We start from the raw sequence: 134,560 nt of genomic DNA on the forward strand, positions 1-134,560 counted from the left end.
AACCTGATACCTTGTGGAAAATTCAGACTAGGTAATAAAACCAGCCACAAGATTGCCGGGTAGTGAGCAGTATGCAGAAAATGCTTTGTAAAACAGAAAAAAATACATAAGTAATAACTCTTTGTTTATTTTATTTAACAAACACATATAGTGTATATAACTCTTACTATGTGTGAGGTACTGTTTTATGTGCTTTATAAACTCATTTAATCCTCATGAACAGTCCTGTGAAGTACTTACTATTATTACACTTATTCCCATTTTACTATTTTACTGATGAGGAAAACGAGGCACCTTGTCCAAAGTCATACAACTAGTAGAGGAACCCACATTTAAACCATGGCAGTGTGGCTCCAGAGTCCATTGTTTTTACTATGCCACACATCCTTTGTACGCATTGCAGTACTAAAGCATTTACTAAGGCCATAGTCTTATTTCTCAGAGGTAAATAATGAGGCTTAAATAGAAGGTTTGCTTCCTAAGAGTAAAAAGAAGATTATTTTTAAAAGGTAGGACTAAGCTATCTTACAAAAGTTTCAATAAAGGTGGACCCAAAATTATTTAAAGAGCTAGTATCAGATCCTCACAAGATAAAGAACCAGTGAGCATGGTTAGGATACCATTAGTGAACACCTAATTTCACACCTGATTTCACACTCTAAAAATCTTAAACTCAAAGAATACCTACATTCAATTTTTCTACCACAAACTGAGCAGAAAATGTCTGAAGTTTTGAATTCAATTTTGAGATCTCTTTTTATAGCTTGCTTTGAAAGAAGAATCTTAATTTTATCTTTGTCCATCTCTGTATCACCACCGTCTCTTCTTCCTCCCTGAAGCCAAATAGCAAGTCTTTGTGAAATGTGAAGGCTTTCATTTATCAAGTATTATTCCAAGGAGTCCAGAAGATCTTTGTTATATAGGATATTTTCTAACTGCAGGAACACTATATTTCTTTTACTTAAAAATTCTTAAAGAGGGCAGCTCCCTAGTACTTTTCTGATTAGAAAAGAATACTACCTCAATAATTACCAGGTGGATAACAACAAAAAAAGCCAAATAGCTAGTATCTGGTATGTTGATTTCAGGCAGGATTAAGAAAGAGCAGAAGAGACTACATAGAGAGTTCCTTGGGCTGTTGCTCTAGAGGTTATTTTTAGTAAGAGTTCTGTCTTTATTTCCCAGCTAATTTTTCATGTTTTCTTTTACAGATGGGCTTCCCAAGGACTTATTGATAATGCTACTTGATTGTAAACAGTCACCTGGAAATACTGATGATACAATATTACCTTATTCGAACAAGTTTTCCTTTGTTGAGTACCAAACCATGTAATGTAACTTGGACTTTAATAAAAGGGAAATGAGTTTGAACTGAAATTAGGTATTTCATGTGTTTGCATTGAAAGGCAAGGGGGGAAAACTACTATAGGGTCATTGGTTTCACTGTTTGGTTGCCACATTATGTGCTAAGAGAACTGCTTCAGTTCTCTGGAAACCATCCAGCATGAGTCAGCTACATTCACTTATTTGGGTGCACTTGCTGGTAAATTAGCTAAATTTTTTTTTTAAGTAATTTTATATAGAATTTTTTAAAAAATTATTTATTTGGGTGTTCAAGGCCTTCGTTGCTGTGTGCAGGGTTTCTCTAGTTGCAGCAAGCAGAGGCTTTTCTCTTGTGCAGCTCAGGCTTTAGGAGCTTCGGTGTTAGGTGTTCCAGCCTTGGGCGCTCAGGCCTTAGTAGTTGCAGCGTGCTGGCTCAGTGGTTGTGGTGCATGGGCTTAACTGCCCCGCACAAGTGGGGTCGTCCCAGACCAGGGGTCGAACCTGTGGCCCCTGCCCTGGCAGGTAGATTCTTAACCACTGAACCACCAGGGAAGTCCAGTGTAGAATTTTCTTGTTGACAGGGCGAGCAAGTACTCTGGGCTTAGAGGGTTGGTGGTCTGTGAGTACAGACCAAATTGTGTGCCTTCCCAAGAATGGGTGAAATAAAGTTTTTATTTTTTTTTTTAATTTTTTTTTTCAATTATTTTTATTAGTTGGAGGCTAATTACTTCACAACATTGCAGTGGGTTTTGTCATACATTGACATGAATCAGCCATGGAGTTACATGTATTCCCCATCCTGATCCCCCCTCCCACCTCCCCCTGAAATAAAGTTTTTAAAGTAGTCATTGAGAGAATCTTTAGGATGTGCTCTGTAGAAGCCAGCCCCTTAGTGCTTCTCGTCTTCCCTACCTGTTCTTCCCTAGCAGTACAGTATTAGCCTTGGACATTAAAGAATTTGCTGTGGTAGATTTGGAGGCTTTCTGCTTAAAGAACTGAGTAAATGGGTTTACTTATTGAGAATACAATGCACAAGCCTGTCTGTCTTTGTTGTTGTTGTTTAGTCACTGAGTCGTGTCTGACTCTGCGACACCATGGACTGTAGTTCACCAAGCTCCTCTGTCCATGGGATTTCCTAGGCCAGAATACTGGAGTGGGTTGCCATCGCCTTCTCCAGGGGATCTTCCTGACCCAGGGATCAAACCTGAGTGTCCTGCATTGGCAGGCAGATTCTTTATCACTGAACCACCAGGGAAGCTTTGTCTTACTTTAGATGCCCCATAATACTGGAAGCCAGCTGCTGGATAAAGAGGTTCTAGGTTTGAGCGACTTCTAGTACAGCCAGTTTGACTGCTCCATCAGGTGAACTGGATTAATATTAGGTTGAAATTTTGATGTCTTCTCTCCTAAAGCCATGTAAGGAAATGTTAGTAAAATCAGTTTGGGGGAACTTCCCTGGTGGTCCAGGGGGCACAGATTCAATCTCTGGTCTCCTCAGTCCAGGAACTAAGATCCTGCATGCTGTGCAGTGCAGCCAAAAAAAGGAAAAAAGTAAAATCAGTTTTGATAAGGTTTAATACAAGTGACCTTTTATGAAAGTCTGATTCCCTACAAGAAAGATCCTTCTTTCCCCCTTTTTTAAGAAGTAGAGATGTGAAGTAAACTAACAGTATTTATGGTCGTCTTCTTTAGACGGTGCTAGAATAGGAGAGGGAGAAGGCAATGGCACCCTACTCCAGTACTCTTGCCTGGAAAATCTCACAGGCGGAGGAGCCTGGTGGGCTGCAGCCCATGGGATCGCTAAGAGCCGGACACGACTGAGCGACTTCCCTTTCACTTTTCACTTTCATGCATTGAAGAAGGAAATGGCAACCCACTTCAGTGTTCTTGCCTGGAGAATCCCAGGGATGGGGAAGCCTGGTGGGCTGCCGTCTATGGGGTCACACAGAGTCGGACACAACTGAAGCAACTTAGCAGCAGCAGCAGAATAGGAGAGACACAACTTGATGATAGGTAGGGCTTCTATCCTAACAGAATGGGATCTCTAGCTTTATCTTTCCCTACTTTCTGTTTTGAAAATTTTCAAAGCAGTTAATGGTTTGCTACATTTGTTTTGTCCTAGTTTATGTACACTTTTCCCTCAGTCATTTGAAAGTGAGTTGCAGACATGACATTTTAACCCTGAATACTTAAGCAACATCTAAGAAAGAAAAATTTCTCCTCCTAAGTAACCACAGTACCATTAATATGCTTCAAGAACTTTGGCATAAAATACATACAATTCATTTTTCTGAAGAGTCCAGGCCAGTTGGGGTGGAATAGAATGTCCTGCATCTGCATCTTCCTGGTTGTTCATTAAAATCTAGTTAAACAGGACTTCCCTGGTGGTCCAGTGGTTAAGAATCCACCTTGTAATCAGTGCAAGGGACGTGGGTTCGATAACTGGTTGGGGAGTTAAGATCTAGCACGCCATGGAGCAACTAAACTAAGTTGAGCCCCATGGACTCATGGGCCACAGCAAAAGATCCCACGTGCTGCTACTAAGACCAGATGCAGCCAATTAAGTATTTTTCTTTTTTAAATCCAGTTAAACATTTTTGACAATACAGTAGTGTCCCCCACCCCACCCTGTATATGCAGTTTTGCTTTCTGCAGTTTGTTACTCATTGTCGACCACAGTCTGCAAATATTTAATGGAACATTTCAGAAATAACATAAGTTTTACATTGAACACTGCTCTGAGTAGTGTAATGAGATCTCTCACCTTCCCTCTCCATCCCATTAGTCACTTAGAAGCTGTCTTAGTTGTCAGATTGATGATCATGGTATCATGGTGCCTGTGTTCAAGAAATTTTACTAATATCCCCAAAGTGCAAGAGTAGTAATAATGCCAATTTGCATATGCCAAAGAGAACCTATGAAGTGCTTCCTTTTAAGGAAAGAAACATCCTGTGCTGAGGTAGCTAAGATCTAGAATAAGAACTCTTCAGTCCGTGATATTGTGAAGAAGGAAAAAAACTGTGCTAGTTTTGATGTTGAACCTCAGACTGCAAAAGTTTAAGCTACAGTGAGAGATTAGTGCTTAGTTAAGATGGAAAAGGCATTAAATTAATACGATAAGATACTTTAAGAGAGAGACCATGTTCACATAACTTATAGTATATTGTTACTGTGCCTAATTTATAAATTAAACTTTTATCATAGGTATGTATAGGAAAAAACATAGTTTTTACAGGGTTTGGTACTATCCACAGTTTTAGGCATCCATTAGGGGTCCTGGAATGAATTCCCCATGGATAAGGGAGTACTATATAGATGATGTGAAATTCCAATTGTATCCCCTGAAGAAGGGTATTAAGTTAGTATGTCCTAGCATTTTTTTTTTTTTATTACATTTACCCATCAGCTGATGGAAGGTAATGCAATGTAGCAATAGGGTGGGTTTGTATTCAGACTTATGTTCAAATCTGATTCTACTATATAGCAGTTATATGACTGTGGATAAGTTATGGATAAGCACCATGCTATGCTTCTGTTTTATGATCTGAAAATGGAAGCAACTTTGCAGGCTTATAAGGAGAGTTTAGTAAGATTAGGTCTTATTACATTCATTTTTATAATCATAGTACTTGGGAAAATGGTTTAAGCCTAGCCATTCTTTCCTATGTTTTGCTAGCTACCAGTGCAGTTTCTCCTGTTTGTTCAGATGCCAGGGCGCTTGTCCTTAGCAGCAAGTGGAGTCCATCTTTGTGTTTTGAAAAGGCAAGTTCATTTGGCCCAATTTCACATCATTTTCCTAAGCTTGGAAAGTTCATTCAAAACAAAAGTGATGACGATTCTGTGCCAGCCTTGGCTCTCCACAGTGGTGGTCATGCTTTTTATTCATGACTAGCTTTCTGCCCAGCATTTTAATTCTAAAAATATCATGTTAGTGGGACTTCCCTGGTGGTCCAGTGGCTAAGCTTCTGAGCTCCCAATTCAGGGGGTCCAGATTTGATCCCTGGTCAGGGAACTAGACCCCATATGCAACTAACAGTTTGCATGCCGCAACTAAAGATCCAGCATGCCACAACGAATATTAAAGATCCTGTGTGCTGCAAGTAAGAACCAGTGCAGCCAAATAAATCAATAAATGTTTTTAAGAAAACAAAGCAGTGTCCCTGGTGGTCCGCTAGTTTTAAGAATCTGCTTTGCAATGCAGGGGACACAAGTTCAATCTCTGGTCCAGAAGGACCCCACATGCTGTGGGGCAGCTGGGCCTGTGTGGCCCAGCTATTGAGCCTGTGCTCTGGAGCCCACAGGCTGCAGCTGCTGAAGACCACATGCCCTAGAGCTTGTGCTCTGCTAGAAGAGACGCCACCACAATAGGCCCATGCACCACAGCTAGAGAGTAGCCCCTGCTCTCTGCAAATAGAGAAAACAAGATTTTTAAAAAAGTGTAAGTATGTTAGAGCAAGTATAAAGCTTTGGAAGTAGATTGTGAAAATTTGGAGAATGTCATTTGTATCAGTGTGCTAGGGCTGCCAAATCATAATACCACAGGCTTAACAGAAGTTTGGGAGTTCGCTGGTGGTCTAGTGGTTGAGATTCAGCACTTTCACTGCTGTGACTCAGGTTTGGTCCCTGGTTGGGAAACAGATCCCATAAGCTGCGTGGCTGAAAAACAAAAACAAAATTTATTTTCTCACAGTTCTGGAGGCTGGAATTCCAAGATCAAGGTGCCAACAGTGTTGGTTTCTGATGAGTTCCATCTGCCTGGCTTGCAGATAGCTGCCTTCTCTCAGGGTCCTCAAAAGCCCTTTTTCTTTGTGTGTATGTATACATTGGTATCTCTTTTTTTAACCATGCTGTGCAGAATGCAAGATCTTAGTTCTCCGACTAGGGACTGAACCCGTACCCCCTTCAGTGGAAACACAGAGTCCTAACCACTAGACTGCCAGGGAATTCCTGGTGTCTCTTTTCTTATAATGACATCGGGATTACAGCTCAACCCATATGACCTCATTTAACCTTAATCACCCCCCTTTTAAGCTTTAGCTCCAAAATAAAGGCACCCTAGGGTTTAGGGCTTCAACATACAAATTTGGGTGGGTAGGGGCACAACTTGGTCCATAACATTAAAGACATACATCTGACCGATATAAAAAGAGGTCAGGCTTTTGAGGCAGCTAAGGATTCAATTCTTACCTATAAACTTTGCAGCCTGTTCAGCAAGGCAGGCAGTCCCTGCAGCTCTCACTTTCCTTATGTGAAGTAGGTATGGCAGTACCATGTGAGGATGCTGTGAGGATTGGCAAATATCTTCCCTAGAGGGAGATGACATGCATTAATGTGGGGATTAAGGTGAGGCTGGTGACCTGAAAACCTAGAAAGACCTGCAGATTCATAGGCTCCATCCTTCAGTTACCTGTGCCCTACCAATAGTAGAAAAGATCAAAGCCTAAAGTCCGAAACCTGCTGAGATAGGAAAAAACAGCCTCAGAAAGAGTAGCAGGATAAAAAAGTCATCCCTGATGAATACAGATGCAAAAAATCTTCAACAAAATAGTAGGAAACAATTCAACAATATATTGAAAAGATCATACAACATTATCAAGTGGGATTTATTTCAGGAATGCAAAGATGGTTCAGTATCCACAAATCAATCAACAGAATACAGAAAATTCCCTACATATGAACCTTGAAGTTGCACACTTTTAAAGATGCGAACATGCAGTCGCATGGCCAGTCAGTAAATTACTTCACATGTCTGGCATACTTTGCAAGGTACTGTATTGTAAGATTTAAAATGTTTGTGTGTGTGTGTTTATGTATTATTTGTGTGAAAAGTATTATAAACCTGTGTAGCACAACCTTTTTGGCACCAGGGACCAGTTTTACGGAAGACAATTTTTTCATGAACTGGGAGTGGAGTGGTGGTTTTGGAATGATTCAGGTGCATTACATTTACTGTGAACTTTATTTCTGTTATTACATCAGCTCCACCTCAGATCATCAGGCATTAGATCCTGGAGATTAGGGACCCCTGTATTACAGTACAGTATTATATAGCTAAGTGTGCTAGTTGGGGACCTAGGCTAACTTTGTTGGACTTATGAACAGATTGTGCTTACAAAACCATTCTCAGAACAGAATTCGTTCATATGTAGGGGACTTATTGTACATCACATTAACATAATAAAGGATGAAAACTGCATGATCATCTATAGATGCAGAAAAATCATAGGACAAAATTCAACATCCCCCCCGAAAATTTCAACATTCACTTATGATTAAAAAAAAATAAGTGGGTATAGAGGAAATGTACCTTAACATAATAAAGGCCATGTATGATAAGTTCATAGTTAATATCATACCCAATAATGAAAGCTAAAAGCTTTCTTCTAATATCAGGAACAAGACAAGGATGCCTACTCTCATCACTTTTATTCAACATAGTATTGGAAATCCTAGTCAGAGCAGTTAGGCAAGAAAAATAAAAGGCACCCAGAAGGAAGAAGTGAAACTGTCACTATTTGCAAATGATATATTATATAGAAAACCTGAAAGACTCCATCAAAGAAAGCATAGAACTAATGAACAAATTCTGTAAAGTAGTAGGATACAAAATCAATATAGAAAATTTTGTATCAGTTCAGTTCAGTTGCTCAGTCATGTCTGATTCTTTGTGACCCCATGGACAGCATGCTTCCCTGTCCTTCACTATCTCCCCGAGTTTGTTCAAACTCATGTCCATCAAGTCAGTGATGCCATCCAACCATCTTATCCTCTGTCGTCCCCTTCTCCTCCTGCCTTCAATCTTTCCCAGCATCAGGGTCTTTTCCAACGAGTAAGTTCTTCGCATTGGGTGGCCAAAATACTGGAGCTTCAGATCGCGAATCAGTCCCTCCAAAAGATATTCAGGATTGATTTCCTTTAGGATTGACTGGTTTGATCTCCTTGAAATCCAAGGGACTCTCAAGAGTCTCCTCCAACACCACAGTTCAAAAGCATCAGTTCTTCGGCATTCAGCCTTCTTTATAGTCCAACTCTCACAGCCATACATGACTACTGGAAAAAACATAGCTTTGACTAGACAGATCTTTGTCAGCAAAGTAATGTCTCTGCTTTTTAATGTGCTGTCTAGGTTGGTCAGAGCTTTTCTCCCAAAGAGCAAATATCTTTTAATTTCATGGCTGCAGTCACCATCTGCAGTGATTTTGGAGCCCAAGAAAATAAAGTCTGTCACTGTTTCCATTGTTTCCCCATCTATTTGCCATGTAGTGATGGAACTGGATGCCATGACCTTACAATGTTGAGTTTTAAGCCAGCTTTTTCACTCTCCTCTTTCACTTTCATCAAGAGGCTCTTTAGTTCCTCTTTGCTCTCTGCCATAAGGGTGATATCATCTGCACAAGAAAAAAACTTTTGTATACAAAAAAAAAAAAAAAAAAAAAAAACCAACTATCAGAGAAATTAAGAAAACAATCTCATTTACAACTGCTTCAAAGAGAATAAGATCCTAGAAATAAGTTCAACCAAGGAGGTAAAAAACCTGTACACTGAAAACAAAGATGTTGATGAAAGAATCTGAATAAGACAAAAATAAATGGAAAGATATTCCAAGTTCATGGATTGAAAGAATCAATATTGTAAAATGTTGTAATACCCAAAATAATCTACAGATTCAATTCTATCCCTATCAAAATTACAATGGCAATTTTCACAGAAATAGAATGAAGAGTCCTAAAATTTGTGTGGAACCACAAAAGATCCCAAACAGCTAAAGCAATCTTGAGAAAGAAGAACAAAGCTGGAGACATCATGTGCCTTAATTTCAACTATATTACAAGGCTATAATAATCAAAACAGAATGGTATTGGTAAACAAAACCAGACACAATCCCAGATCAATGGGACAGAAAACAGAGCCCAGGAACAAATCCACACATGTATGGTCCATTAATTTACAACAAAGAAGGCAAGAATATGCAATGGAGAAAGGAAAATCTCTTCAGTAAATGGTTTTGAGAAAACTGAACAACCACACCCAGAAAAATAAAACTTGACTATCTTCCATTATACACAAAAATTAACCAAAAATTGATCAAAGAGTTAAATGTAAGACCTGAAACCATAAAACTCCTAGGAGAAATCATAGGTGGTAAGCTCCTTGACATTCACCTTGGTGATGATTTTTTTATTTAATACCAAAAACAAAGGCAACAAAAACCAATATAAACAAGTGGGATTACATCAAACTAAAAGCTTCTGCGTAGCAACAGAAACCAACAAAATTAAAAGGTAACCTACTGAATGGGAGAAAATATTTGCAAATCATTTATCTGGTAAGGAGTTAATATCTAAAATAAATTCCAATTTAAACATGGGCAGAGGATCTCAATGGATATTTTTTCAAAGAAGGCATACTTACAAGATGACTGACAAGCTCAAGAAAAAATGATCAAAATCACTAATCATCAAGGCAATGCAAATTAAAACCACAATAAGATAATCAGCTTACCTGTCAGAATGGTTACTGTCCAAATGACCAGATAATATTGGCAAGGATGTAGAGACTAGGGAGCCCTAGTGCACTCCGTGGGACTATAAACTGGTACAGCTGCTATGGAAAATAGTATGGAGGTTCCTCAAAAAATTAAAAATAGAACTACCATATTATTCAATAGTTCCAGTTCTGGGAATTTAACTGAAGACAACAAAAACACTAATTTGAAAAGATAAACACACCCCAATGTTAGTAGCAGCACTGTTTACAAAAGCCAAGACATGGAAACCTCAGTGTCCACTGGTGGACAAATGGATAAAGAAAAGTGTGGTATATGCACACAATGGAATATTACTCAGTCACAAAAGTGGAAATCCTGCCATCTGCAACAACACGAACCTTAAGGGAATTATACCAAGTGAAATAAGAGACAGAAAAACCAACACTGTATCAGTGAGTGAGTGATAGTCACTCACTTGTGTCTTGACTCTGTGAACCCATGGACCGTACCTGCCAGGCTCCTCTGTCCATGGAATTCTCCAGACAAGTGGGTTGCCATTTCTTCTTTCATTTATATTTGGAATCTAAGAAACAAAAAATATCAAGCTCACAGGACAAAGAATAGATCAGTGGTTGCCAGGGTGGGTAGTTGAGGGGTGGGCAAAATGGGTGAAAGAGACCAAAGGGACAGAATTACAGTTACAAGATGTCATGATGAGGTAATGTACTGCATGGTGACTATAGTTAATACTGCATTGCATATTTGAAAGCTGCTAAGAGAAATAGATTTAAGGGACTAGATCTGATAGCCTGATTAACTATGGACGGAGGTTCGTGAAATTGTACAGGAGACAGGGATCAAGACCATCCCCATGGAAAAGAAATGCAAAAAGGCAAAATGGTTGTCTGAGAAGGCCTTACAAATAGTTGTGGAAAGAAGAGAAGCAAAAAGTAAAGGAGAAAAGGAACAATATTCCCATTTGAATGCAGAGTTTCGAAGACTAGCCAGGAGAGATAAGAAAGGCCTTCCTCAGTGATCAGTGCAAAGAAATAGAGGAAAACAACAGAATGGGAAAGACTAGAGATCTCTTCAAAAAAATCAGAGATACCAAGGGAACATTTCACGCAAAGATGGGTTCGATAAAGGACAGAAATGGTATGGACCTAACAGAAGCAGAAGATATTAAGAAGAGGTGGCAAGAATACACAGAAGAACTGTACAAAAAGATCTTCATGACCCAGATAATCACAATGGTGTGATCACTTACCTACAGCCAGACATCCTGGAATGTGAAGTCAGGTGGGCCTTAGAAAGCATCACTACAAACAAAGCTAGTGGAGGTGATGGAATTCCAGTTGAGCTATTTCAAATCCTGAATGATGATGCTGTGAAAGTGTTGCACTCAATATGCCAGCAAATTGGGAAAATTCAGCAGTGGCCACAGGACTGGAAAAGGTCAGTTTTCATTCCAATCCCTAAGAAAGGCAATCCCAAAGAATGCTCAAACTACCGCACAATTGCACTCATCTCACACGCTAGTAAAGTAATGCTCAAAATTCTCCAAGCCAGGCTTCAGCAATACATGAACCGTGAACTTCCAGATGTTCAAGCTAGTTTTCGAAAAGGCAGAGGAACCAGAGATCAAATTGCCAACATCCGCTGGATCATCGAAAAAGCAAGAGAGTTCCAGAAAAACATCTATTTCTCCTTTATTGACTATGCCAAAGTCTTTGACTGTGTGGATCACAATAAACTGTGGAAAATTCTGAAAGAGATGGGAATACCAGACCACCTGACCTGCCTCTTGAGAAACCTGTGGGCAGGTCAGGAAGCAACAGTTAGAACTGGACATGGAACAACAGACTGGTTCCAAATAGGAAAAAGAGAACGTCAAGGCTGTATATTGTCACCCTGCTTATTTAACTTATGCAGAGTACATCATGAGAAACGCTGGGCTGGAAGAAGCACAAGCTGGAATGAAGATTGCCAGGAGAAACATCAATAACCTCAGACATGCAGATGACACCACCCTTAAGGCAGAAAGTGAAGATGAACTAAAAAGCCTCTTGATGAAAGTGAAAGAGGAGAGTCAAAAAGTTGGTTTAAAGCTCAACATTCAGAAAACTAAGATCATGGCATCTGGTCCCATCACCTCATGGGGAAATAGATGGGGAGACAGTGGAAACAATGTCAGACTTTATTTTTTTGGGCTCCAAAATCACTGCAGATGGTGATTGCAACCATGAAATTAAAAGACACTCCTTGGAAGGAAAGTTATGACCAACCTAGATAGCATATTAAAAAGCAGAGACATTACTTTGCCAACAAAGGTCCGTCTGGTCAAGGCTATGGTTTTTCCAGTGGTCATGTATGGATGCTCTGAGAGTTGGACTGTGAGGAAAGCTGAGCGCCGAAAAATTGATGCTTTTGAACAGTGGTGTTGGAGAAGACTCTTGAGAGTCCCTTGGACTGCAAGGAGATCCAACCAGTCCATCCTAAAGGAAATTAGTCTTGGGTGTTCATTGGAAGCCCTGATGCTGAAGGTGAAACTCCAATACTTTGACCACCTCATGTGAAGAGTTGACTCATTGGAAAAGACCCTGATGCTGGGAGAGATTGGGGGCAGGAGGAGAAGGGGACGACAGAGGATGAGATGGCTGGATGGCATCACCGACTCGATGGGCATGAGTTTGAGTAAATTCGGGGAGTTGGTGATGGACAGGGAGGCCTGGCATGCTGCGATTCATGGGGTCGCAAAGAGTCGGACACGACTGAGCAACTGAACTGAACTGAACTGAAGATGCTAAAATAATAGAAGTCTTAAATCATAATAAAATAATTAGAAGTCTTAATCATAAGAAAAAAAGAGACAAAATATAGCTAGACTAATTGTGATTATCACCATGTATACAATGTATACACCTTGTATACATTCACAATGTATACAAATAACAAGTCATTATGTGTACACCTGAAATCCACATAATGTTAGAGGTCAATTATACCTCAATAAAAAATAAATTCACCACTGTCTCCCATTCTTTTCTATACCTAATCCCAGATACTTGTCTAGATAAGGAATTCAAATTTAATGGACAGCAGAACTAGAATTCTCAACTGATCATAAAGATTCATCTATCCCAGGACCAGAAAACTTAGGGAATGGGTAGGATTCCCATGATTTGGAGTCAGAAATAAAGAATGTGACTTGGGCTTAACTGGGTGGTACTGTTCATACTCCAGAGCCCCCCATGGACTCCAGCTAAGACTATCTCTTTGCTTTACAAATAAAATTTCTATGAATATTAAAAAAAAAAAAAAAAAAAAAAAACGTAAATGGGACTGCTCCATGGGGGCATGAGTGTCTGAAAGCCAGGGTAGGAGTCTTAACTCCTAATAGCCAAGAATCTCCCCCAGCCCACAACAAAGAAAAAAAAAAGAAGACTGAGAATCAGAGAGTAGGAGGTACCTTTTTTGTCCTGTTCATCATTAGATCTTTAGGGTTCAGCATAGCACCTGACATACAGATGAATAAAGCTTTGCTGATGGAAGAATTACAGATCTCCAGCCCAGGAGGCAAGCCAGCATAATAGACACTCTGGGTTAGAGTCTGAGCAGCTGGGGTGAGGAAGACAGGATTCATGCCCTGTGTGCTGCAGCAGTTCTCGCCCTGGAGACTCACCCCCTTACAACCTAGATTTTAATCTTTGCTATTCGCTTTGGGCAATGGGAAGTTATTCATTTTTCTTAGGTTCCTAGTGAATGCAGTATCTTAAGCGGAAAAAGTGAACTGCCACACCCAGATCAAGGCAGTTGGGTAATCACAATTTCTTCATAATAAAATGAATTTAGACTATAAAATCTCTAAGATTCCTGCCAGTCCCAAAGTTCTATAATTAAATTGACTAAAAGTTAAGAAGGGAAATAAGACATTCATTCAACAAATATGCACTACTATGTGCTGAAAACAGGGATAAAAATATCATTAAGGTGGTCTGTCCTGGAAGCCTGTAAAGCCAACTGAGAAAATAAACACTAAATCCTTAAAACACTGTGTAAGCTCCATAAGGTAACACTTCCTTCCTGAGCACTTACTATATGGCAGTACCGATCCGAGCCCTTTACAATTTAACCTCATAATTCTATTAGATAGGTACTATTATTATCCCCATTCCTCAGTTAAAGAAACTGAGACATAAAGAGTTAAATAACTTACCAGTAAATGGCAGAGCAAGTTATCTGTATTCAGGGTCCATATTCAACCATATGCCAATTAGCTGGATTGCCACCATATGAGACCCAGGAGTGTCATGGATGAGGGCACTCAGACCCTTTCCCTACAAGTTCCTAGAGATTTTGTGACACTAAGAGGGTTTTGATCACATTTTCTTTGGCCCTTGGTGAGGTCTCCATCAACTTAACAGACAACTATGAGAAAAACCATCTCTTCAGAGTTCACAGAGAGCTGGGCTCAAATTGTAGGTTTACCACTTTACTGGAGAACTTGACCAAATCTAATTCTCATGTGCTTAATGGGAGTAACAGTGCTTTACTGGGAGGTCAGGAGGATTAAATATTAAGTCAAGCCATATGAGATGGTTGTTTCTGGAGGTTAAAAATAGCGGTGGAATCTACCAAAATAGTTAGCTTTCCTTTGTGCTTCTCCTAGCCCTTCTAGGGCACTCTCCCGCTCCACTCTTTGGGTGGCCCTGGGGATTCGTTAAGTTGCAAACTGTTGACCTACCCTGTGAAAGCTAGTAAATTAGCCTTGGGACAGCCTCATGAGATTTGGCAGTTACTACAAGGATCTAGAGCTACTTTCCAGCCAGCCAAAAGCACATCCCTTGGGGACCAGAGAAGTCAAGAGTCATGACAGTCCTGTGCCCCGACACAAACTCAGCGCACTTTCGCTTTTCTTCCCAAGTCCTATTTTGTCCTTTTTTTTTTTTTATCGCTATAGGACAGGTACTGATGTTGGTTGCATTTTGAAACGTGGGGACTCAGGCTTAGAGACGGTCAGGCCTCATCCAAGGTCTCAGGCATTGCACAGCGCTGGCAATAACGAGGGTTTGGCGTTAGATCCATCAGCCAAAGAACTGCCTCTAGTTGTGTGACCTCCACGGTCCTTGAACCTTTCTCTCCGACCTGTTTCATCTTCTGGAGAAGGGCGCTATTACCTGCTTTTCTCCTACCGCTCGCTTTCCGATTCAATCCAGCCTTTGGGGTGCTCCGGCTGTGGCAAGAGGACCAGTGCAGAGACACTGCGGAGAGAGCGCAGGCATCAGGACTTTGAGTCTGCGGGCGCACATCCGCAGCTCCCTGGAAATACCGGTATTTACTTTCGCCCAGAGACAGAACTTGGCTTGACATCACCAGGTTCATGCCGACTGCGAGAGGCGAACTAGTGCCAGAAAAGGGGAACTGAAACAACCCAGCCCCCGGAAAGGCGGACAGTTGAGCCAATCCCACAGTAGGCGGGGCCAGAAAGCTCGGGCGGGTACGGCCCGCGCCTGCGCGCCGCCATCGTGCTCCAGGAGGGACCGCCTCCCGCCCGTCGGGCGGCCGGTTAGCCAGAAGGCGGGGCTTCGCGACTCGGCGGGGCGTGGCCGGGTGATGGCGACCGCGGATCCGGACGGGCATGCTGCGCGCTCTATCCCGGGACCCCGGCCCAGCGGGACGGGAGCTGCGGGGCTGCCCTCCGGGCGAAGCGGTATTGGAGCCCCCCAGTTGGGGGAGCGGATCCCGGCGGCCGTGGAGAAGCGGGGCCCGTACATGGTTGCGCGCGCGCCTTCCCTTCAGGACAAGCTGCGTGAGTGCGGCCCGATGAGGGGTCTCTGCTTGGGCGGGCTGCCGCGTTCCCGGGCTGGCTCCGGAGCGCCGCTGGGGCGACCCCGGAGGGGCAACTGCAGCCCGCTCCCGCACCCGAAAATCTGTTCGGAGAGCGGGCTCCTGGCGTTTGGGAGACACGGCGGAGTAGGGATGACCCCGCTGATCTGGGCCCTTTGACTTCCAGAGAAGCACCGGGACCTGGCCAAGGCGGTTCTGCGGAGAAAAGGCATGCTGGGGGCCGCGCCGAACCGCCCCGACTCTTCAGGGAAAAGGTCTCAGCAGGCGCCACCTCCTCTGTGCAAGCGTTTTCAGAGTAGGCCCTAGTACTCAGGCTGGGAAACCGAGTACCCACGTTTAAAGCCGAGCTAGTCGTTCCCCTGACGCCGGCCTGTCGGGTTCATTGTTTAAAAATGGAAAGAGGAACGACCTTTTCTTTCCTTTTCAGGATGTGATGGTGTCAAGGAAAGAGCTTTGCTATGAGTTTTGTCAGTTCGTAGGGTCAATCGCTGTCTAAATTAGGGAGGAGCATGGTGGCTGGGGTCCTCAGGAGTGAGGATGGAGAGCTGTGTGGGAACAGCTAGGACTGTGATTTTTCCTTAACAGAACGGTGAGCGCTGAGGTCTGGATCGGACCTTCACCAGGGCTTGAGCTAAAGCAGGTGAAGGAATTTGCCTAAGGACTTTGATTTTTCTGTTCTCAGGTTAAATAAGGTGGGGAGATGGGGCTTTTCCTGATTCTTAGAAGAAGAGGTGTGCTTATCCTCAGAAGCGGCAGGGGGAGCGGTGAGGGGAGGTACACATCTAAGGAGCTGTAGCCGGATACATGGCAGGCAGTGGTGGCTGTCCAGGTAGAAGATAAGTCAGGAGCAGTGCAGTCAGTTTTTTGTTTTGTTTTGTTTTCCACATAAGGGCAAGGACACTGTCTTTCCTTGTGAAATACTGGCGTTTCATCTATGCTTGGTCTCTCCCCTGTCTCCCCTCAGGTCAGTGAAGTTTAACAAGGGCTACACTGCTCTTAGTCAGAGTCCAGATGAAAACCTGGTGTCCCTTGACTCTGACAGGTAAGTGCTGTCCTTGGAAATACCCCTTGGGGAGTGCCTTGGATAAAATTGCAGACAACTTGCTTCGCTTTTTCCCTGTCTCTTCCAAGACCTTTTGTGCATGTTCCAGGGCTGCTGCTTCAGAGTACTGTCACTTCCGGGATGGCTTGCTTAGAGGAGTCATAGGTGACCTTGCTGCTCTTGGATGTGAAGTACCAACCTTGTCATCCTGCCCTATTATGTCTGCATTATTAGTGACAGTGACTCTGTCCCTGCTGGAGCCAAGAAGGAGCCATTGATACTCATGGCAGATTATGGGTTTGAGTTCTGTGGTGTGTGGTCTTTGCTTCACAAGTCCTCCAGACCCCCTTGCATGTTGTGCACCTTGCCACTTGTAGCTGTGCTCCGCAGGCATCTCCCTGAACTGACTGTCTTCCTCTTGTCCTAGTGATGGAGAGCTGGAATCCAGATACTCCTCCGGGTATTCCTCTGCAGAGGCAAGTCAAGAGCACCTTTCTGTGGTGGGGCCAGGCTGCAGGCAGTCATAGCCACTGCCAAACACTTGTCTGGTTCCTGCTTATATGCATGGCACTGTACCAGACTTCCCGTGTGTTCTCCAGTCTTCTACTCTACCCTATTGCCCTAGCAGAAGTTAAGGTGTCTGAAGAGGACTGTTGAAAGTCCAGGAGACTGTGTGCTGCATGCTAAGTCATTTCAATCATGTCTGCCTCTTTGCGACCCTATGGATTATAGCCCACTGGGCTCCTCTGCCCATGGGATTCTCCAGGCAAGAATACTGCAGTGGGTTGCCATGCCCTCCTCCAGGGGATCTTCCCGACCCAGGGATTGAACCAGAGTCTCTTATGTCTCCTACATTGGCAGGAGAGTTCTTTACCACTAGTGTCACCGAGAAGCCCCCAGGAGACACCAGACCTTTTTTTTTTTTTGGCATATAGGATTTTCATTCCCCAACCAGGGATCAAACTCACACACCCTGCATTAGAGTCTTAACCATTGGACTGACCACCAGGGAAATTCCCAGAGACTCTTAGGACTGGAAATGACCTCACAAGTCTTCTAATCCAGGCCACCATTTAGAAAAGGAATCCTCTCGATAAATCCCAGCTAAATGCTTATTTGAATGCTGCTTGTAATTGGGTACTCACTACCTCCAAGAAACCTTGCTGCCTGTCTTCCCCTGCAACACACACAATTCAGATAGTTCATAGCGAAGTCTTCCTTGTTAATTGGAAAAGTCTCCTGCAGCTTGGACTTAGTGGTCTTAGTCCTATCTCCAGTGACAGAGTAATTCTACTCTACCTTCTTTTGATCATCTTTTACCTGAGATCAGCATTCCTGTCCCTCCCCTTTCCATCCTCCAAGCTTGCTTACTTCCAGGCTGGACAAATTCTGTTCCTTCCTTTGTTCCATCTGTGGGAACTGTGACTGAGATAGGTACTCCTGGGCTGGCCTTTGGGACATGTTTCCAAAGTGACTGTCCGGACTAAAACAGGAACGGAAGGTTCTGGCATCTGTGACTTACTGCTTTTGACAGAGGTGAAGTGCTGGGGACCTGACTGTATACCACTGGTATTCTTCCTCACGCTCCTGGAAGCCCTTGGCCACCCCGAGTTTCTGCCAGAGAATACAGTTTGCAAATTGTATCTTCCTTGAATATCTAGGTGCCTAAGATTGTTAGAACAAAGAAAAGAAAAATAAGCCAAGGGCCAGGGAAGTCCTACACTCCCCAGTCTCATTTGCCTTCTGCTCAGTGGAACTGGTGAAGCCAGGCTGACAGGTTCTACTTTGCAAGGAATGAGCTCTGTTGGCATCAAAGAGTAACATTGGCAGTGCAGAAGCAGCTGTTCCCCACCCTAATCTACTCTAACCCATCTTCCTCCACCCTTCTACCCCATTGTGCTGGTACCATTGTTCCATACTCTTGAGCCTTCATAGGAACCAGTCTGGGTTCACAGTGGTAATGGTCAGGGCTTGACTTTCAGACATAATCCCGATCTCATAGTTGTCTCACCTGCCTTGGGATTCTTTGGTGAGGGCAGCTTCCCTGGGCGTACATGACAGCGCAGCCTGGACAGTCCTGGCTCAGGTCCCTGGATGTCCCCCACCCCCTGTTGGGTGAGGCACAGGTAGGAAAAGGTAGCACTTCTTCCTGTAGTCCAGGGATGTGCAGGCCTGGCCCGAGGGTGGAGCACGGACAGGAGGGAAATGTGGGTCTGCTTTCGGGGCAGCAGTTACTTCTGCCTTGTGGCCTGGCTTATAGTTCTCTCCTCTCCTGCTCTTAGCAGGTAAACCAGGATGTGAGCCGGCAGCTGCTCCAGGACGGGTATCACTTGGATGAGATTCCAGATGATGAGGACTTGGACCTAATTCCCCCCAAGCCCATGACCTCAACGTGCTCCTGCTGCTGGTGCTGTCTTGGGGCCTCTTCATCCTGTACCCTCCAGTAGACATAACCCTCTAGGACAGGTCCTGCTCACCATGCCTGCAGAGTCCTGTTGACCCTGCGTCGGTTACAGAGTGCGGTGGGAACCCACTGCTGTCAACCCCAGGATCACTGGAGACACTGACCCTCTGGGAAGGGCAATGACCGCAGTTACCCCAAACCTGGTGCTTCTCAGACCAGAGGCCCCCATCTGGGTCACAGGGTGACAGGTGGAGTTCTGCAGTTCTCCTCTGCTGCTGGAGTAGCGTTTGGAGAAACCGCTTTAATAAGGGCAGGAACATAGGAGTTCTGTTTCTTACGCTGAGTGACAAAATTGGCGAAGAGAGAAACTTACAGACGTCTTGGTTGGTATTTGTCATGATGCTCTGTGGAGGGAAAAGGGGAACTTTTGTGCCCAGGCTGTGCTGGCTGGTGTTGCATGGAGGCAGAAAATAGCACTTTATGGCTTGCAACTGGGAGTCTGTGAAAAAGAATTTAACTATTTGGGGCCAGTTCAGGAAATTCAATATTCTCTTCTCTTCCAAGCTCCAAGATGGGTTACATGTTTGCCGGTTGTTCCTATATGACTGTGGCAGAGAGTACAACAGGTTGCTTGATGGCACAGCCTGATCAAGTCTTCCAGAATCCTTGGAAGCTGAGCATTCCCAGCTGGTCCACATGTCTGCGTGAGCTTAGTAACTTGGTCAGTCCGCCCCTAGTTAAGAGAAAAACTGCTCTACCAGGTAGACAAAATTTCTTTCTTTGGTTGCCATTCTTCACCTTGGTCTTAGCTAGTATCTTTATCCAGTCTTTGATCTAAGGTTGAATGAAGGTTCTGGAGCTTGCCACAGAAGCCTGCAGTTTTTGGTTACCAGCAGAGGGGGCTACAGGAGCAGTTAGGTGCCTTCCCATTTGGATTTTTTTTTTTTTTTTTTGGTTTGTGAGATCTTAGTGCCCCAACCAGGGAGGGGTGGAACTCAGGCCCCTGAAGTGAAAGTTCAGAACCTAACCACTGGACTACCATGGAATTCCCTCATTTGTTTAACATTTTACACTTGAGGAGCAGCAATGGGTGAGATGTATACTGCACAGCCGTGTGAGCGCTGACTGGATGAGGAGGAGGGGCCTGTGAAAGCTCCCCAGCTATCCCCCCGCCCCACCCCAGCCTAAGGAGATAATCTTGCCATTGCAGAGGGCCTCTCTCCACCCTAGTGAGAGCCATTGTATTGCATCCAGATTCCTCTGACCACAGTGGATACTCAGGATTGGGCTTTACAGTCAGTCCCCAGTCTGAACATAGCAAGGACAGGCATAATCTCCCCTGTGGCCCCTACTAGATTGCATCTCTTGCTGTACCAGGCCTCTCTGTGGAATTTTTCAGTGGTTCTTTTTTTTTTTTTTTTGCCTTACCCAAAACCAGATGGAACTGAATGGGAGTGGACAGGGGTAGGGTAGTCAGGATTGAGGTTGGTCCCGACTTGGGGACTTGCCCAGCCTCTTGCTTCATTCCGTTGGGACAGAATGTTGACAGCTGCTGGGGGTGAGGATGGCAGTGGGCCCCCAATACCAAGGCCCTCCAGTGGCTGCTGTTATAAAGCCACACTGGTGTATTTGGCTCACCTCTCCCTGGAATGTTTCAGGGCTGGTTAACCATCTGTGGGAGGCATTACCTTTGTAGAGAAAGTTGCAGGAACGTCATATAGCAAGGCAGGGTACAAGTGGTCAATTGCTTGGGGCTAAGAAGCCATGGGCTAGAAAGTCACCAATAAAAGCATCAAGGTGTCTAGAACCAAACTGCCTTAATAATAAGAGTGCTGGGGTGTTGTGCAGGTGGCAGCACTCTGGGGAGATGGCTTACCTCACGGATGGGAGTGGTACTATGTGGCGTTTACAGAACTCTTGGCTTAGGCTTCTACAGCTTTGTGAGTTTGTAGAAATAAATACAGTCATGCTGTTGAACTGTCTCTGTGTTGCAACAGGATTTTTAAGAAAAGCCTAGACCCTGGTCATTGCCCCTTCTGAATTCTGAAATGAAGAAGTAGCCTAACAGCCCTAACTATGACCATTCTGCCAAGGGCCACCCCTCCTTTCTTCTGTTCCCAGTGGGTGCCATTTTCAGTCCTCATTGGAGACCATGGATGGAATCATTTAGTCACTAAGTCATGTCTGTTTTGTGACCCCATGGACTGTAGCCTGCCAGGCTGCTCTGTCCATGGAATTTCCCAGGCAAGAAGACTGGAGTGGTTTGCCATTTCCTTCTCCAGTGGATCTTCCCAACCCAGGGATTGAACCCATATCTCCTGCATTGGCAGGTGCATTCTTTATCACTGAGCCACTAGAAAAGCATGGACAGAACAGGCCTTTGCATATCACTTCTCTTTAGAATGAGTTCCCTTTGGCAGACCCTTCTCAGGTTTTTTTGTTTTTGGCTACCTGTCCCATAGATGCCTTTGCCTACCTCAGGGAGCTGTCTGAAACTGGAATAAAGCAAAAACTGGACAACATCCAGGGAGGGCTCCTTCAGCCCACTTCAGGGACTGGAATGGCAAAGGCTGAGTGCTCTTTAGCCCACAGACCTCAACGCAAGTGATCTTTAATTGCTTTAACAGAGCAGCATCAGGCCACAGGGCTATCCTTTTCCCTCTGCACTGCGGAACCCTATATTCTTACAGATTAATTACCTATTTTGCCGTGACTGCTGCTGAGCTAATCCTAGATCTCACCAGTCTGCCTAACGCCATAGGCTGGGACAGGGCTGCTGCTCTCCTTGAGCTCTAAAAGCCTGGCTCCAGTGTGGCGAGATCCAAGGGGGAATATCAGCTCTCAGTCCTCACATGGGCCCCTCCTACCAGGAAGAAGAAGACTGTTCAGCCTCTGCCTGCTTAGGAGTCACCACCTTCGAGCTCTTCTCCCTGAGTCTTTCAGGGTGTACCCGAAGAGCCCAAAACAGGGAAGGGATCTGGGCTGGGTCTGCGGAGCTGAGGCTGGCCAGGATGTAGGGTGATTGCCAGAGGAGAGCCAGGAAGGCTGTAGCCTCTACAGCAGGCAGCAGGCACGGAACATCAGCAGGTCCTTAGGCACAGTGAGCTTCAGTGAGACACTCTCGTTGGCCCCAATGAAGAGCACCCCGCCACGTTTCAGGGGGATTGTTGCCTGGGCTGTGGGGGTGCTGGCTGTCACTGTCCCCTGCACCACCAGGAGGATGCTGGCAGAGTCCAGGGCCAAGACCTTGTATTCAGTGACAGAGCCAGGTACCTGGGCAGGAAGAAACAACACGATGGAGCAGGGTCTGAGCTGCTGTTAGCTCACAGGGGTCCCCAGACCACCCCGAGGGCAGTAAGAGAGAGAGCTCTGCTTCGCCCTCTCCCTCTGCTCAGGCTTTCATCAGCACGGAGGCCCCTGTCTGGTCGCTGTAACAGAGACGCACAGGCAGGCCCTGTGGCAGCTGCCCCACCGCCTGAGCCTGGCAGAAAGGAAACCCAGCCCCAGGTATACCCCACACTGCGGCCTCGCCAGGGTTGTGCTACATGCCACACAAGAAATACCACAGCCCTCACTCACCTCCATCTTCATAACGGTGAAGTCTGGCACAGGGGGATCGTAGATAGAGAGGTAGGGGTCTTCCAGGCTCCGTGCTGGAGGGAAGAGCCTGTCCTGGCTGGGGCTGGGGGTGTAGCTGAGCATTTCACACAGAGTTGGCACATCGATGAACTTGGGTGTCAGGCCAGCACGCACTGTGTTGTCTGAACATGCCATGCACTCCACACAGTCTGGGGACAGACAGTTGGCATGTGCTAAGGGGGCCTTGGAGTTGGACTCTCCAGGGTTGGGCTTTCTAACCTGAGTGCCATGAGCTCCCAACAGCATTACATGAAACTGTGTGAACAGCATCTTCTGTGAGAATGGGCTAAGATGACAGATACCAAAAATGTGATGTCACCCACCACTCTCAAGGGGAGTCATGTTAACCCCTGGGGGAGCTCCAACCCTCTGGAGACACTGTATTCACCCCTTCTACTAAAGAATCCTGTCCAAAATTGGATAAACAGCCAACCATCAGTGTGATACCCTTCTGCGGCAATGTGTTTTTTAACATAAAATCTCTGTAGATGCGACAGACATGTGAAGGCACTGTGATGCAGGGGAGAGAACAATGGCCTTGATCCAATACAGGCTTGGATTCAAACTGTGGTTGGCACACATATTGACAAGGCTTAACGTGAGGGCATCCTGAGCTCACGGGTAGTGTCAGGATCCAACCAGTCCAGCACCAAGCTGGCATTCATCACCCGACTGGTCACTTCCCTGCTGATTCCAGGAGCCCTGGGAGCTCAGAGCTGGATGGAACTTTAAAGGCAATCTCCTCTACCACCACCTCCTGTTCTGTCCAGATGGAGAAACAAGGCCTGAGAGGGTGGGCCATGGGGCTCACTGCTGAAATGTGGCTCACCTCCTTTCAGGTAGGCATGGGGCACGTTGGCCTCCAGAAACATGGCCTCCCCTGGCTTCAGGGTAAGCAGGTTCAGGAAGTAGATGGCAAAGCATCCGATATCACCCGGGTACTGCTGGTGCAGCTGCAGCAGGAGCTCCCCACAGATGTCTTCCATGTTGTTTCCAGCAGCCACTGAGGGTCACAGAGCACCCCAAGGCTACTCAGTAACCCTTGAGGGTATTCACAACTCCCCACCCCACCCCCTGGCCAGAGAGAGTCCTAGAGAAGACCCTAGTCCAGGAATCCAGGAACGGGTGGGCATGTTCTCCTAGTCACATCCCCCACCCTGTGGGGGCCAGCCTTCCTTGCTATTCCAGCCTACACAGATGCCATTTTCCCCATTTTGACTATTGAAATGCCCACCCCTCTACCAGGCACTAAAAGGGCTAGAGTGTAGTCCTTTCAGACAGTGCTTCTCAGCCTCAGCATTACTGACATTCGAGGCCAGGTAACTCTGTTGTAGGGGCTGTCCTATGTACTATAGGATGTCTAGTAGCATCCCTGGCCTCCACCTACGAAACACCACTAGCACCCCAAACCTGGGTTTGACAACCAAAGATGCCTCCACACTGCCAGTGCCCCCTGGTTGAGACGACTGCTTTAGGAGATTTAAAATCTAGTTAGGAGAGGACCCAAGGGTTCCCTGTGGGGTGACCAACTGTCCCAGTTAGCCCAGGCCTTTCCCTTTAACACTGACAATCTCTCAGTCCCAGGCAAACAGTGGTGGTTGGTCACGCCAGAGAGCATGAGGCAGGATGCAACCAAGGGCCGAAATGTGTCCCAGGCTGACCAGGGGAGAATGAGCTCAGCCTGGGCTAGAGTGGGGAAGGAAGGCTTGGTGGGAATGGCGGGGAGGAGGGGAGGGTGGTGAGCTGGGTTTCTTTAACTGTGTGTGTGGTGGGGGTGTCTCTAAAAGCAGAGTGGAGAAGGAGCTGGACCTCATCATGTGTGCCATATAAGCTCCTAGCAGAGTCCATTCTGCCTTGTTCTTTACTGCTTGTATTAACTCTCAAACCCAAAGTTGACACAACCACACCCATCAAAGTCATTTCCTGAACTCTCATTAGCACAAGGTTGGGCCCAGAGCAGGTATTTAAGGAAAGATCTACAGATTGAGAGCTCAGGACCTCAGGTTTTTGGATCCTTTTACCTCTTTCCTGTTCTCCAGCCCCAAAGTATGAAACCCTTTGGACAGCAGCTCTAGGGCTGAGAAATCTCAGAATGCCCAAGTGACAGACATCCTAGTACTTTTCCAGGCCAGCCTGTCTCCACCCATCTAGAGATAACCAGTTAGGAAGCAGCAGGGCCCTATTCCATAGACTGGGAAAGAAATGCTACATTGCTGACAGGCCATCTAAGTCAGACCCATTTTGGTGTTCCACTTGAGCAAAGGGGTTGAGAATCAAATTCCTACAGCCTAGTGACTGTGCCAGGAGCCCAGGAAGGGGCACTGCATTCAGGCCTAAGACACCCACCTTGCTGCGAGATCCGCTTCACCAACAGGTTCAGCTGCTCCACCACCACCTTCTTCTCGCTCTTCATCAGGTGGGAGAAACAGCTCCGCAGAGCAGAGGTCACAGCCTCGGGGTCCTGGCTCAGGCTCTGCTTCAGTTGTGCTGCTGCATTGTCTCCAATCAGAAAGTGGAATTCCGGCACCTCTGCAGGAAGGTCAGGCCAGGAATGGTTAAGACGGAACCCGCAAACAGTGGAGAGCTGGAGGAGGCTTCCCCGTCTCACCCCTAACCAAGGAGCCAGGCAATGCTATGTAAGTTTTGCAGTGAAAATTTACTGCTCATGACCAGCCCTCAGCAACCACACCTGAGCCTGGTCTCACGAGCCTCCTCCAGGAACATCAAGAATTCATGAGGCCATGGGACCTCCTTGGTGGTTCAGTGGTTAAGAATCTGCCTTGCAATGCAGGGGATGCGGGTCTGATACCTGGTTGGGGAACCAAGATCCCATATACCGCAGAGCAATTAAGCCTGAGCACCCTGGAGCCTGTATGCCACAGACTAGAGTGTCCGTGCAACGTAATGAAAAATTCCGCTTGATGCAGTGACGATCCCGCCTGCCACAATAAAGACTTGATGTAGCCAAATACATATATAAATCATTTTTTAAAAATGCATGAGGCCAACCAGCCCTTCAGTTCCTGGGACACTCAGCCTCTGTCCTCAGCCTCCAGCTCTGCCCCGGGTTGCCCTTGCATCCTAGGTCTAGTATGCAGGCTCTTAGCATTTTGCCCAACCTTACTTGTTAGAAAGGTCACAATTTCCTCAACTGGCCGGAAGCCGCATAAGCCCTGGAAGGGGGTGAGAGCAATTGCCATCTCTGGCTTATGGTTGGCATCGGGGTAGTGCTGTGGAGCCTGGAGGTGCAGCTTCTCTGCCAGCTCCTGTGGGATGGGCAAGGGAGAGGAGGATGGTTAGGTGCAGCCATCACCCAGCAAGACACCAGTCCCCACCAGCCCTTGTTCTTGACCCTCCCCAGTCAGCTTCCTGCCTCTGGCACTGAGCCCAGTCAAGGCATTTTCAGAAACTCACGGTTCAGCCAACCCAAGGCAGGCACATGGATCATCTCTGGGGGAGGGCTGGGGCAGACTTCAACAGGACTACAAACCAGAAGACCCAAATACCAAGCCAAGCTCTGACACTAACAAGCTATGTAACTTTGGGTAGATCTCTCTTCTCTGGGTCTTCTTTGCTCATGAAGTTTGGACAGACAAATGCTTAAGCTACGACTCACACACAGGCTTGTGCAGAAAGACCACGGGGGTGGAATTAAGGCCATGACTAGGGTAACTGCTGTGCCTTGGAAGGTGAACTCTGAGAGTCAAGTGGATAAAGGGCAGATATGCATTGGCTGGGTTGGGGTTTGCTGAGGGGAGCCAGGCAGAAGCTTGGAGAAGCTGCCGTGGCACAGGCTGGTCAGCTGTCCACTTAGACTTAGTTGCCACATGTGTCACTGGCAATAGGCCTTGCAGAGCTAAACTGGGAGTTGTCAGGCTTGGATTTAATTCTGGGCTGGAGCCTGGCATGGGCAGGGTAAAAGCAGAAGTAAAAGTTGTCCAAGAGTCATGACCCTTAAGCTCTTCTCTAAGCTGACCTCCGTGCCCTACTCTGATGCTATACCTTGTTAGGGTGTGCCTGGATGGACAGGGCCGTTTCAACTGAAAGCACTTTGAAGAGGAAGGGCAGTTTGCCATTAAAGGTGTCCTTGACCTTCGAACCCAAGCTGTCCTGATTATCAGCAATCCACTGGCCTAGGGTCTTCTGCGAGATGCGGTTGTCAAGGATCTTGGCATCTCCCCGGGGGTGGGACCCCATCCACAGCTGTAAAAATAGAAAACTTGGGAGGGACAAAGGCAGAACCTGGCACCACCCATTGGCCCGTGCTCCGTTACCCTGTGCTCCCCATAGAGCAGCCAAGTCCTGAGACAGGCCTCTTAGGACTGGGTATAAATGTTCATACCATCACAGACATACTGGGGGCAGCAGACCACAGAATACCAGGAGTCAGGAGACCCAAGCTCTAGCTGAGGCTCTGCCTCCAACCAGCTGCGGAAGCTTGGGCTAGTTTTAATTTCTTGTCTCTGGGTCTCAGCTTTCTCATCTGTCCAATGAGGAGAATGAAACCTACACTGTCAAGGTCACTGAAAAGCTCTAACTCTCAAATGGCTCTGTGAGGTGTTAACATTCATTTATTCCAGTTTCAGAAGTAGAAGCTAATGCTTTCCTGTGTTTTGGCTTTTCCTTTATTAAATGGGCAGGATAACTATGTATTTTAAGTTATTAAAAAAGTCAGTCAGTCAAAGTAAAAATTATAATTGTCAAGGAGGGCTGAATTAAAATTCAGTAAGTGCTAAAAATAGAAAATAAAATAAGCAGCAGCAAGGTCATACAGTATAGCACGTGTGTGTGTGTGTGTGTGTGTGTGCGCGCACGCTAAATCGCTTCAGTCATGTCAGACTCTTTGTGACCCTATGGACTGTAGCCCACCAGGCTCCTCTGTCCATGTGATTCTTCAGGCAAGAACACTGGAATGGGTTGCCATGCCCTCCTCCAGGGGATCTTACCGACCCAGGGATTGAACCCACATCTCTTATGTCTCCTGCATTGGCAAGCAGGCTGTTTACCACTGGCACCATCTGGGAAGCCCCTCTGTATAGCACAGGAAACTATATTTAATATTCTGTGGCAAATCATAATGGAAAAGAATATGGGTCAGGAATATCCCCTAGAGAAGGAAATGGCAACCCACTCCAGTATTCTTGCCTGGAGAAACCCACAGACAGAGGAGCCTAGCAGGCTACAGTTCATAGGGTTGCAGAATCAGACACGTCTGAAGTGACTTAACACACACACACATATACACACATAACTGAGTCACTGTGCTGTACAGAAGAAATTAACACAACATTGTAAATCAACTATACTTCAATAAAATAAAATTCAGTGACAAAAACCTCACTTCTTTTTGTGCTGCCCTCTGGGTTCGTCAACCTGCACAAATCTGAAGCCCTAAGAAGGCCTCTTCTCCCTTTGCTGTCTCCCATCCCCTCAGATTCACATGACTTGCCTCAGCCCCTTTGATAGAGGAGTCCCTTCCTCCCACCTGCTGGTCAAGTAGGTTGAAATACAGCCGGGGTCTCACCTCTGCATATGGTTTGTCCTCTGAGATCTGGGCCAGTGGGTCACTGCTGGCCAGCAGCCGGGCCACTTCACTGTTGGAACCCATCTTTCCCCAGGCATATTGCTGCACCACACAGGAAAGTGGGAATACTGGGGGGTACAGACAGAGCGTTAGCTTCCACTCCACTCCTGAGGCCTGACCCTCCTGTCCCGGGGGAACCAGACCTGAGCTGAGGGTTTTTTCTGGGGGATAGAGTCAAATAAGGGGTTTGTAGGTTGTGAGTTGAGACCCTTCTCTTCCGCATGCCTCGATGTTCCCGTCTGTAAGACGGGTAGTAAGGATCTCCTGCTGACCTGAGGCAGATAACTGCGTTACGGTGACGCGAAGGGCGTGGGAGGAATCTATTCCACTGCACCCAGTCTAGAAGTAACCCAAGCGCAACCGTCTCCCCTCAAAACCCCATTTCGAGGGCTTCAATAAGGACTCAATTTCCATCGCAGGTGCCTCCTCCTCTGCCCGGCGCCCATTCATCTTTTCGCAGAGCCCTAAGGGGGTGGGGCGGAGTTCGACCTGCCGTATTAGGTCAGGAAGGGTCGTACGCAATCCATCCGCACTCTCACGGGCACCCCAGTCAACAGCCCACCTCGCTGAGCAGCCATCCTCAAGGCCTCGGACCGGTCTTCTCCCACGTATGTCTTTCCCGGCAGTACTCTCGGCCTCTCTGCGCCCAGAGCTTCATGGGAAATGTAGTTCTTCGCTCGTCTTCTCGGACGTCTGAGTACCAGGTGTGGCCACTGCTGGCAGGCCGAATCCCTCTCCCACACTCCCACTCGCAGAAGGAACCCCCACCAGTACAGAGCCTTCCAGTCGGCAATCTGTGGTCTCGGCATTATTTTTTTTTTTTTTTTTGCTCGTTCCTTCACCGGACACATATTTTTTGTTGTTCTTTTTCAGTCTCTTAAGTTCTATTAGACTCTTTGCGACCGCGTGAACCGCAGGACTCCAGGCCTCCTTATCCATCACCAACTCCTGGAACTTACTCAGACTCATGTCCATTGAGTCAGTGATGCCATCCAACCATCTCATCCTCTGTCGCCCTCTTCTGCCCTCAATCTTTCCCAGCATCAGGGTCTTTCAAGTGAACCAGCTCTTGGCATCAGGTGGCCAAAGTATTAGAATTTCACCTTCAGCATCAGTCCTTCCAATGAATATTCGGGGTTGATTTCCTTTAGGATTAACTGATTTGATCTTGCTGTCCCACGGACTCTCAAGAGTCTTCTCCAAAACCACAGTTCAAAAGCATCAATTCTTCGGTGTTCAGCCTTCTTTATGGTCCAACTCTCACATGCATACATGACTACTGGAAAAAGCATAGCTTTGACCATAGGGACCTTTGTTGGCAAAGTGATGCTCTGCTTTTTAAAATGCTATCTAGGTTTGTCATTGCTTTTCTTCCAAGGAGCAAGTGTCTTTTAACTTCATGGCTGCAGTCACCACCTGCAGTGATTTTGGAGCCCAAGAAAATAAAATCTGCCACTGTTTCCACTTTCCCTCCGTCTATTTGCCATGAAGTGATGGACACTTGGAGCGGCTTCACAGAAATCATGGTGGAGACAAAGGCAGGAACAAGGTAGTGACCAGTGCCCTAGGTTCCTAACCTGGGGGGCAGGAGGCTGCGAAGTACCGGGTGCCCCACTCGGGGCAGTTGGACTTGCCAGGCCTGGACAATAGCACATTTATTGAGAACCTGATAAATGCCACAGACTGTTCTGAGGGCTAGAGACACATGGAAGAGCAAGATAAGAACTATTTTGTCTTTGTAGAGCTTACATTCTGGTGAAGGGAAGACAGCAGACAAGTATGATAAAGAAGTAAATCACATAGCAAGTTGAAAAGTCAGTGCTACAAAAAGTAAGGGGTGTAGGTGGAAGCGGAAGACAGTCAGTAGAATTTAAAAGGTTGCCTAGGCAAGCCTCACTGAGTTGAGAATTGACTGTGGACTTGGAAGTGAGGAGGAGAGAATGCTCTGAGCAGAAGATACAGCTATAGCAAAGGCCCTAAGGTGGGAACGTGGAAATGTACCTGCCATTTTCGGAGTAAGTAGCAAAGAGGCCAGACTGTCTGGAGCAGAGTGAGCAGGAAAGGTGGAAGTGTGGTGGTGAGAGAGGAAAGGCAGTGGACAGTACTTTGTAGACTATTGTGAGGATGTCAGGTTTTCATTAGCAGATTTGAGCAAAGCAGGAACTCACTGATGCTTGGTGATGATGGTGAATGTCACATGCAAGGCCCTTAATCTGTCTGAGCTTCAGTTTCTTCATGTGTAAAATGCGAATAATAATGCTGGACTGAAAGCCTTGTTGGAGGGTTGGATAGGATGATGTGATTCCGGAAGGCAGTCAGTGCTGGTGGCTCTTCTGATTCTCTCCACCCTAAGTACTGCAGGACTTGAACCCTAGCTCCTCCTCCAGGCTGAGTTGCTCACAAGCCACATACAGAGAAGTCAAGGGAAGTCACCAGGAGCCCTACATGACAAAGGCTGGGCTGGACCTTGGCTGTGGAGTAATCTTGCTGTATCCTGTAGAGAAAGGCTGTGACATGCAGACCTCCTCAGTCAACAGCCCAGGAAGGGGGCATCCCAGGAATGAGCAGCTAAAGCACCAGGGGACATGGAGTGAGGGCCTGGAATCCCAACTCTGCATTCTCTTCCCCCTGCCACCCAATCCCACTGATTTCCATGGCCTCTACCATACATGTCCAGGGGAAAGAGAGGCCACTGTTTTCTCTGCATTGTTCTGCCTAGCCATTGATAACAATCTCCCTAAGAGTCCCCAGATAAATCTGCCTGCATTTCAAAGAAAGCTTCACCATACACTAAGGAATAATAAAACGAACTACACAAGCAGCACATCTCACCTGCCTCCTAACTTTGAATACCTCTCTTCCTCTCATTCCCACTCGCCCAGCCAAATGAGCCTTCTCGGGGAAGAATGAGGGATTAGTCTGGGCACAGGGGCTTCTTGGAGCACCTCCCACTACCACCATCACTGAAGTAAAGTTAGAGTTCCTTCCTCACAGTATTTTTCACAGGGAAGGGAGAACTTAGATTGTTGGGACAGGGCACCCACCTCACCCTACCCTCCCCACATCAGAAAAATATATCTAGAAGGGAAACTAGGGTGTCTGGAGAACCGTGAACATTTCACCCTTAACTCTTGCTTGCCTAGATCTAATAGAACTGATCACATTTTATTATCTAGTGATAATCTGCTTTCTTCTCTCTCCTTCTAGACTATATGTCTAATTCAGCTTCACATTTCTGCCAGTGCTCAGCTGACATTCAAGCAGTAATAGCAGATAACATTTGTTTGTTATGTACTAAATACAAAGGGCTTCCCAGGTGGTGCTAGTGGTAAAGAACCTGCCTGCCAATGCAGGAGACATAAGAGATGTGGGTTGAGAAGATCCCTGGATTAACATCCCGTGGAGGAGGGAATGACAACCCACTCCAGTATTCTTGCCTGGAAAATCCCATGGACAGAGGAGCCTGTCAGGTTACAGTCTGTAGGGTCACAAAGAATCAGACACAACTGAATCGACTTAGCACACATGCACAAATACTAAGGTAAACCTTTTCAAGAGTTCTCAAGATAGCCCTATGAGATAGTGAAAGTCGCTCAGTCGTGTCCGACTCTTTGCGACCCCATGGACTATACAGTCTATGGAATTCTCCAAGCCAGAATACTGAATTGGGTAGCCTTTCCCTTCTCCACAGGCTCTTCCCAACCCAGGGATCGAACACAGGTCTCCTGCATTGCAGGCAGATTCTTTACCAGCTGAGCCACAAGGGAAGCAACACTATGAGATAGGTACTGTCAATAGCCCCATTTTTTGAGATAAGAAGAATGGGTGTCCAAAAGGTAACAGGTTCAAGAGCATAGAGTTCCAATCTGCTATACCTCCTCCCTTATCGAATAAGTTAACAGGTGAATAAATGCTTGATGTCTCTTCCACAGGGAAGCATACAGAACCCAATGGTCTTCAGGGATAAATGGGTGGACAAGGTTCAAATTGGTGATACACTGAATAGAATTCCGTTTGTTCTTCAACAGTCCAGCAATGTCCTAGACTGGGCAGACAAGGTGGTGGCAGGACAGCCCCATGTTGTGTGGACTGCTCTCCTCTCAGGCTGCAGACGGCGAAGATCTCTTCGTGCTGCCTGTCATACTGTGATAGAATCATTGCCTCCTGGCCAGAGCTCCTAAAATCTTGTAATATCCTAAGTAGTGAGACTACTCGGAACATCTTTTGTTCTAATATTTGATCTTTCACCCTGGTTCCTGACACAGAACCCCTAAATCCCTTGGAATTTCCTGAGTGATGGGAGCATCTTTTGTCCTAATGAGGCAACTGTTGGGGGACTTCTGGATAGCACTGGGATGGGGGCTGGTCACCGGAAAGACGAAGCCACAATTAGAAGCTTTGAATCTTCAGCCACATCTCCTATCTTATGGTGAGAGGAGAGATTGAATTAAGTGTTGATCATGCCTGCATGATGACACCTCCCTGAACTGAACTTCCCTAGTGATCCAGGGTAAAGAATCTGCCTGCCAGTGTAGGGGATAAGGGTTCAATCCCTGATCCGGAAGGATTCCACATGCTGAGGCACAGCTAAGCCCATGTTCCGCAACAAGAGAAGCCAGAGAAGCCTGCGTGCCACAAAAAAGGGTAGCCCCCACTTGCCACAACTAAAGAAAGCCTGAGTGCAGCAACAAAGACTCAGTGCGGCCAGAATAAATAAATAAAAATTTTAAGTCATTTTTTTTTAATCCTGAACTGCTAGTTTAGAGAGCTTCAGTATTGGTGAATACATCACCTTATCAGAAGGGTGACAAACCCCAGCTTTACAAGAACAGAAGCTCCTGCACTCAGAGCCCAGACCTTGTTTTATGTATCTCTTCAACTAGGCATTCATCTGTATCCTTTATCACCTTCTTTACTATGTATTAGGCTGATGCAAATATAATTTCAGTTTCAGACTGTGAACTTTATTTTTTTTCTTTTTTTTTTCGGACTGCGAACTTTAAATCACATTGTTGTTCAGTCACTAAGTCATGTCTGACTCTTTGCGATCCCATGGACTGCAGCATGCTAGGCTTCCTTGTCCATCACCAACTCCCGGAGTTTGCTCAAACTCATGTCCATCAAATCGGTGATGCCATCCAACCATCTCATCCTCTGTCATCCCCTTCTCCTCCTGCCTTCAATCTTTCCCAGCATCAGGGTCTTTGCCAATGAGTCAGTTCTTCGCATCAGGTGGCCAAAGTATTAGAGTTTTAGCTTCAGCATCAGTCCTTCCAATGAATATTCAGGACTGATTTCCTTTAGGATAGACTGGTTGGATCTCCTTGTAGTCCAAGGGACTCTCAAGAGTCTTCTCCAAAGGCACAGTTCAAAAGCATCAGTTCTTTGGCACTCAGCTTTCTTTATAGTCCAACTCTCACATCCATACATGACTACTGGAAAAACCATAACTTTGACTAGACGGACCTTTGTTGGCAAACTAATCATAAAACCTCTGTTTTTTAATATGCTGTCTAGGTTGGCCATAGCTTTCTGCCAAGGAGCAACTGTCTTTTAATTTCATGGCTGCAGTCACCATCTGCAGTGATTTTGGAGCCCAAGAAAATAAAGTCTGTTACTGTTTTCATTGTTTCTCTGTCTAGTTGCCATGGGGTGATGGGACTGGATGCCATGATCTTCATTTTTTGAATGTTGAGTTTTAAGCCAGCCTTTTCACGCTCCTCTTTCACTTTCATCAAGAGGTTATTTAGTTCCTCTTCACTTTCTGCTATAAGGGTGGTGTCATATGTCTATTTGAGATTATTGACATTTCTCTCGGTAATCTTGATTCCAGCTTGTGCTTCATCCAGCCTGGCATCTTGCATGATGTACTCTGCATGTAAGTTACATAAACAGGGTGACAATATGCAGCCTTGATGTACTCCTTTTCCAATTTGGAACCAGTTTGTTTACTGCAGCATAAAAATCCATGCCTTGGGATTCGATGAACTCTTGGAAAGCATTTTCTGCCTCCTGCTGTTTGTGGAAGTATTTTCCCCTGCAAAAAGTTGTCGAGATGCTTGAAGTGGTAGTTGGTTGGCAAGAGGTCAGGTGAATATGCCAGATGAGGCAAAACTTTGTAGCCCAATTTGTTCAATTTTTGAAGCATTGGTTGTGGGACATGCAGTTGTGTGTTGTCCTGGGGAAGAATTGGCCCCTTTCTGTTGACCAATGCCAGCTGCAGGCATTGCACCCTTGGTGCATCTCATTGATTTGCTGAGCTTGCTTCTCAGATGTAATGTTTTTGCCAGGATTCAGAAAGTTGTAGCGGATCAGATTGGCAGCAGACCACTAATCAGTGACCATAACCTGTCTTTGGTGCAAATTTGGCTTTGGGAAATGCTTTGGAGCTTCTTCTCGGCCCAACCACTGAGTTGGTTGTTGCCAATTGTCCTATAAAATCCACTTTTCATCATGTCACTATACAGTCGAGAAATGGTTTGTTGTTGTTGCATAGAATAAGAGAAGACAACACTTCAAAATGATGATTTTTTTGATTTGTGGTCAGCTCATGAGGCACCCAGTTATTGAGCTTTTTCACCATTCCAATTTGCTACAAATGCCAAATGACTACAGAATGATCAACACTGAGTTCTTCAGCAACTTCTCATGTAGTTGGATGAGCTTTGATAATTGCTTTCAATTGGTTGTTGTCAACTTCCAATGGCCTCCCACTATTTTCCTCATCTTCAAGGCTCTTGTCTCCTAGGCAAAACTTCTTGAACCACCACTGCACTCTACATTCATTAGCAGTTTCTGGGCCAGATGCATTGTTGATGTTGCGAGTTTTAACTGCTGCTTTACAACCCATTTTGAACTCAAACCCATTTCTCAAACTCAGAAAATCACTTGAATATGCTTTTTGTCTAACATCATTTCCCTAGTCTAAAATAATAATACATAGCAAGTAATGTCATTAGCAAAAAAAAACCAAAAAACAAAAAACCAACACACACACACACAAACATTAAGCGAGAAAAGCATATTAAAATGATGTAACATAAGCACATTTATTTAAGAATGTATTTCAATATCAAACGACAAAGTTCAACAATGCAAAACGGCAATTACTTTTGCACCAACCTAATGATAAGCCAGTAAATGTGTTTCTCTGAATTCTAGAAGCCATTCTCAGTTCAGTTCAGTTCAGTTCAGTTGCTCAGTCGTGTCTGACTCTTTGAGACCCCATGAATGACATCATGCCAGACCTCCCTGTCCATCACTAACTCCCGGAGTTTACTCAAATTCATGTCCATTGAGTCAGTGATGCTATCCAGCCATCTCATCCTCTGTCGTCCCCTTCTCCTCCTGCCCCTAATCCCTCCCAGCATCAGGGTCTTTTTCAATGAGTCAACTCTTCACATGAGGTGGCCAAAGCATTGGAGTTTTAGCTTCAGCATCAGTCCTTCTAGCAAATTATTAAAAGTAAGGAGGGGGGTGATGGGGACCTTGATTCACAGAAGTACAAGTGATGATACCCTGGGATTTGAAATTGGTCTCTGAAGTGGGGGCAGTCTTGTGGGACTGAGTGCTTACTTAAGCTGTGGGATCTGATGCTAAATCCAGGTAGTGTCAGAACTGAATTGAATGACACCCAACTGGTGTCAGAAAATTGATTAGTGTGGGGAAAAAAAAACCCTGTATGTCTGATCACAGAAATGTTTTGTGTCACTAGTAAAGATGAAATACAAGTGTGCTTACACTGTGATTGGAGAGGTAGCCATGGGGGGTTAGGAGTAAGAAGTTTCTAAGGGCACACAAACATAAATCCCTCATGTTCTTCCACTTAAGGATGCTTCCTGAAGAAAAAAAAAAAAAGTTGAGCTGGACCATCAGAAAAGTGGATGAGGTAAATAGTAAATATTTAATAATTATATACCAAGCAGTATCTGCTTGGTACTATGTTAATGCCATAAATACAACAGTGAGCAAAACAGATGCTATTCCTGCCCTTGTGGAGATTACAGTCTAGTGGGAGAAACAGATACAAATGACCATCTTTACACGTATGTAATTATAATCTGCAATAGGTGTTATGAAGGAAAGGCACAGGGTTTGTGTTGTGTGGGAGGGGCTGATATAATCTATAATGATGAGTGGCTACTCCTGAGGAAGAGATCCATAAACCTGGATTTGAAGAATAAGTAGGAGTTAAATAGGGGATGATCAGGGCATGGGCTAAGAGCATACCAAGAAGAGGGAGAGTCCAGTGCAAAGGTCCTGAGGCAGGCTAAGGAACAAATAAGTTTGAGGACCTGAAAAGCAACTCGGAGGGTTGGGATGCTCAGGGGTGGAGTGTAATGGAGGGGAAGGCATAAGAAGGAATGGGAAGGATTGATAGGTGAAGGGCAGATATTACAAGTCTTAGAGGTCAAACTAAGAATATGGACCTTTATGGAAAATAACTGAAAGATTTTAAACAGAAAGTTCCATAGTAATTTTGCCCCGTTTGAATGGATCTCTGGTTACAACATGAACAACAAAAAACCAATTAGCAGCCCCCGTACTAGTCCAGGGTAAGGTATGGAGGAGTGGCAGGACTCAGTTACAGCAGAAATGTACAAAGACATGAATAACCTGAGTTTTTGGGGAATGAGGCAGCCATCTCCCATATACTGATGGCTCTATTGCTGAACTCCCTCATTCATTTAATAAATGCTGGATGCCCAGGTTAATCCCAGCTCAGGCCCTAAACCTGTCTGAGCTCAGGGATCCTCACGCCTAAGACGATAAACGTTGACATCGGGGGTCAAGGCCTAAGAGAGGCAGGGATCAACTACTATGGGGGACAGCTGCACAGTCCATACTTCCGAAAAGATCCTCTCTGCTCGTCCCCTACCAACAGAACACTTTCCTAGCTTGGCGAAGGCCTCTGAGTCGGGAATTACACTCCCCACTCCCCCTGTTGGCTGGAACTCCTGTCCCCTGCCTGAACCAGGGCGTATTTCTCAAACTTGCCCTCCAAGAAAGTTGAAGGGGTTGTTTCCAGCCCCACTTTTGGGAGTTTACTTTGAGGAGTTTCTAACACAGTGTTGTAACCTATCTGACCGAGAGGCAGTTGGGAACGGCTGCAGCCCCTCTTCCGTCTCCCAAGTTCCTCGGTGCCTCCCCGACCACTGGAGCACAGACACAGGGAATTAGCGGACGGAAGCGAATGCCCACCAGGCTCCACAGTGGGTTGGGCAGGAGGGCGGAGCGGACTTCTGTGATGTCACACGACCACGCCCCTCTGGGAGGACGTTGCGCCTGCGCCAGAACGGCTGCCTCGCTCCCGGAAGTGGAGGGTCTGCACGGAGAGCGCCGCTGGGTCTGGGTGCCCGGAGGCAGAAGCGCTCTCGGAGCTCGCTCGTCGGCCCCCGACCGCCATGTCGTCCTTCGACACCAACCCCTTCGCGGACCCAGTGGACGTCAACCCCTTCCAGGTAGAGCCTTTATCTTACAGCTCTGTCCAGTGCCCAAAGGCCGCCGCCCGGGCCTCTTTCGCCAGAGCCGGGAGACGTGGCGTAGGAGGGACGGGCTCTCTGCCCAATGGGAGAGCGGGCTTCGAGGGGTGTCCTATCGTAGCGCCTGGGGGGCGGGACTAGCAGCAGGTGGCACAGCGGAGGGGGCGGGGCGCTGTACTCTGGGAAAAGGTGGGACTGCCTTAGCTGCCAGGAACGTAGCCCTTCTAACTGGATACCGCTGGGGAAGGGGACTGGCGCACACAGGATCAGGGAAGGCCCCAGCTTCAGGGACAGAAGCGACTTCACTTGAGGAGAAAGTGTGGCTACCACATCCCGCAGTCTTGGGGAGACGCTAGCCTTGGGTCACTTTAGGAGAGAGGGTGACAGCAACATAATGAGGAGGTGGAAGACTCTAGAGGGATGGAGAAATGTGAGAAAATCCCAAGACCACCCCCCGTCACACACACACACAGCAACTAGTCTGTAAGGTATAGGAGAGCCCCTGAGATTTGTCAGAAAGGGAAGGCTGGTAACCCAAGTTGAAATATGGCCTTGATAACAATATCACACCTTGGCCATGCATCTAGCTTGGACTGGGCTCTGTCTAGATGAGAGAGCCCAGGGTAGAGAGGGAGGAGAAGTGAGGAGCCTCTGAGGGACTTGAAGTGCACGGAATGTTGGTCTGATGGACCTGTGTGTGGTGTCAGGGTAGATGAGATGCACTGATCTATGAGCTGGCCTGACCTTTTAACAATTGCCCAAGGAAGAAGAGACTTCCTATTAAAAGCCAAGACCTTCCCGCCTTTGAGCTAAGAGCATAGGGGTATTCTTTTCCGTGATAGAGGGTTGGGACTCCTTTAACTCCAAAGCTCCAGTGCCTCATGTTTTGTGTCTGCTCAAAACCAGTTCTAGGGAAGCTTGCTTGTGCTGACTAGTGATTTATGAGCCCCGAGCTTTCTGCTTTGTCAGGATGTCACCAGGCATGTGAGCTCTTCCTGCTTGTTCTTTATTTTGGTCATTGGCAAGTTTAAAGTTTCCTGCAGGTGTAGGGGAAGTCCTTGGAGGGAGTCCTTCCTGCAAGACACAGCATGAGCTTTTCCACCTTGAATCCTTTCTTTCAAGGGTCAGAGGAAACACAAAGGAGACTAGAATGAATGTCGGAGAGTGAATATTTTGCTGGAGAATCCCATGGACAGAGGAGCCTGGTGGGCTACAGTCCATGGGGTTGCAAAGAGTTGGACACGACTGAGGGACTTCATTTTCACTTTCACTTCTTGATTTTAAGGTGACTTAGCCAGTGGGAGCCCTCGAGGCAAATTTTGATATCTTGGTAACATCAGGGAATTCCTAACATTCCTCTAGTAGCTTCATGCTTCTTGACAGAACTGTTTGGTGGACCTTATCTTTTATGTAATGCAGTAATCTCTATTTGAGTAAAGAAAGAACATTTGCATTTCTTTCCTATGCCATTGTCTTCAGATAACTATTTTGCTTTAGTTATAAAACTGCTGTATGATACTGGAGTTTGAGTTTTAGTGAGGCTCTAGAAGCCTTTGGTATGTGTGCTGTGTAATGCTGTGCCTTTTTCTTTCTTTTTTGTACTGTCAGAATCAGAAATCAAATGTCTGCTGCTATCTGAAAGAGGCAGTCAGATGTCCAGAGATGCAGAGAGCTTGTCCTCAGTGCTAGCAGTGGGCTAGATAATTGGCCTAAATTTTGCCCTGTATTTATAGCAGCTTGAAAGTCTTAAACCACATCTCCAACCCCAGAAATGATTGTGCAAACTGTGGTAGAAGTAACTTCTGCATTGAAGCAAGATAGTCTGTCCATCGGGCAGCCCCAGGATATGGCAGGACAGGAAGCAGCTGTGGTCCCGTAAAGAGTAACATCTGGTGGGGAAGCCTGTGGGGGAAGGCGAGAGCCGGTTGGCTGCGATTCTGCTCCTCCTGACTCTGGGCTGGGTTTTTCCTCTTGGCGCACAGCTGTGGAGGGAGAAGGAGCTTTGGGTGTGAGGCCCCCAAACTTCTTTTCCTGGAGAGCTGCCCTCCCTCTCCTTGTGGTGGTGGTTTCTGTTTCTCTGACTGCCAGGGCTGGGACACTGGGAAGGCACAGCCCTTGGGGGCTGGGTGTGAGCCCAGCTTCATTTACTTAGGGTGTTGGCACAGAGCTCAGAAGAGAGAAGGCGGAGAGGCTATAGACTCAGAAACTGTCACCCCTAACCGGCCTTCAGAAGTCTTTTTTTTCCCCCCTTCTCTCCATGGTGGTTTACAAAAATATACTTTGTGTTCAGAGTTCCATGGTGGATTTTTAGAGCTGGGAACATCCTCAGAAATCTCTTCTAACCCTTTCAGTTTAGAGATGAGAAACCAAGAATGCAGTGAGGATGGGACATGCCAGAGTCACTAGCTAATTAAAGCAGGAAGAGACTCAGATATCGGCTTTCTTCTCTGGATAGTGCTGTCCTAAAGATTTTAAACTACCTTGGCAGTTACTTAGGCCAGCTAAAGAGTGTAACATCATCACCACTGTTACCATTCTTAAAATGAGAGTACTAGTAAGAGTGAAAGTAACAAATTAGGTGAGCTTTTTTTGTTGTTTTTCAGTGTGGGGGGGTGGAATAATATGGATTGTATTGTGCTTTTTTTTTTTTAAGATTTATTTATTTTTGGTTGCGCTGGGTCTTTATTGCTGTGCATCGGCTACTCCTTGTGGCGGTGCGTGGGCTTTTCATTGTGGTGGCTTCTCTTGTTGAGGAGCACGGATTTTAGGGCGCAGACTCAATAGTTGCTCGACACATGGGCCTGGTTGCCTCGTGGCATGTGGTATCTTCCAGATCCAGGGATTGAATCCTTGTCCTCTACACGGGCAGGTGGGCTCTTCCCCACTGAGTCACCAGGAAATCTCCTGTATTGCGCTAGATGCTATTTTAATATAGCATGTTTTCTGAGTAATGCCAGTCCTGAAAGGTGCTCAGGGTTCTGTGGTCAAATAAAGTCAGGAATCATTTTCTTGAAGGTTGACCAGGCTTGTTCTTTTGTTAAAGGCTCCAAGAAATCCTGCAGTAAAGATATTTACTCAACTTTGTTTGATCCAGCCTTTCTCAGAGTTTTACAACCATGGAATCCTTCTTCTTCTGACTCTTGCAATATCCCCTGAAGCTCCTGGTGTGTTTTTAGGTTGACTTCCTTATGTGTGTTATTTATCTGCACTCTATTCCATCCCCACCTGAACTGTGGCTGTGGGCTTTTATGACCTCCTCCTTGTGTACGGTTATAGTGGTATTATTAGAAAACTTCCTGCAGTGTCAGACTGTGAGTGGAAAGTTGTCACAAGAGTGCAGCAGAGGTTTTTTACCAAACTCCTAGGAGGAAGCAGGAAAGTGCAAGCCGAGAGTGGCTGGTTTCCCAACCTCCCCTGGCACTCCCTAATCCCTCTGTGCATTATGGTGCATCTGCTGTGTACCATCTGGGTTTGCAGGTCCTGCTTGCTACTGATTCCAGCATGTCTGTTCCCAAAAGTTTCTCAGAAAGTCTTGTCGGGTGATGAAGAGGTTGAGTGCTCCAGATAGGCATTGTCCTCCCCATTTTCTCTTTCAGCAGTCCACTGAAAAACTGTGGACCCCAGCAAATGCCTCGGCTGCTCTGCTGCTTGGTGTTTCTGTTAGGTTACCCCAGGCAGTCGACACTGATCTGGGAGTGGACTAGCTCGTGGTTCCGAACAGAGAAAACTTTTCAGCATTCACAAGTCGCCAAATCACACCATATCACTTTCACACGTTGCCTCCTTGCACTTAAAAGATAATCTTGGTGGTATGGCTGCTTCCCAAGGATTTAAGACATTTCTCTCCTGTGGGAGGAGAAAGTGGTGGCAGAAACGTGATTTGGGCGTGAACAGTCACATGAAGTTCCCTGCCGAGACACTGAGGGCTTTGTCACTTCCCCGAGAGGGTGGACTTCAGTTTGACTGTAGCTTTGGGAATTCTCAGAACCCCCAGTTGGACCTGGTAGACCTTTCCTGGGGAACAGGAGCACTGTCTCAAGAAATTTGAAAATGGCAAGGTTCATACTGTTTAACTGACTCCAGGCAGCTGCCCAGGTGGGAGTAGGGAGGGATTTTTGCCTTAACGATTGACACCTGGAGGTAGTCTGGGTGTTAGAAAGCCCTTGGCCAGTGATACAGCTGAACTTTGACCCCACGTGTCTATTAAGTTTTCTTTGGAGCCACTTGGAGTAGGACAGTCCTGGGTTCAGAGAAACAGTAATATTTAACCAGGACAAACAAGGGGTACTTGCTGCTGGTCCAGAGGAGAGTGCCGTGCACATTAATTTGCAAGGTGTGACCCGTCCAGGAGTGCTCCTCTGAGATGCTGACACGTTCATGCGCATCACTGAGCCACTGCTCCGAGGGCCTGTGCAGGAGACCAGGGTAAACGGGCACGTGGCCTGCTCGAGCTTCTAATCTGACAGGAGAGCTAAGAAATGCTCACTGGTCCTGACAGCGTGCCCTGGCGTGATAAGGGCAGTCAAAACTTGCCCAAAGGACCTGTGAGGGATCTGAGGGAGAATGGGGCAGAGTTCTACGATAGGAGGTCCTGAGAGCAGAAAGCCTATGGCACGAGAGGGTATTCCAGGTAAAGGAGCACCAACGTACGTCACTTCCGCACACACTCAGCTCCACGCCCCCAGGCGCCACCTCACTTTTGTGGACTCTCTGGGATCTGTGGTCCCGTGATGGGTCTGCTGCTTGTGGTGCACCAGCTTGTCTGACCAGTCTCTCTGGAAGTTCTCTCTGTCCTTGGCCTCTTTACATTGATGACTCTCACCTCCTTCTGCCTGTTCCCTCTTCCTGTCTCCTGCATTTCGGGGTTTCCTAGAGTTCTGTCCTTGACTTTGTTCTCAGTGTGTACCTCTCCAAGTAAGTCCTCCCACTTTCATGGCTTCAGAGTAGCATCCACATTCCAGTGGTCTCAGATCTAGAGCTCTAGCCCTCACCTTCTCCTGAGCTCCAAACCAGTATTTCCAGCTCTTACCTGGACATTTCCACCCATTTCACCCAGATGCATTTTATCAATCTCTCTGATACGAATCAGTACCTTCCCAGATCTTCTCCCTGCTCCCACACACCCGCTCCTGGAAATCCTGTTTCTCGTCTCCCATGACCGCCTGTCTTGCTCAGTGGTGGCACTGTTTGCTGGTCCCCCGAGCTGGCAGCCTCAGTCACTCCACTCCTTCCCTTCCCTTCCCCTCCCCTCCCCTGTGTTCTTGTCCTGCAGTAACTCTATACCTTGACCACTTGGAGTGGTCAAGCCTGTAGCATCTACTTGAGGAGGGTCTCTGTAGCCCGTTCCCTCTTCTGCATCCCCCATGTCATCCCTTAGCTCAGGCCTCACTATCACCAATGTGGACTCTGTGTTCCAGGCAAGCCTTCCTGCCATCCTCCTTCCCTGAGCACTGCGCTCTCCTCACTGCTGGCAGAGATGATCACTGCTCACAATCTCTGAGGGCTTCCCAGGTGGCGTGGTGGTAAAAATCCACCTGCCAGTTTGCACAAGAGATACAGGTTCAATCCCAGGGTCAGGTAGACCCCTCGGAGAAGGAAATAGCAACCCACAGGGACAGAGAAGCCTGGTGGGCTACAGTCCATGGAGTGACAAAGAGTTGGATACAACTATGCACACAGGCTTTGCATAATCTCTTGTTGCCCCCATTGCCACAGCCTGCAATCCGGCCTAGCCATCTTCAGGCTGGGTCCCTGGTGCTCCTCTCTTTGTATATACACTTTGCTCTGTAGTCTCCTGATCCTTCTCACTGAACGCATGCAAGATCTTTTTAAAGATCCCATGTCTCTGCAGATGCTGTTCTCCTCTCCCTCTTGAGGGCTTGCTTAATTTCTTTCCTCTCTCGAGATCAAGCTCAGATGCCCCCTCAGAGAAGCCTTCCCTGAGTCTCCGACAGCCTTTTCACTCCCTCCTCTGCGAGCCCATTGCCCTTGCCCTTGTTCAGCACTGGTCACATGCTGTCACTTCTTGCCCTGGCTTCTGTTGTGTTCTCTGTGCTGTTTGCTTCTTGAGGGCAGGAACCAAGGCCTTTTCTCGGCGTCCTCACTCTCTGCTGGTGTGGAATGGTTTGTGTGGGCAGTAGACAGACCGAGGTGGAAGGACAGGGCAGGGCAGGGGGCTACACTTGATGGAGGACAGGCTGCTCCTGGAGGAATGCTGGTGCCCGGTCATGGAGGGCCTCAATGCCAGGCCAGGGACTTGGGCTCTCTTTTCTGGGAGCCTCTGTACATCACTGCTGTGGCAGGGGGGGAGGCCCCAAGGTGCACCTTGCTCATTTGATGGGTTCTCAGGCTCTCTTCTTTTTGTTTTTTTTTGTTTTTAATTTTTTTTTTAATTTAAAAAAGGACCTGCACCAGGTCCTTGTCTTCCTTGCAGCACATGGGATCTTGAGTAGGGCATGCAGACTCTTAGTTGGGCATGTGGAATCTAGTTCCCTGGCCAGGGATCGAACCTGCATGCCCTGCATTGGGAACGAGAGGTTTTAGCCACTGGACCACCAGGGAAGTCCCCTCAGGCTCTCTTCTTAAAAAAGACGTGTGTGTGTGTGTGTGTGTGTGTGTGTGTGTGTGTATTTGCTTAACATAAACATGACATAATCACATTACACAACATTTGGAAAACAAAATAAACCATCCCTGTTTCTACCAGTGTTTTGCAGCCATTGTTGTTTTGATGTGTTTTCTGTTGTGAGTACTTCTGACAGAAGCGTCATTTGATACTCTTATAACCGAACTGTTTCTGTATTGCTGCCCTGTGTTCGTAACTGATTTTTAGTGACTGTTTAGGCCTTTGAGGGAATGTGCACTGAAATGTACTGGAGCTCACTGTCGCTGGGTATTTAAGTTGTTCCCTGCTCCCCCTCCACCCCCTCCCCCCGCCGTTGTTGTAAATACCAGTGCAGTGAATGCTTTTGCAGATACAGATTTTCACATGTTTTTGTCATGTTTCCTTTGGATGGCTTCTCCGGCTGTACCGTGGCGCCTTGTTCGCCTGGGACCCAGCCAGCCAACCTGGAGATGACCGCTCTGTCTTGTTCTGTGACACACAGCCTTGTCACTAAAGCAAATAGGACTTTGCAGAGATCCAAAGTAGTGGTGACTCTTTGCCTCTCAGAGAGAGTGGCCAAGTTTTGTTTTTGTTTTTTAGTCTATGAGGTATTTGTTTAACGTGTTTATTCGAAGCCTGAAATAAACCTCACATTGGGAGCCTGGGTGGAGTGGAGGGCGGGAGAGCAAGGAAAAGTCGCAGTAAACTCGCTCACAGCCGAGACCTGGGAGACTCACGGAAAGGCGTTGCCAAACCAGTGAAAACAAGTATGTTTTTCAAGGCCCTTCCCCCCCCCAGCAGAACTCCAGCCTAGCTGTACTGGACAGTCCCTCCCAGCCCAGCTCCACCGAGTGCCCCCTGCCCGGAGCTGTATGCCCTGTGCTTACCTGACTGGGCCTGTGCGCCCCTTCCTCCCCTCCCCTCGGAACCGAGCCTTCCTCCGAGCCGCCCAGCCTCCTCTCCCCTCCCCTCCCATCCCATTGTCACTGGCGCTGTGTGCTCAGCTCCCAGACTGTGGTCTCCTGCAGGGTAGGAGCTGCGCCCTGTTCCTCTTGGTGTCTCCCTCACCCTCGCTGCATGAAAGGAACTGAGATCGGGAGCGTTCTCCTTCTTAGAGATTCAGTCAAGGGCATGAGCCGGTTGAGTCCTTTGGGCACTGAGGGGGTGTCAGCTTACTTCTGGGTTGGTGAGACTTAGCTCTCACCATGGTTTTAAATGCTTGACCCACTTACCAGCCGGCTGATGCTTGGTGAGAGGGAAGGAAGATCGCTGCCGTTGACTTATTTGTGACTCGAGGGGAAAGCTGAGGGTCCTCATTCAGGCCAGTCAGTGTGGTCCTTACTCACAAGATTCCCTGCCAGTGTCCTTCCAGGGGTGTTCGCCCAGAAGTTCCTGCTCTGAAGTTCAGGAACAGATAGCCGAGCAGACCCAGTCGTCCTGGTTGACCCCTCAACCCCATGGTGACCGAGCACCTTCTGTTGGTCAGCCCCTGAGCCAGGCTTTGGGGAGACTGCCCACACAGGTTTACCGCTTGTGTTTTTGGAGAAAGACAGACTTGGATTCAAAATTGGGCTCAACCACTACAGTCCCTGAGGTCTTGGATGAATTACTTCCGCTCTCTGAGCTGGGCCTTTCTTCATCCTCATACTTCTCCTTCACAGGGTGGTTGTAAGGTTGAATGAGGAGGTGGGTTGTAGCTTTTCTCAGCCAGGGCTCCTCAGCTGAGCCGCAGAACACAGAAGCTGACTGGAACTACTGTTTTCTCCATTTTCCTGAGGATGGAACATCACCAGGACTGTTCTGACACACCGGGAAGAAGGCAGGTCATTGCAGACAGTGGAAGGCCTGGGGCAGTGGGGCTTGACTCTCTCGAGGAACCAGGTTGAGAAAGGCTGGTAGAACCTTCTTTTCTGGTGGTGTGACACAGTGGCCAGTTCTGGGATGACTAGCAGTAGCATCATCGTGTGATGAGCCTGCACATGGTAGACGCTCTGTACGTGTCAGCTCCCTTGTCCGTCCCTCCTCCTCCCTTGCTCTCTCACGGGGCCTCAGCTTCTCTTGAAACCACACACATCTGTCAGAGAGTGCGTAGGTCTCCCCAGGTGGAAAGCACCCGTGTCTCCCAGAGTGTTCCAGGCTCCTTTCCCCAAGCAGAGTCCTTCTAGGCCCTGGGGCTGCCGCTCTGCTGCAGGTGGCCCTCCCCTTCTCTGTGCCTTGGCACTTGGGCAGCAGCTCGTAGAGAAGGCAGAGAAGGGCCATCAGCCTGCAGTCCTTATTCCAGACATTTCCTGAGCTTCTGCTTGCATCAGGCCCTCCACCAAGCACTAGGAGCCAGAAGTATGAACTAGATACAGAGGCACCTGACTGCACCTTCCTGCTAGAGGAGACAGGATTTGTTTGTGGTGAGCCTGATTAGGGGCCCAGGGCCAACTCCTTAAGATTGTTGAGAAAAGAAGAGGGGTCAGTTTGGACAGGGTGATCAGTCCCCCACCCTCCAGAATCCTCTTCTGGCTAACCTTGGTAAGAAAGTGACATCTCTTCACAGGTATGGAGGCTGCCTATTAAAGGTGTACACCTCAGCCAAGCGGGTATGCTGGCTCCTGACACTGCTTACCAGGGCCGCCCCTCTGCCCTTGTCCTGTAGTGACAGACTCCAGTAACCCGTCCCTTGGACGGTGGATCTGATTTCAGTGACTTCAGCTCACTTACTGGGCTGTGACTTGATGTCTGCGGAGTCTGAAAGGGGAACAGATACTGAGCCCTAGATCTTTCTTGCAGGAAGCCAGCCCAGTAATTCTGGGAGAAATCTGCTAGTCGTTCAGCCAACAAAAAACCTCAAGGCCAGTTCCTCCAACTGGCCTCTCGAGCCTCACCTTGTCACTTTGTCCAAATTGCAGGAGCCACCTGGCAAGGATGGTGTCCAGCAGAAAGGACACAGCCACATTGCCTCTTTGCGGAGGAGACTGGGTGGGGTGCAGGGGAGACAGGAAGTGGGTTGAGGCTGTGTGTCCAGCTCTGGGCCAGGCCCTGGGGCCCGGCGGACACAGGCTTGCCCTCTAGGGGCTGATGGCCTTAGTGCGAAGATGGCAGAATGTGTGAAAGAGGCACGTTCAGGTTCTTCCCTGGTGGTCCAGTGGCTGAGACTGAACTCCCAGTGCAGAGAGCCTGGATTCGATCCCTGGTCAGGGAACTAGATCCCACATGCTGCAACTAAAGATCCTATGTGCCACAACTGAGATCCAGTGCAGCCAAGTAAATAAACAAATATTTTAAAAAAAAGAGAGAGAGAGAAAGAGGCATGTTTAGCGCTGACCCTTGGCTCCATAAATGTTCAGATAAGGGAGCCAGTCCTGCAGGGTGGAGAGTATCCATTTCTATGTCTGAAAATTGAAGACTGGTTCTCTGCGAGTCTGTATACCATGAATACTGTGTTTAAGAATCCAATCTGTGGAGGCTTGTCGCTGGAGGGGAAGCTGGGCAAGAAGGCCAGGAGCATCTGGATGAGCCGTGAGGGACTTGGGGTGAGGTGTGCTGACAGGGGAGCCTCGGTGAGGCCTTGTAACGGGGCCTTGGCAGAGCCTGGGGGCAGCTGTTTCTCCCAGAGGCATCGCTGTTGGGCTGGACCTGAGCCCCGTACCTGTTCTGTTTGGGGAGGGGAGGGAGTACGAGTGTGCAGGAGCTGCGTTAGGTGCCCAGCCCGGCCCCAGGCCAGCACCGATAGAGAGGATGGCCGGGAGCCCTGTGTGAGGCCCTCGGCCTGAAGGGTTGGCCTCTGGGAAAGGGAAGGTTGAAAACTCGGGGAAAGGCTGTGGTCTGAGGACATTTTTGCATTTTTTGAAAAGAATTTGAGAAAAAAAAAATTTCCGAAAACATTTTCTTGGCGTTTCAGCTGAGTCCTTCATGTCTGTATCCCTCGCAAGTGTGCATGATTTAATAAAATCAGCACTGGCAGCCAGCAGCACGTTTTTGTTCCAGAACCTTAAATTGTCCTTTAGAAAACGAGAGGAATAAATGCTTTCTGTGAAATAAAAATAGCAAAACAGTATGGAAAGGTTATCAAGTGAAAAGTATCCATTCATACCATCTTATTTACCCACCCTCCCCCACCCGCTTCCCCCACCAAAAAAACAAACCCTCTCTGAAGGTAAATACTTTAAACCAGTTTATTTTATTTTTTAAAAACATTTTTAACTTTGTTTCAAAGTTAAACTCAAGACACATTGACTTCATAGGAAATCCACTGAGAAATGTTTTTCTAGGCTGAATACCTGTTTCCCCTTAGTCTTCCCTAACAGAGCATGTACACGTTAATTACTGTCATTTTATAATCACTGCTGGCCCACCCCACGTAAACTGTATGGTATTCTGAATGTTCTTAGTTACAGCCTAAATTTCACTAACTGCAGAAGATTTTCTGGGATAACCTGTCACTTGAATTCTTTGGCTACTTTTGAGGGTGAAATGCAAAGAACTCTTTAAGTGAGTGTCCTCTAGGAGGTGGGGGTTATTTTGTAAGTGTTAGCAAGTGGTACCTGGGCTGTGCTGATCCCATCTGGCATCTCCGGGAGACCACCTGTAAAACCATAGAATCATTTGATTCAACAGCCAACCAAGTGACTCAAAACTGAAAGTTAAATTTAAAGAAAAAAGTAATTTAGAGGGAAAAGGCAATCAAGGCAATCCTAGAGGAACTCATTCTAAGCAGTCAGTGTGTGTGTGTGTCCAATGGATCTGCACACCAGATCCGTTCAGTGCAGGCTGGTGAGTCCTAGATGACTCCCCTTTCCAGGAGACAGTGATCTGAGGGAGCCGAATCTGGCAAGTGGCCAGTACCAGTAAAGAGCAGCCATAAAGTGCTGGGGACATTTATATTCAACCCCCCTCTGGGGTCAAACCTACAGGTTCCAGAATTCCCTGATGGTTCAGTAGTTAGGACTCAGTGCTCTCACTGCTAAGGGCCAGAGTTCAATCCCTGGTCAAGGATCTAAGATTCCACAAGCTATGTGGTACAGTTTTTAAGAAAAAAAAAAAAAAAAAACTTTGCTGCTTCACTTGGGTCCCACAGAGCCGTCAGGTCCATTCAGAAGCAGACTGTAACCTAGCAGGTAGACTCTCCCACTTGTTAACACATCCTTTCACTTTGTTTTACTTCAGGCTATATACTGCTTGGACCAGTTTTCAGGCTAAATGATTTTAAATCTCCTTTCTTTTTTTTGGGGGGGGGGGCACGCTGCATGGCTTAGGGAATCTTAGTTCCTCAACCAGAGATTGAGCATGCCCCCAGCAATGAAAGTGCCAAGTCCCAGCCATTGGTCCACCAGAGAATTCCCTAACCATTTTGAATTTCTCAAGGGCTCCAAGGGGAACACCTGTGGTGTCTTTTCCTGGGCCTCAGAATGTAAACCGTGCTCAGAGTCTCTTCTGGGAAGTCATCTGGGCTGAAGCCCTCCTTTTCCAGGGAGGGAGAAATGACTGAAGCTGTGGTATGGCAGGGGCTGGGCACAGGAGCCTCGAGGAGAGGCTCTCCAGGACTCTAGGAAGGGCCATCAACAGCCTTACTTCAGCCAGGTATCCCCGGGAGGGGCCAGGAGACGGTTATCTCCCTCCCCATCACCAAGACTCTCCTTTTTCCCCAGCATCTGATGACTCTTTTTTCACCTTCTCAGGATCCCTCTGTGACCCAGCTGACCAATGCCCCACAAGGAGGCCTGGCTGAATTCAACCCTTTCTCAGAGGTTGGTGGGCATGCCCTCTTTCTGAGTCCCTGGGTCCTCTGGGTGGTGCTGGCATCTCTGGGTAAGGAGACTTGGCAGAGACAGAGAAGTTCTGTTCCTCAAAGAGACAGACCTAATGTGAACTCAGGGGGGTGGGGTACGGAAGAGAAACCCATCCATTCTCCCCTTAGGATCCATGATCTGGGCCCCTCCTGGAAGAGGAGGGCCGGGCAGTGTTGGGATGGTCTGGATCCAGGTTAGGCCTCACATTGCCCAGAACCCGAGGCTTGTTGGCCACAAAGCTGCAGAGGCAGGCCAGGGCAGGCCCAGAGGGAGCACCCCTCACAGGCAAGGGCGCATCACTCACTCGATGGTGGGTCTGTCCCCACGTGACCGACTGGGGGAGGCCCACTCACCTCCCTGCTTCTCTCTGCCTGACGCAGACAAATGCAGCGACGACGGTTCCTGTCACACAGATGCCCGGGCCCTCGCAGCCGGCAGTTCTCCAACCCTCAGTGGAGCCCACCCAGCCAACCCCCCAGGTACCGTTGACAAGATCCCTTTGGATCCCTCCTTTCCAGAAAGGGACACACCCAGACTGGTAGCTGAGCCCCGAGATTGAGGAGGCGGCAGAGGGCTTTCATCCTGGGCTCCCCTTCTAGGGCCCTTTGGGTCATCTCCTGGGAGCTGGTCATTTGCGGGTGGAGGGTCTGCTCTACCAACCTGCATCCTCTCCCCGACCCCATGACTACCACCCAAAATAAGCTCTACTTACCAGGCCAGGCTTCTTGGTGGCAGGAAGAGCATTTACCCCTATTGTGTCCTTCCAGATCCTCCTCGGGCCTTTGGTTTGTTCTGTCTTCCCTAGGACCCAGCATCTCTCTTGCCCTCGCTCTCCGTTTATTTTTTAACCCTCATTTATTCCTGCCCGCCTTCCTGTTTTCCTCTGTCCCTCCACCAGTACTCTGAGCCTCGTGTGCTTATATGCCTGACTCTCCCCTCCATGCCTCCCAGCCCCACCCTGCGCTCCTCGTGGCCCCCTGGTGAGCGTGGCCCACAGTGGGGTTGTGTGTTGCAGTTCCTGCCTACCAGATTCCTGGCAGTGAGCGAGCTCTCAGAGAGGCAGATGCTGCTAGGAGGAGATAGTATTCTCAGAGACAGCTACCTGCGAAACCTGCCGAAGGTAGGCGAAGAGTAGATGAGCATGAGGGAGGGCAAGGTACCCGGAGCCCACCCGAGCTGGACTGTGGCACCAGTGGGCCCCAGGCCGCTCCTGTCGTCTGACGGGCCTTCCTCCGAGCATGTGGCCCCTGCCCGGGCCCCTGGGCCCCATGCCTGGCCCTAGAGCCCTATGGAGGTGAGGCAGGCGTGACTTCTATCCAGCTGGGTGGTGGGCTGTAGAGACCTGGGCCTACTCAACTGAAGTTGCAGACTTGGGGAGAGGAGGCTGAGACCCCAGTGTGGCCTAGTGAGGTCAATTCTGGTCCTGCTTCTGCCCCCACTGCCTGAAATTTACCTCCTGGGACTTGCCTGGTGGTCCAGTGGTTAAGACTCCACAGTTCCACTGTGGGAGGCATGGGTTCAATCCCTGGCCAGGGAACCAAGACTCCCCTCGCACCGACCCCCCGCCCCCCACCGCCAAAAAAAAAAATTTATCTCCTGAAGGCAGCTTTAACTCTTTGGAGAACTCCTTTTAGAGAGAGAGGGAGAAGGTGTGTGGGTGTTGCATGTGTTCACACGTGCATGCACAGATATGCCTCCCTTGTTATTCCATGAGATGACCAGTTTGATACCTGTTCCCTAAAGAGGACTGTAGACTTCAGGAGGAACGAGGTTCCAACAAGGAGAGCAGGGCCCTAGACTGGAACACCACGCCCAAGCTCAGCTCTGTTCAGCTTCATGTGTAGTCTCCTAGTGCCTTCCCTGCTCTGCCTGGGATAAAGCTTGGACTCTGCACATCATGAAAGCAAGGCCAAGCACAGCCAAGCCTAAAGGGCTGCTGGGTTGTACTGGGTCACAGTTCAGTTGTACCTCTGGCCAGCTCCTGGGTGGGAAGGGAGTGCTTAAATATAGATCCCCGAGGCTCTGGGTGCACAAGGCTGCCCTCGAGTATCTCCCTTCCTCTCTCACTGCTGGCAGGTCTGCACTGTTTCTCCTTCACACACACACACACATGCATACGCATGCACACTACATGTTCTTCAAATGAGGCTTGAGTCTCTGACTTTCTGGCTATAGGTTGGTCTCTTCTGAGGTCTTTTTCCCTTTGCTGTTACCTCAAAAGTCACTTTGAACTTTGCCTGACTCCAATATGGCGATAATTCCCATCTCTCTCAAGCTGAGGGATGCAAGGGAGAGGAGAGCCCTGGTGATGGCTAAGGGGCCGGAGGTGGTGTGGAGGTGGGAGGGGGCAGATCACCTTGGCCTCTCTATGGTGGTCTTGGGTACCCACGACACACTGGGCCTGGGACCGCCTCTGGGCCCTCCCTGCGTGGGGCAAGGCCTATCTGCCTTCAGCTCAGACTGCCACTCTCTCACTGTCCTTCGTATCCGGCTGCCCTCCACCTCCTCTGCACCCTCCAGGCTGTGGCCTCTGCAGCCCAGGCAAGCCTGCTCCGGCAGCAGGAGGAACTGGACAGGAAAGCAGCCGAGCTGGAACGGAAGGAGCGGGAGCTTCAGAACACAGTGGCCAACTTACACGGTAGGGAGGCCGTGCTGCCCGGCTTAGGACTCGCTGAGCCTGCTTGTTCCAGGGCGGCCTCAGAGCTGTCCCGAGCCCTGTCACAGCATTGTCCTGGGGAACGCCAAGTCAGGAGACTTGCCGAGCCGTCCTGATGGATGTAGATTATTTCTGCACTCCTTCCCCACTCTGGAATTTACTTAGAGCGGGGGCCTTGGTCCCAGGATTCCTTCCCCATGATGATGCCCCCTTGTGCTTATGGCCTGGTTGTTAATAAAAGTAATCACTTAGGCCGTCGGGCTCTGTGTTTCCCAGTGCACTTGGGGTCCATTGTATCGGCGTGAGCTCAGGGGTGTTTGTGTCCCGTCACCCTGTCCCCATCCCACTCCGTATCCACACACCCCAAGCCCCGTCTGCTGGCACCCCCCGGGAGCCCTGCTCTGGCGCGTGGACTGGGCCACCACGTGTACCCCGCCACGCTGCTGCTAAGGCCAGGCTCACCCCCTCACCTCTTCCCACACAGTGAGAGAGAACAACTGGCCGCCCCTGCCTGTCTGGTGCCCTGTCAAGCCCTGCTTCTATCAGGACTTCTCCACAGAGATCCCTGCCGACTACCAGCGGATATGCAAGATGCTCTACTATCTCTGGATGTGTGAGTCTTGCTTTTGCCCCTTCGAGCCCAGGGTGAAGTGGGCTGTGACTCGAGCGTGCTGGCTATGCTCTGGTCGTTCCTTCTGGCAGGCTCCAGCCTCTGTCTGGGCTGGGCTGAGCGGTGCCTTCTGCCCACATAATTGGCCTTCCACAGTCTGCTCCCTATCCTGGGAACCTCCCCACGAGGGCCAGTCCAGACTCCATATCAGGTAGGGTGGGACTAACCGGAGGCTTCAGAGTTCCTACAGAGCTCCCTGCACTGAACAGCCCTCCTCAGGGGAAGGCCTCTCCTTCCCCATGGTCCCCTCGGCTCCTAGGAATGAGGAGTAAGGAGAGAAGACTTCCTGTAGCTCCGCTGGGAGCTGTCCACAAGCAGGGGAAAGCCTGCTGCAAGACTTCATTCCCCAGAGCTCAGCCCTTGTATCTGTATCCGCCCCCCCACTGCCGCTCCTCAGATACCTGGGCTGTCCCTTCTTCTCTTAGGAACTTGGTTTGTTCCCTGGTTTTAAGGTCTCAGAACACCCTGTGTGCAGACCAAGGTCCTCTAGTATTTCTGCAGCTGCTCTCACAGCATGCACCTCATTTCCTCTTCAGGGGATGATTTGCCTTGGTGGGGAAGCCTTCGGTCACCTTGGCACAAGCCTCTCTCTCCTCCTCTCCTTCCCCAGTGCATTCAGTGACTCTGTTTCTGAACCTGCTTGCCTGCCTGGCCTGGTTCTTAGTCGACACCTCCAGGGGAGTAGACTTCGGCCTCTCCATCCTGTGGTTTGTGATCTTCACCCCCTGTGCCTTCATTTGTTGGTATCGACCTATCTATAAGGCTTTCAGGTGAGTGGTGCTGGGCAGGGGTGAGTGTGTGGCTGGCATTGGGTAGCAGGCCAAAGCCCATCAGCCCTGGGGCCCCCTCCCAGTCTTAGAGCAGAATGGAATGGTGGGGAAATTCACTTTCCCATCCCCACTGTTAGCGAGAGTAGGCAGGGATCAGCAGCTGCTTTCTCCTCTGTTGTACCAGAGGTCTGCTCTCAGCCCTGTCCTTGGACCAGGCTCAGGAGACCCAGAGAGGAAATCAAGAGCCTTTCTTGCTTTCCCCCTGCTCCCAGTCTGTCCGGTTCAGTGGGATTTTAGTCCCTGGGGAGAGGCTGTGTGTCTCTGATAGCCAGACAACAGAGTGTGATAAGAGTCAGATAAGCTTTCAATGGCTTTATCCCTCCATGCTCATGTCTGCTCCTCCCCCCACCTCCCCAGTAACCCTTGAGCCTGGATGAGTGCCAGTATTTGACCGGTGGCCCTAGGGTCAGTACTGTGGACATGAATGAATCCACCTCACAGACCCCTAGGACTTTTGGAATTGAGACTAGGAGTTGATGATCAACTCCTAATCAAGCCCAGCAGGGAGTGAGGAGAGAAGGGAGGAGAGACAGGGAGCCCAGCAGGTCCTGGGAAAGAGGGGGCGGAGCAGTGGCCAAACCCTCGCATGTACATAGCAGGCAAAACCTGCACCCTCACTGTATTCTAGCCCTCCAGGGCGAGATGGAAGTTCTCAAAACACCAGTTTTATCTGGTGCTCCCTACTCCCTAGATGTCTTTTCTTCCACCCAGGCCTACAGATTGATTCTTAAAGTTTTATTATCTTTATAACAGGCTTAGATTTTCTTACCTGTTATGAAATGGAGATAACTTCAGAAAATGGAGTGTTAGATTTTTTACATTGTCCTTGGGGTGAGCAACTTTATTTATAAGCTCTTTAAGCAGTCAAGCATTGACCCCTTAAATTGGAAGGCAGCGGAAGGCAAGCCCTTTTTGATTATGGGGGTGTCTGTGTGTCCCTGTCCTCATGGACAGTGTGGCTGACCCCTGGAGCTCTGTCTACTCTGGCACCCTCCATCCTGGCTCCTAGCGAGGAAGGTGTCCTGGCAAGAGAGAAGGCTGAGGACTGAGCCCGAAGCCCTTATGTGACTTCTCATTTCCCGCTCTCTTCACAGGTCTGACAACTCTTTCAGCTTCTTCGTGTTCTTCTTTGTATTTTTCTGTCAAATAGGGATCTACATCATCCAGTTGATTGGCATCCCTAGCCTGGGGGACAGGTGAGACGTGGGGCAGCACAGAGGGGATTAGGCCCTGTTCCCCTGCCCCCAGAAAGGCCCCACTGATGACCCATCTTCCACCATGGCTAGGAGAGGGGTGGTGGGTCAGCTGGGGTCTGCCTGCTTCCACTTCTTCCCTGGTAGCCACTCACCATTTTGCCTTGCTCACCCCTTTCCGGAGTGTCGTGGACGGAGTTGGCCTGAATCCTTAGGCTCCTAGGGCTATGCCCTACAGTGCAGGACCTGCTTGTCCTTTTTTCCTGCCATGCCCTCCTAGAGCCTGCGGCTGCTCCCACAGGCCCCAGACAAGCCCCGAGGCTTGGGCAGCTGCCAGTGGATGTCCTGGCCTCTACAAACTGTGAGCTGTGACTTTTTCTGGAGGCCCTGTAACCTCAGGAGGTGGAGCCCTCGCCCCTCGTGGATCGGCTCCTTCGGGCTACTCTCCTTGAGCATCCAGCTGGCTTGAGAGTCCTGGCCGCTGCCGTTCTCAGCTCAGAATTAGTCTCAAAGAGAAAAGCTGATGGCTGATGTTTTCCTTTCTGCTCCAGTGCACAGGGAACATTACAGAAAGGTCAGGCTGGCACTTGGCTGAAAGCCTGAGCCTAGAAGGGCTGCTCTATTTTGGTCCCCGCCCTGCAGTGGAGCTGGCGAGTCCAGAGTGGCGGCGAGGGGTGACTCACCTCACACTCACGGCCAGTGCATGCTGCCTTCCTCCTCCCCTCTGCCTTCTTGCCTTGCTATTTCTAATCTGGCCCTTTTCTCTTTGACTGGTGACCCAGTTTCATTACTCATTATCCTCAGTGAGATCCTGGTAAAAGACTGTGATTAATAACTGCTGTTTACACCCTGGACTGGGAGCCAGAAGGCTTGAGTTCTGGTCCTGCTCCGCCCCTCACCGGCCTGCCTGGGTCTGCCTGGCTGAGCTCGGAGGCCTCCTCCAAGCCTCCTCCCAGCTTGGAGGGAGGGACGCCTCCTCCCGGGGTCTTTCTCATCTCACCTCAGAACACCCACCAATAGGTGGATGTCCTCTGCCTCCCTTTTTTGTTACTGATTATAAAATACACATAACATAAAATCTGTCATTTTGTTTACCACTTAAACCACTTTGTATAATTCATTGGCATTTAGTTCATTCAAGGTGTCCTGCAGACATCAGCACAGTCTAATTCTGTATCACACTGTGACATTTGTACCACACTGTAAGGAAACCCCATTACATTAAGCAGTCCCTCTTCATTCCCTCATCCACTGAGCCCCCAGCAACCAGTAAACTGTTCCTGCCTCTCTGGATTTGCCTATTCTGGACATTTCATTTTAATGGAATCATATGTGGCTTTAAAAAATTTTTTTTAATTTATTTATTTATTTTTGACTGTGCTGGGTCTTCATTGCTGCATGGGCGTTTCTCTAGTTGCAGCATGTGTGGGCTTCTCATTGCAGTGGCTTCTCTTGTTGAAGAGCATGGGCTCTAGGACACACAGGCTTCAGCAGATGTGGCACCTGGACTCTAGAACACAGGCTCAGTAGTTGTGGCGCACACGGGCTTAGTTGCTCCTTAGCGTGTGGAATCTTCTTGGACCAGGGATTGAACCTGCGTCCCCTGCATTGGCAGGCAGATTCTTTACCACTGAGCCTAACATTTGGCTTTTGGTGCCTGACTTCTTTCACATAGCATCATATTTTCAAGGTTCATGTTAGTATTTCATTACATTTTATGACTAAATAATATTCCATAGTTCTTGGAGATACTGCATGTTGTTTATCCACTCATCGACTGATAGACATTTGGGTTTCCACCTTTTTGCTGTTGTGCTGCTTTGAACATTTGTGTAAAGGGTTTTGAGTACCTCCTTTCAGTTCTTTAGGATATGTATACGAGGGTGGAATTGCTGGGTCATATGGTAATTCTTTGTATAATTTATTAAGGAACTGCCAAACTGTCCCACAGTGACTGAACCATTTTATTTATTTATTCTTGGCTGTGCTGGGTCTTTGTTGCTGCGGGCATTCTCTCCTTAGGCCAGCTGGGCCTACTCTCTAGTTACGGTGCACAGACTTCTCATTGCAGTGGCTGTTTGTTATGGAGCAGCTCTAGGACGCTTGGGCTTCAGTAGTTGTGGCGCATAGACTTCGTTACCCCGCAGCATGTGAAATCTTCCTGGACCAGGGATTGAACCTGTGTCCTCTGGGTTGGCAGGTGGATTCTTAACCACTGGACCACCAGGGAAGTCCAGGTCAAGCTATTTTACATTCTTAATAGCAGTGTATGAGGGTTCCAGTTCCTCCACATCCTCCCTAACACTATTTTCTTTTCTTTTTTTTTTCCTTTTTTCTTTTATAGCCAATCTAGAAGTGTGGTAACTCGTGATTTTGATTGCTCTTTCCTGAATAATTGTGATGTTGGCTATCTTTTATGTGCTTGCATATTTTCTTTGGAGAAATGTCTATTCAAATTGTTTTCTAATTTAGTATTTGGATTGTCTGTTGAAATCTTCATATATTCAGGATACTGCATAGCTGCTTGTCAGGTATATAATTTATAAATGTTCTCCTTTCTGTGTGTTGTTTTTCACTCCTGATAATATCATTTGATGAACAAAGGTTCTTAATTGTAATGAGATCTAATAGTTTTAGTTCTTATTGTTAGGTTTGAGTTAGCTTTTCTATATGGTGGAAGTAGGGTGCACCTCGTTTTTTTTTTTCTTTTAATTTTTTTAATGTATTTTTAATCGAAGGATAGTTGCTTCACAATATTGTGTTGGTCACCTTCATTGTTTTGTATGTGGATATCTAGCTGTCCAGCACCATTTGTTGAAGAGGCCATTCTTCAACATTCAGTGGTTTTGGCACACTTGCCTAAAATCAGTTGATGATAAATGTATAGATTTGTTTCTGGACTCTCAATTCTGTTCCATTGATCTATAATATATGTCTATCCTGATGCCAGTACCATACTGTTTTGATAGCTATAGCTTTGTATTAAGTTTTAAAATCAGAAAATGTGAGGATGTCCCCTTTGTAGATGAGAACATTGGGGCTCAGGAAGGAGATGTTACTGGCTGGAGGCAGCGCGACTGTCCCTGGGCTGCAGGGTGGGGAGCTGAGGTGAGAAGGATGAATGAAGCAGATTGGCCAGTGACCCTCCTTCCCAGAGGGAGGGCCCTCCGCAGTGAGCAGCCCTAGGCTTTCCATGTCCCCCTAAAGGGCTCTACCCAGCATTACTCCTAACTGTGAAAGCAGCAGCCACATCCTCCCTTCCAGGCCTCACATGGCCCATAGATTCCCTATGGGCATTATGCGGCCTGGTGGCCTTTACGAGGCCTGGCCTCACAGGCAAGGGTTTTGGCCCACAGAGCTCTGCGCTGCCCAGAGATGCCTGGGTGGTGTCCAGCACACAGTGGCCACTGGAGAAGAGCCCCTCACAGGGAGCTCTGGGGCCCAGTCCCACTGTGCTCCCCCCGGCCTCCTCCCCCTTTGCAGTGGTTGGATTGCAGCCCTGTCTACGATGAAGCATGACTTGGCGGTGTCGATCATCATGATGGTGGTGGCTGGCTTCTTCACCCTCTGCGCCGTGCTCTCACTCTTCCTCCTGAAGCGGGTGAGTGGTGGGTGCTGCGCCAGCTGTAAAACCAAGGAAGCCCCAGCCCCTGGGGTGGGCACCTCTCTCCTGCCTTCTCCATGGGGGATGTTCATCACTACAGCAGTTGCGTCTCCTGGGTCCTCAGAGCTCCAGCGGCTTCCTCCAAGGCTCTGGGTGGGAGGGCAGACAGGCTGGGGTTTGTGGTGGCTGCCTTGGGCCCATGCGCTGGTGGCCGCCAGGCGGGTGGACTTTGCTCACCACAGCCTCTTTTTGCAGGTGCATTCCTTGTACCGCAGGACAGGAGCCAGCTTCCAGCAGGCCCAGGAGGAGTTTTCCCAGGGCATCTTCAGTAACAGGACCTTCCGCAATGCCGCCTCATCTGCTGCCCAAGGAGCGTTCCAGGGGAATTAGTCCTCCTGACTCTCCTCCCTCTGCCCTGGCCTTCTCTCTCACCTGCCTTCTGAGCTGCACTTTCCATGGGTGCCTTAAGCATTGGTTATGCCCAGCACAGACTTGGGGAGGGTCTTGCCTGTGGCTCTTCTTCCTCCCTCAGCAACCAGTTCTCCCTTCCCCCTGAGGAAAGGGGAGGGAGGGACAGGGACTTTTTTTTACACAAGAGAAAAAACAAAGCTGTCTTTTCTTCTCTGGTGGTGGTTTGATAGGATTTTTTTGTCTCTTTGGAAGCACTGGGACTGAAGTTCTCTTCTTCCCGTACACAGATAACACACATGGACTCACACACATACACACACAAATATACACACTTGGGATCACTGGCTGTCCTGGGCCCAACCACCTGGGGTTTAATTTCTGCTGGAGTCCTAAGATTCCATTCCTCCCCAGCAGGCCTGACCAGAATCTGGCTTCACAGACCCAGCCTGTGGCTTCCACAGTCCTGCCCTTCCCTCTTGCTCAGACTCTGGGAGCCTCTTAAGGGCTCCTCTTTAGATGAGCTGCAGTCTGGGTTCTGTTCCTCAGATCACTCTAGGGTGAACTCTGGGCTTCCAGCCTCTGTCCTGCCTCATGTTTCAACTCTGGGCTTCCAGCCTCTCTCCTGCCTCATGTTTCTAATGAACAGTTTCCTAGCCCTTTAGGCCCCCTGCATCCTCCCGGTGTGGGCAGTACGTGGTGCCCTCTGGGGCTCTTCTTAAGCCCTTCCCTCTTTAGACTTACTGAATGTGCAATGGGGTTGGTTGGGATTTGGGGATGGAGAGGGATAGAGGACATGACCTGAAGTTGTCTTGCTCAGCCTTTGGCAGTCTTGTATTACGGTGGGTTTGATTATCCAGGTGTGGTTTGTTTGGCCCTGTTTGTTTTGATTTCCTCTCTTTCTGAGGGACAGCTGCCTTTTGGCTTGACCTCAAACTCTTGCCCATCCCTGCCCCCCACCATCAGCAGTATCTAGCTTGTATGACTCTTAGGGAGGGCAAGGGGAATGAGTTCAGAACTTCATTCTTCAGGCCACCTTTTTGAGGGTTCCAGACTAATCCCCCAGGGTTCTCCCATACTCCCCAAGTAGAGTCTAGGTCACCTTCCACTAGTCCTGGGGATTCTCCAGGAGTTGTGTCACTCTGATGGGTGCTTAGGAGTTCAAGGTTAAAACCTGTATCCTGTCCTCCAGAGATGATTGGAGTGGGTGGGTAGACTGAGGGGAGTCCAACCCAGGGCATCTGGGGCCTACCCAGAGGCAGCCCTGAAGCTGCCAGCTGACACCGCCCCAGAGCCACTGAATGATGATGGCAGTGACCAAGGTTTTGTAAACTTCTTTCTGGTATTTTTTTTCTCCATGTACAAATGTATATGTTATGTCTCAATTTTGTCCTTAAATAAAAACAAAAGACATTTTCAGACAATACTGGTGCTGACGTCTGCTGTACTGGGACAGTGGGAGTGGCCCGCAGGGTAGGGGCTGAGGCAGGCCAGCCGGAGGCGAGAAGAGACGGTGAAGATGCTGTGTCTGGTCACTCTGCTCCCGGGCCGGTCTGGGCAGGCTCAGTCCTCACCCCGGGGGTGAGCCCCTGACAGATTGCTTGTCCTCTTCCATGGTACTTTCTTGTTCCGGTACTTCCACATTCACAGTTGCTGGTCTTGGAGGAGAGGGGCCTCTTTGAACACACCCTATCCCCATCTTAGACGGGGCTTCTCTCTCCTACCCCATTCACGTGGGCGATCTCTAATAAGATGCTGTCCAGCCTGCGTGGGATTTCCCGGTGACCTCGTCCGCTGGCCTCTGCTAACTCCCGTTAGGCCTGCGAGGACCTGAGTATCTTCAAATGGATCTTGCGGGTACTGGCGGGTCATCTGATTTCCTGTGCAGGTGAAGGCGGAGGTTCCCAAGAGCCGCACCTGGAGGGGCGGGGCGCGGGGGCGGTGTGGCGCCCCGCCTGCCTCGCTGCACTTCCGGCGGGCGCCGCTCGGGGCAGTATGGAGTCCAGTCTTCCCGCCGCGCGCGCGCTCACCTCTCTTGGCCGGAACCCCGGCTCTGGGAACCAGGAAGAGCCCGGCCGCGGGCGCGGGCTGTCGGGATGGCGGGGTCCGGCTGGGGCCCCCCGCGGTTGGACGGCTTCATTCTCACCGAGCGCCTGGGCAGTGGCACATATGCTACGGTGTACAAGGCCTACGCCAAGGTGGGTGCGGAGCGCCTCGGGGCTTCTGTGTGAGGCAGCAGTCGGGGGCTCGAGAACTTCTGGGGTTCTGGCCCCGGTGCCCGCCAGACGCTGAGCAAGCCCGGGCCGGGAAACGGGGAGAGGTTGAGACGGCGTGAGCTAAGGGTCCACGGCCTGGCCTGTGCCAGGTCGACCTTCTGTGGAGGAGGTGTGCGGTGACCGCCACAGATAGTTCTTCAAAACAAATACACACCGCTGTTGTGCGGAGAAACGAGTGAAGAACTCGGAGCCTCGGCGTCAGTGGCTGAAGAATAGGCTCCAAACAGGGAGGATGGATACCTGTGGGCTGGGAGGAGCCTGGGGCAGGTTTCTAGAAGGCTGGACCCACTTAGGAAGCAGAGTGGGCAGTTTAGAACAGTGAAGAACATGCCTTAGCAGGGGCACTCTAGAATACAATGAAAGGGATTGTGAAGCAGAGAGGCTAGTGTGGAAGCCAGGATTCCAGAATCTTGGTGCCTTATTGGCCTGAGAAAGAGCAGCTGGGCAACCTGGATGCTGGTGTGAGTGGGTAGGCCCAGAGAAGAGGAGCAGGGCAGAGGGGACCAGAGCCCTTCTGGCCATGCATGGTTCCTGGCTCTCTCAAGGCAGAGCCCTTGAATCTCCTGTCCCCACAGAAGGATACTCGGGAGGTGGTAGCCATAAAGTGTGTGGCCAAGAAGAGTCTGAACAAGGCATCCGTGGAAAACCTCCTGACAGAGATTGAGATCCTCAAGGGCATTCGACACCCCCACATTGTACAGCTGAAAGACTTCCAGGTGTGGGCTTGGGATGGGGTGACCACCAAAGGGGGCTGAGAAGGGCCACTCTCTTCAAGCCTCCTCTCTGCCTCTAACCCCAGTGGGACAGTGACAACATCTACCTCATCATGGAGTTCTGCGCGGGAGGTGACCTGTCTCGCTTCATCCACACCCGCAGGATTCTGCCTGAGAAGGTGGCTCGGGTCTTCATGCAGCAGTTGGGTAAAAGCCTCTGACCCCAGCCTGACGCTCCTTCCCATGATCTCTGCTCTCCCACCCCACCCTTGCCCCAGCTTAGAGCTGTGACACTCTTAGCAGTTGCCTGCCATCCCAGCTTGGATTTGTAGGGCCCATCCTTCGTTTTGCCCATCCCTGGTTAAGGATGCTGTGAGAGAGATGGAGAGGAGTCCCATCTGTGGGGAGTACAAGCTTCCACACGTGAAACATATTCAGTAACATAAAGACCTCGTGGAACATTCCGAAGACCCAAGTGTTTCGCCAAGGAAAAGAGCAAGGGCCTAAAGGGCTGGGGCATCTAGGGAGGCTTCTAGGAGGAGAGGAGACTTGTGAAGGGGTACAAGGGAGGAAGGAGGTCACTCGAGGTGGGGGTAGGGCAAAGTCTTAGCAGAGAGGGGAGCCTGGTGCTTGTATGTAAAGCATTTGGTAGGGACTTTGCTGGTGGTCCAGTGGTTAGATCAGACTCTGCATTCCCAACGCAGGGTTCCCAACGCAGGGGCCCAGATTCAATCCCTGGTCAGAGAACTAGATCCCACATGCCACAGCTGAGATGCAGCACAGGCAAAAAAAAAAAAAAAGCATTTGGTAGACCAGGCCAGAACTGGGGTTGGGCAGGCAGGCAGGTAAGAGAGGGGATGGGAGAGAGAGGCTTCTCTTACCTGTCACTCTGCACGGTTCCTACTGCCTAGCCAGTGCGCTGCAGTTCTTACATGAACGGAACATCTCTCACCTGGACCTGAAGCCACAGAACATTCTACTGAGCTCCCTGGAGAAGCCCCACCTTAAACTGGCAGGTGTGAGTCTGGAACGGAAGGTGTGGAGGTTTGGAGGGTGGGTATGCAGAGGCCGCCTTCTGCCTGAGCTCGCTCAGCAGCCCTGGTTCTCATGGAGCCCTCTATTGAGTCTTCAGACAGCGACAGGCTGGGATGTCCAGGGACGGGCCCCGTCACCAAAAGATAGGGCCTTTCTCAGGCTACCTGTGCTTGACGCCAGTGATGTGATATCCTGGTTGGGGTCAGGGTTCAAAGTGTGACCAGACTTAGTTTTTTATCCATCACCAAACTGTGACTCAGTCTGGGGCAGTGTTGGAAAGTGTGGAATGGGGAAAGGGGTAGTTGTGGCCCCTGATAAAATTTGGAGGAGAACTGACTTGAAGTTGGAGGCCAGAGAGGTCCACGGAGCTGGGTAGGACAGTGAGGGAGAGGTCAACCCCTAGTGAGCCCTTATCCTCATTGCTGGTGTGATCAGGGTGGGCTTCCTGGGAAGAGGTGTGCAGAGGGGCTGTGCGGGACGGGTAGAATATATGCCCTCAAAGAGGTAGAAGGGTTTGCAGTGAGAGAAACGACATGAGCAAAGTAGGGAAGTGAGGTTAATCCTGGTGAGTCTAGAGGGTGGGAGGAGCCCTGCCCTGGAGCCCAAGGGGGAGGCTGTAAACCAGGAGCAGAAACTGAGCCCTGCTGCCTCTTGCCTGCAGACTTTGGCTTTGCACAGCACATGTCCCCCCGGGATGAGAAGCACGTGCTTCGTGGCTCCCCTCTCTACATGGCTCCCGAGATGGTGTGTCAGCGGCAGTACGATGCCCATGTAGACCTCTGGTCTGTGGGGGTCATCCTGTATGGTGAGAGCTCTGTCCCCTGCCCCCACGTGGAGGTCTGCACTGTGTCTCCTCAGGCAGAGCATCACTGGGCCACTCCTGAAGGGTTTTAATGAGAACCCTGACTCTCCTGGTCTGGGGCCCTTCTCCAGGAGTGGGCCAGGCCAAGCTTGACCCTATCCCCTCCCAGCCTGCCCTCTGCCTCCCTTCCACAGAAGCCCTCTTCGGGCAGCCCCCCTTTGCCTCCAGGTCGTTCTCAGAGCTGGAAGAGAAGATTCGGAGCAACCGGGTTATTGAGGTATGTCTGGTAGGGCCTTCGAAACTGTGAGGGGCAGCAGGAGTCAGGGCCCTGAGGTGGCAGAGCTCACTGCCACCTGCAGACTGGAGTGTGGGCTCCAGGCCACCACTGTGGAGCTGGGCATGCTCTAGCCTGAAAGTTGGCTCCATTCAGTCCCGGGAACCCAGAACAACCATAGTGGGGAGCAAAAGGTCTGCCCTACAGCCTGTTACAGGTTCCCCATGGGGAGAAGGGCTTCCCAGGTGGCTCAGTGGTAAAGAATCTGCCTGCCAATGCAGGAGATGCAGGAGATGCGTGTTCATCCCTGTGTTGGTAAGATCCCCTGGAGGAGGAAATGGCAACCCACTCCAGTATTCTTGGCTGGAGAATCCCGTGGACAGAGGAGCCTAGCAGGCTACATCCATAGAACCACAAAGATAGGAGCCTGGGGAGGAGGCTTGGCTCTCACTGGCTGTCACACTGTGACCTGTCACTCTTCCTCCTCGTCTCATATTCTCCATCTGTCAGATGTGTGTCTTGGGGGGCCCCCAGGACAGGGTGGTCCTGACAGGTCCCTGGGGCTGGGGGCCAGGGTGCCAGAGCCCAGTGTGATCTGTTCCATCCCCACCCCCGCAGCTCCCCCTGCGGCCCCAACTCTCCCAGGACTGCCGAGATCTGCTGCAGCGGCTTCTGGAGCGGGACCCCAGCCGCCGCATCTCCTTCCAGGACTTCTTCGCCCACCCTTGGGTGGACCTGGAGCACATGCCCAGTGGGGAGAGCCTGGCACGAGCAGTGAGCAGCCAGTGGAGACGGGTGGGCTGAGGGCAGGTGGGGGTTTCATCGATCCCTTTCAGTGGGGACCAGGTGACCTGCCCAGCAGGAGGCAGAGGGTGGGCTCAGGGTATGGATGACCCCTCGCAGTGAGCGTGGGGGGTGGGCATGACTCCCGATCTGCCCTCCCGCAGACCGCCCTGGTGGTGCAGGCTGTGAAGAAGGACCAGCAGGGGGATGCTGCAGCCGCCTTGTCTCTCTACTGCAAGGCCCTCGACTACTTCGTGCCCGCCCTGCACTGTGAGTGCCAGGCGGGTGCGGCAGGGCGGGGCCAGCCACAGCCACAGTGGCTGGCTTCCAGAAGCAGCTCTCCTTCCAGAATTTTGTGGGAGACAAGACAGTGGGGAAATCTGGAACTCAGTGCTTTGGGGGATCCCAGAGGGGTTGGTGTGAGGCAGGGGTCTCCTCGCTTCAGAGACCTGATTTAAACCCCCACTTTCTGCAGACGAAGTGGACGCCCAGCGGAAGAAGGCAATTAAAGCGAAGGTGATCAGAGTCCCCTGAGGACATGGGGAGGGGTCTCAGGGCCCCTGGGGGTTGGCTCTCCTAGAGGAACCTCCCTCCCTGGGAAGGGGTTCAGCCCTGCCTCAGTTGGCCCCTGACGTTGCAGTTTGGGGCAATCACTGAGGACCCAGAGGGAGGAGCTGGGTGCTGGTGAGGGAGGGAGTGGGGGACAGCCCTTTGTCAGCCCCTTGCCTTCCAGCAGGTAGGGGAGTACGTGTCCCGGGCTGAGGAGCTCAAGGCCATCATCTCCTCCTCCAGTCAGGCCCTGTTGAGGCAGGGGACCTCTGCCCGAGACCTGCTCAGAGGTAGGCCCCGACCCCAGCTGACCACCAGTTCGCCGGCCACTTCCCTCCAGCCCAAGGGGGAGAGAGGTGGAGGTAGGCGTCCTGAGGTGAGAAAGCAGACTGCTCCTCTCACAGTGCACCTTTGCCCCTCATTCCAGAGATGGCCCGGGACAAGCCACGCCTCCTGGCTGCCCTGGAAGTGGCTTCAGCTGCCATGGCCAAGGTTTGGAGCTGCCGGGAGGGGTCTGGGTGGGGCAGGAGGAATCCAAGTCATGCCCCTGGACAACCTGGTGTTCATGTGGCTGCAGGAGGAAGAGGCTGGCGGGGAGCAGGACGCGCTGGCTCTGTACCAGCGCAGTCTGGGGGAGCTGCTGCTGCTGCTGGCAGGTGAGGCCCCAGCCCCACCCTCCCCACCGGCCCCCGGCCACCCCGCCCTCACCACGCGCCCTCCCTGTCTCTGCAGCGGAGCCCCCAGGCCGGAGGCGGGAGCTGCTTCACACTGAGGTGCCCACTGGGGTTGGGAGGGTCGGTGGAGGGGGGGGGGGGTCCTCTTCCCCTTTTGCCCTGCTTCCATGTGTGGGGACCTCCTCAGGTTCCCTCAGGGTGCCCCAGGTCTGGGAGTCAGACCTCACAGACTTGCTAAGTTGGTGACCCCCGTGCACGTCATCAGGGTTCGGGTGCTTGGGTCAGGGCAGAGGGACAGGGCAGGGTCTGGGAACTGAGCAGCGGTCAGGAGGCTTCCTGGAGGAAGAGGCAGAGAAGGACTCAGGCAAGTTGTTCTCATGAGGCAGAGGGTCCCGGGGAGCATTAGGAGTGAGAAGGAGCTCAACTTGAAGGCCTCTCCTCACCCCACGTCCCTGGGCGTGTCTTCCCTTGGCAGGTTCAGAATCTCATGGCTCGGGCTGAATACCTGAAGGAGCAGGTCAAGGTGGGCACGTGGGGACCCACACTGGGGCAAAGCTATGTGTGTGCTGTTCCTGTCTGCCTGTGGCTTTCTGTCCCCCGCTCCCTGCACTGTGTGTCTCCCTCTCGTTCCTATCTCCAGGCCTCTCCATCGAAGTCTGTCCTTTATGTTCTGCAGATGAAAGAGTCTCACTGGGAAGCCGAGACCCTGGACAAAGAGGGGCTATCGGAGTCTGTTCGTAGCTGTGAGTCCTGCCCTGGGGTCTGACCCTTCACCCGAGGAGGGATGAAGACTGGGGCAGCCCTGGATTCTGCCTCTTTTGCCAGAGACCCAAGACTGACACTCCCCACTTCCCCTCCACAGCTTGTACTCTGCAGTGACCCTGAAGGATGATCGAACAGATCACCAGGAACTGGGGACGCACTCACCCCAGCTGGCCCCCAGAATTCTGTGGCGCTCAGCAACACCATGGAGCAGGCTTCCTGGATGGGCAATTCTGGGACCCCCCCCCCATACCACAGGATCCCCAGCACCCCTTAGGAGACTGTTTAACTCCCTTGAGAGTCTAAGAGCCCACGGTGTGCGCCGGGAGCTCGGGGCCTTGGCCTGGGGTGGGGAGAACTCTGGGAGAAGTGTGTTTCTGTCACGTGACTTTCGTTGTTTGCTGGGCACTGGGCCTGTTGATTTCTGGTTTTGCTCCGAGATGAGGGCCAGGGTCCTCTGCAGTGCACTCCTGCTCTTTTCACTCCCTACCAGCAGGCAGCTGTGCCTACCCCTGTCTTTCCTGGGAGCCTCACCTCCCTCTGTGCACTGGAACAGGGCACTCCAAGACCCCTCAGGGACCACCCATCCCACCATATCACTCAGCCCTGCAGAACTCAACCAGTCTTCCTGGGAGCTGACCCCAACCTACCCTCTCAATATTTTAAGATTATCCTTCATGCATGAAAATAATATCTTTGGTAGAGATGGGGCAAATTTGAGAAACCCATACCTTGTTCTTGCCCTGGTCTGGAGGGCACAAGGGGAGGGGTCCTCAATCCTCATCCCTCCCACCTTCATCTCTCTGAGGAATGCCTGTACTGACCGCAGAGCTGGTCCAGGCCTGGGACGGGGAGGCATGTGGGCTGTCTGGCCTGTCAGGCTCCAGGGGAACCAGTGATCCAGGAGACCTGGTCCTGGCTCTGACACGGCTGCTCCGCCAGTGTGTGACCCCAGGCAAGCTCCTTCCCCTCTCCCGGCCTGGGTTCTCCACATCTCTCCAGTGGGGCTATTACTCTCTCCTCAAGCCCCTACACGGGCTTCCAGGAGAACAAAGTGTCTTTAATCTGGAAAGAATATATCTACCTGGAGTTATTTAGGCTTTTCTTTTCTAAACAATCAGAGAGGGTGTTAGTAATTTCTAATCCTTCTGTCCTTAAATGCCTCCTTGGGGCAAGAGTTGTCTGCCTTCCCTATAGGAGACTGGGTGTAAAGAATATAATTCATTGTTTTTCTATTAAATTATTTTCTGAATCTGTTCTTCTCTTCTTGCCCTGGGAAAAACAGGAGAGCCCCAGTTCACAGGCTGGGGCTTGAGGGGCCCCAGGAAAAACTGGGTGGTCTGCAGGAGGCTGGGGGAGGTCACAGGGTTGGGGGAGTGAAACCCACATCTGCCCCCTGCCCTCGGGGAGCCCTGGGGGTCCGGGCGGGCCAGGCTGACTGGCCGCCAGTCCTCCTACCACCCTGGAGAGCAGTGGGGAGCCGCAAGCGCAGGCCTCGGGACCAGGGAAGCCCTTCCTGTCTGCACGGGGAGGAGGGCCCGGTGGCAGGAGTGATTCTGCTAAACTTCTGTGCTGCACACTACTCGTCCCAGACAGGACCCGATGCCTCCACCCCTTCTCACCCTGGGCCAGTGAGCCGGATTAGGGAAAGGGCATCCTCTAGGGTGTCTTGTGCTCAAGCTCAGCTCCCCGGGCCCCCCCAAGTTGGGGTGGTTTCCAGCAGCCCTCCCCCCACCCTCTGGTGGGAGGAGCATCTTTGGGGATTTAGGGAGAGGGAGCTCACCCCCTTGGGCAGCCACCAAGGCCCGAGTTCCCTCGATGCTCAGCCTTCCATGCAAACCTTAAAGGGCTAACTTCTCCAGAAGCCTAACCGTTGGGTGGCAGTGTGGAGCAGTGACCCGGAAGGCAGAAAGCAGAGCTAAAATCTGGCCTTACTCTGTGGCTCTGAAGCTTGGGACCCATTGATTAGCCTGTTTCTCAGTAAAATGAGGATGAAGGTAAATGCCCCGTGGGAATCTGCGAGGATTAAATGAGCCTGGCACACAGAATTCAAAAAATGTTATTTTCAGAGGAATGCATTCAGATTATTTCTGGGAGTGGGCTGGACAGAAAATCCTCTGAGTAAAATGAGAAGGAAGGAGGAGAATGAATGGATCCAGTGGGGTGGATAAATAGAGAAATGGATGGGAGGGAGAGTGGGAATGAGGAAGGATGGGGTTTGTGAAAGACTAATCACAAAGAAGGATAATGGGATAAAAGTTTGGCCCCGGAGGCCCCAGTTTCTATTTGTGGTGTCTGCATTGTCAATCTGAGAACAGGGGCCTGATACCATTCTACATGTGATTGTGGAGGGGAGTGGGCCCCTGTGGGGGCACTGGGTATAGGAAAGACCTGGGAGCCTAAGGCTGGTGGAGGAGGCCCTGGGGTGCGGCCCTCCCTGGGCAAGACGCGATGTGTCTAAGCCACCTCCAAGGAGGGAGGCAGCCCAGCCAGAGGAGGTGGGGCTCCCTAGGGCTTTCTTTAAATGACAGAGGCCTGTGGGAAATATGCTAATCTTAATAAGTTTTCTTCCCTAGGAGCAAGAGTTTCCACCTCTCACATTTAGCGCTTTGAAAGTGCCCAAGACAGGGCAGGCCACCTCTCCCTCCCAGCATCTGGGTGCTCACCCTGCCCCGTCCTCTCACCTCCACTAAGTCCCCTAAGCGCAGGCAGCATTGGGCCCTCTGTCTCCCAAAGGACCAGCCCTGGGAGAAGTGGATGGGCCTCTGGAGCAGATTGAGGGACCCAGGTGTCTCTGGGGCCAGCCTGCCTGCCTAACTGGGGATGAGGAAGGACACAGAACCTTGGTTCCTGAGGGAGGTCATTTAGAAGGGCTGTTGTCCTCAGAGGCCAGCTGCCACCCCAGCCGTCCCTGAGAGGGAGATGGCCCAACCCTGAGGCTGGGGTGTGAAAGAAGGGGGCACCTTCCCCAGAGTAACACACACCCACACCTATACATTTGAAACCCTCCCCCCCACCCCACCACACACACACACACACACAGATACTAACAGGGCCACAGACACCTACAGAAACACAAACCCACGTGCAAGCTCACATACCCACGCAGACCCCACACAGACTTGCAATCATGATCGGACAGACACAGGCGCGGTTCTTGTTGATTAGAGACAAGGCAGCCTCAGCGTTGCTGCTTCCCCAGACCCAGCCCAGCCTGGCTCCCTTGCTCTGAGCCTCACAGGGATTCTGGGAACAGCGATGTCTGGCAGGCACCGGGTGGGAGGCAGGGCAGCAGGCTCCATGGTTCTCTCGCTCCCCTCATGTGTGGCTCCCCACCCCCAACCTAGCCTCAGGAGTCAGCTGGGTCAGTAGGCACTGCCAGCAGCTCGGGCTCAGCAAACGGACATCCCCCAGATGTCCCGTTGCCTGCCCCTGCCGGGGCCTCCAGTGTTGGAGGAGGGGACCATATGGCCACTGGGGGAAGGGAAGAGCCTCTCAACTCCAAACCCATCACCACCCTCTCCAGCTCCTCCCTGGAGATCCACTGGCCTCCAGACAGTCACTTCTCTCTGTACCCCTCCTCCCTCTGGGAACTGGGTTTGGGCTGTCTGGAGTAGGGAAGGCAGAAGGGGACTTGAGCCCGGCAGGGGCCAGGGGTCGCCGCTTATCTCCCTGAAGTCCCCTGTTTCTGGGGCCAGAGAACCTGAGGGTGAGAGTGAGAGGGGGCAGGCCGGCCATCTCTGTTGTCTTCCTCCTGAAAGAGTGAGAGGGGTTGGAGGGGCTGTCTCATCACCTGTCAACATGTCCTGTATCCTCAGACTGCCTGCAGGGTGAGAGGGAAGAAAGGAGAGAACAGGAGGGGGGGGCCGGGAGAAGAAAAATACCTTCTCTAAACTATGGTGCCCTAATGGTGGGACTTGCATCAGTCTGGAAAGTTTTGGTGGTAAGTGGCTTTGTGGCTCTCACATCACACTGGGAGGATGGACTAATCATCAAGAAAGTGATGATCTTAAGTGGGAGTAGAAGCAGGATGGGAGGAGAGTGGCAGTCTAGTGGTGAACTGCAGAGCTGAGGGCTGAGAGTGGGTCAGATGTTGGGGGGACTGTAGCTCGGCCAGGTCAGCCTCACGTTGAGGGCGTAGGTGTTGGGTGGGTGTAAGCCAGGAAGGAGACCGAGGGTTGGAGATACAGATGAGAGGGCCATGGGCTGACAGGGAAGCCCAGAGAGCAGGGGAAGGAGGAAGAGCAGGGTGGGGGGAGGCAAGCAGAGCCTGTGCACCCCTCAGCCCGCCCTCCTTGCCCATCTCTGCCTGAGCCTTCACTGCCCGCTCCACCTCGATTCCAGGGACAGGTCAGGGCCTCTCAAGGTTCTCAGGCTGTGAACAAGGAGCCAGAGAGGGGGCTCGGCCCCCTCCCACTCCCTAACCGCAGGCCCCAGCCAGCCCATTTTGTGAGGGTTCAGTGAGTGCTCAGCCCCCGGCCTCCCCACGGCCCACATCCCTGCTCTTTCACTTTTGGTCCTGCAAATCACTGAGGGGAAAGGGTCTGTCCAGTCCCATTAGGCAGAAGGCCCCTGGAGGGCGGAGTGCTGACGTGGGCCTTGCTGCTGATGCTGCCGAGGTGGCTCATGCCCTGCCCCCCACAACCTGGGGCCAGAACTTGGTCTCCTCCAGCTCCAGGAAGGTCAGGAGGGGTTTCTGTCTGATGACCACCCTGAGGGGCAGCCCAGGCCCCTTTGCCTAGGGTGTTCAAGTGAGAAGACCCAGCGTGACAGCTGAGCATCACTGCCCAGATCCTGGGCCTGCATTCCTCCCTGCGCCCACCATCCTAACTCATCGTTCTCTCTTTCTCTCCCACCTCTCCCTCCCTACATTACCTACTGCACAGGGTTTGTGTTTCTTGTTCTTATTTTACAGAGAAGCCTAATGGAAGCTTTGCCCTTGAAACCAAACTCCGAGATGGCTCTTCTGCCTGTAAATCTTGGCTGGCTTCTCTACAGTCTGGTGTCAAATGGGGGCACCAGGATCTGCCTGTAGCACCTTGTTCCTCTCAGGCCTCTGAGATGGCCTGCTTGCGGAGCCTCCTGGTTGGTCTCCTGGATACCCCCCACCCCTGGAGCACACGCGTAGGTGAGCAGGATGAGATTTGGACTCTACACTTTTTTTTTTAAGAACGAGTTACCATTTATTGATATGGTCCATCATGTGCCAAGGGCTTTACGAATGGCCACCCTTTGAACCAGGTGTTATTATTACTGGGTGGGGGCTCTTAATATCACGGTGGGGGGGGGGGGAGGAAACAGGCTCAGAGAGGGAAAGGGACCTGCTCAAAGCCACACAGCAGTGCCTGGGCTGGAAGGCAGTTGCCCTGCCTTTGTTTTGTTACACCTTTGATGGTCGAGATGTGGAAGGAGATAGGTACAGGTGCCAGAGACAGCTGTGGTTGAGTCTTAGCCCCTCCTGCAGGCTCAGGTAATGCCCCAGACGCCCTGCCTTCCCTGGTGCAGCCCATCTAGATGACTGCTTGAGTATCTTATAGGAGTTGGCACTCCTATGAAGCTGTGGACGAGGAGGTAGAGAATACCCCTCCAAGGGCAAGGTTAGGGGCCTGTGAAACCCGAGACTCCTGGAGGTGAGTAAGGAGTAGAATAGGCAAGTCATTTGGAATTTTTATTTTTCACTGAACTGAGAGAGGAAATCCAGCTATGGAATCCAGAGAGAGTTCTACAGGAACAGAACAGAAATTGGCTGGGCCCTGGGCCCAGAGAAGGCCTGGAGCCTCCTGGGCTACTGTTCAGTGCCAGCTTCATCCTTGGCACTAAGCCCCTCACATAGCATCATCAGCTTCCAAGAGCCAGAGCCCACAGTGGCAGCCGCTTGAGACTATGGCTGCAGCTGCTGCTCTACCCAAGGAGGGGTGTGGGGCTGACTCGTAAGGGTCAGGGAGGCCAAGCTAGGAAGTCTTAGAAATCACCCAGTTCGTTCCAGTTTTACAGATGATGAATTGAGGCCCAGAAAGCGTGGTGGGTTTTAAGGAGAATAAATGTGGAGACTTGAATTCAGGCCTCCTGTCTGTTGTGAGTGTCTGCTTAAAGCTCCCCTGAGCATATCTGAGTGTTGGTGTCTAGAGGAGCTAGGCACCCAGGGGAGCTGGCCCATGTTTGTGTCTGTGCGTGCCAGGATGCATGTGTGACATACCCCTCTGCACACGCCAGGATCTCTGTGTCCCTCTGTGGGTTCTCCTGTGTGCAGGAACCTGGGGGCATGGTCAGAGAAGGTCAGGTCTATTCCTACAATTCTGGGAGGCCTTCCCAGGCTGAGTAGGGATGGTGGGTCCTGAGGGGTAGGGTGAGGAATGGGAACTTTGCTCCCGGTGGAGACGGCGAGAGCGGAAGGCAGACTGGAGCCCTGGATGAGAAGGGTCATGGGGCTGGCCTGGGGCAGGGAGACAAAGCCAAGATGGGATATGGGTCCCTGGAAGCTGAGTCATGCTCTCAGCACTTGTGTGGGCCCAGCCCTCTGATCACCCCCGTGGGTAACCCCAGGGGAAGTAGTCACATGATGTGGCACTTCTCAGCTGATTGCTTGAGGTCCCCCAGTGTGCTCTGGGCCTTGTCCTTGAGTGAGCCGAGGTCCAAGCCAGGGAGGCTGGCCAGCTGCCCAAGGACTGAGGCCCTCTCCTCCTCCTCCTCTGTGTCCTCCTCAATCATCTTGGCCAGCTCCCGGGGCAGCTCCACATCTCCACCTGCCATCTGGATCTGGCTCTCATCTGTTTCGTTCTGAAGGGAAGAGGGAAAGGGGTGCTGTGGGCTTGGAGGTCTGTGGGGACTCAGAGTTGAGGGGCAAGGAGGGGCCTGGAACCCAAGATTCTGGAACTCCAGGATCCAGTGAACTCAGCCCCCCTTCTCCATGCCGGGATCAAGCTTTTGACGCTTAGATATAGAGACCTTGCCCCTTCACCCCACCTTACTTCACCCTGAGATACTGAAAGTAAGACACTAGTGCAGTGAGTAATGACAACATAAAAATACTTTGGAGTCAGACTGAGTCAGCTAAGTTGTGTGTTGACTGTCATTAACTACACTGAAGAATGTTACCCATCACAGTGATGGATTCCATTCATCCAACACCTATCACATGAGTGACACTGAGCTGAGTGCTTTTAATTCTCACAACCACCCTGTGAGGAAGGTATTATTTTCTCCATTTTACAAATAAGGAAATTGAGGCTCAGATAACTTTAGTAATTTCCCCAAAGTCACACCTCTAGGAAGTGGGGGAGCTAAATGTAAACCCACGTCCCTCATTCCAACATCCGTGTCCTCTTTGCACAGCACCTACCTACTGATGGTCATTGCACTTCCCTGTCCCTTTGGGGGCTCTTTGGCTTTCCACTTTATGTCCTAGTCGGTTACAGCCAAGTCTTCTCTCTCCTAGAGGACCCAGAGTTCTCTGATGGCAGAGTTGTGTCTCTTATATGCTTAGTGCAAGCATTTGAGGAATGATTCATTCCTAGCTGAGTTTGACTCTCCCTTTGAGAGATTTTCAAAAGACTAATGCCCTGTGGGAAATCAGAGGCAGCCAGGGGCTCAATAAACATGTACTGAATGAGTGAATATGATGTTCACATATCTGATCCTCCAATTCAAGTGGAAGATCAAGTTCAAGTGTACTGTAGCCTGTGCTTCCCTTTCTCCTCAGAGTCTAGCTTCTGGGCAGGGGGAGTGGCTTGTGCCTCAGTTCCCTCCTTAGGCAACAGGAACAGAACTCTTACATGGTCATCTGATGCTGCAGAGCCTAGAGGAGACATCCTCCTAGCTACTTGGGCAGTCAAGGGGGTACTTTACTCTCTGCAGACAGACTTCATACTTTGGAAGGCAACCAGGGGTCTGGGAACAAGTGCAGGCTCAGCAGGTACAGGCTTGATCTCTTTGCCCACTCCCGTCCCTCTCTGGCTGTGTATGACCATAGCCAAGTCGCTTAATCTCTCTGAGCCTCAGTTTCTTTATCTGGAGATGTGGGTAGTAGCTAGCTGGCAGAGTTACTGAACGGTTAGGTAAGGGCATGAAGATCAAGCACACAGAAAGTGCTGCCTTCTCTCTGTTCACCTCCCTCCCTGGGTGTTCAGAAGCGCCAAGAAAGTTTACCCCTGAGGTAGACTCTATTGCCTTCCAACTCTTCATCTGCCTAGCCCTGACTCTGGGCTGGGTGAGTCGGGGTTGGAGGAGAGAAGGTGCCTGGATTGACTCCAGAAACACAAACCCATCTGCTGGGCTACCTCTCAGCGTCAAGCCCTGGCCCTTGGCAGGCACTAATTAACCGTGAATGAATGAAGGAGTGAGAGAATCGTTAACTTAATCAAACACTCCCTGAGAGTTGCAGCGCCAGGAGTAGGGCAAAGGGGTCCGGAGCCCACAGCTCAAGGTCCCAGATGTGTCTTGCAGCCCAAGGTCCTAAGCTTACCTTGGGCAGCCGGTATTTGTCTCGGAAGTGGCTCCGCAGCGTGGCCCGCTCTGCCTTCCTCTGCGTGAATTGCGCGTCCCGCTCCATCCTGTGGGGGCACCGAGGGCGGAATCACCGCCGGGACTGAGAAAATGGGCGGGGCCTGCGAGGAAGGGGCGGGAAGGGTCTCTGTGTCCTAGCCGAAGTTTACTTGGCTCCCGCCCCCGCCGGCCGCGGGCGGGTATGTTGGGTGCTCTGACCCGCCAAGGTTAATCTTCGCCGCCTTTCCCGGGTATCACAGTGCCCTTTATTACCTCCGCACACGTCGCCCGACGCAGCTATCGGGGCACGTCTGTCTGGCTCTCCGGACCCTGACATAGGTGGCCTCTGACTCGATCTGTCTTTTCTTTTTCTGACAGGTTGTGTCAGTGTGGGGAAAAGTATTTGGGACAGACACGGGTTCGCATCCTGGCTCCACCACCACTTTTTGTCTTTGAGTAAATCATTTACTTTCCTGTTTTGTAAAATGAGGATAGGATTTTGCCACTCACAAAACTGTTATCGTGATTAAGTGAAATAATAGCTAACATTTAATGTTTTGCCATGTGCCAAGTGTCTTGCTAAGCGGTTTATGTGCATTAAGTATTAACCCTCATAAACATATACGGCATGTTTTATCACCACCCACATTTTACAGAAGAAGAAACTGGGGCACAGAAAGGTTAAGTAACTTGCCTAGGGTCACCCAGCAAAAAAGAAGCGAAACCAGGATCTGACCCAAGCAGCCTAGTCTGGAGTTGAGCCTCTAACTCCACTCCAGGTACCTCTCTGTGCCAGCATTGTCCTCACACAAGAGTGCCCTCATCTCAGGATCTGTCTCTATAACTGATTCTCCCTCAGCTGCAGCGCTTTTCTCGGAGCCTCAGGCTCAGAAGAGCTCCAGTTGGAAGACACAGACGGCTGAGACCAGATCGGATTAAGGGATTACTTGTTTCGTCAGAAATGCACGTGCCCCCACCTCGTCTCAGGCCCCTGTCGCCCCTGCCCCCACTCCCTCTGGGCCCGAATGTAAAAGTGGAGCGGGGTTCTAGGTTGGAGATGGGGTGGCTCTGGGGGCAGCCTAGAGGGCGCCGCCCGGCCCTTACCTCGTCTGGAAAAGTAGGGGAGGAGCTCGGGGTCTGAGACTGCCCTAAGGGTGAACCGGGCGGCTCTTGGGGAGTGGGGAGGGCCGTTGGAGCCAGGAAGGGATGCCACTCACTTCTCTTCCACCAGTTGCTTTTGATATTCCTCATACTCCTCTCGGCTCATGCCCTGCGCCTCGGCGGCCGACTTGTCCCCGTCCCCCTTGTCCTCGCCGCCCCCCAGGCTCCCAGTGAGGTTCTTCAGCTGGCCGCCCACCATAGTCTTCACCATGAACGCCATGGTCTTCGCTGACCTGGGCACCGGGCGCCGGTTACCACGCGGCAGGCACCCAGGCACGTCCGCTCCTACTTCAGCACTAGGTCTCAGGGACAGCTCCCGCCGCAGGCAGGCGCCCCACGCTCTGCACCGCCCACCGCCCGCCCCTGCCCGGGCCCGCCTCCATAGCCCCAAACCCCTCCTCACAGGGGGCGGGGGGCATGCACGGGGCTGAGCAGACTGGACCACGTGCCCGCTCCTCACTCCCGCCTCCCCAACGTGCCTCCTTGCATGCCTAGCTCCGCTGGGCACTGCTGACAACGGATTGGGGCTGCCGTTAAGAGGGGGGAGGGTCGCTCCCCAGGGGAATGAGTTGTGCCTTTATGCGCCCCAGAACCCTGCTCCCCCTACTTCCGTCTCCCCCAAATGGCTGATAACCAGGATTTCAGCTGGGAGGTGCGAGTAGCCCTGGGCTCTACCCCAACCTTCTTTCCAACCCACCGCCCCAGCAGCTGCCCAAAGAGCTTGACGCTGAGAAAGGGAGGGAGACCAGAGAGTGGGGGAATCCCAATGATGGCTCCATGGGTTGCCTTTCAGAGTTCTCTGTCACGTGTCTGCCCTGCTGACCCCTGGAGCTACAGGAATAGGGAGAGAGTTGTTCACGGTGATGCTGGCTGGGCTGGACCAGGAAGGGCACGGAGGCACCCTTCCTTGTTCTGGGTGAATTTGGGGACAGAATTATACACAGCTGTGACGCCATCTCCCACCATAGTCCTGAGTTCAGGCCTATGGGGTATCTGGTTTTTTGGCAGTCAAGCCAGCCCTGGGCCTCCTTGCCTGCTTGGAGCCCACTCCCAGTGACCATCTGGAAGAAGTTGAAGCCTTCAGAGATTAAGGTGATGCTGGAAGGTAAATGAGTATATCAAAGCATGAGGAGAGGGAAATTGCCTTTAATAAGCGTGGATGTCCCCCAAAGCTAAGGTGTGGGTAGGAGCTGGGCACCCAGAGGCAGAAGACACCGGCCAAGCCCTCTACCCCCAGGTACATGTTGACTTCCTAGTGATGAGAAGTGGACATTTCATCAGGGCTTTGAATTAGGTCACGCCTGAATGCTGGGGGAGAAGGGCTGCCTCCGCAGAGCCCCCAGGGCCCTAGGGATTTGTGGTGTAGAACTCAGAGGAAGGCTGCATGTGGACAAATAGTCCTGAAGGCCCATATCCAGCTTCTGCTTGCTGCCAGGAAGAGAAGAAGGTCACTTGGGCTTCTCCCTTCTGGGTTCTTGAGACCAGGCTCTTTATATTTACTGCACCCACTGCTCTACACTCGCTGGACCACAGCACCCCCTGCTCTGAGAACTTCTATGGCACCCTTGGTCTGCTCCATCAGCACCACACTTTCTTCCTGGCATTCAAATTCTGTCCAGGTGGCTCCAGCCTTATGACTACCTTTGCACTCCTATGTAACATAAGCCTGTCATCATTTCCACCCTCATACCTTTGCTGTTCTGCGCACCTGCAGGCCATCTCCTCTCCCACTCTGCTTTTAAAACGCAGCATATTTCACTCCTCCTCCAGGACCATCACAGCCCACACTGATTCCTTTTGTCTTGAAATACCACCGACAAGGACTGCCCCATTTCTGAGCTCCTTAGCACATCTTGCATCTCTAAATGTCTTACTCGTTTACAAACATTCATCAAGCAGAAACTGTGACATGCCCACAAACTTTTAAATTCTCTTTGCCCAGTTTCACAAACATTTTGCTCTAGCAGTACTGAACTTGCTACTTTTTCTCCAAAATATATATATATATATATAATATATATATATTTTTTTCATGCTTCCACATCTTTTCTCATGATGTTTCCTCTACATCAATGCTTTTACTTATCTTGTTGGGCTTGAAACACTCCTAGTTGCCTTGATGATCCATATCAAATATCCCTTCCAGGTGATTCCCTGATCTACCCAAGCTAGTTCTAGTGCTTTTTCCAGCACTTTTTAGGTCCCTGAGCTTCCTACTGTCATGGCACTGACCACAAAGGATGTGACTGTTAGTTACTTGTCAGTTTATCACATTAGAGAGTGAATTCTGTGAGGAGAGGACTCAGATGGGACCAGCAGCTGAGCAGGTAGTCAGCATCTCTATGGAAAAAATGGGCCCTAACTTGGGCACTGCTCCTTGCCAGCTGGTGGGCCATGTGGCTCTCCCCACTGGAACTTTAGTATCCCCTCTCTCAAACTGAATCTCTATGGTCCAGACCCAAGAGATGCCAGGTAGGTGTGGGAAGTCCTGCACATGGGAACGCCCACCTGAAGTGTACATAGCAGAAGAAGCCTACAGTCTGGATGAGGAGGAAGAACAGGAAGATGCCAGGCTGCAAGCATGAGGAAACCCTTGGGGACCTGCCAGGTGAGCGAGGGTCCTTGGCTGCTGCTCTCTGAAAAGAGATGTTCTAAGATCTTAGATCAGCTTCTTACTCAGAAGGAGGGAGGGGACCTAGAATCTGGACCACTGTGGGGCTTTGTTTCCCTCTCTCAGTGTTGGGGTACCTTGGCTTTCATCCAGGGAACTTGGAGAGGGGGCAGGGTACAAAGCTGCCTCCCCACCCCAGCTTCTATGTCCCTATTTGTGGGAACAGCCAGGAGGGCCTGGGGCCTGGGATTTTCAGGGTGCTAAAGGCTCTAGAGATAAGTGAGAGAGAGAAATACAGAGCAAAAGACAGGGTGATGGAGAGGGCAAGGAAAAGAGCAAGATGGAGTAGGGCACAGGGAAGAGCAGACTTCACCACTAAGCTCTGAATGATCTTGGGCACAGACCATTCCCATTTATCTTCTGGTCATTGTGGGAGTTGGACCAAGTGATCTCCAGGGCCCTTCTGGTACTGACAGTCTGTGAAACTCTCCAGAGAGCAGAGAAGGCAGAGAGAAGATGCGATCCGTGTGCCTGCATGCCCGTGTGCATGCACACACAGACACGATGGACACAGGTGTGCCTGACAGGAGTCCCGGGGGGAAGGGCAAAGGCAGGAGGGGCCTGGGGCTGTGGATGTGCTAGAAGAAGGGGGCTGAGCCCCGTGGTCCTTGCTGCTGTCCCCCTCACCGCTGGGCCCCGCAGGTCCTTCTGCAGGAGGCTCAGGATCTGGGCCAGCTCTGAGAAATGATGCTTGGTACCCACGGGCAGGTAGAAGACCTGGGCTCTTGAGGCCATGTGAGCAGCTGCATCCCTGGTACAGAGTGGAGACCAAGGGAGAGACCCATTATCCATTCTGATTGTACCCAAAGTACCTAATTATGGATTTCCCATAATCCTCAAAGGCAGCACCTGGGTGAGGAAGAGGCACCACCCATAAGGCCCCTTTTGGGGACTGGTGGTCTTCCCCCCCCCCCCCCCCCCCAGAGCTTCTCCTTGAGACACTTTAGCTCAGAGAAGCATCTCCCTTAAGCTGTCCGTCCCAACCCCAGGCTCCCTGGGCTCTGCCTTTGGTCCCCGGCCCCCAGGGATTTAAATCCTCTTCCTCCTCATGTTCCCAGCCCCGGGGTATCTAGATATAGGGAGGAGGGCTGGGGTTGGGGTGCAGCCACAGCATACAGGCTGAAGCCCCTCTCCTCCCATGGCATTAAGGTGACCCCCTGCCCCTAGGGCTCCATGGGTAACTCCAGAGGCCTGGGCCTAGAGTGGGATGCTAAGGGGCCAGAGGTGGGTAAAATGAAGTCAGGGGCTGCCCATCCCCCAGCTTGGCCTGCTTTTGGTTGTGTTCCCTCTAAGAACCCCCTCAAAATGTCCCCTCCTTCTGGAAGCTATCACTGAAGGAAGGCTCAATTTTACTAACCCTCCCTGGGGTGAGACTGTCTCAGGGAGTTGTGTTTAAACCAGGAGTTTCAAAACTTTAGACTTGATTCAGTTGAATTCAGCTCAGTTCAACAAACCTAACTCTGCCCCTAGCCCCTCCCTGTTTCCAGGCTTTGTGCTTGCTGCTCAGGAGATGATGAAAGTATTAAAGGCCTAATGGGGGGTCTTCAGGCAGAGAAGCAAGTTGGTGGGTGGGGACTCCTCTTCCCTCTCCCCCAGGATCCTCCTCTCCTGGTGCCCTTACCTCATCTCTTGCAGGTCTTGCAGCAGAGTCTGCTGTCCACGGAGTAGCGCACTGACCTTGGCTGAGTCCTGCAGGAGTACCAGCCTCTTCTTTAGGGCCCAGGGCACAGCCCCTCTTCTCAGAGTTCACCTTCCCCGGGGATTTGCAGCCTTCTTCCTTCTAGAGGCCTCACTCCTTTACCTGGGCCCTCATTTTGGATATGCTAGGTTTATCTGACCCTTTGCATCTGGGCTTCTGATTTTCCCCTCCTCCCAAACCCTTCTCCCTGAGAAGTTCCCTTTCCCCCTCCCTCCCCATCCCCACCCGACCTGGTCCCAGCCAGTCAACTCCCAGTGCTTGGGGTGCCTTCTTGCCCAGTGACTTGGAGAGGTAGCCACCTCTCTCAGGGGTGGGTGGAGCCTGGAAGGGGGAGTCCCGGGCCTGGCAGTAGGATCAGGGAGATGTGGCCTTGGAGGACCTGGTCCCTCCCCTCTGCCCTATTCCATCAGCCCAGGCTCCGCTGCTCTGTCCTGAGGACACGATTCAAACCTCAAGCTGCCAGAGCCCAGCAAAGCTCACAGGAGCCGCTGGCCCCTTCTGCCCGGCATCTAACATCTTGACTGAGCTCAGCTCTCTGGCCCCAGGCTGGGTCTGCCATGGGACGTGACTCCCCGGGGGAGAAGCCAGGATGGCAGTGGAGGGGAAACGAGGATTCTGGTGCATCTGAGCATTAAGCAAGCGTATGTGAATCAGATCACATGTGGAGCTACATGCAAATAAGCACCCGGTCTATTTTTGTCACTTGTCTAGAGATCCGCGTCTAAATACCTGGCAACTCCTTTCCCCAGCCCCAGCCATGGGCTCTGTGGGCCTTTGCTTGTGCCAAGCCCCCCCAACCCCCACCTTGCTCCCCCACCTGGCAGATCCACGTCACCCTGCCACCTGTAGCATTTCACCCCTGCCCTCCTTTCCCTCCAGGGCTTCCCAGGTGGCGCTAGTGGTAAAGAACACGCCTGCTAATGCAAAAGACATAAGAGATGCGAGTTCGATCCCTGGGGTGGGAAGATCTAGAGAAGGGCATGGCAACCCACTCCAGTATTCTTGCCCCATGGACAGAGGAGCCTGGTGGGATACAGTCCATGGGTCACAAAGAGTTGGACACGAGTGAAGCAACTAGGCATGCGTGCACGCACTCTTATCTCTCTAGACCCTGGGGGAGACGAGTTCCCGGGTAGAGTGCTTGCCCCTCTTTCTGGACAGAGAGAGCTGACTGGTGCCATCAGATCAGCCTATGGAGCTTGGCTTCTCCGGGCCTGCAGGCAGACCCTTGGGTGCTCGAAGGGCCACTCACCCATCCTCCCTCAGGCCTGATCCGGCCTGGGGACCCCAGCTGCTGCTTCCATTGCTGCTCAGCCTGTGCCAAGTGCTTGGAGAGACCCTGGAGGGTCTGCAGGATCTGCCTGTGTCTGTGCAGTGTCTCCTCCAGGCCGAAGCTTTGTTCCCCTGGGGATCGGGGCAGAGCGGGGACAGGCAGGCTGCTGGGGTGGGCCACAGATCCTGTCTTTTGAAGCCGCCTTGGAGGGGCAGAAACGTGTGGCTTCTGCCTCCAAGACTCTCCCCTGGAAAGATGTGTCTGGGTGGTGGGGCAGAGCCTGCTTAGATACGGCCTCCTCAGGCGCCCCGCTTCCCGCTGGTTAAAGGGCTCTTGGTTTGAAGGGAAGAGGATACCATGACCCTCAATCAAGTCCCTGGCCCACCTGCCTGTTCCCTGGGTCCCTACCCTCTTCCTGGACTCCATAGTTCAGCTTTGGAGTCATGTCTTCCTTGGTGCCCAGGCCCAGCCTTGCCCGCAGCCCTTCCAGCTGCTTCTCCAGGCGGAGCTGCTCTGTCTCCAGGAAGGGCTGTGAGGGAGGCTGGAGAAAGAAGACACAAACTTAGGCCCCAAATCCAGAGGCAGGTCAGAGGACTCTTCCCACAGGGCCTCCCTCAAGCCCTGACCCCTTCCTGACCAAACAGGCACCCTGGCATAGACCCAGTCCTCCCAGCCCTGCTGTACCTCCACCACACTCACACACACACTCACACACACACACACACACTCACTCACACACACACTCACACACTCACTCACACATACACACCTAGTTCTCCCTCAGCTCAGCCACCAGGCCCAGTCCTCCCAGCCCTGCTGTACCTCCGCCACACTCACACACACTCACACACACACACACACACACACACACACACACACACACTCACACACACACTCACACACTCACTCACACATACACACCTAGTTCTCCCTCAGCTCAGCCACCAGGCCCAGTCCTCCCAGCCCTGCTGTACCTCCGCCACACTCACACACACACACACACATACACACTCACACACACACACACACACATACCTAGTTCTCCCTCAGCTCAGCCATCAGGCCCAATCCTCCCAGCCCTGCTGTACCTCCGCCACACTCACACACACTCACACACACACACCTAGTTCTCCCTCAGCTCAGCCACCAGACCCAGTCCTCCCAGCCCTGCTGTACTGCCGATCTTTACACCCATCTCTCCCACTGTGGCCCAGACCCCAGCAGCTCCCTCAGGCCTTTGTCTATGCCACTCCCCCTGTTCCTTCAAGCTCATCTTTGCCATGCCATCTTCCTGCTCCCCTGGCGGGTTAGGACCCCTCAGTGCTCCCACAGCTCCTTGAGGACAGGGCCTGGCTCTGGATCACCTCTGGCCCCCAGCACTTCCCAGCACAAGGCTTGGCCTGAGTAGAGCTCCGCAAGCAGACAGAGATAAGGGTTGGAATGACAGGTCTGACAGCCGACGTGAGCAGAGCAGCCGGGGAGGGGAGGGATCCCTGAGCTGCTTCTCCCCCAGCCCTCCCCCCCAGGGAAGGCCCAGGTTCGGCATTACCTCTGGACCCGGCTCACGCAGACTGAAGGTCAGGAAGGACAGGATGTCATGGTCATCTAGAAAGCAGGGTAGCGAAGGGAAGGGAACTCACTCCCTCAGCCCTCACCCCGGGCCTCCATTATGTTCCGGGCAGGCAAGAGATCTGGGTGACTTTGAGCAGCTCTGATCCTCATCTTTCCTCTCTTCATAGGAAAGGTGTGAGGATCAGATAATCAGATGGGTGGGCTGTGAGGATTGACTCCAACAGGGAAGTAGAGGGGGACCTCCAGTGAATGGGAAAACTGGACGGTCCTGACCTAGAGTCATGACCACAGGCCAAGCAATACCCTCAGGCCCAGAGCCTGACTGCTACTGGCAGAAGAACCACACAGGGGCTGCCTCCTCCTCCTCGTGACTCTGACCACGTCACTCTCCTCCTTAGAAACCTGCCATGGCTCCTAGAGTCTAAAGACTGTGCCTAGAGTCTAAAGACCGAAGTCCTGGCATTCCAGGACGCCGCCTCTGCTTGCACCCTACTCTCCGGCTGCACAGGCTCTCCATTACACCACATCCTTTTGCTCCATTTCCTAGATGTCCCTCATGGCTGACCCTCTTCCTCTTGCCCCACAGATCCCAGCTAGGGACCCTTGTGGAGCCAACACTGAAATGGAAGTGACTTGTGTTTTATGCCATTTGAGACTTTCATCAACTCTGCTAGGCAGACACGACCTTCCCCGGATGGTAACAGAGGCCCAGAGAGGGTTTGTGGCTTTGCTGGGTCCCACAGTGAGGAACTGGCTGGCTCCACCCTAGTGCTTCTTAGAAGCGGTGTTCAGTGGGCGCCGCTCCTCTGCCCAGAAGGCCCTCACCTGCCAGGATGCTCGTGGCCGCCGAGACCCCAAAGAAACCTCCAGGGGCCAAAAGCAGGGGCCCCGCATCGACACAGACCTCATCTGGGTCGCTGGGAGTGAGGCCGCTGTTCAAAGTCACCTGAGGGACACAAAGGCCATGAGTCCCTCACAGGGGGAGCCCACTTCTCTCCCCCAACCCCAGCAAGGACAGTGTCCCCACCTGACTCACTGGCTCCCTGACCCGGAGGGCGGGCGGGCAGCTTGGAATCAGAGTGACGTGGAGGGGCTCGCACACCTGGGCTCGTGTCAGCTCTCCCAGGCATGTGCTGGGGGCAAGTTAGGAGTCTGTGTAGAGAGCAGGGATCCCTATGGGTGTTGCCTGCGTGTGCCAGGGACCGTGCGTGCTGTCACAGGTGTGTCTGTGGGATCATGGGAATCCACAGAGCTCTGAGCCCTGTATCCTGCACTCCCTGCCCAGTGGACCCACAAAGGCAGGAGGGACGACTCACACGCAGCCTCTGCCCCCAGTAGGTGATCCGTGCTCTGAAGGGGTACGGCCGGTTCCGGAAGTCCTGGCGGCAGGAGCCCAGCACCAGGCTGCCTCCATCCCTGCGGGGACTTGGAATCCAGCCAGGCCACACGGGACCCAAGGCCTAACCAGTAGGGGTGTTCCCAGAGGCCGTGCGCCCAGGCCTGCAGTGCCACCCGCCCCCACTGCTCCTGGTCTAGCTCCAGCCTCCGTTGCTGTATTCTGCTCTCGCAGCAGAAGAGAGAGGAGCGGGAAAGCAAGCCTTGCCTGGCAGAATGCTGGGACTTGGAATCCACAGACGAGGCTGAGGCCCGCCCTGGGATGCTTCCCTAGGGCTCAGCCTGGACCAACAGTGGGATTTCTGCCCACAATCCCCCAGGCCCACCACCGCCTCCTCGGTCTCCCACTGGCTTCCCTCTGGGCACGGCTTCTCTTTCCTCTCCTTTCTGCCTTGCTTGGCCCATAGCAGGACAGACAGCACGAGGCCCATCCTAGCAGCCAAGGACAATGTGACCAGCCGGCCTCCCCACGGGGGTGAAGCAGCTGGTCCAGAGAGTTAGGAGTGCTGAGACATCCCGAGTGTGTCTGGGCTCATGGACACCCAGAAGCTCTCACGGCAGCGAGTCGGTCACCACCGCCTGCGGCCGAGAGGGGGCAGCACAGAGCAGGGGAGGAGTCGGCTCCAGGTCCCCGGCGTGTGTTTGCCCTCTGAGTCCCTGTGACCTTGGGCAACTTGCCTCACCTTTCCAAACCCGAGTTCCCCCATCTTCTAAATGAGGATAATAATTGAAACTACCTCATAACATTGTTACGAGGGTTAACCAAGCCATGAGCGTGAAGCGCTTGGCGCAGTGCCTGGTGTACAGTAAGCTCAGGTCGTAAATGTTAGCAATTATTCTAATTGTTATGAGCTAAGAGGGATGTTTGCTAAGAGACACTGATAAACTGGCCCAGCTACTGAGGAGGCATCCTGGCTGCGGAGGGATGGGCAGCCACGTCATTGGAGAGAAAGGGACGGGGCTGGCAGGCACGCAGGCAGCCGGTGCAGGAAAGGGCGTGGACCCTGCACCGGCAAGTCTGGCCTCAGAGCTCAGTTCCGGGCACAGCTGTGTGACCTGGGGCAAATCACTTCTCCACTCTGGGCTCAACATCTTCACCTGTAATTGGAGCCTAATAATCCCCACTTCTCAAGAGTGTCAAGGTGAGATGATGGGAGTGAAAACGCTGAGCACAAGGCCTCACCCTGCGTCATTTCACTACCCCCGCTGCCCTGGGGCTGTTGGCTTCAGTGAATTGAGGACTCTGAGGAGTAATTCCCAAGAAGAGTAAGCAAACCCTGGTCCCAGGCCCTGGAGGAGGCATAGCTGGGACCTAGTGAGAGGGGGGCCCTGGGCAGTGTCATCAGCTCAGATGAGAGGACAGCAAGGAGACCACTGCCCTGGGAGGGGGGTTCTCCGTCAGAGGCCAGGGCAGGGCACAGTGGGCTGTGTGGGTAACCACCGAGCTCCTCGTAGCCCAGGAATGAGGTAGGGGTCAACCCAGGCGGGCCCTTACCCAAGCGGCTCGTAGGGGGTGTGCCCATCTCTGGCCAGCACATGGATGGCAGGGCTGTTCTGCGTGGGAAGTGACAAGCAGCCTGAGACCCGGGCACAGGACAGAGGGTGAGGCTGTGGGCGGGACGACGGGCAGGAGACCACCACTCACCTGGGGATCTTGGGCTGAGGAGTCGAAGAGGATCCCAATGCCGTCCCCCAAGTCCGGCGCCCCCAGGACAGGGCCCACCTGGCCCCTGCCCTGGGTGTACCACACGGCCTGCGGGTCCACAGCTGCTCAGCTCAGGGGTCCCTGCAGGACGCTGGGACCCCGGGCTCACCACCAGCTCCTCTGACCCATCCCCTCGGCTGGACTTTCACGGGGACCACTTACCATGCCCTGGGCTCCCCGGCGCCCCGGCCCGGTCACCCTCATCTGTATCTCCACCTCCCAGGCAGGGAAGAGGATGGGGGTTGTACTCCACACGGCGCCACTCCGGTTCCGCATGGATGGGGCCAGCCGTACCTCCTCCAGGCCCGGGATGGCATCTGCAGGCCAGGGCAGCTCAGGGCCTGGGCCCCACCAGCCCCTGTTCCCCCATCACTCTCTCTCTCTGGTCTAGGCTGGGCTCCAGAAGGAGGAAGGAAGGAACATCACAGCCAACAGTAATAAGCTGGCTGGTCAGACAGTGGAATCCATTGAAGAAGTGGGGATTGGGTCTTTGCCAGGGGGAGGGAGGGTCAGCGAAGTCTCCAGAGACATATGGAGCTCTTTACCTGCATTCTCACATAAGCCTCACTGCAAGTCTGTGCAGTTTGCTTTTATAGGGCCCCGTTTTATCTTTTAATTATTTATTATACTATTTTTGGCCACTTGGCATGGGGGAATCTTAGTTCCTCAACCAGGGATTGAACCCATGACCCCAGCAGTGGAAGATTAGAGTCTTAACCACTGGACCACCAGGGAAGTCCCAAGACCCCATTTTATAGATGAGGAAGCTGAGGCTCAGAAAAATTAAGGAACTACGTGAATGGGAACCCAGTTCCCTCTGACTCCAAAGTACAAGCCATTTCCACCATGAGAGAGATTTGTGTCCAAAGGGAATGGCAACCCACTCCAGTATTCTTGCCTGGAGAATCCCATGGAGAGAAGAGCCTGGAGGGCCACAGTGCACGGGGTTTCAAAGAGTTGGACATGACTGAGCAAGTGAGCATGGGAGCATTGTGTTTCTCAGAGAAGGAAAGAGGGGCCTATGAGGGAAAAGACAGGCCGGAGACCACGAACGCAGGGGCGCACCCTGAGAGAAGAACCAGACAGAGGGCCAGTACTCCAAGCTGTGGACACATGGGTATGTCCAGACACAGGCGGGCCTTCCTGGTGGGGGCACCTAGGGGGCATCTCAAGGTGGGGAAAGCATGAAAGCAGAGGTGGGAACTGGCCGTGAGGGACGGAGTGAGTGTGAGAATTACCACTGATGTGGGTGGGATGGGGGGAGAGGGAAGGAAGGAGCGAGAAACTGAGGCAGGTTTGGCAGGAAGTGGAGAAGGGAGACCGGAGGCCCTGCCCCAGCTGCCTCCACTCCCCTGCGGCCTGCCAGCCTGGAACCTGGCCCAGGGCCCAGCCCCTGCCAGCTTGTCCTGGAGACTGCTGATCTAGCCTGTTTGCTCAGCAGAGGCCAGAGCTGGGGGCAGGGAGGCTCAGAGGCTGCAAGGCCAGGGGGGCTGAGCCCCTGGGAGCCACCACCAGCTCTGAACTAGCATGCAGGAGGCGGAGGTGGCCCATGTCTGCCACACTTCTGCACTGGGCCTCCGGTGGATTGTTCAGGGGACCTCACTGCAGACTGCAGGCTCCTCGAAACTGACTCAGCCCTGTGTCTCTGGGTGGGGCACAGAGGACATGGGGGTGAGTCGGATAAAAGGATGAATGAGTGAATGGACACTGAGCATATCTCTGAGTGACCTTGAAGAATGTGCCTCTGCTCCCCCATATGTCCTGGAACACCCCAGACTTGGCGTGGCCCGGAACAATGACTGTGGTCCGGGCCCTACCACCCTGGGCCTGAGGCTCTGTGCTATGGGGGACAGCCTCCTCCTTTGTTAACCTCCTGGGTCTTTGTGAGGGAGAACTGGGCCCAAAAACCCTGCTAAGAGGGCCTGTCTTCTTAAAGGGATATTTGCTCTGGTCTCAGGAATTATGCTGTTTTTCAGAAATTACACCTCATAGACACAGAAATACACAATGGATCTGCTTTCTCTCTTCGGTTTGACTGCTAGGAGGCTCTAAACCAGGTTCATGGCTCAACTCTGAAGAGTGGACAGGCTTCACAGCATATATTTTGGCAGCAAACCATGTTCTTGGACTCATTTCATGCCTCAGTCCTAACACTATGTCTCATTCTTCTGGTTCACTCCTAATTTAAATTCCTCTCAGTTGCATAGGTCCATATAAGTCCTCAAAAATCCTTTTAGAACAAGACCGAGTAGAAGACAGATTCTTTGTAGGTCTGGATTTGGAAGGCCCTGAATACAACGTATGGGCTAACATGCTCTCGTGCTTGCTTCCACCCAACAAACACACAGGACAGGGCTGGGGCCCTCTCTGGTGAAAGAGCTGGCCACGAGGATGCCTCCCTCCAGGCTGCGCCCAGGTCTCCTGGACAGCCACAACCTGACCGTGTAGAGTCAGAGTGTCAGTCTGTGCTGATCCAAGCTGCCTTGCGTCTGTGAGTCCGAGACTCAGCCTATTAGTGTGTGTGTGTGTGTGTGTGTGTGTGTGTGTGTTCACAGGTCCATGAGGCAGGGTGGTGAAGGGTTCTCCAAGGAGAGGTGAGAAGAGGAAAGAGAAGTCCCAGGGCAGAGAAGGGGAGACGCAGAGAGAGGCTGAGGCTGATGGGTAGCGGTGGGGCTGTGGTGGTGGAGTAGGAGCCAGGTCGGGGTGGGGGGGTGTGGTCCTGGGGCCCGTGGCACTGTCTGTCCCCTGCCTGGCCCCGTCTTGGGCAGTGGCTGTACCGGCAGGCCCACTCCCCAGCGAGTCACGGCTACCCAGAGCTGGTCAGCCCCTCCAGTGTTCTGAAGAGCCCTGGGCATGGCTAGTCCTCACCCCACATTTTACCTCCGTGATGGCTCCAGAAGGGTATTCCAACCCCAGGCAATGCCAGCCTTGGTCCTTTGAAGCTGAGCTTGTACTCAAATCTTCGCTGAGGCAGATGGCCCCCCTTGGGGCTGTGGGGGTCCAGGAGTCCAAGGAGGAGAAGGCAGAGCAAGGGATCCAGGCCACGGACCACCCTCATTGCGAAGGGATCTAGTATCCGGGCCCCAGGGTGGACTTGCAGCTGGGAGGATAGGGAGGGGCTCCTGGGACAGGGCCACTGGGGGAGGAGCCAGGATGGCCCAGAACCTGGGTTTTTGGCACTGTCCTCTCCCTCCCTCTCCAGCACAGACATCCTGTTCCTTCCAGGCCTGATCTCAGGCCCCGCCCCACCCCTTACCTCCAGCCTGATGAGGCAGCCTGACCTCCTGCCAACCTGAGCTCTGCACCTGCTCCTCGGCTCAGGCCATCCTTCCTCCTTCCTTCTGTCCCAGTGGCTGCAGGACCTCAGCGGGTCACTGGGACGAGCCACCCTCAGCAGCTCTGACTTTCCTCCCTGCCTGGGATGGGCCCCCTCGTCCTGGCTCCTTCCCACGAATGACTGTCCCTGCTGTCTGGCCCTCACCCACCCACCCTATCCTTCCCTGTCCTGCTCTCGCTGCCTTGATTCTCAGCTCTCTCCCATATTCCCAAACACTCATGCCTCCAAGAAACCTGGTTTCCTCAACAAAGAAATTATGTGAAAATAGAAAGGGAGTCTTAAGAGACAGAGCAAATAAATGCAACGCATGGGCCTTGTAAGGGGAAAAATGAGACGGGGAAATTTGAACAATGGATATTTGATTAAGGGATTCTTGTTAGAATTTTTAGGAATAATAATGGTATTGTGGTAGAATTTCTTTTTTAAGTCTTATGTCTTCTGGAGAAATATACTAAAGCTTTATGGATGAATTGATATAACATTAGGATTTGCTTCCCAATCTAGAACCTGGGTGGGAGGAGGGGAACATGGTGGGCATGGCAGAGAATTGGCCTTGAGTTGATAACTGTTAAAGTTGGGTAGTAGGGATGTGAGGGTTCCTTGTATTCTAACCTCTACTTTTATATGTTTGATGATTTCCATAATGAAAAAAGTTTTTGAAAAATAAGAAATCCTGGGACTCCCCTTGGTGGTCCAGTGGTTAAGAATCCACCTAGCAATGCAGGGGGCATGGGTTTGATCTCTGGTCAGAGAACTAAGATCCCACATGCTGCAGAGCAACTAAGCCCACGTGCCACAATTAGAGAAGCGTGCATCTTGCAACGAAAGATTCCACATGGTTCAACGAAGACCTGAAGCAGCCAAATGAATTTAAAAAAAAAAAAAGCTTAAAAAAAATCCTGTATCTCAAATATTTTCATCCAAATAAATTTTGGTTTTCCAGAGTGGCTCCAAGAATTCTGGATAGCTTAAGTTTTACTGTACTTTGTAAACCCCCAGTAGAATTAAGATACTGAAGCTCTACAAGTTAATTAAAACCATGGCTGCAAATGGAAAATTTTAGGACATGCTAAAAGAAGAACTTCATTTCTCTACACTGAGCCCTCAACCACCTCCACTCACTTCTCCCCCTTCCTTTTCGCAGCCGAGCTGTGGAAATGTGGGCTTCCCTCCAGCCCTGCTTCCTTGCCACCTCCTAAGTCCTTCCAGCTCCTGCCCTCCCCACCCCTGCACCCCATGAAAACTGTTCCAGCAAGGCCTGACAATGCCCATTCTCTGTGCCTAGTGGACACTGCTCAACATGGTCTCTGCAACGTGAAATGCTGTAGACACCCCTCCATTCCCCCTGCTCTAAGAAACCCTGCCCCAGGGCTCACCTGCCTCTATGCTGTCCCTGGCCACCCCAGGAATTGCTTCTTGGTCACTCTTGTCCCTCCCTGGCTCCGCCCATCTCTCCAAAGGCTCCACATGCTACCTGGCCAAGCTCGTCTGCACCCACGGTTTCAAGCACCATCTCTGTGCCCACGATCCCCAAATCTCTGCTTTTAGCCGCTTTTCCTGGTCCAAATAAACATTTAACTCTGGAGGGGACCTTTCTGCATGGATGTCACAAAGGCTCCCAGGTGACAAGTCCAAACCAAACTCTTCTCCAACCCCAGCACATACTCCTCCAGGGCTGGGGTGTCATGGGTGGCACCACCCACCTTACCAAGCCAGAGACTAGAGTGTCCCCAGGGCCCTTCCACAGCCCCTTCCTCTCCTCAGCCATCAGCAAGCTCTTCAATTGCTCCTGCCACCCTCAAACTGTTACCTGATGCTTTAATCTCTCCAAGCCTCATGTACCTTATCTATAAAATGGAGATAATAATAGTGTCTCTCTCCAAGAGTTGTTTGGAGGGTTAGATGAGATAATGCATCCATTAGAACAAGGACAGGCAGAACTCAGCTCAGTAAAACACTAGCTGTGTTCATCTTCCTGTCCACCTCCTACCAGGTCCCCCACCCAGGCCTCCATCAGTCACCTCCCGCCTGGCCTGTCAGCCTTCCCACCATCTCCCTGTCCCCATTCACTCTAGCTAGACTGCAGCCAGAATCATCTCTGTAAAATGCAGACCTGGCCAAACTCTGCCCCCAATCCTTCTGTTGATCTTGGTCATGTTTGCATAAAGTTATACTCCTCATGGGGCCTGCAAAGCCAGGTGGGGTCTAGGCCCTGCTTTCTCTTTAGCCTCATTTGCTCCCAAATTGCATCCCTTGGCCCCTTAGCCCTGGCCACACTTAACCCTCCCACCTCACTGCCTTTGTCCAGGCAGAGCCCTTCCTTTGGCAGCATTACCCTCCCTGTGTCCCCAGTGGTCCCCACTGAGAAGCCCCCTCTGTCCTCTGCCTCCCTGGCCTGGGTGGCAGTGGCAACACCCACCAGATTTCTGGGTACTGAACTGAGTTCTGAGCAGGTTCCCCCAGGTCCATGAGAGCACAGTCAAAGGATGAGAGAGAAGAAAGAGGGGAAATTAAAAACTGTGAAGGGAGTGGAGAAGTAATGAAGGGGCTCAGGCCACCGGTAGAATATCTGTCCCCTGTGCCCGCATTCCCACAGGGCCCCATCAGCTGGACCTTGCCCCTTCACTCTCGCTTGTCACAATTCTCCACTATGTCGCCTGCTTGGCCTCTCTTGTGACCCCATGGCCACGGGCATCTTTGGAGGTTTCTGAACCTGAGCTGGCTTCTGGACCAGTTAGTGAGAGCTGATCATCAGAAGGCACCCAGATCGCTACTTTCAGTGAAGTCAGGTTGGGCGCATGAAGTCCACCCTGGTACTGGGGACAGAGTGGACACCAGCGCACTCTCGATCGGAGCCCCTACCCCCGACCTCTGCCCTAGACCTGTTAAGTCGTCTACCAGGGTGCCACTGCACGATACCCTCTCCTCGGAATCTCACCAGGAGGGTCCCTCTCCCATCGCAGACCCACTGCCCCTCACGCTCTGGACTCCAGCTGCCAACCTCACCCTTGGCAAGCTTCCACTTGGAATCACTACCATGCCCTCCCCTCTCTACTGTCCACCTCCCTCTCAGTATGTGGACATGATCCTGAGGTAAATGTCCTTCCCTTCGTCAGTCAGATTTGCTTAAGCCTCTACTGCCTTAAAAATCCTTTCTTCATTACAGCTGGATTCCTCCAGACTGTCTACCTCCCTGCAGTCCTTGCACCTCCTCTAGCCATTGTGATCGTGATCCGGAATTCACCCCCACCAAACTTTTGAGTGTTGCTAAAGTCACCAGTGACCTTGCAGCTAACCCCTACAGCAGACTGTTTCCCTCTCCTGTGTCTTCAGAGAAGCAGCGGACCTGCTGGCTCCTCCCTCTTGGAATGCTGCTACCCACCCCCTTACCCTCTCATTCATCCTTCTGATCTCAGCTTACATGCTGCCTCTTCTGGGAAGCACTCCCCGATCTACACATAAGGTCTGATTCCCATGTTACACGTTTCTTTCATAGCACTTATCAGTTTGTCTATGTGATTGTCTTCCCACCTGTCAACTCCACAGGGTCTGTTTTGCTCACTGCTGAACCCTAGTCCTGCCACACAGCAGGGATCCAAATGTGTGTTGTTGAATGCTTTTAACAAAATGCATCTGGCTGTGTGCAGAGAGAAGAACTGGGGGAGGTGAAGAGGCGGCAGTACGGAGCTGCAGGAGGTGATGGGGCCGGACCACAGTGGGCTGAGGAGCAGACCCGAGGCGTCCTCTACAGTCAGAACAGCCTGGATTTCAGGTCCTGCAGGCTGTGAGGACAGGTCAGAGCCCCAAGGACAAGGGAACACTCCACCAGCTGCCTGTCTCAGGGAATGACGTGAACCCTCAGAGGTCCTGCACTGACCACTGGCCCCGCGGAACCCAGGGCCAGTCTGCCTTCTCCATCTGTGCCCCACGGGGCTGGGCGCACGTGGGGCGGGGTCAGCGATGCCGTCTCAGGGGAGCCGTGAGAACAGCCAGCAGCTCAGAGCCTCCCCATCACGGTCACGTCTCATCGGCACGAGATGGTTATCCTGCCTCCTACCGAGGGGAGCCCATGTCCAGCGCGTCAGGCCTGGCTTTCTCCCACATCCGCGCTCCAGCGCCCCCTGTACTGTGGGCCTGAACAACACAGCAGGAGAGGCAGCTGGGATGCCAGCAGGCCGGACCCAAGCCCAGGACGGCCCCGGGGCCAGGCCTGCCCCGTGGTGGGATGCTGGGGGAGGCGGGTGGTGAGAACCCCCTCACGGCAGACACAGAGGACACTTGCTCGTGCAGCTGACACAAGGCGGCAGCTACATCTTCCCGCAGTGCTCCCCACCCCATCCCCCCTCACAGGGCAAGCACAGCCTCACTCACAAGAGACAGGGGGATGGACAAGATGGCACGGGGATGGGGGCCAGGTGGGACAGGCAGGCTCGGCGGATGAAGCGCCGAGACCGGGCAGCGGCGTCCTCATGGAGTGGTTTATTACGATTCCATCTCACAAGGCAGGTGGGTGGGCGGCAGCGGCACACGGACTCCAAGCCCCCGACAGACGTCTGCCTCGGGCGCATGCAAACAGTGCAACATGGTCAAGCGCAGACACGGGGCGACCGAGGCGACATGGACACGGGACACGGGGTGGGGAACAGGGCCGGGGCGATGGGTCCCTAGAGAGGGGCCTGGTCTCCCCAACCCTCGTGGGCAGGACAGGAAAATAAGATTCGTACTTCTTGTAAAATGCCCATTTGCTGGGTACTTTCTTTCTCCTTATCTTGAAAAATAATAAAAAATAAACACACGGAAAAAAAAAATCTCAAAAAAAGGAAAGGAATAAAACTCTAAGAAGGCGAGAGATGGGAGGCCAGGGGGAGCCTGACCACGGCAGGGCATCTACCCCCCAGCTCTTCAGTCTCCCCCCATCCAGGCCCGTGGGCAGGGCTCCCAAAGCCCTATAGGTGGGTCCATGGAAGAAGGTGCCAGGCCTAGGCGGGGTCTCCGGGGGCCAGAGGGGGCGTGGGCTGGGACAGGAAAGAGACCCACTGGCCTCCTGCTGGGCTCAGTTCGGGCTTGGGCCCAGCGAGCGGGGCACGAGGTCCGCAGTCTCTCCGGGTTCAGTCCCCACAGGCCCTCGGCCTGGGCGAGGCTGGCAGTCACAGGTGCAGCTCGTGGGTCTTGATGTGCTCGAGCTGCTCGCGGAGCTGCAGGAAGGAGGGCCGCGTGGCGGCGTCCAGGTGCCAGCAGTTCTTCATGACCTCGTAGACGGCAGGCGGGCAGCCGTCGGGGGCATCCATCTTGTAGCCCTTCTCCACCCGCGGGACGACGTCCTTCAGGGGCTGCGGAGAGGTGGGGGTGGTGTGAGTTGGTGCGAGGCCTGACCCGGAGGGGACCCCTACTTAGCACTCCTCTCCACGACACCCCTAGTTCTGTCTCAGATCCAGGTCCCGGGGGCGGTCTGTGAGGACCCCAGGGCAGGTTCGCAGCTTCCAGGCCTCAGATGGGGGAGGCACGGTCCAGTGAGGCCCCCACCCTGCCACCCTCCCCTTTCTCCAAGCCCCCGTCTCAGCCCCAGCACCCACACTCACAATTCTTGGATAAGGCACTCGCCCAAAAGAGTAGATTTCCCAGAGAAGGATCCCGAAACTCCACACATCAGACTTGGTGGAGAATTTCTGCCATGTGGATGGGAGAGGCAGTGTCAGATCTTGGGAACTGGGGGTGGGGGTGACCAGGAACCCCATCCACCACTGCTCAGGCCCGGAGGAGAAGCCCACCCACCTTCTCTCTTAGGGCCTCGGGGGCTGTCCACTTGACCGGCAGCTTGCCCGTGTCCTGGGTGCTCGAGGCCTCCTTGGTGAGGCCAAAGTCGCTGACCTTGGCCACGTTGTCCTCGGACACCAGCACGTTGCGGGCAGCCAGGTCTCGGTGCACGAAGTTGTTGCCCTCCAGGTACTCCATGGCCTCACAGACGTCTCTGGCGGTGAGCCGCCCACACGTCCCCTCAGACAGGGGTCCCGTAGCAGGGCAACCCCCCACCCCCAATCAGGGTTGCTTCACTCACAGTGAGAACTTGAGGAGACAGTCTCCGCCCAGCACTGACCGACCCCGAGACCGCAGATAATCCACTAGACTCCCCTGGGGCAGGACAGACAGAACGACAGGCCCCATAGGTTAGACTTGCCCTCCAGACCTCAGGGGGCTTGGGGCTGGGTAAATGGCGACACTCAAGGGAGGTGTGAGGAGAGGGAAGGGGCAGGGGAAAGGTCAGGACATCACTTCTGAAAGAATATCGGGTCCTACACGCCAGACACGGCACTCAGCAATTTTCATGCACTGTGTCTTAATTCTCATGAACCTCTGAGGTAGACTGTTACTACCTCCCTTCACTGACGAGGACCTGAGGTTTGGCGAGGTGACACAACATTTCCAAGGTCACCTGGAATGGTCATTCCATTGGTCACCTCCAATGAATAGATGATGAGCCAGGACACAAGCCAAGCCCCAGCGACTTCGAAGCTCGGCTGGAGAGCAGGGACTGGGGGAGCAGGGGCCCGGGGCTGTGGGGGGCTGGGGGCAGGCACACACCTTGGCCATGTACTCGGTGACGATGTACAGCCCGCCCTTCTCCTCCACGATCACGCCCAGAAGCTGTACCAAGTTGCTATGCCGGAGTTGCCTGGGGTGGGACGGGGTGGTCAGAGCCTGCCAAGCCTCCCCGTCAGCTCCCGGCTCCGGGGCGACCTCCCCACCCACCCCCTGCCCCAACGCACGTCATGACAGAGGCTTCAGCCAGGAAGGCCTGTGCAGTGGCGTCGTTCTTAATGCACTTGACAGCAACTTTGTTCCCACGGTAGTCGCCCAGCATCACGTCTGGGGGAGACAGCTGGGGCTTGTTCCCTGGACTCCCCGCAGTCACCAGCCCCGCCCAGGCCCCCGCCGTCTCTGGCTCACCTCCAAACTCCCCCTTCCCTAAGGTCTGCAGCAGCTTCAGGTCCTTCATGTTCAGCGCCCAGCCGCCTGGGTAGGAGGTGACGGGCGCAGGGGCAGTTGTCAGGGAGGGGGGTTAAGTCAGAGCAGGGGTCGCAGCAGAAGCAGGCTGGACTATGACATGAGGGTTCCCTGGAGGTCTCCAGAGCCTCCGGGATGGGGGTCGTGCCAGGAAGCCTGGGTGGGGGAGGAGGCGGGTGGGCAACAGAAGGGCGGGGGCGGGGGCGGCACTCACTGCGGAAGAACTCGTCCTGGGCGGCCACGGTGCCCTCCATGACCTTTGGCTTGATGAGGCGAGTACAGAGTCCGTCTGCATCCGAGGTGTAGTGCTGCAGGGCGCGGGGCAGCCCATCAGGACCGGCCCCTGTGCGCCACCAGGGGCTCCCTGCACCACCCTGAGCTGACCACCAGAGGGCAGCAGGGGCCAGTCCCACCCAGTCAAGAGTTGCTCTGGGTAGGGAGGGCACCCCATTTCTGGCAGGCTTAGGGAGGCCCAGACACACAGCCTGTCTCCCATGCCACCCCACACCCCAGGTGCTGGACGGACACCGGCTGTTGCTATCACTTGGCCTCACCAGCAGCCCTGACTCAGTGTAACACCAGCCTCTAGCCAGGTGTGCAGAGGATCCCTGCCCCAAGTCAGGCCTGCGGCGGGGACAGTGCTGAGGGTGGGTGCAGGAGGCATCTGAAGGCTGCCTGGGGCAGAGCCGGCCTTGGGAGCTGCCGGAAACAGGGACCACCAAGGTGGAGCTCGAGGGGACATGCTTATATACCCATGGTTGGGCACAGCTGAGTGGCTGAAAGGAAGCTAGCTCCGGCATCAGAAGACTCAGATCTAGTCCTGGCACCTCCAATTCACAGCAGTGTGACCTGCAGCAGGCCCCTTAACTGCTCTGAACCTTTGTTTCCTGGCCTACACACTGGGCTGCCATCTCCGCATGGAGGCACTGTGGGGTCAGAGGTCAACCTCGGCACACCACAGGGGCTCTACGGAGGCAGGGGAAAGGCAGGCTCGCCGAGGCCGCGGGACCTGCCCAAGGTCACCCCGCCAGTGGCGGTGGGGCTGCAGCGGAACCCGGCCGGCCCGGGGGCCCTGCTCACCTCCACCAGCTGCATGAGGTTCTCAAAGTAGACCTCTTCATCGATGCTGAGCTTGCTGGCGTGGTACATGATGCGGTAGTGCTCCACCTTGCCGTCACAGCTCACGCACAGCGTGTAGTCCCCGGGGTAGTTGGTGCTCTCCCGCACCAGGAACAGACCCGTCTCTGGGGGGCACAGGAGCCGCTCTGCCTGCTCCCGCGTGATCTTGCCGTGGAACCAGCTGCGGGGAGGCCAGGCCTGGGGTCGTGGCAGCCCAAGGGCAGTGCTGGGCTCCACTTCCCGGAGGCCCTCCCTCTGACTGGCGCCTCCCCGGGGTTCGTGGCTTGGACAGGCGCTGAGGCCCTCGTCCTCTGCTTTCCGCCCTTCATCCCCTCTGAGGTCCGTACCCACACCCTTCTTGTCTCGAGAGGCCCTCACGGACATCCCAGCTCTTACTCCTGCCTCCCTGCTTTCCTGACTCTCTTCCAGGGGACTCAGGGCTCCCGTCCTCCTCCCTCCCAGACTGGAGCTCCTGACCGCTCCTCGGAGGTACTCACGGCATGAGGCTGAGCTTGGTGCCTGCCTTCACGCCCTCCCGCTTCTGGACATAGTTGGCTGGGATGATGCCCTCACGGCCCACCTTGTTCTTGGCTTTGTACCAGTTGGGGTCCTGGGGAGAGGGGAGCCCAGACACTTCTCAGGCTCACCCACCCCTGCAGAGGAGCCAAAACCCAGAGGTGGGTGGTGGGTGGGGGTGTGAGGTCCCTGGTTACCTTGGTGACAGCCACAATGGTGAGCACGTCTCCTTTGCAGAAGGGAAGGTCTTGCTCAGCAGTGCCGTGAAAGTTGTACTTGGCAATACATTCTGTACCGGATGGCCAGGCGGCCTGCAGGGCAGGCGACAGGTGGGCGGTTGCAGCCCAGGGCAACCCCCACCCACCTGCCTGCGCGCCTGCAAGGTCACAGCCTCTCGCCTGGCCTCCATGAGCCTGGGTGAGGTGCCCCTCCTCCAGAGAGTGCTGGGTGCCTGCCACCTGAGTTTCACCCCCTGGGCTCCCATCTTGAGTGCCTCCATCTGGATTCTACTTTGCTGAGGGCCAGGGCTGGGGAGAAGGGGAGCGCATCGACCCGCACTCTCACTCCCTCTCCTCTCAGCACCCCATGGTGGCGTGGGGACCCCCGCCACGCCAGACCCCCATCCCTGTAGTACCTGAATTGCCGACATCTTCTCAGAAGATCTGGCGTCCCCGTGTCACAGGAAGGCCGACCTGTCACTTGGTACCATGAGAGCTGCGGGGAGAAGCAGGGACTGAGGGGAAGCTGAGATCCTGCTCCCTCCCCACAGCGATGTGAACAGATGCCAGAGACCTCTGAGCTGGGGTCTGGGGCAAGGGCTGCCCTTTCCAGTCTGGGGGCACTGGGCAGGGGAGGAGGGTCGAGGACCCCCAACACCGAGCCCACTGTGGCCTTGCAGCCCACAGAATGACCGACAGAAGCCACAGATCATAGCGGGTGAGCAGCACCTGCCCTACCAGCCCCGCGGCGGGATGTTAGCTAAGGGGTCTGAGGGACCACTGTGGGCGTTCACTGAGGACGGCTGGGAGACAAAGGAGCTTGGGATTTGGGGGAAGTCACTTGTCCTCTGCGGGCCTCTTAGTTCTGTCACCTACAAAAACTCGCCCAGGCAGTATCTCTGAGGTCAAATGTAAGCCAGCTCCATGGCCTGGCCACCCCACTTCCCGCACACACCCGAGAGATGACAGGACAGGTGCTGCTGAGACAGGCCCGGGAGAGCGCGCGGTAGCCGGGTCTGAAAAGTGCACACTTGGGGACTGCCCAGATGCTCACCGGGAGTGAGACAGATAAGCTGGCTATGCTCACAGAACACCGAGAGCAGCGAACGTGAATGAACTACCACCATGAATCAACATTGATGCGTCTCTGGGCATCATGCTAACCAAGACGCCAGGCAGGAAGCACACACGCCATGTGATCCCACTTGTATCAGGTTCAGAATCGGGGGATTCCCAGTGCAGGATGGAGCCCTCGGAGGAGGCAGCTAGCTGTCTGGAAGGGGGAAAGTTCAACTCTGGCAATTCAGCGAGCTGTACCCTGTGATGGGTGTATTTTCTGGTGTACACGCTGACTTCAATACAGTGGACTCCCCCAAGAAAGCTACCCCAGCCAACCTGACGCCCCCAGAGCAGCAAATCAGCCCCGTCCTGCACACATACTCTCTGCGGCCTCAGCTCAGCACACCCTTTACAACCATCATTTTCCCACACACAGCCCAGAGCCGCTGTGGACCTGTCTCAGGAAGCAGAGGGATGGGACTACTGTTCTTTGCTGACAGATGAGGAATCTGAGGCTTAGACAGGGCCAGTGACTCTCCCATGCCTATGGTATGCCAGAAGAGAAACTCTTCCACGTGCCTTGTTCCCAGGCTCATTCATAAGATGGACAAGGTCTGGGGCCTGGCTGACAAGCAGGAGCAGTGGAAGAGGACATTTAAATGCAAGTGCCTCAGGGTGTGAAAGGAGTGAGGGCTGTAGTGCTTAGGTGGGCTTCCTGGAGGAGGGAGTGCTGGAGCTGAGCCTGGAAGGTTGCAGGGCTTGGGAAGGCAGGGGCACTCTGGCTGGAAGCCCATGCTGAGGGACGGTGGGCAACAGATCCTTTGGTCTGAGCACCCCGTCGTCCGCTGCAGGGGACGGTGAGTACTGGGCCTGCGGGAGGGCATAGACCCTACAGGGATGTGGGGCTTCAAACGCCAGGGGAGGAGACAAGCTTGGCTTCCGAGGGCCACGGGACCTGGGGCCTGAGCAGGGGGGCGTGTGGTCTGGGCGACCAGAAGGAGCCGGGGGGAACCACCACCACTGCTTCCAGGCCCCGCTCCTGGGGCTAGGGTCAGGCAGACCGGGCTCTGACGAGTACACAACGGGCAAGACACTCAGCCCTTCTGATCCTCCGATCTCACGCTCCGAAGGCGGGACAGGGACACCCCACAAGCAGGCTATGGAGGGAGTGGAACGAGCCCGCAGACTTGGAAGTGTCTGGCATCAACCCCTTGCCCCTGCGGATGAAGGGCTTCCCTTCCTCCTGGAACACACAGTGCTTCCTGTCCCAAGGCCAGCGCAGCAGCCTCTGTCATCTGAGCAGGGAGACCAGATCCCCCCAGACACACACACTGACCCGACGGAGCCACCATGAGTGTAGGAAGCAACTCGGGCTCCCAAAACCACCTGTGGGAGCCACGAGCTCCCCCTGCCCCCATTTCATAGAAATGGAAACCGAGGCTCAGGAGGTTGCAACAACTTGTCCTAAGGCACACCTCCAGTCAGGGGTGATGGTCTGGGACTTGAATCGGGGTCGCTCTGTGGCTGGCTGGGTCCTCAAGCTGCAAGCCCTCTGCATAGGGGCTCTGCCAGCTCTCCGCACCCCCACGTCTCCCCCTCCCTCCACGGAGGGCGGAGGCTGAGGCGCCGTTAGTCACCCTCTCAGCTGTCAGTTTGCAAACACGCTCTCCCCGGCCTGCAGCTGCCGCCGCCGCCTCTCCACTGACTTGAGGATAATAATAAAAATAATAATAGGCCATGTTGGCTGAGCACTTACTCCTTGCCAGGCTATCCTTGGCACATTATGGCTCATCAAATCCTCCAACAACTGAGAGAGGCTATTGTTATTCCCATTTTACAGGTGAGGATGCCGAGCTAGGCCAAGAGGCAAGTGGCCTTACCTGAGGCTACACCTCCAGTGAGCATCCTGCCTCACACAGGTGTCAGAGGCCATCAGAGCCAGCAGGCCATCCCACCCCCACGCCTGGTGCCTCTGCCTAATGTGCCCGCACATGTCTACAGGACTGCCGGCAGGCTGGGCCCACCCTGGCCTGGAGAAGAGAGTGCAAGGGAAGAGGGAGAAGCGAGCAGTGCTCAGGGGAGGGGAGAGCCCAGAGAGATCAGGGGGCCTTCCTCGAGGATCTGGGTTTGGAGAGGACAGACCAGGAAAGGAGAGGTATGAGCTAGCCTTCCCCTTGCTCTACTGGCTACGGCTTCAGGACTCAGTTTTCCCATCTGTACAATGGGCTGGTTACAGCCTTGCAGCTTCCAGGGCTGCTCTGAAGCCTGCTTTCTGCACACAGAAATCCTGCTGGCAGGAGCTGCAGATACTCTCTGATGGCTCCTCCCTGGCGAAGTCATGAGGCCAGGACGACCCTGTCCTTAGGGCCCTGAGGGTCCAGATGGGCTATCCCCCTCCAGGTCAGAGGCCAAGAGTCAGTGGCTGGGAGGGGCCACTAAAAACTGTGGCCTCTAGTCTGGCCTTGGTCAGGCACCGAGGGGCCCTGCCAGGGTTATCCAAACCTTGTTTCAGGTTGCTTTGTGGAAGAAGTGCAGGAACAGTGTCCTGGGAGTCATGGGCTCACAGTTCGGTTCCTGCTGTCACCAACTTGCTGTGTGACCTTGGGGAAGTCCCTTGAGCTTCCTGGGACTCACTAGCTCTCCAGCACATGAGCCAGATCCCTTTATCACCTGCAGCTCCTAGGGCTCTGCCTCCCTGTCTCAGCATTCCCTCTCCACCTCTCCTCATTCTTTACCCAAGGAACTTCCACTCAACATTTGGGGTTACACAGGTGCCTAAAAAAATGTAGTAGGACAGTCCCTGCAGCACTGTTTGGTGTAGCAAGAGGCTGGGAGACAGATTTTATGTCCATTAATAAGGAACCAAGTAAATAAACGACCAGGTATCCCCAAAAGGGAAAAGGGCCAGCTGGGATGGGGCCAAGACGGATCTCAAGGTGTTGAAACAGAAACCTCGCCATGACAGACTAAATAGAAACGGCAAACAACCAGCTCAAGTCATGAAGGACATGTTGCGAGGGGTACAGGACAGTGACATGGCACCTGAGGACCACACTCCAGATTAACCAGAGAGAACGGCACTTCCCCCACAGCGAGATGTGGTCGACGCTGTTCACCAAGTGATCGAATTAAGCAGTACCAGTGACGAGAGGGGCATGCAGAGTGCCTCCTGCCCAGAGGAGGGCACAGCATCCTCTGTGCCACGGGCGCAGAGCGGCTCAACCTGACTCCACTTAGGGAGCCCAAAGATCTGGCCCGACTTGAGGCAAGGTCATTAAAGACGGCAAGGTCATTAAAGACGAAACAAACAAGCGCAGGCTGGGGAATGTTCTGGATTAGGCAGGACAGTAAAGAAACATGACACAACAACAAAATGGTAATTATGGGAGGTGAGGGATGCGTTAGGCGACCTTACCGTGGTAACAGTATCATAATATGCATGTGTATCAAATCCTCACACTGGCACACTACTTAAATCCACATAACACTAAGTAGCAATTATATCTCAATAAAGCTGAAAAAGAAAGAAAAGACACCCGACAGCAAGACTCAATGAGTGATTCTGAATCAGATTCTGGATCAGAGGGAAAAAAATAGCTATAAAGGTCACTTGGGAACAACCTCGAAAAATGAAAACGTTAGATAATACGATGGAATTAATGTTAATTTTCTTAACTGTGTGATCATGGTACTGTGATTATATAACAGATCTGTGCTAAAGTACTTAGAAGAGGAAGGTATGATGCCTGCAAACACACTCACATCGGCAAAAAAAAAAGTATACACATATGTCTAGTACACAAAAGAAAAGATAAAGCAAATGTGGCAAAATGTTAAAAACCGGTGAATCTGGGTAAAGTATATATGGGTATTTGTGCGTGTGTGCTAAGTCACTTCAGTTGTGTCTAATTCTCTGCGACCCCATGGACTGCAGCCTGCCAGGCTCCTTTATCCATGGGATTCTCCAGGCAAGAAAACTGGAGTGGGTTGCCACACCCTCCAGGGGATCTTCCCCACCCAGGGACTGAACCCGTGTCTCCTGTGCTGCAGGCAGATTCTTTTTCCATCTGAGCCACCAGGGAAGCCCATATACAGGTATTTATTATACTATTATTTCAGCTTTTTGGTAGGTCTGAAAAACTCAAAGACTGGGGGGGGGGGGGGGAAGCAAGGTGCAGGATATCATACATGGTATATTACAATCCTTGTTTTTCCAAAGGACATACCATTCATCTCTGACCTCAGAAATGCAGATTATCGCTAAAAGACAAAAGAAGCTGATAACAGAGGTTATCTATCTCTGGGAGGGGGAAGAGGAGTGAGGATCAAGTTCAGGGCAACTTCCTTTTCATTGTATATCTGCTGTTCTGTTCTTTAAATTGTTTTTTAACAACATGTATCTATTGAGTGAGTGAAAGTTGCTCAGTCTGTCCTGTCTGACTCTTTGCGACCCCGTGGACTATACAGCCCACGGAATTCTCCAGGCCAGAATACTGGAGTGGGTAGCCTTTCTCTTCTCCAGGGGATATTCCCAACCCAGGGATCGAACCCAGGTCTCCTGCATAGCAGGCGAATTCTTTACCAGCTGAGCCACAAGGGAAGCCCATGTATCTATTACCTCCCCCTAAAAATTAAGACTTGAGTTTCCCAGGTGGCTCAGTGGCAAAGAATCCACCTGCCAGTGCAGGAAACACAAGAGATATGGTCCAACCCCTGGGTCGGGAAGATCCCCTGGTGGAGGAAATGGCAACCCACTCCAGTATTCTTGCCTGGGAAATCTAAATCCCATGAACAAAGGAGCCTGGCGGACTACAGTCCATGGGGTCGAAAAAAAGTTGGACATCACTTAGTGAATTAAACAACAAGAAAAAGAGCAAAAATTAAGATCAGGAAGGAAATAAATAACTTTTTGAAGCTTGACTCATGCCAGGAGTCTTCCATGGTCACCTGGCTGTGGTGGCTGGCTGCTCCGGGCCTCCAGAACCTCTCACGTCTCATGGTCCAGTGAGAAGCTCCCTGACCCTGGCCTGGGAGCCCTGCAGGATTAAAGCTGGGCTGACACGTCCTAGCAGGGGCCAGGCCCAGGGCGGCTGGTCAGTGAGTGAGCACTGAATGAATGAAGGAACCAACAAACAACAGGGGGAAGCTAGGCCGGCTGCACCACGCTGTGGTCCCATAACCGACAGGACTATATTTAACTCCAAAAGGACAGCAGCTGCCACCCCACCCCAACAGAGCTGGGGGACAGGGGGCTTTCACTCCAACTTCCTGCCCCAAACCCTGCTCCCGGGAGCCCTTGTGCTGGGGTCCCGGGAACAGGCTGGGCATTGTGCCCAAGCGCTGAGGTCAGTGGCCACGGCCTCAGGCAGGCTTTCTCGGGAGCCCAGGCTGACAGGGAGGGGGGAAGCCCAGAAACTGCCCTCTTCCTGCTTTGGGGCAGCTGCAGACCCCAGAGCCAGGCACGTGCTGAGGGCCAGAGTAGGTCAAGGGGCTCCTGCCCTGCCCCCCTTGCCAAAACTCCGCTGCCCAGTGGGGCGTGGGAGCCTTCAGTAACTGTTTACACCCAGCTAAAAATACCCACTGAAAACGGAAGTGCACAGGAGACCTGGGGGGGACTCGGGGGCCACGGTCCCCAGAGACTCTGGTCCTGCCGTAGGACCCGGCTGGAGCCTCTGCGGGGCCGGGGCAGCCCCCTGGAGGCAACAAGCTGGTCCACCTCGCCCTCTGGTTCTTTGAGCCATCGTTTCAAGAGCCTCCCTGTGTGCCCAGCCCCACGTGTGGTGGGTCAGTATGGACAGGAGGGTCCTGCCCTCGGGACCCAGAGAATGCCGCTTGGCTTCTCTCCCTGGTGCCCAGCCCTGCTCGCCTAGCTGCCAGGTGGTGGGCCGGTGACGGCCAGGTGTGCTTGATGCCTCGAGAGAGGCAGGGGCTGGGGCCCCTGGGGAAGGGGGGAAGCGGGAACTGGGAGGATCTCAGGTGGAAGATGCTAGATCAGGCCAGGGTTCGGATTTCAAACCGCGTGGTACGCAGGGGGTTAACTGAGGCTGAGGAAGCTCGGGTGGGGCCTACAGGGGCTCTGAACCCAGGCAGTCTGGAAGCTGCTGACAGGTAAGGCGCAGACACAAGCAGCACAGTTTCCGGCTGGGCACGCCCCCCCCCACCCAAAGGGCAGTGCACCTGAGGAGGGCGGGGCTCGGCCGGCAGCTGGGCTGGGCTGGCAGCTGGACAGTCAGCCCTGCCTCTGGTTTTGCAAGGGGCACCCAGGCTGACGGCACTGTGATGCCCCTGGCCACACACCAGGGCAGGGGTGGGAGCTGGTTCCCACTAAGCCGCCGGGGGGTCCCAGAGCCCTCAGCACACCCACTACACAGAAGGTCTCAGGGCCGGGCAGCAGCAGAACTGGTCACAAGACCCGTGGAGAGGCCTGAACCTCCCTGGAGGTCAGGAAAGGACTGGAGGGAGGGTCCCACTCACTTTGCCTCCCGTGTGTGCTGTCCACTCCCCACCCCGGGGCTCCCTCAGCCGTCAGCACCCCGGTCCTAAGGGGAGGGGTGAGATGAATGGCTGAAAAATGTTAAAAACCAAACTACAGCAACACATGGGCTTTTTCCTGCCCCCAGGGGCTCAGTGGGACTGGAAATCCCGTCTAGCGGTTGGGAGAGGCGGGGGCTGGAGGAGAGGAGCCTAACGGGGTGCCTCCTCCACCACCCCCCCCCACCGGCACTGCTGTGGCTGGAGGCTGTCACTCGTGGCCCAGAAAGGTTTCTAATTACCACTCAGGAGCCTAATTACCTACATGCACTGGGCAGGGGGGACTCCAGGGCTCCCCAGGGCCCTAACCCAGGCCTCAGTCCGCCACACCCCTCGGCACAGCCTGTGGTCTTTGCATCTTCATTTGCCTACATTTACATATAGCCTCTCAGCACTGGTCTCCAAAGAACCCTTGAAAACCAGACTGTCCTTGTCCCTCACCCCAAAGTCCCCTAGTCACCTTTCAGGTGGGGAGACTGTGGCCCAGTGGCCGGTGAGTGGTCTGGAACTTTGACCCCCAGATTCCCGTCTCCCCATCTCAGAGAACATACAACCATGCTACCCAGCAGAAGGAGAAGAAGGGTTCCCAACACCCTCCCCCACGGGATGGACAGTAAAAATGAAAGCACGGGAGCGAGAGCCTACTGACCCAAGCCTGCCTTAGTTACTTCATCCTCAAAAATCCCCTGTGAGGTTTTACTGTTATCTGTTTGACAGAGGAGGAGCCCAGCTGAGGACGATCACCCAGCTTCCAAGGGGGAGAGCGAGGGTTTGAGCTCAGGCTTGTCTGAACTTGGTCAGCAAACCCTCCACCCTCTCCTTGGGCAGGACCGATGACGTCCTGGACAGACAGGTGAGGGAGGGCAGCTGAGGGGAGACCGGCCAGCCCTCCTGTTCTGGGAAGCACGGGTTACATCTGTGCCATACCCTGCCTTGCAGAGACAGGTCAAGAGTTTGTCCAGGGCCACACAGCAGCTAGAGAAGTCAGAGCCCCAGAGAGTAAGGGCTCCGGCTGAGGACCTCTGCCCCCACCCACCTCTTTCTCAAATGCTTCTTGATTCTCATGGCCCTGCCCCTCCAGGAAGTCCTCCTGGCTGCTCCAGCCTACGCAGATCCCCAGCTTCTGAGCTCCCACCAGCCCTGCCAGGAAGTTGGAACCACAGGCCTCCCCCAGCTGACTCCTCTCTGAGTCTGGCCTCCACTACTGGTCGGCAGGGGGCTCTGAGGGTTCCCTCTCCCCTCCAGCTTCCCTGCGGGTGGCCAGCACGCAGATGTCCGGGCCTGGGTGAGGAGCAGAGGTTGGGCTGAGAAGCAGCAGCCAGGGGGTGCAGGTGTTAGGTGACACCCAGGTCTTTACCCACCCGCTCGGCTTCCAAACATGTGGAGAGCAGACCGGTGGGGTGAAGGGGGTGCGCCAGGCAGCCTCTCTTTTGCGTCTGGAGGCCCAGGGCACGGAAGGGGAGGGGGAGGCGGAGGGAAGCTGCGGTTGGAGGCCCAGCCCCACCGAGGCGTTCAGAGCTGGTGTGTGATGAGAAGCCACGTTCATCACAGGACCTCAAAACCAGGAAGAGAAACTGAGCAGGCAGAAGGGCAAGCTGGGCTGCGCGGGGGGGCCCCCAGCGCCCCGGGGCGTGCCAAGGGGAGCTCCTGGACAAACCACTTGGCCCCCCTGGGCCTCAGTCTGCCCATGGGAAAAATGGGATGTCTCTCCCTGGTTCTGCCACTCTGGCCCTGACTGGTATGGGCTGCAATGTGCCTGAAGCCAGGGACCCTGCCCCAATTAGTGCCGTGCTCCTGGTCCCGCAGGGGGCTCTGGCCTCTCCTGGGAAGCAGGGCTTGGCCCTCTGCAGCCAGCCTTGCCCTGCCTGCTTCTCCTCTCAGCCACACAGGGAGCACACTAGCTCTTCCTCACCAGCTCTTTATTTTTAGGTCTGAATTTGACTTTAATCATTACTTAGCGGATTCTATTTCCAGCCTTTGGATGAAGGGACCCAGAGGAGAGGAGGAGGGGAGGCAGTGCTCCCTGCCTGGGATGGAGGGGTGGCCTGCTCCTCCACCCATCCTGTCCCCAACCAAGAAAGGGGGGCATTGAAAAACACCCGAAGTGCTCACCCCAGCCAGGCCAGCATCTTGGAGAGGACCGCACCCTGTGACCTCATCCTAGCCTGGGCTGTGGGACAGAAGGGCAGCTGTAATGCCCACTTCCCCTGTGCCAAGACCAGGCAGGAGGCAGACACTCCAAAGGCAAAAGTCTGGTGGCCGGAGCCTGAGGTCAGGCACCGGGGAGCCCTGTGCATTGAACGAGCCACGTCGGGAAGGATCCTCTGCCTAGGTCAGTCCTGAGCCATACTGGGGTCATCTGGGGCTACGGTCTCCTAGGCCCCGGGAGTGCCAATCTGAGACTGGTTTCCTCCTAGGGTCCCTGCGGTGGCACTAGGAAGGCACGCCCCCACCCCCGTCCTCCGGTTCTCCACAGAAGCAGAACAAGAGGAGGCAAGTGATGTCAGAGCAGTACACACTCAGGTTAGAGCTGGGCAGCACCTGCCAGAGAGAGGGCTGCCAACACACGAGATTTCCCAGTGATCTGTGGACCATCTATGTTCCCTTCTACTCCCAGCTGGGAGGCCTGGAGTCTGTGGCCCCTGGCCCCGGCTTTCTTCCTGCCTTCAGCTGCTCGGTGGGAGGATGCGGCCGGCATGGCTGTCTCTGGCTTGAGCCTCAGGATGCCTGGGGTTCCTTGCCCAGTACTCAGTTTTCCCAGGGAGTAGGTCCCTGTCTCTACAGGGGAAACGTGGGGTTGGCCTAGGAAGTAGCTGAAGCTGGGGGACAGGAGGCAGCCAGACACTCAGAGAAGAGGCCTCATTCATTCATCTCTGATGCTGGAAGAACAGAAGGAGAAGGGGTAGGACCAGGCCCCAGAAACCAAACCGTAGCCCATCTTCCACATGGTGATGGGGCAGGTGGAAGGCAGAGAGGGGCGACAGGACACTGGCCAGAGCAGTCTCTGAACACAGGGTTTCAGAAGGGCTCCCAGGGCAGAGACCACCCTCAGTTAGGTAAGCCATCAGCCAACCCCGGCCCCGGTGTCTTCTGTACACGCCAAGGCAGCCAGCCTTGGGCACGCTCTCAACTACGCCTACCCTTCTTCCAGAGCATCTAGTGGACGCCAGGGGCTGCGCCAGACACCTTCCAGTACCTGGGTTAGTTAGTTCAGTGTCCGCACACTCCCCTCTGAAGTAGGGATTGCTGTTGTGTATATAAAGGAACTCTGGCTCAAAGGATTACCTGCCCAAGATCCCTCTACCCTGGCCTCAATGGCACAGCTGGGCCCAGAGTCACTTGTTGGCTGGGTGCCAAGTTGCCTACTCTCTCCAATACCCTCGGCTGCTATGGGGGCCTGTAGTAACAACACTCACAACAGCGACAGACGGGCAACAACAGTGCACAAGCCTGGGGAGACGGTTGGAGTATCGCCGCTATGGCAGAGCTGTCCGGAATATTCTGCAGCTTTTTAGAGGCAAAGTTACAGACTGCGTAGCAACGTGAGAAAATGCCCAGATACAGTATTAAATGAAAAAAGGTGTGAAGGCACATACACCCAAATCACAACAGCGACGAAGGAAAAGAAGATCAGGAAAGGCTGGCTGGGAGCTCCAAGATGCTAACAGCCACGGCACTGGGGAAGAAACAGTGGGTGAGTTTTTCGTTTTCTAAATGGTCTGCAGTGCTGTTTCGTTACTTTCTAAATTAAGCACCCTAACACTACATACCTACATACTTAGTTTTCTCGTAAGGAACTCGGGGTTTGTGTTCTGGGGACCTACCTGTCCCCTAGCTCTGGTCCTGGTGTCTGGGACACCAAGGGATGGCCTTTCTGATTTGGGACAGCCCCTGAGACACACGAAGGGTCCTTCCCTACCTCCTCTTTTGCACATCAAGCATCTGTGGGGTATTTTTTTGAAGCCAAGCCTCCAAATCCCTCAAAGATGGAGCCCAGAAGCAGACCCCGGGCATCTTGGCCGATCAGGCTTGTGGGGGCAGCCACGTCACACTGTGGGCCCTGGGCCTCTGTTTCAGCCTGAACTCTGGTCTGTTCCGTGATGGTTCAACCCCTAGGGGCCTGGTACCCTCTGCAGTGATGCTGCAGGCCCTCTCCTGCTCCTTCTCAGCCCCAGGTCCAATGCAGACAGAAGAGCTGGGAGGAAGACAGCAAGCTCGCCAGAGAAGTGAATCCCTGCACACGCGCTTCCTGAAGCCGGACCCTTCCTTCGAGGGCCTCGGGACCCTGGGCCGCACCTAACAGCTCACAGGTGTCCAACCCGGTCAGGTTTCAGCCCTAGGCCCTCGGGCTGGAAAGGAAGTCAGGGCTGGGTGAGGGGAGCCTCACGGACCCACCACATCTGTGAAACCTCCACTGTGCCTGTCAGGGCAACCGGAAACAACAATCAAGGGCAGAGGCCTGAGCAGTACAAACCTGCCAGTGGCCCCCGGGGCCCCAGACACACTCCAGGGGACCCCCCACACCTCTAGGAGCAAGAGGATCCTGTCACACTCCCAGTCTCCCGCCTGCCACCTTCGCCCTATTCCTGCTGGGGCCCCTACCAAGAAAGACACTGGGACCATCACGGTGTGGGGAGCTTGGAAGAGACCATCTGGGTGTCCCCACTCTGACAATGCTCCGATGCCAAGGCGTAGCGTGGCCCCTACAGGGTTTTCGCCTTCCCCTCCAGATCCCAGTCACCGGCTGAGCCAAAGGTGTACATGAGGGCTGAGTCAGGAGAGCCCACTGGACTGCTTGAGCTCAGAAGCAGGGGTACACCCCACAGGTGCCCCCACGCACTCGCCACATCCCATGAGTGGGACTCAGCTTCAGACAGCAGGGGGAAACCCCATAGATAGGGCCGATGCTGCCCGAGCCCAGACGGAGGCAGAGCTGGGGCCGGAAGCCCTCTCCCTTCCCTCCGAACCTCTGTAGGGGAGCACGTGCTCACCCTATAAGGTCCCATGGGCCAGGCTGGGGGGCTTATGTCCCTCGTGGATAAAGGTACCTTTATCATTTCCCTCTACCCATAGCAGTCCAGCCCTGCAGAGAGGGGGGAATGAAAGGACAAACAACCTAACTCTGCCAGAGGCCTGGGACAGCAACTTCCCCCTTTAAGCCTCAGTCCCCTGGTCTACAGAAAGGGAGGGGAGAGGAACCCCTAGTTAAGCTTTAAGAATCTGATGGCTGGACACGCCCCTTCCTGACACCTGGGAGAATGGGTTGACAAGGCTGCCAGCAGGTGGGGGCATGGTCCTAATAATGCCCGGTGTCACCTCCACCCAGGACAGAGGCCCTGCCCAGTTTCCCCACCCTAGGGTCAGAGGTCCCTTGGCTTAGGCCTGGTCTTCTGGGAGGCTCAGGGTGACAGGCTCAACCTCCGGCAAGCTCAAGGAAGGTGGCTGGTCCCTGGGCTTCCTGAAGACGACAGAGCCTCCGCGGGGGGAATGAGGGAGGGGTCAGAACCAGGCAGGTCAAGGAATCTGCAGGGAGGCCCGGGGCAGGGAATGGCAAACCGCCCATTCTCCGGGGGCCCTGGTCCATGCTGACCCCCTCCCTCCAGGCTCCAGTCAGAACCCACGAAACGGGTGGGGGTAAGACAGACTCGGGGTGGCCTGAGACAAGTCTGTGGGGCTAGAAAGGCAGTACCTCCCTCGTGCGCTCCCCTCCCAGTCCGGCTGACAGTGACTCCCGGGAGATTTCGAACCCGGGAAGGGGTGGGGGGGGGGCGCGGTAAGGGAGGTGGGGGATGGGTGTGGACGCCACGGCAGCTGCAGGAGAAGCGGGACGAGCGACCTCCGCCCGCCTCCCTCCGGGAAGCACCCGGACGCCCACCTCCTCTCCCGGCCCGCCAGGCACTCACCTCTCTCGGGGCACTGCGGTCCGGGCCACCTCGCTGCGGGCAGCATCAGCGGCCTGCCGGACGGTCCATGCGGCCAGGGGGGAGGGGAGGGGCGCAGGGGTCCCCGGGTGTGAGGTACAAAGAGGTCTGGGTGCGAGAGGAGGGGGAGGAGGGACGGCCAGACAGAGGCAGGGGGATGGCCGCGCGGCCCGGGTCGGGGAGGGAAGAAAGGCGGGGGAGAGGGGGCGGGAGGGAGTCGGGGGGAGGAAACAATGTAGCCGGCGCGGCCCCGGCAGAGTTCCGCTTCCAAACGCCGCCACCGAGGTTCGATGTGGGGACGTCGCGCCGGCTGCCCGGGGCGGCCCCGGACGCTGGTTCGAGGCGCCGCAGAAGGTCCCCGCGTTCCACGCCCCGTGAGGCTCCGGCGGCCACAGGCTGGCTGGGGCGGGAGAGACCGCTGGCCCGGGGGTTGGCCCCGACGGCGGTGCGGCCGGGAGACCGCCCCGCTCGGACCCCACCCCAGCAAGATCTCCGCGCGGGGTGCGGGGTGGGGCGAGAGCGGGAGGGCGGCGGCGGTCGCGGCGGCGGCGGCGGCGGCGACAGCGGCGGCCAAGCTCGGCTCGCCCTGGGCTCCGCTGGGAGGAAGCTCGCAGGCCTGGCGAGAGGAAGCGCGGCCCGGATCCTCCGCCCGCGGCACCGCGCCTGCGCGAGGGAGCCGGCCCGGCGCGCGGCGGGGCGTGGGCCGACGGAGCAGCGCCCCCTGCCGGGCGCCGGGGACACTGCGGGGGGTGTGTCCGCGCGCGCGCCCTGCCCCCGCCTGCCTGCCCGCCCGCGTTGGAGGCTCCCGAAGGTCCGTCGGGGAGGGCCGGCCCGGCCGCCCGCCCGGCCGCCTTGGAGCAACCGCCAAGCCTTTCCCGGTGTAGGAGCGACGGAGGCCAGGCCTCGGCCCCTCTCCTCGGGCCTGTTTGTGCACAGGGGCCCTCACCCGCAGGAGCATTCATTCGTTCACGAGCATTTCCTGGCGCTGCCAATGTGACAGGCCCTGTTCAGGAGTCTGCCCGCAGGGCCGCTTGGTGGCTGTCAAGGAGTTCCCAGCACCGACAGGCCAGCAGACAAGCGCTAGGAAATAATTGATAAAAGTGAAGAAGTGGTGTACAAGGCCCACAGGAAGCAGGAAAGACGGGAGGGCTACCGGGGAGACTTGATAGAGCTGGGACTTTAGGCGGAAGGAATAAGCGTGGCCAAAGCGGGCAGAGGTGAAAGCACTTGGCCCCTGTGCCTGCTCAGTCTTGGCCGGCTCTTTGCGACCCTGGACTGTAGCCCACCAGACACCTCGGTCCGTGGGGAGCCTCCAGGCAAGGATGCTGGAGAGGGGTTGCCGTGCCCTCCTCCAGGGCATCTTCCCAGCCCAGGGATGGAACCCGGGTCTCCTGCATGGCAGGAGACTGTTTGAGCCATCAGGGAAGCCCCCTGACGGCTCTGGGAAGTGTAAGTGGCTCAGCATGGCTGCAAGTTTGCAAGGTAGGTCCTGTAAAGTCGTGGGAGATGGGGTCCCCTCAAGCCACAGAGCACAGAGAGATCCAAAAGGCCTTAAGGGGTTTTCTTGGACTTTGTTTTCAGCCTGGAGGCAATGAGGAAGTTGTCAGTGACCGTGGCCCTGGGAAAGTTACTTAACCCCTCTGTGCTCTAGTTTACCAAATGGGGAAAGTAATAGCACCAACTTCTGAAGGTTCCATGGGGGAGGAAATGAGTTAATATGCCTAAAGTGCTTCGTGTGCAGTGGCAGGCACTGAGTCAGCCCTTAGCTAGCTATCACTTCTTCCTATATATTATTGTTAATGAAGGACAGGGTGTGATGGGCTCTGAGCTCAGGAGCAGACAGTGAGCGTGTGTGTGTGTGTGTGTGTGTGTGTGTGTGTGTGTGTGTGTGTACATGCGTGTGTGTGTGAGGGGGGAGTGTAGAGCTGGGGGTGGGGGTGGGGGTCGGGATGGAGGAGAGACCAAAGACTCCAGTGTAGGTGGGAGGCAGGGCAGTTCCTAGGGACAGGGCCCTGAAGGAAGGTTCAGGGTTCGATGGGCAGAGGAGAAGGCCATTCTATGATGGGGAAAGGAGGTATATAGGAGGTGACATTCCAGAGAAGTGAGGGATTCGGGAGCGAGAGGGACAGTCAAGGGTCTTGTGGGAGAGCCAGCTGAGAAGACAGTGTGGTTGTACGTTGCAAAGAGCTGAGTTGGGTGTGCCTCCCCAGACAAACCACAGGATGGCCCTCTGACCCAATGCACCCCTGGGCCAGTTTCCAGTAAGAAGCCAGCCCTGCAAGGAGGGAAGTAAGTGTAGTCACACCACTGCCCTTTGAGGAGATGTCCAGTAAGTCTTAGAGACAGCTGTGGTGTAATAGGAAAAAAGCATGGATTTGGTGTTCTCACGGTAAAGTTAAATATCAGCTGAACCACTTCCTAGTGTGTGACCTTGGTCTAGTTACTTAACGTCTCTGAGCTCAGTTTCCTCCTCTGTAAGATCAAGTTCAAAATGCACCTCTCTTGCAAGAGATGGTGCAAAAAAAAAAAAAAAAAAGAAAGAGATGGTGCAGATTCAGCAAGATAAAGGCCTTGGGTTGGGGGAGGTGGGGAGGGCACTCAATTTGGCTGGTTTCCCTTTTTTCCTCTGAGGTCAAGATGGAATGATAAAGTGGGACCGGATGGGGCCACCTCTCAGCCTAAAGGAAAGCACTTCAGCAGCTCTGCAAAAGCTTCGGGAAGGGTCAACCTGACATCTCCCCTCCCCCGACTGGATCAGCTGGCAAAATGGGAAAGGGCTGTGAGGATCCCTCTTTCCAGTCTGTCACCGGTCTGTCTTCCTTTACCCCCAGACATGTTTGACTTCTTCCCATGGGTTTGCTGTGGCCTGAGTGTGAACTTTGGAGTCAAATAAACTTGTATTTGCATCCTGGCTCCACCTCTTCAGAGCAGAAATGAAATAAATTTGTTAACTTCCCTGAACTCTGGCCCACGAGGCAAATCAATACATGCACGGGCCCCACAGAGCTATCCTATGGCGGAGGAGCCAGTTCACTTCCAAGTTCACCAGCATTCGTTCATTCACTCCCTCACTCAAATAATTACTGAGCACCTACTAAGTGCTTGGCACCCTTCTGGATGCAGGAGTTGAAGGGGTGAGGAGACCACCTTGGTTCTTGCCTGGTGGGATCAATAAATAAGCAGGACAATTTGACAGTTGCCTAAGGGCAATGAATACTTGATGGAGGAGAGAGCATGGGTTGGGGATGATGGAGAGACATAGAGAGCCCAAGAGCTTAAGGGTCAGCCAGAAGGTCAAGGTGACAAGACCAGTGAGGGAGGGTTGTATGAGAAGAAGGGGCCTGATTTGGTAGGGTGTTGTGGGGAAGAGGTTTTATTACATGAGTTTGGATTTTATTATATGAGCAATGTGGACCCAATGATAGATTTGGGGAGTAACACGACTGAGCAAAAGTCAAGAGGCCAGTGCAGAGGCTTTGTGTAGTGTGGCCATTGATGATGGGTCTGGGCCCCAGTGGGCAAGGGAGAGTCACGTGGCAGTTTTGGTGATGGGGCTGTTTGGGGGGAGCAGAGGCCCCAGGAGAAAATGGACCTGATTATCAAGTACAGCTGGAACACGGGGAAATGCTGGTGCTCTTTGCCGAGGTCAGGAGGACCTGGGAGAGGGGCAGACTGGGGGTAGCGCTCAGGAGCTATATTTTGGACAAGCTGAGGTTAGGACATCCGTGAGACAGGGAGATGTCAAGTTGGTGTTTGGAGCCATGTTTTAACGACGAGGCCACTGAGGCTCAACCCTGAAGAGCTTTTCCAGAGTCTGACCCCCAGTATTGGGGTTCCAGTCTGAGGACCTCCAAAGCCTTGGGCACCAGACAGCCTCCCCTTTCAGCAGACTCTAGGGAAGGAACTCATGAGAGGAGAATCTGAGGGTTTTAGGATGGGGGGAAATTTAGGAGGAGCCCCCTCCCTCCCAGGCAGGCTCAAGTGCCAGCTTTGCCAGGCTGGGCTACCTGTCCCTACCATGGGAAAATGGAGAAAAGAGGGCAGGCTGGAGACCCCTGAATGTGGGGAACAGGGCTCAGGATTTCTGGCTGCGTTCAATGACACAAGGCCACCGAACTAGCTCAATGCAAAGTTGGGTTGGTCACCAGAAGTCCTGAGCTTAAGCACATTTATGGGTAGAATGAGCTCTGCTCCCGGGGTCCCCTGGGAAAGGGAGGGCCTCTCCTCCCTCCACCCTGCTTCCTCCCCTCCCCCAGCCTCTTTACTTTGAGATGACAGTTTAGAGAAGCTGGTGTGAAATAGTTTGAAACTCAGAGGTCTGGGCGGTCCCCCAGGGCAGAAAACAGGAAGCCAAGATTAAAGGCAGATTTTCAGCAAAGTCCCCTTCGACTTCCTGCAGAGCAGGTGCTCAGGCTGAGCTCACTGACAACAGCTTCCCTTGCTGGCAGCACCTCTGGGTGGCTCTGCAGAGGCTGGCCCTCCTGCTTTAGGAGCCCATCTTCAGTCTTATCATCACCATCCCCGCTGGGAACTGGGAATTCCTGCCAGGCCCTTGGGGGAGTGAGCATCCTCTGAAAGAGGCTATGGATGGAGTGGTCGCTGGCGAAGATGCCTAGTGGGGGCACCAACAGAAACCAGCACCTAAGGACACCTGGGAGGCAGGGAGACCAGGTGGAGAGGACGTGGGCTTTGCGATCACTCAGGCCTGATGTGAATGCCACTTCCTTGCTGTAGGGTCTCACTGATCCTACAGTGGATCAAGAAGTGGATGCAATGGAAAAGGAGCCTCTTGGAAAGGTGACTGGGTAGACTGGACCAACACTGGGGGCTGAGAGGCCTAGGGAAGGGCAGGACCAGGAGAAAGCAAGTGACCACAGTGGCTGTCTCAACATCAGGGGCCACTTGGCAGGGTGGCCCGGCTGATAGCCATAGCTGCTAAAGGCTCAGGGGCCCAGGGCCCAGGATGGGCCTCCCCTCTGACCTCTTTCCCTTCCTGACCCACAGGAGAGCTAGCTTTTGTGGGCTCTATCAAGCAAAAAGCTATACCTACCTCATGCAGAAGCAAAGCCTTGACCTTCCAGATAAGTCCTATGCTCTCTGCAAGGGGCCTGAGCCCCCACCCTCACAAAGCTGTCCTTAAGGGAAAGCGTTGCCCACCTGGACCTAGAGTCATCACATATTGCAAACCTCCCTCTTCCGGCTTGAGTTTAGCCAGAAGAGGCGGCGCTGGCCTGGGAGATGCAGGTTCTAGGGACAGACTGGCTCCTGACTTTGGACAAGTTCTCCCCTCGTCCCCGGTTCCCCCTCTTCTGTACCAAAGGGCTGCACCTGATGATCTCCTGTAGCTCTGATTCCTTGTGCACAGGTGGAGGCCCTGGGCATGAGCGGGTTGGGCAACTGCCAATGGCCTCCAACTTCTGTCCCCCTGTGACCAGGGAATTACCATTTTCTGAGCACTCACAATGTTGCTGTTGTTCAGTCGCTAAGTAGTGTCTGACTCTTTACAATCCCGTGGACTGCAGCCCGCCAGACTTCCCTGTCCTTCACTGTCTCCTGGAATTTGCCCAGATTCATGTCCATTGGGTTGGAGATGCCATCCAACCATCTCATCCTCTGTTGCTTCCTTCTCCTACTGCCTTCAATCTTTCCCAGCTTCAGGGTCTTTTCCAGTGAGCTGACTCTTCACATCGGGAGGTCAAAGTATTGGAACTTCTACTTCAGCATCAGTCCTTCTAATCACTATTCAGGGTTGATTTCCTTTAGGATTGACTGGTTTGATCTCCTTGCCATCCAAGGGACTCTCAAGAGTCTTCTCCAGCACCACAGTTTGAAAGCATCACCTCTTTGGCACTCAGCCTTCTTTATGGCCAAATGCTCACATCCATACATGACTACTGGAAAAACCATGGATTTGACTACATGGACCACTGTCTGCAAAGTGATGTCTTTGCTTTTTAATACACTGCCTAGGTTTATCATAGCTTTTCTTCCAAGGAGCAAGCATTTTTAAATTTCATGGCTGCTGTCACAATGTGCCTGATACTTTGTTATTATTATTGATTATGATACTAACATTTACTGGACGCTTACTGTGCATAAGCATTTAAAATGTCAGATTAATGTCTCTTCTCTTTACTGTAATAGTTTGCTCTAAGGGAATTTTTAAGGAAGCTTCTTTATTTCTATCATGATGATAGCAGAAATCTTGGTAGTGATGACTTGGTGGCTTTTTGGCTTTAGTGGTATTAGCGGTGGCGGTGACACAACCGAAAGGCCACTGGTAGCTGGAGGACCTCTCTCTTGTGGCCTGAGGCAGCCTATATATAGGACTTCCCCGACCACAACACAGGAGTTAACTGGCTGGTCTCCTGACCTCGAAGGTCATGGGTCTGTGCTCCCCAGTTCATAGTCCCTCTGGAGTAGGCAGATACAGAGCTAAGTTTATGGCATGAATTGGTCAAGGAACCTGGGGTTTCTGCAAGCTGTCTGGGGTCCTCCCCATGGCACGTGTTTCTTTTCTCTGGGATCCCTGGCTTTGGAATGTTCTATCTGGTGGGGCACAGATGCTAAATAGGGTGATGAGAGTTATTGCTACTAGGAGGGATGTGCAGGTGTATGCAGGTGCATAGCAGAGAAGCCCTCCTCACCTGAGCACTCAGACCCTGCAGGAAGAGAGGTGCTTGGAAGGCAGGCCAAGGCCTAGAAACAGAGGCTCTGCAGCTGGAAGGGGCTGGGCTTCGGGAGAAGCAGAAAGAGGCCAGGATGGGCTGAGGTGCAGGGTGTTGGGGGGCAACCTCAGGAGCAGCAGCCAGTGGCCAGAGCCTGCAGGGCCTCCTGTGTCCACCTTGGGGCAGAGGGACCCTGCTCTTTGAGGCTTTCCTCGTAGCCTCAGCTGTGTGTTTGCATTTTTAAAAGGTCACTTCTGCTCGTGGATGGAGAACTGACTGACTTATTGTCCTCCAGGAAGCTGGAATAGCCTTTCGCAAATCCCAAGGCTGGGCTGCTCCCCTCTGCAGGGCTCTCTTCTCAGCTCTGTGGCCTTGACTGCCTGCTTGGTGCGGGTTTCCTGGTCTGCCGCCGGAGGCTGCAACATGATGCTCAGATATTGACTGAATGAATGAGTGACACAAACATTTTTTGGGGGGCCCACACCCTGTGTCATGTGGGACCTTAGTTCTCCCACCAGGAATGGAACCCATGCTCCCTGAAGCAGAAGGCAGAGTCTTTCTTAACCACTGGACTGCCGAGGAAGCCCATGCCATGAATTTTAATAAATAGCAATAATAGTTAACACTAATGTAAGGGTTACAATAAGCCAGACACTGTCCAAAGCATTTTGCATATCTTGAAAGTGTGAAATTGTTAGTCACTTAGCTGTGTCCGACTCTTTGCAACCTCATAGAATGTAGCCTGCCAGGCACTCTCTGTCCATGGAATTCTCCAGGCTAGAATACTGGAGTGGGTTGCCACTTCCTACCACAGGGGATCTTCCCGATCCAGGAATCAAACCTGGGTCTCCTGCATTGCAGGTGGATTCTTTACCATCTGAGCCGTCACGGAAGCCCCTTTTAAAGATTATCCTGGATTATCCAAGTGGGAGCAATGCAAGAACACTGGAGTGAGTTGCCATTTCTTACTCTAGGGGATCTTCCCAACCCAGGGATTGAACCAGCATCTCTTATGTCTTCTGCATCGGCAGGTGGGTTCTTCATCACTAGCGCCACCCGGGAAGCCACTTTACATGTCTTAAGTGTCAATTAATCCTTGTGATGTATTTGAGAACTAGGTATCATTATTCTCTCCATTTTGCAGAAAAGGAAACTGAAGGAAATTCCATGAGTGAACTTAGTCACCAGACCCTGGGGAGGGGAGGGAGAATTTGGGATGCCATTGTGCCTTTCTAACCCAAATGACTTAAACAGCTTCTCGATTAGAGTCCTGGTCTCACTCCTGCCCAGCGGTGTGACCTAAAGGAAAGGTCACAGAACCTTTCTGAGCCTCACTTCCCTCATCTCTAAGATGAGAGGCTCACCTCCCTTGTGATGCTAAATAGGGATGAAGAAGAGTTCATCACTCAGCGCAGTGCTGTGGCCCCAGGCACACTCGCCCTCACTGGCAGTGAGATGAATATTTTTCTCTGATTCAGGAAACAAGCTGTGTAGTCCCGTCTGTCTCCTGCTGTCCTCTGAGTGTTCAGTCCAGCTTCCCGAGGCTTTTTTCTATTCCCGAGCCTACAGTTTCATAATGGCTCATGAGCCGTAACCCTCCTGCATCCATTCATCAAATACTGAAGATGTATTTACTTACTACTTCTCAGGTACCAGGGCTTCCTAGGTGGCACTACTGGTAAAAACCCGCCTGCCAATGCAGGAGATATAAGAGATAAGGGTTTGATCTCTGGATCAGAAAGATCCCCTGAAGAAGGAAGTGGCAAACCAGTCCAGTATTCTTGCCTGGAGAATCTCATGGACAGAGGATGGTCCATAAGGTGACAAAGAGTCAGAATGAGAGTTTCTTGGTACCCGGAGTCCTAAGAAAGCCTCTTAAAGTTTGGTGTTTCCCCTTCAAGGCTACCCTTGAAGCCCTTCACCTAACAAGTGTCCTCTTTGAGTTGGACCAACCTCCACCCAGAGGTCCCCAGGCTCAGCCTCATGGATTGGAAGCCCAGTTGGTGTTGTTTTGGCTTCCTCCTGGGAACTGTTTGGGGAAAGCTGAACAGGGGTTTGGGATCTTCACAGTGTAGAAGTTGGAAACTTGTCCTAGGCTGAGGGTGGGCAAGGAGCTGGAGCAGGAGGCTGGCCTGGCTTGGGCTGCAAACAGCTGGGTGCTGGTGAGCCTCAGGCCAAGCTTTTGCAAATCACATGCAAATCTCTTGCCAGGTGTTGTACCTGTGAATAAACCGCTGTGTGTTTGTCTGAGATCAGGGGAGCTGACTGAAGGGTGGGGTGAAACTGGGCCTCAAGGAGATCTTCCAGGAGCTGAGGAGGTTTTACAAGCTGCCTGAGACCAGGATGGGGCCCCAGGGGACCTGGAGGGACATGCCCCTGTCCTTCGGCTTTTCTGCAGAGTGGGTGGCTAGGTGGGGAGTCCCTGTCCTGCCTCTCCATGCGGCACACAGAGCCTTTAGCAGTAAATGCATGTTGAATGAGTAAATGGGCAACTGAATTCTCCTTGGGGTCTCGGGCTACCATTCCTGCTGGAGGTCTCAGGGCTCCAGTCCCAAGAAAAAGGCTCTTGCTTGCCTCCCTGTTGTCCTTCCCCCAAGCCCATCTTCTTAGACCCCAGCTCTTAACCACTGGGTCTCCAGGGGTACTCTCCTGACATAGAGGTAGCCCCCTGGAGCTCCAGGTCACATCTCTTTCCAGCTGAAGACAGTTCAGCTTGGTAGAGTTAGTCCTCTTGTCTTCAGAGACTCCCCTCCCCCTGTGTGGGGCCATGCAACTCCAACCTCAGGAACAGGCAGGGTGGCCGGCCCTGTCCACCTCCCCCGGCCCTCCACCCATGTGGCCAGTCAGCAGTGAGTGTGGCAAACTCAGAGGAAAGGCAGGCCTGCCTGAGTCTTGGGTGCCTGATGGAGATTGCGGTGATAGGACCAAAACTTGAGAGGAGCTGGCTACATCCTTCATGGTGCAGAAAGAATGTGTGAGGCTTCAGGTCAGCTAGGGCAAGGGTGTGGAAGAGAGGGGAGCCGTGCCACGCACACCAGGGACCCTTAGAGGTTACTTTCGGTTGCAGCTGGGAGCCAAGAGGCTGGGGACAGCATCCTGTTCAAACCGCACTGGAGGCCTGATGCTGGCTGTCTCCTTGTGGTTATCTACTTTGAGATTCTGTTATTTTGGCGAACAGCACGTTTATTTTTTGCTTGTTAACCAAAGGACGGTTTTTGTTGTTTGTGATTCAGAAACCTGCCCCGTGTCCCCTGACCCCACCCTCATCGTGGCGGCTGGAGGATGAGGTAAGGTCCTGCGTGGGAAGTGCCAGATTCATAGCAGCGATTAGACAAAGGCCATTGTCTTCCCCACGCATTCCCCGCCATAACTTGCCTTCTGCCCTATCTTAGAATTTGGTCTCTTTAATGATGCTGGCCTGTGATCTTAGCGGGTCTGAGGGGGAATAGCGCCTCCTGGTGGCCAGAGTGCAGATCCCAAGGGGAAGGGGAAGGGGAAGGAAAACGGACAGGGCTCCAGGCAGGGCAAAGTCTCAAGGTTCTGGCCGGCAGCCCCAGGGCAGCCGGTAGAGCCGGAGTCTGCTATGGAAAAGCTGGCTGCTCGAAGCCTGGGCTGGACCCTGTCCTGGGTTCAACTAGTGTCAGAGCCAGAGCTGACCCTTACCTACTGAGAACGTCACAGGGCAGGCTCTGAGCGGGGCAGGCCACAGTTGATGAGGACAGATGACCCAGAGCGGCTAGAAATACAGGAGATAAAGCCACGTCTGGAAAGCTTGGGCAGGCTGGTCATCTCTTCACAGAGGGCCAGAATCCAGCTGTTCCAAAAACCTCCTCCGGTGACTGTTGTCTGGCTTGTTCACATGGGGTGCTGGTGGGGGACAGCCAGTTCTGGCTGCCAGAATTCTCCAGGGCTCCCCCCCATCTGAAGTGTTCTGTGATTCCAAGGCCATGACCACGGTGGCCCCAGGGGCCTGGACTGGCTTGAGCATTGCTGATGCCGCTGGGATTCTCCCAAATACCAGGAGGAAGGGATGCTTTGTTGAAGACGCACTGTGTGCTGAGTGTTTGTACACTGGATTTCATTTGATCCTTATCCTTAAGGAAAATAGCATCTAGATCTTATCTGAATGTCAAGGGAGGCCCACAGAAGGTGATTTGCAGAACCACCCCAAAGCCTGGGCTTTCTATCCTGCCCCATGAGGGAGCTCTCTGACAGCAGTTCCAGAGTCCCCAGGCGCCTGCTTAGCAGTGAAGGGGTCGAGAGCTGTGGGCAGGGGGATGGTTGCATCCTGCCTGTCAGTCCCCCCTGGAGGTATAGAGGAGCTGCTAGTGCAGAGCAGAACGGTCTGGGTGGGATGGCCTTGGGCCCCAAGATGGGGCACTGTTGGAGGTAGGGAAGGGAGGGGAATCAGGGGGCAGGCTGGGATCGAACTTTTGGCTTTAGCATACAACATACCACAGGTATTCAACAAAGCATGCCTTCCTTCCCAACCTTGCCTTGCTCCTGTTATTTGGGAGAATCCCAGGGGCATCGGCAATGACTAGGTCAGTCCAGGCACCTGGGGTCAGCATGGTCATGGCCTTGGAATCACAGAACACTCTAAGTGGGAGGCTCTGGAGAATTCTGGCAGCCAGAAGTGGCTGTCACCCAGAAGCACCAGATCTGGCTGTCCCCCACCAGCACCAGATCTGGCTGTCCGCTACCAGCACCCCACGTGAAAAAGCCAGACAATAGCCACTGGCCCGAACCTTCTCAGTGGGCCTGGCTTGGGTCCAGGTGTCATGCGTTGGGAGCTGGGTCTTCTACAGGAGCCACCAGCAAGGCCGAGGTCAAGCCCGGACTCTGCAAATCACTAGCCATGTTGTCCTGGGAGGGTGACCTCTGGCTCTGCTCCCCACCACCATCTGCCCAGTGAACACACGTGCTCTGACCTCACAGTGTCATGAGCACGAAGTGGGGCAGAGCCCCAGGAGAGAGGGACCTGGCAGGGAGCAAGTGCTCCGGGGGCTCCGGCTGATTCTCAAGCAGAATTAAGGGGGGCAGTCAGACTCCAGATCCAGATGTCTCCAAGGTTCCACGGCTAAATTCCTCAGACCACCAGACCCCTGAGAAGAGGTAGGGGGTTTGCCGGTCCTTGTAGCCCCGGGCATGCCCATCTCTGTGCACCTGAGACCCTTGTTTGCTCACCTGTGGCTCCAGGGGGGTGAGCAGTGTGAGTCCTGGGAGATCAGGGGTGGGTCTGCACCATCAGTGTTCCTGGGGCTTCAGATCAGAAAATATGAGTCAGCCTTGGAGAAGTGAGTTCCCTGTCTCTGGAAGTAAGAGAACAGAAGTGAATTCCCATAAGGAAGCTGGACAAGGAATTTCTACTTTAGGTGTGTCTCTGAAGACCAGGCCAGGGAGTGATGGGAAGCGGTGGGGAGGAGAGTCCTCTGGCCATTCTTGGTGGATTCTCCTCAATTTCCGGGAAGGTGGGACTTGAGGTTTGTCTTAAAGCTGTGTTTGTGAAATAAACTCACTTTTCCCTAATTAGTTAGTTAGTTAGTTAGTGTTGATTGTTCAGTCTTGTCTGGCTCTTTGTGACTCTGTGGACTGTAGCCTGCCAGGCTCCTCTGTCCATGGGATTCTCCGGGCAAGAATCCTGGAGTGGGTAGCCATACCCTTCTCCAGGGGGTCTTCCCAACCCAGGGATTGAATCCTGGTCGCCTGCATTGCAGGCAGATTCTTTCCGGTCTGAACTACCTGGGAGATTCTATTTATTTGGCATGGGGTTCCCAGGACTGCGGGTGAGGGTCAGTGGCTTCGGGAAGCATGTGCTTCTCAGAGTGACCACAAGGGGGCAGGCCAGCATGCATTATTGCTGCTGCAGCTCCAAGCAGGAGGATGGGGCCAGAACCTGATCTAACATCTGGGGGGCAGGAAGAGGGGTGCAGAACTGGACAGCTGTGAGGTGGGCGGAGAACTTTCCTACCAATGGATCACAAGCCTGACTTTCTTTGGTGGTGGTGGGGGGAGATGGGGAAGCGTAAGAAGCTTTCTTTTGAATAGTAAGTCCAGCTACTGGGGGGAAAAATGCAGAATTTGATGAAAACAGTTGTAGCAAGTGTCTAGGAAACCTTCCAGCTTGGCATTAGAGACAGATTCCTCCAATGAGGCAAAGAGAATGTAAGCATATGGGTGCTGGGAGGAGCACAGAAGGAGGGGAATGCAGGGGGGCAGTGCTGACCCATATGGTCAGGGGCGGCTTCAGGCACTGGGGTGAGCTGTGGGCTATGGCCCATCCTGGGTCCCTCACATCATCCCCTGGGAGGGCAGACCATGGTGCAGGCTTTCCAGTATCCTGGATTTACACACCTCTCCTTGCAGGGAAACAGGCCTTTTTTGCGGGGGGAGGGAGGCTAAAAGGGGACGCTGGTGTGGGAGGGAGCAGGCCTGTGTGTGATGAGTGTGCGAATTTCAGAGCTCCTGGCCTCTCCCGAGGTCAGCTGCTCCCCTGGGCTCTGCAGGGGCTTAGCGCGGGCTTAGCACAGGCACAGCTGTGGGGAAGCACAAGGACTGCCACCTGCCCTCAGGGCGGGGCCTGGGGCCTCTCTGGGCGAGGGGAGGGGCTGAGGGTCACATTTGTGACGCATCATTGGTACATCCCTGGGGGTGCAGGGCAGACAAGGCCAGGACTCCCTTGGGCTGCAGGTACAGGAGAGGCACTGGAGAGTTCAGACACATCCCAGGATGGCAAAGAGGAGATCCTGCCCGTTCCCACCTCCTGCCTGCTGGACTATTTTGGAGCCTGGCGGGAGCGGGACATTATCCTGCAGTCCTGAGGGGGATAGCACCTGGGGCGGGAAATGCCTGCCTGGAAAGGTGATGGCTAGGTTTCTAGCCTTGCACACATCAGCTTGCTAGGTGCCTATCTAGACCCCAATTTTCCCTTCTGTGCCGTAAGACTCACTTATTCATTTATTCATTGCACATTTATCTAGTCTTGAGCTAAGGGCATGGGCTTTGCCCTCCCACACTCTTGGGTTTGAGTCTTTGTCATTTACTTGCTGGACAATTTATGTGATGACCCGTGCCTCAGTTTCCTTATCTGTGCATGCGTGCTCAGTTGCTTCAGCCATGTCTCTTTGTGACCCCATGGACTGTAGCCTGCCAGGCTTCTCTGTCCATGGGATTCTCCAGGCAAGAAGACTAGAGTGGGTCCCCATTCCCTTCTTCAGGGGATCTTCCCAACCCAGGAATCAAACCCAAGTCTCCTGCATTGCAGGCAGATTCTTTACTGCTGAGACACCAGGGAAGCCCTTCCTTTTCTGTAAAAAGGGATAAATAATATAGTGTGGCCCATAAGATTGTTGATTAATTATACAGTGAGGAAAATAGGAACTGGATGTTATTTTTCAGTAGCTCTCAGTATAAACACACCAAAAATACTCATGTGAGCTTACAAATACACAACGACACACCTTGTGTGCCCTGAAGTTTGTGCACAAAAGAAACAGCATTCTATTTATTTAAAAAAATATTTATCTGGCTGTGTTGAGTCTTAGCTGCAGCATGTGGGATCTTTGTTTCATCAGGCAGGATCTTTCGTTGTGGCACCTTAGTTGTGGAGGCCTAGGCCCAGTTGCCTGGTGGCAAATGGGATCTTAGTTCCTTAACCAGGGATCAAACCCGTGTCCCCTGCATTGGAGGGCGGATTCTTAACCACTGGATCACTCGGGTAAGTACCAAGAAGGAACATTTTACAAGAGGCACATTTCAAAATTTCAGGTAGAGGCAGGTGTCGAGGTTCAGGCCTGAGGTCCACGGTAGGTGAACCGTTCAGCTATCTGGGATGTGCTTGGCGCTCATGCCATGTGTGTGTACACGCTTGCACACGTATGAAGTCTCTGATTTTCCCCTCCCTCAGTCCCTGAGATGGTGGAAAGACACAGGGGAGTGGCCAACTTCTTTCCCTTTTTCCCTCCGCTCTTGGTCTCTGTGATTCTGTGAAAAAGTCCCTAAGTGAACTGAGAATAACACTGAGTTCGTGGACTCAAAAGATCGAGATGCTCGTCCTGTCTCGTCAACTTTCCTGGGGAAGCCACCTTCCCTCTCTGAGCGTCTGTCTCTCCATCTCTTAGAATGGAATTATTTCACTTGTGAGGCTGTGCCTTCCCTGAGATAGGTGGTGATTTGCCCATGGGCACATGGTAAGCCACTCCCTGCCTCAGGACCTTTGCACATGTTGGTCCCTCTGCCCAGAACTCTTTTTTTCCCCCCTCTTCCCTTCCTATTTAATTCTGTCTCCTGGGAGAAACCTGCCTTGATCGACCCACCTAAAGTCATCATCCTTATTTGTCTCTTTATAGTACGTTTGCTTCTTCTTCATAACGCTCATTGCAACTTGTAATTGGTTATTTACTTGCATCTCCTTTTTTAGTGTCTGTTTCTTCACTAGACCATAAGCTCTGTAAGGACAGAAATAACCATGCTAATCTTGTTCACAGCCATGTCTCCACTAGCCAGCACAGCCCCTAGTGCATATTCAATCAATATGATACAAATTCCTTCTTTGGAATAGGAAATCTATACACATGATACAAAATTCTAAAGTTACAAAAGGATAAAATCTCTCTCAAACACATGGCCTCTGGACATCTATTACTTTGTTTAGGGAAGAGGCTTACTTTTTCTTGAACATCCTTGCAGGATCTTATCCCCATGTCTTAGTATACTGTTTTAAAACAAATGGTAACAAAAGTAGATATTTTGTTCTGGAGAATCTTCCATGCCATGCATATTATTTTTGTATGGGTCTATCATAATTTATTTGGGCTTCCCAGGTGGCACTGGTGGTGAAGTACCTGCCTGTCAATGAAGGAGTCATAAGAGATATGGGTTTGATCCCTGGGTTAGGAAGATCCCCTGGAGGAGGGCATGGCAACCCACTCCAGTATTCTTGCCTGGAGAATCCCATGGTCAGAGGAGCCTGGTGGGCTACAGTCCATAAGGTCACAAAGAGTCGCACTTGACTGAAGTGACTTAGCATACACACATCATAATTTATTTAGTCATTTCCAGATGATTAGAGTTAGTGGAATCCTGCAACAAAGATATTGAACATATTATTGTTATTTGTGTAAACTTAACTGAAGGATGAGTTTCTAGAAGTGGTATTGATGGGTCAAAGAATATATACTTTTAAAATTTTGATGAATACTAATAAATTCATTTTTTAGCGGTTTACTTTTTAACTTAAATTCACTTTCACCAAAATGAATATGAGTGCCTGTTTTCAATACCATTTATTAACATTTTACCTTTGCCAATCTGATTGGCAAAAAATTATATATAATTTATATTTCTTTTCTGATAAGTGAGGCCAAGCATCTCTCTATCTCTTTTTTTTTTATTGAGGTATAGTTGATGTACACTAATTTATAAGCATCTCTTTATAGTTTAAAATTTATTTGTACTTTCCTCTTCCGTTAATCATGTATTTGTCCATTTTTTAGGGGATTTTTGGTTGGTTGGACCTCTTTGCATGCTAAGGACACTATTCTCTTTTCTGTATGTCATGCAGCATTCCAGCAGGAAACCGATTCTCAAGTTAGGTTAATTTGTGTGATGTGCTCAGTCACTTCAGTCGTGTCCAACTCTTTGCAACCCTGTGGACCATAGCCCACTAGTCTCCTCTGTCCATGGGATTCTCCAGACAAGAATACTGGAGTGGGTTGCCATCCCTCTAGGGGATTTTCCTGATCCTAAGATCCAGCCAACGTCTTCTGCACTGGCAGGCAGGTTCTTTATCACTAGCGCCACCTGGGAGCCCTAGGTTAACTTGGGGAAGGGTTAATGAGGGGTTGTTTACAAGGGTATAGGCAGGGAATGGGGCTTCCCTGGTGGCTCAGGTGGTAAAAAAATCTGCCTGCAATGCAGGAGACGTGGGTTCGATACCTGGGTTGGGAAGATCTCTTGCAGGAGGGCATGGCAACCCCCTCCAGTATTCTTGCCTAAAGAACTCCGTGGACAGAGGAGCCTGGTGGACTACAGTCCACAGGGTCACACAGAGTGGGACATGTCTGAGCACCTTTTTCTCACTCACTCAGGCAGGAAACAGTGGGAGTTCTCCAGGTAGTTCAGTAGCCTGAAGGATACCACTAGAGGGACCTGTTCCCGGAGTCCCAGGGAAAGAGTTGTCGAAGACGGGTGACTGAGAATACATGTTCTCCATCTCCCATTAGAGATTCTATTCCAGGAACCCAATTAGAAACCAGAGGGCAAGAGAGCCTGTGGCCCAGGCCACTGCAGGTCAGCTTCAAAAGACAAGAGAGCAGGGTAGAGAAGGATAAAGCGGAGATCCAGAGAGGCAAAATGGAAGAGATCCAGCACACATTCGTTGTATGTCTTTTGAATTTGTTCATGATTCTTTAAAACGTAGAAATGATTTACTTTTTATGTAGTAGAATCAATCTTTCCTTGTAAAGCTTTTGAACTTGTGTCAAATTTAGAAATGCTTTTCTCACTCCCAGTTTATTTTTTAAAAAAATCAATTCCATGTTTCCTTTTGGCCTTTTATGGTTTTTATCACCAGCATTTAATTTTGATCCACTTGAATTTATTTTGGTGGTAGAAGGGAGGGAGTTATTCAATTATGCAATAATGAATCTTTCCCCCATTTATTTGAAATCAATGGGAAAATTTAGTAAAAACTTGTAAAAACTGGCTTTTAGTAAAAACTTGTATAAATGAATGAATGAACTGGTAGCATTTCTGGGCACAAAAACTCACTGCTGTATCATTTGTTACTCAACACTAGACCTTATTGTTATCCCTGGGCCCCGCCGGGATTCATGTCACACCCCAAGTATTCTCTGAACCTCCAAAGTGGACATGGTGTGGGTCTGCAATAAGATGGAATTCCTGGGGAGTGGCCCAGCCAGGAGTACCAGTGGGCTGGTGTGGAGTGGGGTGAGGGTGGACTTGCAATTCAAAGCTAGCCCTGTGGGATGTATAAGGCTGCACGTGTGGGGACACCCTCTCTCTCGGGCTGCGTGCACATGGGCAGGCATGATGCTGGCATGCCAGGTGTGTGCGTGTGCCTGAGTTTGCCAGGTGTGCGCTCAGGTGCAACAGCACTCCAGTCAGGTATGTGCGTGCTTGCAGCCAGGCGTGTGTTTGCAGGTGTGCCCCCAGGGCCACGGGAGCTGCTTGCTCGCGTGCTTGAGAGTCCTTCCTGCCGTGGGAATTGAGGAATCCCTCAGGCCCCAGGTTAGCACGTCCTCGGAGGTGGGGGTGGATGTGGGGAGGCGGCCAGTGGGGTAATCAGGCAGGTTTGCTAAGTGTCTTTCGGCTCCTCCCCCTTGCTGGCGATGGTCACACCTGAGAGCATGCAGACCTGGACTGAGGGATGCTGCTGCCTGGACAGGAGGAGCCGAGACCCTGCCCAGAGCTTTGGTGGGTCGTGGTGTCGAAAAGGAGCAGTCGAGCGAGACGAAGATCAGACGCAGCTGTGCACTGGGCTACAGCACCCAGCCTGCAGCCAGGCCAGGAGGGCCCAGCTCTGTGGACAGGCCCACCCAGTCCACTGCCTCCCCTGGCTGAGGCCCAGACAGGGTGCATCTTGTCCAGAGCCTCTGGTCAGCAACCCGTCAGGTGTGAACCCTCTGAGACATCCTTCCGGGTGTGGTCAGGCACAGTGGAAGAGCCCCGTACCCCCCCACATCAGAGGGCTCCTAGTCTGGGAGTGGAGGCACTGGACGTACCTGGAGTGGGGGTGATTGTGCATGAAGGAGAGAGTCGGGGGTGTAGGTGAAGATGCTGCTACATCAATGAAACCCTGAGGACCAGAAGGGCTTTTCCGGGGAGAACATCCGTGGCCCCCCCCGCAATGTGCCCTGTGCTCTCTGGGGGGATTCCTGGGGTCCTGACCTCATCTCTGTCTGCAATATAAGAGTTTTGGCTGAGCCCTGAGCTGGAGCCTTCTGTTTCTTCCATCTTCCCTGGCTCAGCCCCTGAGCCCTGACCGTCCCTCGGCTGGCTTCTTACATTCAGTCACTCAATCAGCTGGTCAACACTTACCAATCGAGACTGCTCTGGCCAGGTCACCCTGCGGCCGCAGAGATGAGTGAGAACAGGGCCCTGGGGCCCTCCTATAGGAGGACCCAGCCCAGCCCCTGGGGAGCGGGTCAGGAATGCCTCTGAAGGGGGTGGGGGTGGCCAGTCCAGGTGCAGGAACAGAATGTACCCAGAATGAGAGGCCTGGAGCACACAGGTGCCCCCCCCTCCTTGAGCAGCATGGGGGGTCTCCAGCCCTCCCTGGGGCAGACATCAAGGGGGAGGAGGCCAGTCCCACTGGGAGGTGAGTTTCCTTCCGGCAGCTCCTTCTCACGCAATGGGCCGGAAGGGGTTGGGGGCCCATTGTTCCCTGGCACGCCAGCACCCCCAGCCCTCCCCAGCTGCTGGGTGGGGGGAGCAGTGGAAGGAAGTAGGCTGAGCCCAGGCCCTGGCAAGACCTCAGTGAGAGGGTGCGGGGTCCCAGGAATGCTGGCTCACACATATGGGCCTGGGATACGCATAGCTGCTCATGCCACCTACGTGTCCTGGGTTCAGTCCTGCCTGAGACTTTCCCAGCATTCCTGGTGTGTGTGTACACGTGTGTATGTGTGTAGCACTGACTTAATACCTGACATGTTATACACTCCATCTCCTCCCCAGCCCTGTGGGGTAGGATTATCATCTCCAGTTGCAAGTTGAGAAAATGTAGACCTGGGGAAGGTTATGCAACTGGCCCAGGGTGTGTGGAGGAGCTGGGATTTAGATCTCTTTCTGTGAGCCAGCCTCCTGCCTTATCCCCTCACCCTTTCCCAGGCCTTGCTGGAGATCAGACTCTTATCATTAATTACCTGCCCAGGAGGAGCGGGAGGGTGCGGAGGCGAAGGGTTGGCCTGGGGAAGCATATTGAGTATCACCATGTCGTCCTACTAATACTGGAAACATTGCAGGCATGCAGGACCCAAAGGGAGAGTGCGGTGGCCTCAAGGGAGACCAGAGGCTGCCTCCCTCCTTAGTGCAGGGTGAGGGGCGTTGGGCAGGTGTGCTGCGTGCTAAGTTGATCCATTCGTGTCCGACTCTGTGCGACCCTATGGACTGTAACCCCCCAGGCTCCTCTGTCCATGGGATTTTCCAGGCAAGAATACTGGAGTAGGTTGCCATGCCCTCCTCCAGGGGATCTTCCTGACCCAGGGATCGAACCCACATTTCTTATGTCTCCTGCGTTGGCAGGTGGGTTCTTTACTGCTAGTACCACGTTAGGCAGGCTCCCTACTCAAGATTATCCCCTCCCCTGCACAACCTAAGAGTTGCTGCCACAGCCACACATCCTTGAATTATGGCCCCAGTTCCAGGGGCATCCCGTGAATCGGGTGTTATGTAATGGGTCAAGGGGTAACCAGAGTGAAGGTCTTGGGGAGCAAATTTTGAGAGAGGGTGTCACTAAGGGATGGAGAGCTCAGCTCAAGGTGGGGGAATGACCTCTGGTGGCAGCGGGCTCACAGAGAGAGGAGCCAATGACAGGGTGAAGGTGGAGGGCTGACTCAGGGATTGACCCTTTGAACTACATAAAGTTTGCAGTTCGAAAACCCGGCCTCTGGTTTCCCCCACCCAGATGGTGCACTCACCACCCTTCTTTCAGAAGTCTGGTCCCTCCTGAGATTTCTCTGTCGGTTGGAAAATCTTTCCTTGGGAAGCAAGTTGCCTTTGCACCAAGACTCATCTGGGCGGATCTGGGGTGGGAGGGTTTCCTAGTGACTGGGTTCATTTGCATAGGGACCAAGAGGATCCTGGGCGGAGGTCACCCTGGGGAGGAGAAGGAACCAGGAAGGACCACCCACCCCAGTGTCACACTCCTTTTCAGAGAAGGATTGAGCTGGGCCACAAAGAAGAAGAGTTATGTTTTACTAACTGGTTGTGTGTGAGCTCAGGCGTGTCCAGCTCTTTGTGACCACAACGGACTGTAGCCTGCCAGGCTCCTCTGTCCGTGGAATTTTCCAGGCAAGAATACTGGAGCAGGTTGCTATTTCCTACTCCAGTTTTATTGACTACACCACAGTTAAAAAAAAAAAAAAGAATAGTGGTTTTTTTTTTTTTTTTCAATTTGCCAAGAAACCCAGCCTTTTGGAGTCTCAGGGAGTACTGAGGGTGAGGGCAAGATTGCTTTGCACTCAAGGTTTGCGGAGGAATGGGCAGGGCAGGAGAAGATGGCTAACGGGATCTCTTATGTGGCTCTGCTTGCTTTTTTCTACGCCACTGTCTTTCCTGGGCCTGGTGTGCAGGGTCCACTTGGCGAGGTGGCAGGTGTGCTGTGGCTATTTGGATCAAAGGTAGATTCTGTTCTGAGGGGACCCAACGCTGACTGACAAATGGCTGGTTCAATCAAACTCCTCTCTCAAGAACCTGAACTGAGGGGTTGGTTTTTTAATTTAAAAAGTTTAAAAAAATTTTATTTGGCTGCACCAGGTCTTAGTTGCAGCACTTGAGATCTTTGATCTTCATTGCAGCATGAGGACTCTTTAGTTGAGGCATGCGAACTGGTAGTTGCAGCATGTGGGATCTAGTTCCCTGACCAGGGATAGAACCTGGCCCCCCTGCATTGACAGCGAGGAGTCTTAGCCACTGCACCACCAGGGAAGTCCCGTGAACTGAATTGTGTAAAGTGCTAGTTAGTGGTGGATGCCTGTGATTAAAGAAGTTGAGAGTCTGAACTGGACAAGATAGGAGACTTAGAGAAATCACTTTATTTTCCCTGTGAGGCTGACATGAAATTCCCAGCCCAG

The 134,560-nt window shown here is 52.5% G+C and overlaps 8 protein-coding genes and 1 long non-coding RNA gene across 19 annotated transcripts in view; 4 read left to right on the forward strand and 5 right to left on the reverse strand.

Moving 5' to 3' along the window:
* Positions 1-1,377, forward strand: part of COX5A (cytochrome c oxidase subunit 5A) — a 10,304-nt gene extending 8,927 nt beyond the window's left edge. For both annotated transcript variants that reach the window (XR_010659125.1, XM_065906529.1), the window contains exon 5: positions 1,212-1,377. The gene's annotated coding sequence lies outside the window, so the exon portion shown is untranslated. The remainder of the gene's footprint in view (positions 1-1,211) is intronic.
* Positions 1,378-5,742: 4,365 nt separating this feature from the next.
* Positions 5,743-15,211, reverse strand: LOC136147262 (uncharacterized). 2 transcript variants are annotated; one of them, XR_010659129.1, is made up of 3 exons: positions 14,989-15,211; positions 6,511-6,629; positions 5,743-5,979 (listed from the first exon to the last, which is right to left on the reverse strand). It is a non-coding gene; the product is annotated as an uncharacterized lncRNA (long non-coding RNA). The 2 variants fall into 2 exon arrangements; XR_010659128.1 differs by lacking the exon at positions 14,989-15,211 and adding an exon at positions 10,321-10,396.
* Positions 15,212-15,395: 184 nt separating this feature from the next.
* FAM219B (family with sequence similarity 219 member B) lies at positions 15,396-21,081 on the forward strand. Of its 4 annotated transcripts, none has more exons than XR_010659112.1 (6): positions 15,396-15,620; positions 15,825-15,912; positions 16,623-16,700; positions 16,810-17,011; positions 17,128-17,176; positions 18,983-19,066. XR_010659112.1 is itself a non-coding variant. In XM_065906296.1 (5 exons), the coding sequence occupies exons 1-5, from the start codon at positions 15,425-15,427 to the stop codon at positions 19,145-19,147; spliced, it is 576 nt and encodes a 191-aa protein (XP_065762368.1). In that variant the 5' UTR covers positions 15,396-15,424; the 3' UTR covers positions 19,148-21,081. The 4 variants fall into 4 exon arrangements, 2 of the variants coding, with proteins under 2 accessions (XP_065762368.1, XP_065762369.1); XR_010659113.1 differs by having other exon boundaries at positions 18,986-19,026; XM_065906296.1 differs by lacking the exon at positions 16,810-17,011 and having other exon boundaries at positions 18,983-21,081.
* Positions 21,041-28,940, reverse strand: MPI (mannose phosphate isomerase). 3 transcript variants are annotated; one of them, XM_065906293.1, is made up of 8 exons: positions 28,890-28,940; positions 28,268-28,395; positions 26,746-26,946; positions 25,868-26,009; positions 25,090-25,272; positions 23,573-23,746; positions 22,684-22,892; positions 21,041-22,377 (listed from the first exon to the last, which is right to left on the reverse strand). In XM_065906293.1, the coding sequence occupies exons 1-8, from the start codon at positions 28,903-28,905 to the stop codon at positions 22,159-22,161; spliced, it is 1,272 nt and encodes a 423-aa protein (XP_065762365.1). In that variant the 5' UTR covers positions 28,906-28,940; the 3' UTR covers positions 21,041-22,158. The 3 variants fall into 3 exon arrangements, with proteins under 3 accessions (XP_065762365.1, XP_065762366.1, XP_065762367.1); XM_065906294.1 differs by lacking the exon at positions 28,890-28,940 and adding an exon at positions 28,817-28,836; XM_065906295.1 differs by lacking the exon at positions 26,746-26,946.
* An 8,683-nt stretch (positions 28,941-37,623) lies between these two features.
* Positions 37,624-60,975, forward strand: SCAMP2 (secretory carrier membrane protein 2). Its single transcript, XM_065906441.1, has 9 exons — positions 37,624-37,788; positions 50,080-50,148; positions 50,571-50,669; positions 52,711-52,828; positions 53,331-53,459; positions 54,127-54,286; positions 55,441-55,542; positions 59,023-59,140; positions 59,399-60,975. Exons 1-9 carry the CDS (start codon positions 37,732-37,734, stop codon positions 59,531-59,533), a joined length of 987 nt encoding a protein of 328 aa, XP_065762513.1. The 5' UTR covers positions 37,624-37,731; the 3' UTR covers positions 59,534-60,975.
* Positions 60,976-61,588: 613 nt separating this feature from the next.
* ULK3 (unc-51 like kinase 3) lies at positions 61,589-68,671 on the forward strand. 4 transcript variants are annotated; one of them, XM_065906710.1, is made up of 16 exons: positions 61,589-61,749; positions 62,403-62,543; positions 62,627-62,747; positions 63,452-63,556; positions 64,237-64,380; positions 64,572-64,654; positions 65,270-65,446; positions 65,599-65,704; positions 65,910-65,950; positions 66,171-66,273; positions 66,411-66,475; positions 66,561-66,639; positions 66,716-66,756; positions 67,133-67,180; positions 67,334-67,400; positions 67,520-68,671. In XM_065906710.1, exons 1-16 carry the CDS (start codon positions 61,648-61,650, stop codon positions 67,534-67,536), a joined length of 1,440 nt encoding a protein of 479 aa, XP_065762782.1. In that variant the 5' UTR covers positions 61,589-61,647; the 3' UTR covers positions 67,537-68,671. The 4 variants fall into 4 exon arrangements, 3 of the variants coding, with proteins under 3 accessions (XP_065762782.1, XP_065762785.1, XP_065762783.1); XM_065906711.1 differs by having other exon boundaries at positions 61,590-61,749; positions 65,270-65,425; XR_010659169.1 differs by lacking the exon at positions 66,716-66,756.
* A 4,045-nt stretch (positions 68,672-72,716) lies between these two features.
* On the reverse strand, positions 72,717-77,281 carry CPLX3 (complexin 3). The gene is made up of 3 exons (XM_065906762.1): positions 77,118-77,281; positions 75,881-75,968; positions 72,717-74,196 (listed from the first exon to the last, which is right to left on the reverse strand). The coding sequence occupies exons 1-3, from the start codon at positions 77,279-77,281 to the stop codon at positions 73,972-73,974; spliced, it is 477 nt and encodes a 158-aa protein (XP_065762834.1). The 3' UTR covers positions 72,717-73,971.
* Positions 77,282-78,356: 1,075 nt separating this feature from the next.
* LMAN1L (lectin, mannose binding 1 like) lies at positions 78,357-90,434 on the reverse strand. Its single transcript, XM_065906057.1, has 14 exons — positions 90,257-90,434; positions 87,539-87,693; positions 87,317-87,424; positions 87,167-87,225; positions 85,593-85,692; positions 85,102-85,222; positions 84,254-84,309; positions 83,113-83,245; positions 82,684-82,835; positions 81,699-81,773; positions 81,354-81,421; positions 80,360-80,483; positions 79,566-79,697; positions 78,357-78,482 (listed from the first exon to the last, which is right to left on the reverse strand). The coding sequence occupies exons 1-14, from the start codon at positions 90,432-90,434 to the stop codon at positions 78,357-78,359; spliced, it is 1,587 nt and encodes a 528-aa protein (XP_065762129.1).
* A 5,003-nt stretch (positions 90,435-95,437) lies between these two features.
* CSK (C-terminal Src kinase) lies at positions 95,438-113,725 on the reverse strand. The gene is made up of 13 exons (XM_065906688.1): positions 113,062-113,725; positions 99,985-100,064; positions 99,548-99,661; positions 99,332-99,444; positions 98,796-99,015; positions 97,930-98,023; positions 97,659-97,724; positions 97,478-97,577; positions 97,293-97,383; positions 96,769-96,842; positions 96,486-96,681; positions 96,293-96,379; positions 95,438-96,043 (listed from the first exon to the last, which is right to left on the reverse strand). The coding sequence occupies exons 2-13, from the start codon at positions 99,997-99,999 to the stop codon at positions 95,861-95,863; spliced, it is 1,353 nt and encodes a 450-aa protein (XP_065762760.1). The 5' UTR covers positions 100,000-100,064; positions 113,062-113,725; the 3' UTR covers positions 95,438-95,860.
* Positions 113,726-134,560: the final 20,835 nt, after the last annotated feature.

This window comes from Muntiacus reevesi, chromosome 15, assembly GCF_963930625.1.
Source record: "Muntiacus reevesi chromosome 15, mMunRee1.1, whole genome shotgun sequence".
In the NCBI taxonomy this organism is placed as follows: Eukaryota; Metazoa; Chordata; class Mammalia; order Artiodactyla; family Cervidae; genus Muntiacus; species Muntiacus reevesi.

Bases quoted from the DNA above. Each gene is read 5' to 3' on its own strand.
- FAM219B (XM_065906296.1), top strand. From the start codon at position 15,425: ATGGCGACCGCGGATCCGGACGGGCATGCTGCGCGCTCTATCCCGGGA. The intron at 15,621-15,824 runs GTGAGTGCGGCC...TTTGACTTCCAG, and splicing joins TTCCCTTCAGGACAAGCTGC to AGAAGCACCGGGACCTGGCC. The intron at 15,913-16,622 runs GTCTCAGCAGGC...GTCTCCCCTCAG, and splicing joins CCCGACTCTTCAGGGAAAAG to GTCAGTGAAGTTTAACAAGG.
- MPI (XM_065906293.1), bottom strand. The intron at 22,893-23,572 runs GTGAGCCACATT...GTCTGTCCCCAG, and splicing joins CCATGCCTACCTGAAAGGAG to ACTGTGTGGAGTGCATGGCA. The intron at 22,378-22,683 runs GTGAGTGAGGGC...CTTCCTGCCCAG, and splicing joins TCACCGTTATGAAGATGGAG to GTACCTGGCTCTGTCACTGA.
- SCAMP2 (XM_065906441.1), top strand. From the start codon at position 37,732: ATGTCGTCCTTCGACACCAACCCCTTCGCGGACCCAGTGGACGTCAAC. The intron at 50,670-52,710 runs GTACCGTTGACA...TGCACCCTCCAG, and splicing joins CCACCCAGCCAACCCCCCAG to GCTGTGGCCTCTGCAGCCCA. The intron at 53,460-54,126 runs GTGAGTCTTGCT...CTCCTTCCCCAG, and splicing joins GCTCTACTATCTCTGGATGT to TGCATTCAGTGACTCTGTTT.
- ULK3 (XM_065906710.1), top strand. From the start codon at position 61,648: ATGGCGGGGTCCGGCTGGGGCCCCCCGCGGTTGGACGGCTTCATTCTC. The intron at 62,544-62,626 runs GTGTGGGCTTGG...CTCTAACCCCAG, and splicing joins TACAGCTGAAAGACTTCCAG to TGGGACAGTGACAACATCTA. The intron at 65,951-66,170 runs GTGATCAGAGTC...GCCTTCCAGCAG, and splicing joins AGAAGGCAATTAAAGCGAAG to GTAGGGGAGTACGTGTCCCG.
- CPLX3 (XM_065906762.1), bottom strand. From the start codon at position 77,281: ATGGCGTTCATGGTGAAGACTATGGTGGGCGGCCAGCTGAAGAACCTC. The intron at 75,969-77,117 runs GTGAGTGGCATC...GTGCCCCCACAG, and splicing joins AAGCAACTGGTGGAAGAGAA to GATGGAGCGGGACGCGCAAT. The intron at 74,197-75,880 runs GTAAGCTTAGGA...TCTTCCCTTCAG, and splicing joins ACAAATACCGGCTGCCCAAG to AACGAAACAGATGAGAGCCA.
- LMAN1L (XM_065906057.1), bottom strand. From the start codon at position 90,434: ATGAGGGTGGTCCGTGGCCTGGATCCCTTGCTCTGCCTTCTCCTCCTT. The intron at 82,836-83,112 runs GTAGGGACCCAG...CCCGATCCCCAG, and splicing joins CTATGGAGTCCAGGAAGAGG to GGGAACAAAGCTTCGGCCTG. The intron at 81,774-82,683 runs GTGAGTGGCCCT...TCCTACTGCCAG, and splicing joins TCAGGCCTGAGGGAGGATGG to GCCCGGGACTCCCCCTTCCA.
- CSK (XM_065906688.1), bottom strand. The intron at 99,445-99,547 runs GTAACCAGGGAC...CCCTCTCCCCAG, and splicing joins CCATTGTGGCTGTCACCAAG to GACCCCAACTGGTACAAAGC. The intron at 96,843-97,292 runs GTGTGTGCCTGC...GTCCTGCCCCAG, and splicing joins TCACCGAGTACATGGCCAAG to GGGAGTCTAGTGGATTATCT.